This window comes from Electrophorus electricus, chromosome 1, assembly GCF_013358815.1.
Source record: "Electrophorus electricus isolate fEleEle1 chromosome 1, fEleEle1.pri, whole genome shotgun sequence".
In the NCBI taxonomy this organism is placed as follows: Eukaryota; Metazoa; Chordata; class Actinopteri; order Gymnotiformes; family Gymnotidae; genus Electrophorus; species Electrophorus electricus.
The window spans coordinates 27048684-27162173 of record NC_049535.1 but is presented as its reverse complement, the minus strand read 5'-3'; the positions used below and the strand labels follow the sequence as shown (position 1 = coordinate 27162173).

The 113490-nt window shown below is 40.7% G+C and overlaps 6 protein-coding genes across 13 annotated transcripts; 2 read left to right on the top strand and 4 right to left on the bottom strand.

The window, feature by feature from the left end:
- Nucleotides 1–374: 374 nt before the first annotated feature.
- On the bottom strand, nucleotides 375–10101 carry ldlra (low density lipoprotein receptor a). Its single transcript, XM_027003356.2, has 18 exons — nucleotides 10044–10101; nucleotides 7141–7263; nucleotides 6809–6931; nucleotides 6319–6696; nucleotides 6057–6179; nucleotides 5825–5947; nucleotides 5577–5696; nucleotides 5231–5356; nucleotides 4920–5091; nucleotides 4426–4653; nucleotides 4200–4318; nucleotides 3892–4031; nucleotides 3514–3655; nucleotides 3162–3305; nucleotides 2769–2993; nucleotides 2541–2621; nucleotides 2271–2434; nucleotides 375–2038 (listed from the first exon to the last, which is right to left on the bottom strand). The coding sequence occupies exons 1-18, from the start codon at nucleotides 10099–10101 to the stop codon at nucleotides 2006–2008; spliced, it is 2622 nt and encodes an 873-aa protein (XP_026859157.2). The 3' UTR covers nucleotides 375–2005.
- Nucleotides 10102–13375: 3274 nt separating this feature from the next.
- smarca4a (SWI/SNF related, matrix associated, actin dependent regulator of chromatin, subfamily a, member 4a) lies at nucleotides 13376–28479 on the bottom strand. Its single transcript, XM_035525056.1, has 34 exons — nucleotides 28399–28479; nucleotides 25747–26007; nucleotides 25346–25478; nucleotides 24479–24943; nucleotides 23927–24025; nucleotides 23555–23810; nucleotides 23345–23471; nucleotides 23049–23222; nucleotides 22756–22929; nucleotides 22498–22668; nucleotides 22349–22399; nucleotides 21952–22082; nucleotides 21570–21624; nucleotides 21325–21434; nucleotides 21050–21197; nucleotides 20742–20905; nucleotides 20442–20508; nucleotides 20183–20293; nucleotides 19662–19904; nucleotides 19334–19447; nucleotides 19067–19174; nucleotides 18887–18973; nucleotides 18736–18782; nucleotides 18480–18646; nucleotides 18184–18347; nucleotides 17765–17992; nucleotides 17411–17488; nucleotides 17047–17265; nucleotides 16514–16776; nucleotides 16185–16290; nucleotides 15796–15897; nucleotides 15518–15650; nucleotides 15181–15320; nucleotides 13376–14853 (listed from the first exon to the last, which is right to left on the bottom strand). The coding sequence occupies exons 2-34, from the start codon at nucleotides 25969–25971 to the stop codon at nucleotides 14821–14823; spliced, it is 4893 nt and encodes a 1630-aa protein (XP_035380949.1). The 5' UTR covers nucleotides 25972–26007; nucleotides 28399–28479; the 3' UTR covers nucleotides 13376–14820.
- A 511-nt stretch (nucleotides 28480–28990) lies between these two features.
- il12rb2l (interleukin 12 receptor, beta 2a, like) lies at nucleotides 28991–43895 on the bottom strand. 2 transcript variants are annotated; one of them, XM_027003381.2, is made up of 16 exons: nucleotides 43652–43895; nucleotides 43248–43374; nucleotides 42579–42854; nucleotides 39497–39620; nucleotides 38771–38928; nucleotides 38542–38684; nucleotides 38283–38439; nucleotides 37819–37895; nucleotides 37355–37676; nucleotides 34864–35058; nucleotides 34386–34487; nucleotides 34135–34269; nucleotides 32427–32567; nucleotides 31741–31810; nucleotides 31508–31616; nucleotides 28991–29820 (listed from the first exon to the last, which is right to left on the bottom strand). In XM_027003381.2, the coding sequence occupies exons 2-16, from the start codon at nucleotides 43315–43317 to the stop codon at nucleotides 29446–29448; spliced, it is 2454 nt and encodes an 817-aa protein (XP_026859182.2). In that variant the 5' UTR covers nucleotides 43318–43374; nucleotides 43652–43895; the 3' UTR covers nucleotides 28991–29445. The 2 variants fall into 2 exon arrangements, with proteins under 2 accessions (XP_026859182.2, XP_026859181.2); XM_027003380.2 differs by lacking the exon at nucleotides 43652–43895 and having other exon boundaries at nucleotides 43248–43645.
- Nucleotides 43896–44668: 773 nt separating this feature from the next.
- Nucleotides 44669–63113, bottom strand: rln3a (relaxin 3a). Of its 4 annotated transcripts, XM_035528397.1 has the most exons (3): nucleotides 63018–63113; nucleotides 46284–46433; nucleotides 44669–45690 (listed from the first exon to the last, which is right to left on the bottom strand). In XM_035528397.1, the coding sequence occupies exons 2-3, from the start codon at nucleotides 46387–46389 to the stop codon at nucleotides 45395–45397; spliced, it is 402 nt and encodes a 133-aa protein (XP_035384290.1). In that variant the 5' UTR covers nucleotides 46390–46433; nucleotides 63018–63113; the 3' UTR covers nucleotides 44669–45394. The 4 variants fall into 4 exon arrangements, 2 of the variants coding, with proteins under 2 accessions (XP_035384290.1, XP_026859190.1); XM_027003389.2 differs by lacking the exon at nucleotides 63018–63113 and having other exon boundaries at nucleotides 46284–46446; XR_004776324.1 differs by lacking the exons at nucleotides 44669–45690; nucleotides 46284–46433 and adding an exon at nucleotides 61328–61854.
- rfx1a (regulatory factor X, 1a (influences HLA class II expression)) lies at nucleotides 48356–60259 on the top strand. Of its 3 annotated transcripts, none has more exons than XM_027003393.2 (18): nucleotides 48356–48480; nucleotides 49662–50022; nucleotides 50281–50390; nucleotides 50820–50915; nucleotides 51845–51930; nucleotides 52096–52492; nucleotides 53499–53680; nucleotides 53822–53941; nucleotides 54094–54227; nucleotides 54528–54646; nucleotides 54777–54886; nucleotides 55184–55335; nucleotides 55598–55695; nucleotides 56071–56220; nucleotides 56594–56802; nucleotides 57000–57153; nucleotides 57297–57342; nucleotides 58153–60259. In XM_027003393.2, the coding sequence occupies exons 2-18, from the start codon at nucleotides 49683–49685 to the stop codon at nucleotides 58311–58313; spliced, it is 2664 nt and encodes an 887-aa protein (XP_026859194.1). In that variant the 5' UTR covers nucleotides 48356–48480; nucleotides 49662–49682; the 3' UTR covers nucleotides 58314–60259. The 3 variants fall into 3 exon arrangements, with proteins under 3 accessions (XP_026859194.1, XP_026859193.1, XP_026859192.1); XM_027003392.2 differs by having other exon boundaries at nucleotides 53481–53680; XM_027003391.2 differs by having other exon boundaries at nucleotides 52096–52543; nucleotides 53481–53680.
- A 4167-nt stretch (nucleotides 63114–67280) lies between the features above and the next one.
- grin2ca (glutamate receptor, ionotropic, N-methyl D-aspartate 2Ca) lies at nucleotides 67281–111262 on the top strand. Of its 2 annotated transcripts, XM_027003384.2 has the most exons (14): nucleotides 67281–68065; nucleotides 68369–68624; nucleotides 80186–80657; nucleotides 88541–89139; nucleotides 91776–91890; nucleotides 97108–97319; nucleotides 101554–101722; nucleotides 101975–102128; nucleotides 103203–103328; nucleotides 103743–103972; nucleotides 106675–106835; nucleotides 107288–107475; nucleotides 107745–107977; nucleotides 108926–111262. In XM_027003384.2, the coding sequence occupies exons 3-14, from the start codon at nucleotides 80202–80204 to the stop codon at nucleotides 110573–110575; spliced, it is 4293 nt and encodes a 1430-aa protein (XP_026859185.2). In that variant the 5' UTR covers nucleotides 67281–68065; nucleotides 68369–68624; nucleotides 80186–80201; the 3' UTR covers nucleotides 110576–111262. The 2 variants fall into 2 exon arrangements, with proteins under 2 accessions (XP_026859185.2, XP_026859186.2); XM_027003385.2 differs by lacking the exons at nucleotides 67281–68065; nucleotides 68369–68624 and having other exon boundaries at nucleotides 80441–80657; nucleotides 88541–88606; nucleotides 88762–89139.
- The last annotated feature ends 2228 nt before the right edge of the window (nucleotides 111263–113490 follow it).

Here is a 113490-nt window from a genome sequence, read left to right as displayed (position 1 = left end):
ATCACCCATCTGTGGCCATGCATTATTTGTTTTAGCCAGTCTCCAGCTCTTCACTGCTGGACCATTGTTAGCTAGATGTGTTTGGACAGCGGATGACTCCAGTAACACTGCTGTGCGTGATCCATGGCCAGTGCAATGCCCACTACCATGTCACATGTTTAGAATGGTTTGCCACCAAAACAAAATCCATGGCTGGCAAAATGTACACAGCAGCAGACAAGCTAGAGTTTCACAAAATGCACCTATAAGTGGTTCCAATAAAGCAGCTGGTGCTTTAATGTTTTATATGGTAAATCTTGCTCTTTAGATTGTAGATGGTTTAACCTAATCTGTAGTAATTCATTGAATATAATAATACTACAACAACCAATGAGAAAATATAGCAGACATTTATTTACTTTTCAGAAAATCAGAATGATACACAGGCTAAGAAATATTTTTAACTATTTCATAAAAAAGTGTCAGTCATAGTCCATGAATGCTCAGGGCATGTAGTTCTCTACTAAACAGATCGCTGTGTACAACTATGTCAGCCATTCAGAACATACAATGTTACACGTAGTTGTATACAGAAGACACTGTATACTTTAAGATATTTCAGATTTTCACACACAAGAGGCAATCTATGTAGAGTCTACAATAAATAATGGTATTTGTTTATATACATCAGACTTAAATGTACAGACTAGAATAATGTACAGACAGAATAATAAAGTGCATTTACATTTGTAGATAAACATTTAACAAATCTTCACACAGTACTTTAACCAGCAGTGGTTCAATGCTATAAATGTAGTGATCTAATCCAGCTCCTCATTTATCAAACCAATACACAACACCTCTAAATCTCCCAGAATGGCATCAATCAAAACAACATTTACACATCCCTGCTGCAAAACTAGCCGTAACAGCTAGGGAGACTGTTGTGCTGTCTGGTGTCTAATCCCTTACAGGCCAATTCTGCCTGTAGTATTTTTTATCTTAACATACTGTTCTAAATACACAAATATCAATTTCTACCTATACTTCTCGGTGATCCAAAATTAGACAAAAATGACAGCCTTAATTATTGTATTTACAAGCACTTAACAGTGATATACTGAATATTTGTGGAGGCTTTGTTAAGTATTTTCATCATTAGATGAAATTGAAGAAAGACAGATATGACAGATGTGAATAAGGGATAAAGTTGAAGGAGATTTTTAGTATTGCAGAGAATAATAAAATAAAAAACAAAACAAAATGAAATTCCAACTCACAGACAAAATATACCTTTGTGTGTTAACATCACAAATATTGCCACATTGGTCACCAATGCTGAACATTTTATAAGAGTTTAAAAAGGTTTTACAGTTCTCTATATAGTCAGCAATGGTGTGATGTTAAATTATATTAAATTGATGCTGATTTGTGTCCAACAGCTTTCCAGTATTTATAGACTGTGGGTTATTGATAATCTGCTGTTGTGGTACAGTTAAAAAATTTAAAAAAGTACCACTCATTTAGAAAAAGTATTGTGTTATACATGCTGGCAGAATTGTTTTTTAGGTGGAGGCGGTCCTGGCACTATTCCATTCTACCGAAAAGAGTCTGTTAGGCTTTTGTTTTATGTAACTGTATGTCCTGAGGTTTTGCTAGTTACATGTTAGTAGTGTTAAAAGTAGTATTTACATTTAATGAAATATATTTTAAAAAGGTACACTCACAAAGGTAGAACATAAAATATTTACAATACCTCAAAACTCAAAATGCATTGAAAAAGGTTATTTTACAGGAGAGTTTGCTGTTGTCTGATGTTACTTTGTTTTTAGCCATTTACTAGAAGCTGCTATGAGCTGCACTGGCCTGATGACCTTGTTTGTGCCCCTGGAATTGTCTTTCATCAGTGAAACGTGTTCTCAAACTCTGAATGTCCATTTGATAATGTTGTACAAAAAAGGAAAGGTCCTCTTTTGACCTTGAGGCAGAATTTCATTTTTCAGCCTTAGCAATCTTATTGAATAACTTATAATTCATCATCAAGACTGACAACTTGCCGCTGGAAAAAAGATGAAAGATGAATTAGTTAACAATGTTGTGCACCAGTGATCATGAGCATTGACTTAACACTAAAACTCTGCTTTTCAAAGTTCAAAGATCATTACATGGCCTTTTCTTGACTAGTAAATCACTTTCAATTTTGCCTTTCAAGGGTTTGTTACAGACAACCAGACACTGCTAATTCTAAAAGTACACTAATGAATTATAGTAAAGAAGTTTTCGTGCCTTACAGGTGGATAGGAGTATCCATCTAAACTGTAGCTTCTGCATATATGGACCGTGTCCTCTGTGGTTTTCTGGTAGACTGGGTTCTCAAAGTGAATGCTATTAGTGTTTCTCATCTTCCAGTTCCTCCACAGTAACACAGCAGCAAATGTAACCAAACATGACACCACTTTAGGAAGAAAGTAAAATGTTAGTTAGGGAGTAATCAGGGTTTCTAAGATAAATTATTCGGATCTTACAGATACAATTAATCTATACTCTTTAATTATACTGACCCAAAGGCAAGGCAATATAAAGAGCGACTGGTGTTGAAGATTCAGTTTGGGGCATGGCAACAGCATTGCCATTGTGGCTGCCTACAAGAACAAAACAATCCCAACTCTGAGAATTTCAAATGAGAATTTCACATTTTTGGAATGACTGAAATTCCTTAAATTCATGGGGTTACTGGCTACAATGCTGCAGGTCAAAAAAGTTTATTATAAATATGAAGGGATCCTTACTTATATGAGTGGACACTTCAAAAGGTGAGTTCGTCTGGGTCATTTTGACATTGCCAATTTGTGTGATCTGGCTGTAAAGGACAGGCATGGTTGTGCATGGAGCTGCTGGACTGGTACTAGTAGAAGCAGAAAGTTTTTGAGAAGTATCTGAGGGTATATAAAGATGACCATTGGTCTGGTTTGGACTAGCTTTGGAGTGGTCTGGTGCTGCTGTGGTTGGAACAACTGTCCAAAACAAAAAACACAGTACAGAGGATGAGGACCATGACATTAAAGGTACTTAAATGATTATCTGCTAATAATACATATCAAATAAACTTTGGAATACATTTTGAATGAATTATTCAATTACTGTAAACCATATTATAAATGACTATACTACATTGAGCTTACCAGGAATACATTTCCTCATATCCTTGTCCAGCATCATATGGTCAGGACAGGCACATGTGTACTTGGGTGAGAACCTGCTAACCTGTGGGGCAGCTAAACACAGGAACTCACAACCTCCATTGCTGGCCTTGCACCAATTCATAGCTAGAAGAAGAAGAAGAAGAAGAAGAAGAAGAAGACAATAATATAAAACAAGAATACTGGTCAAACCCTACACCTTACAAGAGGTAGATTAAATTCTTAAGAAATAGGTAAAATACATTTTTGCTGTATTATTTATTGGGGACCGGTATGTATGTAGGACACAATATGTATGTAGGATTTGGCATTGTGGTAAAACTGGCCAACGCACCACTGGGTTGCTTGAGGTTGTGGTACAGCACAATATCCTCTGGAGATGAGAGGTGCTCTGCCATTTTAGTGATGTCTCCCCCTGTCAGACGGTTTGCACTCAGAATGACATTGTTGCTGATATCAGTCCAGAACACTTTCTCCTGAAAATGTGAAATTAATTTAATGTTTAATTTTTGCAAAGTATTTCTGTATTCTTTCCAAATGACACTTCATTAGTACCTGAAATAATAATTTAAAAATTATTTTATATTGTATATTTTACGGTTCCATCTGTCTGAATTTCAGAGAAAGGTGTACTGAATAAATATTAAAGAAATTATTGTTTTAAAGTTCAAAGTTGTGAACTTTTGAACTGGGTTCTAAGTGATATTCTCACTTCAAAAACAGTGACACTCAGTGGGTGGGTCAGTCTGCCCTGGTCTATAATGAGAACCCGACGACTCCCTCCCTGCACATCTATACTGGAGAGGGTATGAAGCTTGGAGTCCACCCAGTATAGGCGCTGGTTCAGCAAATCTGAGCATAGGGAAGGAAAAGGAAACAGGTAAAATTATTGACCAAACTTACCAGCATCCATGGCAATATGGTTCTCAAAGCTATGCAATGAAAGATAACAATTTCAGCCATTAAGGACACTTGTCATTGACCTGTGAGGTGCCATGATACAGCCAAAGATGTTTTTACCAAGCGTTATTCCATTGGGACAGACAATGTCCTCAGTCACTAAGGCAGTACGATCAGCTCCATTCATTCCACCCCTCTCAATCTTAGCTGGTGTACCCCAGTCAGTCCAGTACACAAAGCTATAATAGATACAATATATCATCTACTCATTCTAAATCATTACAGTTGGTAAAGTAGCTGGCACACATGGGTGCTCATTTTGCTTCAAGTTTGGGCCTTGACTCACTTTTTGATTGGGTCAACCACAATAGCTCTGGGCTTCCCCAGGCCTTTTTTAAAGAGTGTCTTCCACTTCTTTCCATCTGAAGTTGTTACAGAGATGGTCCTATGTATACTGTCTGTCCAGTAAATAGTACCATGGATCCAGTCCACAGCAATCCCCTCAGGTGCAGCTAAACCAGTGTCAATCACAACACTATGCTGGGAGGAGTCTGCTGCAGAATCTATAGGTGCTCTAGGACATACAGTGTAGTTTGTAAGGAACTGGAAAGTGATGTCTTTTATTGCTTTGACTCTATGAAATAAAGCAATGACTATGAAATTAAAGTGCAAATAAAAGTAAGCGTATTTGGGTCTATGATTAGTGTATTATCACAGTATTTAAAGGTATTTAAAGTATTTAAATGTATTTTAGATTTTGACTTTCTAAAATACACCAATAGAAGTTCAAAGCTTTCTGTGAATAAACCAGTATCCAGTGTGAAACATCTTTCATATTACCTATAAATCTTCTTCAAGGACAGGTCAGACCAAAAGATCTCTTTGGTAGCAACATTTATGTCCAGTGCAACTACATTCTTCAAGCGAGACATGACACGTGTGTACTCGCTACGATCCAGTGTCATCTTTCTCACCTCATGGCGATTGGTGAAAAATAGGTAGGCTATAGTTCCTGAATATGGTCAAGAGGACAAGGAATAAAGATAGAGAAAACCAGGGAAAAAATGAAACTACACTATTGTAACAGCTTTATAATTTGTGTGTGATGACAATGTAAATCTAAAGTTTCATGCTAGAGTTTGAACACATACCAATAGCTTTGCAAGCTTTGGTTGCTGGATCTATTTTGTAGCCTTCCTTGCATTCACACTTGTAGCTGCCCATCTGGTTGACACAGATTTGGCTGCAGGTGTCTGGGTTGGCACACTCATCAATGTCTAAGTGGGAGAGAAAAACAGATAAGATCCTAATATTCACGTTAACATTATGTGTCAGGGTAGCAAGAACAATGTTAGGATAAGCCAAAATCTGTACACAAAACCATAAAATGATTATTGATGGATTTAGTTGTAGCCTGAATGAAATATGAGCAGTATGATAACTACTTCAGGTATTTTGCAGTACATTTTAGCCACTGCTGTATCATCGCTCTTTTACCTTCACAGCGTTTCTTGGTCACTAAGCGGAATCCATTGGGGCACAAACATTCATAGCTGATCTTCAGGTCGTTACAGATATGAGAGCAGCCACCATTGTTGTACAGACACTCATTAGAATCTGTTGGTTTGAAAGTCAAGACTTTATACATTGTGGACCAAAAACCACAGGTTGTTGTAAGAAAATAGCAAAATCAGGTCTGGAACATTTAAAGAAAAGGAAATGTTTGTGTTAAGCATTTCACTCACCACACTCACGCAAGGGCTCATCAGACCAATCCCTGCAGTCACGCTGCTTGTCGCAAACTTTGTCCATGCTGATACATTCTCCACTGCGGCATTTAAACCTGGATGGTGCTTCACAGTGCGATGCTGAAAAATAGATGGGATAGATATTATTAAGAAGTTAGCATGCTGTATTCATATTGTAGCTCTAACTACAGAGCTTTTTATGAAAAGAACTGGGTGAGTGTTGACTTACCATTAACACAACCCAGTTCATCACTCATGTCTCTACAGTCATACACTTGGTTGCACTGACGGCTGCCATGGATACAGGATCCATCATCGCACTGAAATTCATCCAGCTGGCATGTGGAAAAGGCTATTCAAATACAAAGCATCCAGGGTAGTTAAGCAGCAGTCTGAGCAGAGAAAATCCTCTACAAAGAGTTGAATCATAACAGTTTTCCAAACAGGATGATGAAGACTGTCCCAGACACCAAGAAAGCTTTTTGACTTACAGCAGTTTTTCTCATCTGATCCATCCAGGCAGTCTGCATCTCCATCGCATTTCCAGATGTTGGGAATGCAGTTGCCGTTGCCACACTGGAACTCCATGGAGGAGCAGGGTATGCTGGGAGCCATAGATGGCTGCAGGGCGCAGGTCTGGGGTCTCTCGTCAGAGCCATCAGTGCAGTCCTGGTCTCCGTCACAGGCCCACAAGCGTGGGATGCACATAGAATTGTTGCAGCGAAAGGAAGAGACGCTGCAGGTGGTGGGCGGGCAGTGGACTTCATCACTGCCGTCCTCGCAATCTGGCTCCTTGTCGCAGGCGAATGACCTTGACACACATTGCCCACTGTCACAGCGGAATTCACCATTCAAACACTGCCTGGGACCTATCACAGACAGGTAAAGGAGGGCAAAGACATTGTAGATATATTTTATCCCTTGACGCAGTCTCTCATTGTAATGTTATGAACATGAGTAATTGATTAAAGCTTTTCCCACCACAGCCAGCCTCATCTGCTCCATTCTCGCAGTCTGCCTTTCCATCACACTTCCAGCTGTTGGGCACACACTGGTTTAACCGCCCACCACAGCCGAATTCACTGAGTTTGCACGTCTTTGCTACTGAGGAAGCAAGGACAGAACATAAACTGAGATTAGGACGTACCAGCTCAGTCCTTAGTAGGCTAAACAAAATCTGTTCATAAAACTGATGCTTGCAATATCTACAGTGCAGCGTTGCATCACTGAAAGGGGTGTTGTTGCTCTGAGAAACAATAACAATACCAATAAATACTGACATTGAATACAGAATACTAATACTGAATACTCACAGCAGGCAGCAGGGAGCTCATCAGTGCCATCACCACAGTCATCTGAGCCATCACATGTCCATCTCATCGTAATGCACCTGCCATTGCCACACTGGAAATTCCTGGAGCCACAAGCCACAGCCTCTGTAGAATAGGAATATTTTTAACATTCATTTATCTGTAATGTGCCACACAGACATTTACAAACCCTGCCTTGCTTAACACAGTTTAGCAGCTTATAAGATGAATGTGATGAGAAATGAATTTAGGAAAATGAGCCAACTGGACTGAAAGTCCAGCTCTTTAGCACAGATTTAGCAAGCGTTCCCAAACAGACAGACGCAAAGAGAAGCCCCTGTTAAGCATACAATGTCCTTGCTTATTGGGTGCCAACCACCAACGTTTCAGGGTCCAACTGGTCCAACAGGAGTTAATTGAATCCCATGACCTTTTAATGTCCTTGGTTCATGACCACACATATAAATACAAAATATGAGACAAAGCCTGTTGGGTTTAACCAGTGTGGTAATGGCATATCATGTCCTTCCTTTTTTGCCCCATCCCCCCCACCCCCTTGACTCATTTAAAGGACCACAGTCTGTTTGTTTAGTCAACCAAAAAAAACAAAAAAACAAAAAGAAATCTCTTCCCAACCCCAAGCTCATCACTCAGCCAAGTGAATTATGCCCTGTTCAGCTCCCAGAGAATTGTCAGGGTAGGGATGGTGCCATTGGGAATATCTTTATGGTGTCCTGTAGCCACTGTATAGCTGAACACCTGTTTCTGACAAGCATGTTAGGGGAGGGGCTAATGGATCACACCACTTCTTATTGATTGGGTTAACCGGACACAATGTATAATTAAACCATGCAAGGTCTACAGTGCTTTTACAGTGGGGAAGGATATATGCATAATTGATTCTTTATGATTTTTGCATAAGGTTTTAGGAATCGTTGGGGGACAAATGGTCATTTGTGCACTAATAAACAAGTTTCAAGAATTCAAAAAGAATGCCCTTCCGAACCCTGCATAGCCAGTAGTAATACTCGGCTTGGTTTGTTTCTTATCAATGATAAACCAGTTTGGAAGTTGAGCCCTCTAATCATGCTCTGTTAGAGAATCAGGGTCATAAAGGATAATATCACTCATTTATCATCTATACACATTTATAAAATACATTTTAATCATTATTATCTCTGCAATCTAAAATCAAGAGAGTCATTGGAAGTTATAGGGAGAGCTCTCAGCTTCACACCATGAAGATAAATTGTTATGACAGTTAATCACTGGACATGTTATAAACTAATTAAATTACTCAAATTGGTTTGTAGGCTTTGGATAAACCATTTTAAAATGTGTAGCGTGAGCCACTCCTCTGGTGATCTATATGTTCAGGTCATATGACCATAAGCAGGCAATCTGCCACGGAAGACCTGCACACTGTTTGGCTAAAGATTCTACTGTAGCCAGCTGTCCTGTAGTGACATGGCCTGTAGTTACCATGAGCCATATATTTATCATTTGGTATAATGAGCCAGTTGTTTGTGTCTGAATGTGGAATATAGCAACAATCATGGAGTAACATCGATACTTGATATATCAATAATGCAGACTGAAACAATGATGGACTAAGAAGCAAATAACATTAAACTGAGTAAATAGGAAAAAAGCTTAAATATCCCCATCAGCACAAAACCATAGTCAACACTCGCGTAGCGTTTCCAGATGGAGAGCCCTAGCTGAAGGAAAAGGAACTTCAGAGTGATGACGAAGCTGCATGTTTCTTTTGTAAAATCCAGCTAGCTAACTAATCGAATATATTCTTCCTTATTTCTTTATGCTTGTATGTGTGTGCATAACTCTGCAACAAGAGAGACAAAGATATGATGACACCAAACTTAGAATATGACAGGCCTTGCTTTTTCACAGTTACTCCATTACTGACAAGGTGATTGATTCTTTATATTGAATTCAGTAGTTACTGTGATACAGCCACAATATTGGGTATTACAAGCTTTCCAATTAATTTTTTATCCAGTTACCGGTTTCCTTGTATACAATGTCTCTGAATTGGTATAGTTATCCATCGTATGATAATGTAAACGATATTGTCTAAACCTCTCCACAGCACTGGGGCAGTAGAGACATTACAGTCAGTAGAAACTCTGCTACACCCAAACCAATAGGTGTCAGTACAGAGTGCAAAGAAAACTGATATCAGTTATTTCATAAGGCGAAGAACCTTCAGAGATAATTGCTTATTGCTCCTTTAATGCCAGTGTCTAACAATAGGTGGAGCAATACAGGGGGAGCAAAGAAATGTGAATCTAAACAATGAACAGTGTGGATGTGGGGCATGTCTGTCATTACTCCTGTTCAGGCTCAAGGCCCCCCATAAAGTAAAAATCTCTGTTTTGGTTCATACATTTAGGGGAATGAAGACAATGCTAGAGCTTTCATACATCTGGGGTAACGTGGCAGCACACATACACAGATAATATTAGAAATGCTTCAGAAAAGCATCTCGAGGAATAGGAGGAATGCCACAGCAAAGGAAGCCACACACGTGTTCTCATGGGTGATGGGTCAATGGCATAGAAAATGAGCTGGCGCGCGCAGGTATGCTGTGGTGAGAGAATCCAAAGATGAGCTGCACTGTGTGATGCAATATTAAACCTGTTCTGCAAGCCCTCAACGGTACATAATCTCTTGTAACAATTATTCTCTTTAACCTAGGAAGATGCCTATAAAAGTGTTAAATTGATAATAATTAAAAAAAAAAATTTAAACTTGTGCAACCGCAAACTGAAGTAAAAACGTAAATACAAAAGATTATAAACTGGAAATATATATTAACAACAACCTTTTCGAAAAAGTATGATAAATAATCAATCAAGCGTAAAATAACGCCTCCGGCATCTTACCTGTTTGAATAGGACAGAATAGAAGCACTACGAAGAGCAAAAATAAGACTTTCTCCATTGTTTCGGAGCGTAGTGTCAAGAGCATCTACACTTTGCTCCGTGCGCTGTTCTGTACAGTGACTACCAGCAGTAGAAACTCTTGTCTTTTACTCGACAAGTTGATTCAACTTCGATAAACAACACAGATAAAGTTTATATGACGGGAAATTTTCCTCCGTTGCACGACAGCGCTAGTAATACATTTGTAATATTGTAAATTTGTTCAATTTGAAATGTGTTTGTAGAGTAGGCGGGATTTATTGACGGCAAGGCGGAGTTGGGTGGTGTGATTTTAGAAGTGCATGTTTTTGAATATAAGAGGGCGTGGTTTGAGGGGCCACTAAAATCCCAGTCCAAATTTTCCATCATTATGTTTTTTTCTTTTGTTTTTTTCCCCGAAGATAAAGAAGAGAGCCTCAGAAGATAAGACTCGAACAAAACGAATTAAAATAAATGTATTAGTCTGGCCAGCACTGATATGGTCAATGCTGAATTATAGCCTCAGCGTGGTGAATGCAAAAAGTCACTATATTCAGTCTCACGCCAATTTCTGAAAGAAATGACAGTAAAACTATTCCAGCAATTATTTTCATAAAATGAAGGAACAAAAATGAGGTTTTTGCAGCTACTCACTAAAACATTGCAATACCATCTAAATTAACTGTCAGCAATAAGATAAAGCATAAGAGCCTTGTGTCCTTTTGTTGGCAGGACTATCTCAGCCAATCAAGGACAGGGAAAGTCATCAAAATATTAGAACTCCATCATACTGAATACCATCTAGCCTATTTACTAGTCAGTTTTCAACAGCCCTTATTATGGTAACTAGGAGCCCCAGCAGATGGATTTATGAGGGAAAAAAAGGAAAATAAATAAATAATCAGTGAACTCAAGGCATTTATAAGATCATTTGAAAAGATTATGTTCTCTGGTCTCTGGTTCTGCTCTTCAGCCAAGATATGTTTGGTGTCCAAGTTTTGTTTCTTTACTCTAAGGTAGCCAACAAGCAAATGAAGCATGCGTAGTTAACTGCATTGAGCCATTAAATCATCTTAAACAGACCTGCTTATTTGGTTTCTGACACTTTATTACATACTTAACACCCGCTTGTCCATAATTAACTCAACATGGAGGATTATCACACATGGGTTTGACATGTGCTAGGTTGTGAGCATAAGCTTCCATTCGTGGTTAACTATATTGACCTCTCCAGCACAAAACTGAAGAAGCAAAATTTGGATTAACATGACCAAATATGTTTTGGTTGACTAATTACATCGCAGGAAAGGGTGAAACTGTGTAAATTACACGTTATTCTGAACTGTTCTTCTAAGGATCAAACACTGGTCTCTTCTATTTCCCTGTTCCTCAAAGGCATAATCCTAACCACCCCTTAACTGTTCTGAAGCTCCCTGGTTATGGTTTGGTTTTAAACACTCACAGGAAAGAGAAGAATCACAGCAGCTTTGAACAAAACACAGAGACTACAGAGTCTGCTTAAGGATACTAATAATACCTAGCTCTTAAAAGTAATATTAGTCTGAGATGACTGAATGCAACAGTATATTAGGTTTCCATGTATATATAGGCTAAGGAACACTTAGAAATGAAGACTTGCATCATTCCCTACACATCTCTGAAAGAAACGTCAGGTCGCATGATATGTATCCACATGCTGTCCCTTTAAACAAAATACATGTCAGCCATTGGAAGACCTTAAAGATATCTGGTGAATAAATGAATAACAAACTGACCACCTCCCTGCCATTTGCATGTGGAGTTCTAAAACACTGCTCTGCTCAGTCAAAAACATTACCATACAGAACAAAGTAGTGTGTTAAATGACAAGGAGGAACCAGAATATAAATGATGAACATAGTAAATAACACATGAAAGTGGCCTCTTACGCTCACATAATTCAGCCCATGACAGCAGAGAAAAAACAGTAAGGTGTAACCACAGTACAAATTATCAAATAGATTTTTTTAGCATCAAGATTGCTAAACGAACAGGAACAATTGCAGGTTCTCACCCAACCTTTAACAGCTGAGATATTTTTCTTTACCACCATTTTGAAAGCCGTTGTCTTTTCTGCAAAGGTGAAGTTGGAACAATCTGTTTTATTTCAGCCTTACAAAAGAAGACATGATTTACACAGTACTTTTTAAACAAGGCTTTTATATATTTGTGCATGTGCAATAACATACCACCAGTTGTATTTTGGAGGAGAATTACACTGTAAAACTACAAAGTACAAACTGAAAACACCACAGAAAGGGGAGTGGTCCAGAGAAGAGGAGTTCTCCAGAGTGCCCCTTCAGTGCAGAAACAGAAGCCTGGAGCTGCAGATGGTGTGTGTCAGAGAGAAGGGGCTCCCTCACATTTCCAGGCGTTACATGCAAGGCCTACTTTGTGTTAACTGTGATCATGAACGGCCTAGGTACCATGTGTGAGTAAATAGAGAATAAGAAGAAAATATTACTAAGCTATGAAATAAGCATCAGAGTCATTGGCACTTCTGCAAAGCAAAAGAGAATCCCCTTTGCAAATATTCTCAAAGAATGCATAAATGTGGAAAATAGTACATAAAAACTATTCCAAAACAATTTAAAAAAAAATGATAATTTGAATCAAACTCCCTCAACTTTGTTTGGCTAAGCATAGGTTACAAAAAAATAACATTCCTTGTTGATCTTGAGGTAGGTCCATTCCTGTCCTATGGCAAGAAAACATTAAAAATGGGGCACTACAAAAGCACTACAATGACACAAGCAGCTAATAAAAAAAAGGTACCAAATAAATGTGTCCTTGATGGTGCCAGTTACAGCTGCTTAGACAATTTAAATATACACAGAAAGATATAATTATATACATCATACAACTATGACTGTGTATGATCTGCATCATTCATTTCACAGCCTAGCTCATGTTTATGCTGATCAGATTGAGCTGATTGTCAGATGTTGGAAGAGCAAAATTTGCTTTCTCAGGTTTGCTTAACAAGTGTCAAACCTCCCCAGGTCAGTGTCCCTTGAGCTTTCAGTCACGAATATCGACAATGACCTCTGAGCTGATGAAAACACCATGCTACTTGGTTGTTTTTGCATGTATTGAATTGTAAAACATTTAGTGCAGGTTTGAACATTCAGAATACACCCACATGTGCAAGTGAGTGGATGAGCTACAGCAATTTAGGTGATGCCAGGATAGCTAGCACAAACACTAGATTTACAAGCCACTTGGACATTCATCCAAATGAAGAGGACTTTTGAAGTCAGGCGCAAGACCTTTTTTTTTTTTTACTACACTGCTGTTATTGTGTAACACAGCCTGACACAGTCACATCAACATAAAAATAATTTGCAAAATCCTTGTCTCTTTAGGGAATTTTAAAATATTCCATAAAAATGTCATAAAAATATGAGTATAAATGTACTTATATTCCTCTTGAATGAGAGCACCACCTAGTGTCAAATTTGCAGAAGCCAATATGAGAAACAGATGCAATATTTGACATATTGCTGACAAATATGTGATCAAGTTCACTCTATTAAACATATTTAAAAACATATTTACAGCATAAATGCATGCAGGCTGTACTTCTGTCCCCCGAGAGCCTACGCATGTGCATTTGTTTTTACTGGGAACAACCTGCTAAATGTAAATTTCTTTTTGTTACGTTAATCGGGTCACTGATAAGTCTACCACATGCTGATGCAGGGAAATAGGGAAACAGTCAAGTGCAAAGACCAACATTCACATACTGCTTTTAGTTTTAACCAGACGTATGGTTAATGCTCCAATACTAAAAATGGTCAGGGAAAAAAACAAAAAACAAAACAAAACTCTGGCCTCATCGGTGCAGAACAGCTTCAACATGTATAATGCATCCTTCCTTCTAAGATAAAACACTATTATGAAAGCAAAAAAACAGCAGCAATAAAAACACCCACCAAGCTTGTTGCATGGAGACCAACTGGAGACAAATAAATCTACATGTGTCCAGAGAAAATATTTGAGAGATGCCTTTATTGTTTTTGAAATCCAGTGACACCGACACAGTACTGAGTTCTAAGCTCTACTCCCCTCTTTAGCCAAATGGAGCTCAACATGGGATGACGTACCTTGATCCTGCTAATATTCTTAAATTAACCTCAGGGAAGAAACAGACAGGACAAGAGAAAAAACACTGACAGAATAAACCATTCACTGTGCTTTTTCTTCACACTCATAGGAGACGCACTCTGGAGCAAGCGTGTAAAAAAACAAACAAAAAAACAAACAAACAAAAAAAAAAAACCACCCCAGCAACTATTGTACACTTCTCACAAAATGACAGAGGTCATAATGAAAAAGCAATCCATCTAAAAACACGCATACAGATATTAAAAATAGGAATGCCTGCTTAAAATGTGATACTGGGGTCTTTCCTTGGTCTTAAATTGCAGTGTCTGCTTTTGCATCCAGGATTAAGGGGTTGCTTTTGCTGATCCTCCTTTAAAAAGACTTCCTAGTCAGGGACTGGGCCTTAACTGTGTCTGCAAAAAACTGACATTTAATCATTCTGGATGTAATTTGTCAATAAAAAAAAAAAAACAACAAAAAAAAACACCCAAACAAAAGATCTAGGGTAAAACTAGATTTCATCACTGGGTTGGTCTGGTCTACAGTAAAAATGATGTCCAGATCAGGTTCTCCAAAGTGAGGAGAAAAAGGAAGATTTGATCAAGCTGCAGACTTAATCTTCCTCACTGCCACTAGCAGAACGTTCCTGTGAGAACAAAAGCAAGCAACATGGAGAAAAAGAAGATTAGCACTGCTAGCATGTACCTGTGTACACACACTTTCATTACAATTCCCAGTATTTTACTGACTGGAAAACAAAATTATCTATGCGGTGGATAATATAAATGGACCATTTAATAGAAGGTTCAATCCATTGTGAGCATGTAATTTAATATAAATCGGGTGTGTGACTCCAGTGCGTGTTTATAGATAAGCATGCGTGTACGTCGGTGTGTGCACCTCCATTGGTTGTGCATGGATAAGCACGTGTGTGACCCCAGTGGGTGTCTATGGATAAGCACGTGAGTGTTACCTCCTCCTGCTCTTCCTCGCTGTCGTCGTCGCTCACCACAGGTTTTGGCCGTGAGCTTCGTCCAGTGCGCCGCCTGCCTTTGGCCCTTTCCAGAGCTTTCTCCTTACGGCTGAGCTTGATCTTTACCTTCACCGAGCGCGCTGGACGGACGGACGGACGGACGGACGGACGGACACACACACACACACACACACACACACACACACACACACACACACACACACACACACACACACACACACACACACACACACACACACACACACACTTCATGCCACTCCTTGGCCCATATATACTCTTATATTATCTCTTTCTCTAGGAATAAGAGGTTGCTCACATTCAGACTCTGACCCTTCATCTGCCTCCTCTTCCTCTTCCTCACTGTCCTCCCCCTCACTGTCCTCTTCCTTCTCAATCTTCTGTCGCACGCTGGTGAACACAGACTGCAGCACAATGGAGTCCTCATAGATCTGAGACACACAGTCACAAAACACTGAGCAGGCTGGGGGAAACTGTTCTTCCTGCCTATGTGCTGTGATATGCTGAGCCTGAGCGCAGCGTAGCTATTTAGAAGCACGTTTGCTTCATGGCTCACGTTGCAGTGGAGACCCTTACCAGCGATCCCTCCAGGTTGAAGGTCTGAGCGTTCTGGCAGAGGAGCATGACATCCTTCTCCAGGTCGTTGAGACTGCGGTACTTGTGGATCCTAATGCGCTCCTGCACACGTGCACACACACACCAACACCTCTGTATGGTTTATCCAACACAGTTGTAGAAACTGCTGATGTATGCATGCTTGAATCCATTAATCTTAAAACAGATTAAATCTAAAAGGTTACAGTCCATGTAATGCTGTCAATTTTCTAACGTAGTAACTTAAATTTAAGTTGTAAGCTGTATTTTTACTTAGAACCACTTACAGGTTTTTTTGTTATTGGGTAAAGAAAAACAAATGCACAAACACACATGCAAGTTCAGTACCAGCTGGTGGACCTGTAAGGTACCTTTATTTTACGGAAGTCCACGGGCTTGCGAATGAGCTCGTAGTACTCAGGCAGCTCCTTGCGAGAAGGCAGCTGGATGAAGACTTCACTCAGTTGCCTGCCATTGCTATCATTGACAGCAAACAAGACAGACTTAGCACACTATACAAGTCCAAACATAAGGACCTGGGAGAAAACTCTAAACTCAACATGAACACTACATCTGTGACTCAGGACATACTCAACAAATCACAGTACTTGTACTACCCTAATCAATCTGGCAAATTAGCTAATCATCTATATTAAACAGTAGACATCATTGGTAAGTCTAGCAAGCTGATATGACTTGCCTGTCCTTATACTTGATGACGGCATCGACAATTTTCTTCATCTTCTTGGTGAGGGAAGGGGGGTTGGGTGAAAGTTTCTCTGCAGGAGGTCGGCCCCGTTTCTTCTGTTTCTTACTGTCATCATCCTTATCTCTGCTCCGCCCACCACTGGAGCTGGGTGTGGCCGGGCCTGGGTCAATGTCCCGGTCTCTTTTCCTCTTCCGAGTCGTCTTCTTGTGCCGCACTTCTTCCTCAATCTCTTCTAGTGTGCCCTCCTCTATGGCCTGAGAGAGAAGAGAGAGCGTGCAATGTCTATGAAAGGTATTTAAACAAAGTAGTTTAAAAACTGCAGGCATAGTGTATGCAATACAAAGCACAATGAATCTTTAAAAGCATGACAGCTGAAAACATAACTGAATTATATACATTCCACACAGAACTCTCAATTTTACTGAGGTTCTTCCATCTAAGTATCTAATCAGAAGGAAGTAGGCAAAACCTGAGGGAAAAGATCAGCAGTGGGATGGAGACAATTGCCCATTCTTTCCACTCACCTTTAGCCACTGTTTCTCTGTGAGTGAGTCGCTATAGTCAACCTCCTTCCTTTGCCGGGAGCCGCGACCAAACATCTTCTCCTCCTCTTCCTCACAGGTGAGTCGCTCAACCTCGGCGTCGTCCTTCATGATCCAGGTGGGCAGCTCATCCTCCTCCATGAGCCGGGGCTTGCGCTTGGGGTTGCGCGCCTCCTCACGGCGCCGGTCCAGATCCATCCGCTTCAGGGAGGGCAGGGCAAAAGAATGCAAATGAGTGTGGTAGAGGAGAAGAACATGGTCAGAGTTTGAACAAAACAAAGACAGGTGTAGTCTGGGTCAGCTGATGTTAGAGCCACAATGGATGTTAGCGAGTTGAAACACTTACCATGAAGTGATCAAACTCCTCCTCACTTCTGGCTATCATCTGATTGACGGTCTCATCATCTGGTACCTCATCCTCCTCCTACATTGAGCGGGAAATAAAACAAAACAAAAAAACAAATCAGGAAACAAGGAAGCCTGTTTAAGCCAGTGGTCAAGGAAAATCAATGGAAAGGAACAATTTATTCATAAAAGAAGCCACTATCATCTAAAATTGACTTTATTTTGGATATCATCAGTTGCCACCTAGATACTCCCACCCCACAAAAAATAGCTGGCATATTAATTATAAATATGTTTTGGGTAGTTGTAGCACATGGATCAGCATATAACAGCCACAGCAGAAAGGAGACTGCACCTCGTCCTGCTCCTCATGTTCCAGGATGGCTTGCAGGAAGGCCCGGCGCTCATGACTGGACGATTTCTGGTCAAACATGCCCGCCTGGATGACCTTCTGGTCCACATTGAGCTTATACTTGGCTGCAGCCAGGATTTTCTCTTCCACGCTGTTGACAGTGCAGAGGCGCAGCACGCGTACCTCGTTCTGCTGCCCAATGCGGTGGGCGCGGTCCTGGGCCTGCAGGTCCTGCAAGACACCAGAGGAGGAGTTAGGAGAACAGGGTGGGGCAGAGTTGAGGAGTGAAAGGAAGAAAAATGCAGGCAGGAGGAAGTGAGCTCACAACAGGAATGTATGAAGAGAGAGAAGGGAACCTAAGGGGTACAAAGTTAACGTCAGGGGGCCCCTCTCTCTCTCGCCCCACTGAGTAACTGGCTTACCTGATGGGGGTTCCAGTCGCTATCGAAAATGATGACAGTGTCAGCAGACTGCAGGTTGAGCCCCAGGCCTCCGGCTCTGGTACTCAGCAGGAACACAAAGTACTGAAAGGCTGGATCATTAAAGTTCTTCAATAGCATGCCACGGTCCTCAGCCTTAGTGGTTCCTACACGCACGCGCACGCACACAAATTTATTTAAGCTCGAAAAAGATCTTAGGTAGCATAGAACAGATTTGATTTAGCTAGATTGTGTCAGGTAATTGGAAAGGCATGAGGCAGAAAGAGGGGTGCACTCACCATCCAGACGCAGGTATTTGAAATTGCGGTATGCAAAATAGTCCTCCATTATAGTCATGAGGGAGGTCATCTGACAAAAGAGCAGGACTTTGTGGTTGGTGGCACGGAGCTTGGGCAGAATGCGGTCTAGGAGCTCAAACTTCCCAGATGCCCGATATAGGTCTGGCCTGGACAGCGAGCGGAAATGCACTGGTTGGTAGGTAGACCTTTATTTGAAACCTCTGTTCAACAAGAGCACTTTAAATATTGTGCTTACCCCTGAACAATACCTCCTGTAAAGCCCAAGTGCTCAGAGAAGGACTCCTAAAAACCCAAGCACAAGAAATGTGGTTTTACAGGCCAAAAGTCAGGCTCATCCAATAAACAAGCAGCAACAGAAGCAAAGATGCTAGATATGTTTGTATTACCTCAATGTGTTGGAACATGTATGGGTGGTTACAGATCTTCCTTAGCTGCATAATGGTGTTCATCAGTGTCTTCGTGCCTCCTTTACCCTGCAGTACATATAATCAATGATGTTACCCCACTTTAGTGTTCAGCATAAGCCAATCCACTGCGCTGATGAAACGGGTCAACCATAACATTACCTTTTTGTCTTTCTCTGAGCCATCTGTGAGCAGGACTCCCTTGGCCTGCATATGCCGGTACAGTACTCTCTGCAGAGCTGACATGTCACACTTAATCACATACTCCACCTAGAGACAGAGAAACAGTCACAGCTCAACATCAGATAATCTGGAATTTCACAAAACATACACAGAGAAAATTGTCACAGTTCAAAAACTGAATGAAAGTGTGTGTGTGTGTGTGTGTGTGTGTGTGTGTGTGTGTGTGTGTGTAAGCAAGCGACATACCTTTTCAGGCAGCTGGGCCTCTACTTCCTTCTTAAGCCTCCTGAGCAGGAAGGGGCGGAGCACTTTGTGCAGGCGGCGGATGATGAGAATTGTCTCCTCTTCATTCAGGTCCACCTGCAGAGTGAGAGGAAAGGGCAGGGGCAGGCACTCAGTGTCCTGGTCACTAACCAAACACTCAGCTGCCCAGGAGCATGCTTGAGATCCAGAACTTTGCAGAATCAACAACATGAACTGTAATATCACAATATCTAATATCAGAGCAAAGCTGCTACACATTTGCCAACAAGCATTCTCTTTTCATCTGTGAAAGTTTAGTGAAAAACGGGACCTTCTCGCCGGTCATGGCGAAGGGCGCGTTGAACCACTGCTCGAAGGTGCTGCAGCTCTTGAAGATGGTGGGCAACAGGAAGTTGAGCAGGGCCCAGAGCTCAGGCAGTTTGTTCTGCAGCGGCGTGCCCGTAAGCAGCAGGCGCCGGGGCGCCAGGTAGTGTGTGTTCAGCACCTGCGTCAGCTTGCAGTGGTGGTTCTTCATCCGGTGGCCCTCATCCACGATCATGTACTTCCAGCGGATCTGAGAGAAAGGGAGTACATGACATGAAATGAATTCTTCCGAAATGTCTTTATCCTATCCAAAAGAGGATGCAAACCATCCTAAAATGAAGTCTCAACACCTCCACCCTACCAAATAAATAAATAAATAAAAGAGCGATTAAAATGACAAAGCTAACTCTGGAAAACCTCAACTTAAAATGAACCAATATCCCTTCTATTCTAGGAGAATGCAGCTAACACATTCCCATCTCTACATTTGCTCTACTCTGGTGTGAAGATAAGGGCCGCTGGCTCCACCTTGGCCAGCACTTGCTTGTCTTTGATGATGTACTCATAGGTGGTGAGCAGCACATTGAACTTGCCGCTGCGCAGGATGGGGACGAAGGCACGGCGAGCAGCGGGAGATCCCTGAGGAGATGACCACAGGAAACAACTTCACTCAGATAAACACACACCTCACTTCTTTTCCATTTAGAGGTCACCAGGTCCATTTGTTTTGCAAGATACATCAGCCCTGTGGTTTTTATTTTTGAAAATGCCCAACAGATTTAATTACCTTGTATGAAACTTTTACCACAGATGGGGCCCACTTATCAAACTCATACACCCAGTTTGACAGAGTCCTGTGGAATGAAAACACTGATGATGGCATCAGAACAAAAAAGGGATAGGCAGTTTCTGGATTCTATTATATGCTGGGCTTAATATAAACTAGCAAACCTAACAGACACTCTACATCAAGCACGCACACACACACACAAATTCCCATGTGGGAGCACTTTAATGCATAGGAAATGCAAAGATAGATAGACAGAAAGAGAGGGAGAACAGGGACAGGCGAGAAAGTCAGACTCACGAGAGTGGGACGATGATGAGGAAGGGCCCATTGATACGCTTGTACTCCATGAGGTAGGTAATGAGTGCAATGGTCTGGATGGTCTTTCCCAAGCCCATCTCATCAGCAAGAATGCCATTCAGATTATTATTATAAAGAGACACAAGCCACTCCAGTCCTTTAATCTGTTAAACAGAGGGGGGCATGGGAGACAGATAGATGGGGGGTTTGGAGGAGTGGGAAAGCGTGAGAAAGTGAATTAGTTACTCTGTTGGCATAGTAATAAAGTTTGAATAAGATGATGCTTCTCATTCTGTGGGTGCTATTACCTGGTATTGCTTAAGTGTCCCATTAACCATGAGGGAGGACTGTCTGTCCACCTTCTCAGTCACGGCGTGGGCTACAGAGTAGTAGGACTGCAGGCCCACGGCAAACGCAGCGCTACCATATTCATCATCCACATCCTGCTTAGCATTCCTTTAGGGGAGCCAGGCAGGAGACTTAGAACTACCTCCACCTCCAGGATACACCAATACCATATGCATGCTGCACTACAGACTGAAAGGAATGTATTCCAAGGCTATGAAGGTGCTTAGTTACTCACTCAATTATGTGGCGAGCATCCACCTCGGACACGTCCTCGCTGTCAGGATCTGGAATTTTCTTCTTCTCGTCTGCTGGTGTCTGGGCAGGCTGTGGCTCCTCCTCTTCCTCCTGCAGAGTTCAGAGAGAGGTCAGGGAACTGCACATCTCTCTCTACATACACACAGTCACAAGATTACAGGCACTGTGATTAGCAGTTTCTGCATGTATGTGTGTATACATGTACACACACGCGCACTTTAGTACCTCTTCCTCCTCTGAACCACTGTCTTCACTATCAGAGCGTGGGGCCACCTCATACCTACAAAGGACAAACGTATGACTACATTTCTTTCAAAACAGCCATTAACCACAGTGCAACAAAGAAGAAAAAGAGGTCATACTGTATGTAGCAATGTATTGGTGATGGTATCAATAATTAAGCGCTGGGTTACAAATGCTTGTGCTTTAACTTCAATGCAATAGAGTCCACACCTTCACCAGCACATCAAGAAAAAAAGACCACTCACACAAAAACACTACTACACATTCAAAAACAAACAAACAGACAAAACCTCTCAGAACCTTAGGCAAACTAATGTCCACATGGAAACTGATGTCGCAGATTGACCCCCTTGTTCACACCCACCCAGGGTTCATCTCTAGCCAGGCCTCCAGCTGGCCAGCTTTTGGAGCGTCCACTCCGGTCAGGATCTTGCCACTGTCTACATGAATGACCTTCACTGGGAGGTCACTCATCTGACTTGTCTCGTCAAGAGGCTACGGCACATGGGACAAATGTCTGTTAGGCAGGCGTAAATGTTTTAACACAGCACACTTCTAGTGGGCACTTCACTCACAAGCATATACAAATAGATATAAACAATACAGCAGTGGAAATAATGAAACCTTCCCACAAGGCAAGGAACTTGCACAGTGAATTTAAAAACTCTCCATTTGACAGAAACAATTTACAAAACCTTCAGTATTCATGCTCCTTACCATGTTTAAAGGATGGAGTGTGTGCGAGTGTGTTTTAGTTTTACCTCTCCATCTGGACCCAGTGCAGGTGCTCCACCCTCACCATTCTCTGTCTTCTATAACAAGCCAAAAACATTTATCAATATCACTGTGGGGAGCAGTGGAGAAGCTTCCAGAATGTGAGCAGCCTGTTATCCACAGAAGGGAGTTGTACCTTTTTCTTCTTCTTCTTCTTCTTCTTGTCTTTGAGGGCCTGTGCAGCCTTGTGGGCACGGACAAGCTCAGTGAGGTTCGCCACATACTCGTCGGTTTGCTGCAGCAGATAGGCCAGACGCTTGTCCTTCTTCTGGTCAATCAGCTTCCTGTAACCTTCCTCATCCTCAGCCTGGCCAAGACATGTTATTTAGAGGCGAGCATGAATTTGTGCGTCATGTGTCGCCATGCGCTTGCATGCACAGGTGTGTGTCCTCACCATTAGTCTCCGCATTCTCTCCTTCTCAATCCTCTCATTCTCCTTCTTCTGTTCCCTCTCCGTGTTGGCGTGGTAGGTGGCCACAGCTTTGGTCAGCTTTTGGAGCTTTCCTGTGATGGAGCGATGGTACTCCTTGAAATCCTTTGCATGCTGGAGGATACTGTTCAGATATTCCTGAAGGAGGAGGAGGGGAAACGAAAAAACAATTCCATCATCAAATGACCATTGTGTTAAGTTTGCTTTCATCTACTGAGTGAAACCTGTAACTGAAGTGATTTAAAACAATCTTGTACCTGATGTTTCTGACGGCGCTTGCGCTCCTGCTCGATCTTCTGCTGCTTCTCCAACTTCTCTGTGATCCGGGCCTCACGCAATGACTGACGTTTGCTGCGCTTGTACGCTTTGGCGTTGAGCGCCGTCTCCAGTGCTGTGTCACGACGCATGCACACCACCACTTCCTGTCGGAGCTGTAGGGGAGAGAGACCACAATCATAGCCTACAAACAGTCCTAGACAGGGATGGGTGACAGGACAGGGCAATTATTCTCATGAGACTCCGATTTGCTAAGTTCGTCATGGCAGTGTGGTACCTGTCTCTGGAAGTTGAGGAGTCTCAGTGCCTTCAGCTCAATATTGGCTTTGGTCCTCAGGTCTCCAGGCAGAGCTCCAGGAAGGTTATCCAGCTCCTGGATACGATGAGCTATACGTGCTTGCAGTCTAGAGGAGAAAAGCGAAAGTTACAGGTTGGTTTCAAAAACCAGAGTGCAAGAATACTAATCACAAAAATCTCTCTGTCTCACCTGTACTCCCTCTCCTGCAGGATCTCTACAGGGTCAAGGCCTCTAGGCTTCTGGATGGGTGTTATGCGGTTTTGTTTTGGATGAAGCATCATGGGTGGAGGTGGGGCTTGTTGCCCCGGGGACTGGGTCTGAGGCGGCAATACAGGAGATGCAGCTGGAGGGACAGAGGGAGGGGCAGGGGAGGGCCGACCAGTGGGCTGGGGTGGGATTAGCTTCTGAGGAGCACTGGCTGGAGCAGCAGCATTCACCATGGGTCCTGAGTATATGCGCATTCACACGCGCACACAAACACACAATATGAAATACCTGAAAATACACAGGAAATGTTTCAGAAGTATTTGAATACAAATATAGAACAACTACGGGCCTCACCTTCAGGCCATGATTTAGGCGGTCCGTTGGGAGGCTGTCCCTGCATAACAGGGGGAACTCCAGATGGTCCTGGAGGAGGCATGTTGGGTCCTACCATTCCTGCAAGAGGAGCACATACAGCCTGTTGTTTCTATCCCCGTAACACATCATTATACTTAAGGTCTTAACAGCTTCATCTTAGAACTGCACCTGAAACAGTCAAGTGAAGGGCAAGATAAAATCTTTAGCAGTGCCAGAATCTCTCAAACATACCAGTGCACACAGTCCCATGGGCTGGACATTTGGGCAAATATAACACACTGGCGAGGATCGCTAGTCATTTTAGTTGGCCATTGCTATATACTGATGTAACTGAATTCTACAAGACAAACATTGAATGTTAACTGATCTCAGGGAGAGGAGTGGCTCAGTTACAAAATCTACCAGTGATTTAAACGCTGTTTAAGAGAATAGGCATGGATATAGTGGGGCCATTAGAAAGAAATAAGAGTGGGAATAGGTTGGGTCACAATAGGATCACAGAAAATGTAAGCATGACTACTGCTGTTTTACCATGTGGCCTGCTGTAGTTGGGGCCTGCTGGACCAGGTCCTCCAGGGCCAGGAGGGCCAGATCCAGGCCCTGTTGTTGGGGGCATATTGGGCATGCCCTGCTGCATGCCTGGCATGGGCCTCTTGCCTTGCACTGCCATCTGCAGGTGGTCAGGCAGGGGTTGTCCCCGGGCCAGCATCTTGTAGGCCATAATCTGTGCACGGAGCTGGTGGAGCTGATTCTGGTTGAAGGGTGTGGGGCCTCCAGTGCCGCCTGGCCCTCCAGCACCTGTGGGCCCGCCACTGGGCCCCGATCCTGGGCCAGCCGAGGGACCACCAGCTCGGTTCTGCTGGCCCATGGCTTGAGGGTCCCCACCCTCAATGGGCATGCCACCTGGGGCCGAGGGCATCATGGGGCCAGAGGAAGGGCCGTTAGCGGGCACAGGGCTTGGAGCATGTTCAGAACCACCAAGTGGAGAAGGATAACCTGCAGTAACCAGTCAAAGAAACAGACAAAATATACAATATACAATATATACAATAAACAAAATATACAATAAACCAAAACATGGAAAACAAAAACATTTAGTTAATGTGAGCTACACTTTCGATCCAAAATTATCTCTACTAAGTATAGGTTCATATGTAAATATTGGGTGTAGTTGTAAGCAAAGCAAACACTGAGTGTCCACCACATTTGCTTTCTTTTAAATCTTGACATAACTTATTTATAGCTGTCGAGGCTCATCATGCAGAATTTCTCCTGCTTTTCAGTTTAAAATGCTACTGGACACTATCCTCTGTAAACATGTGCACTTTAATAAACAACCTATTCTGGTAGGACAGCAAATAGTTTATTTCTTTAACCAATGGCAGGCCAGTGAATTACCTTGGGAATGTTGATCCATGGGGCTGGGGGGTGGTCCCATGGCACTGTGGCCACCCTGCCTCATGCCCATGCCCTTCATCTGGCCATACCTAGGGTCATCTGCCATGCCCTTTTCGTGCATACTGTCAATAGGCTATATAAAGAAAAGGTAGACATCAGCTTGAAGTTTATTTAGCATTGCACCAACAAACAGAATTCTAAAGTAAAAACACCCAAAAGGTTATGTAAATATTAACTCTGTGCATGTAATCCATATCAAATTTAAAATCAGAATGTCAACACAAATTACAACAAATCACACATTTAAAGATAATATCACTAACACAACAAATCCAAAACAGAGTAGTACAAAAACCAAAAACAAGGGACATTATTTACTATATCCACTTATCCATATTCACCTTGTGCATCTGGTGCATGCTATCTGGGGGGTAGCCAGAGGGTCCCTGTGGTGGTCCTGTATGATGTCCTGAAGATGGTGGTCCTGGGCTGGGGCCCATCAGTCCATGAGCAGAGCCAGGAGAAGGCCCAGGACTAGGGCCCAGCAGGCTCCCTGGAGACGGCCCAGGGCCTGGGGAAGGGCCGGGCCGAGGTGTCCCTCCCATGGGGGGGTCCGGAGTGGACATCTCAGCAGAACCAGGAGGAGTGAGTGAAGCAAAGCACTAAACATGTAAACAGATAATAATTAAACCCTCTTTGAAATGTTACAATTAACATGATATAACTATGTATACAATAATAACACATAGTATGAAGACATCTAGATACAAAAGTAAAGCTTTACTTTAGAATGGGGATTTACAAATATACATCAAGCTGCTTGCACTGGTGATGCATATATCTTTTTTCTAACTCCAATGTTAGCCAAACAAACAAAAGTTCTATGTTAGCAAGTGGTTTAACTTGATTTAAAGACCATTCTTATTAGAGAGAGCAAACTGTAAACAGGAAATTTGTGGACATGGCAACCATGAATAGAATGATTTCTGCTTTAATATGGCTTCTTAGCTTCACCCACAGTAATATACCTGGCCTTGGTATATTGTCAGACTGTTATTAAATGGTATTAAACCAGCATTAAACCAGCCAGGCATTTAATTTCTTTGATCTGAAACAAACGTCCGAATTCCAACATTTCAGAAATAACTTAAAACACAAAAACTCACCACAGAAAATACTTCTCATGTGTTTTTTAAGGTATTACTGGAAATAGACAACTGATTTACGTCTGGCTCAACCCAGGATTTAGAATTAGCAAGCAATTAGACACCAATTAGATATTTGGTATCTAATTTGGAATATTAGCTATCTAATATTAGGTATCTTATCTGCTCTGCTAAGAACCTATTAATCACACGTTGAAATATTTTATATATACACACACACACATATATATATATATATATACACACATATACACATATATATATACACACATATACATATATATATATACACACATATACATATATATATACACACATATACATATACACACATATACATATATATATATATATATATATATATATATATACATATACATACACACACACACACACACACAGTTATTAGGCACAGGCTTGTGATATAGCCGCGTCGTTTTACTTGTCAATTGTAGGTTGACCAGCTGCAATACTATCGTATTGCAAAGCACCGAACTGATCGCAGGATAAAACGTTGTGTAATGAACTATACCCAACCAAGTCGAGAATATGCAGCCGTACTAATATTCAGATGCCAAATCCTGTTTATCATTTGTTACAACACAAATATGAATAACTGAGGTACAAAGAGATGTCCTATGTAGATAACTCCATTGTTATACCAACTGGTTTACCTAGCTAGCTAACCTATAGTCGTGTGAATGTGTAACAAGAAACGAAAAAACGTTACTCGAATAAATATATCGCGTGCTACTTAAAAAGCTTTAATTACCACACGTAAACACCCATTTTGATATCACTTTAGCTGGCCTTATCTTATTTGCAAACAAATCATGTAATCAATGGGACGTGTGGGTTCACAAAAGTTAACCATTGTAGCTAGCGTTATATAGCTAGTTCAGGTAAACTACCCAACATTCTTCTATGTATTGCCGTAGCTATTTCAGACGGGTAAAAGAAAAAGGTAGCTTAAACACTCACAACCATTATCATTTCACGGTCAATTTGCATAGCTAACTAGCAAGAATTTTCGGTAGACCGATCGCTAGCTGGCTAACATCTTAACTGCTAACGCTGTGTCTAGGTGGATAGTGAGCCGGCAACTTGAATGGCTCACTCATTAGTTCACTAGTCCTAGCTGAAACCTCTACTGAGTAGCACTTCGGGTTCGCTTCATGACTTGTGTCGCTAAGCATTTTATTAATGCAATTGTTCAATTGTAAACATGCGCTAAGCAGGACAATGCTAAACAGTTAAGCTAGCCAGCTAACGTTAGCTTAGCTAGGGTCTAGCAAGTTCATCGCGTTCCTATTTAGCTAGCGAGCGTTATCTAGCTAGCAGTGAGAGCGAAATACATAGAGACAAATTGGTGCTGAAACAAGTTATGGAAAAACTAGCCAAGTCTCTAATTCTGCCCCATTATATGCCGCTCACACAGCGTGTTCGTGGACAGCTGTGGGAATATTTCGACAAATAAACGACAAAAGTATTCCATACTAGCTAGCTACATATCGGGCCATGCTTACCTCCCCCAATTCCATGTTTAGACAGGGCTTATTTAAATAAAAAGCTACTTTTTAAAGAGAGGAGCAAAAGCCGAACCTACCAACGTCTTTCTTTTTTCAAGCTGATCGACCCAACCCGCCTCCTGTACCCTTTGCTCAGTCCTTCGTTCAAGCTACACTTCCAAATAAAATTCATTCATTCCCCTCTCGCCACCACTGTAGCGGCTAGGATGTAATGTCCATTTTACCATGACTCCTAACCAGGCAAACTGTATCGTTTTAATACTTTAGTTAATATTACATCTTTAGTATTTGTTTAGTTTAAAAGTCAATTATCTATCTAAATTTTCTGTGATGATCATAACAATCATAAATGACTTACAGTCTGTAGATTTACGTTTCGCCGGCGACTCCCCCGTATTCTTCTGCTAGCTAGCTAGCTAGAAACAAAGAGTGGCTCAGCCTGTTTCTTTTTTTTCCCTCTCGCACCCCCAGTCTACTGTCTGATTGTGTTAGTTGCCATAACGCACCATAGTGGATCACTAGCGCCCCCTTCCCCCAACGACCGGAAAGTCATAGCGCAAGATTAATTCTACTTTCATTGCAGGGTGGAATGCGGGCTTCATGAGCACATGGGGGATGGGTTCTGCTACTAGGGAAGCAAATTAATTCTGAAGATTTACAATACCGAAAGGGATGCAGTTATATGGAAGCGTAACTTTTTAAATAACCGTACTGTTATCAGCACCACACAAAAGTTGTGACAAAAAACCCCAAAAACTCTTCCCCTATAGTATGCTGTACCATTTGCTGATCCCACCCTTCTGGCTAGCATATTCAATGGTAAAGGTAAATGGTAAATGGTCTTAAGTTAAAGTCTAAATGAGTTCAAGGATGCAGAATCGTGCAATTGAGTGGAGTGACTGGTAATGACACAAGTTGAAATCAATTATTAGAGGACAGAATAGCAAGCATTTAGCTAAATGTGTTAGAAAATTATAAGGAAATGTGTTTAATATGATAGAATAAAAATAACATTATATAATTGTAAAAAGAACAAAACAAATAAACATTTAAAAACGTTTTAAGATAAAAACAATGACAAACACTAAGACCTGGTTTTACACATCTCTAAAAGTTTCAGGAGAGTCCAGCTCTGATCACAGTAGTGGAAGCTGTTCATGTGCGTAAGTTGTGGCAAAAACCCATGACTTTGCATGGCTTCTTCTTCCCGATATAAAAAGCTAGTCACAATATCTTTGACATTTTTATGAATGTCAAAGTGCATGCTCTGAATATGAAATTCAATTTGCATGCCCCTGCATTACATAATTTCAAATGTACCACAAAAAGTACAATATTGGAATCAATGCAATAGCCATTTCTATGGCAACACATAAGAATCAAGGTTCCGGGTACACAAAGCCAGTCACATGCAAGGCAAAAAATGTCTCTCATAGTCTGAGGGGTGTGGCTGCTCGTCCCATTCCTCATCCTCTTCGCCGCCCTGCTCGTAATCACTGTCAATCACCTGGCTATAGTCTTTCCTTCTGTGAACCACTGCAGAACTGGTTCTCTTGAATCCTCCAGATTCCTGCTCATGAACTTCGCCCACTCCAGACTCTGGCTCCTCCTCCAGCTGGGCTGGATGCTGCTCCACCTCCGGTACCTCTGGTAACCCAACTATCTGTTTGCTGTCATCCTCCAGAACACGGGGGCTGTCAGAAACTATTACTTCCTCCACATTAGAAATCTTTAAGCTGTGCTCCACAAGGGTGCAAGCAGTAGGCCATGAGTGGTGGAACTGTAATACAAATGTGGACAGACTGTGAAAGTGCAGAGTCACTCTGATCTAATGAAAGGTATCTGCATGTATTGAACAAAAGTTACTGAATTCAAGGTACTAAACTCTGGTTTTCTTAATTAAAAGTGTATAGTGCTTACTTTGTAACACTTGATGACATGCATAAAAAACTTAATTAAAGAATAAATATTGAAGAATATAAATAGCTATCCTCACAATAGAAAATGTGGTAAATGCAGACTATTGGGGATGAAAATTGGAGTAAGTTTATTTCAGAATGGGGCACTGAATTTAATTTGAAAAAAAAAAATTAAGTAATTGAAAAGTTGAAACAAAGATGGCTGTAATGAAGGCTGAAGGCAGACACCCTACCCAGGAAACAAACCCAGGGCTGACAGGAGCCAGCTCCCTGTCACAGCAGCCAGAGCACCCATTTAACTTTCCTAAGTGATGGTCTCCATCACACTATCCTCCCCTTCAGAGGGTGACGGTCCCCATCACAATGCCTTAACCTCTGGGGGGTGCCCCACCACATGACACTGTTCACATGTCCCTCAATACAGAACTGCCCTTTCTATCAGGGCTCCGCCCATGCCCCTGATCAGGGGTCCTCACACTGGGCTACACCATCCCTTCACAGGAGGGGTGGGTTCATTAACCTGGGGCACGTTCCTGATAGCTTTGCCACCATCCCACCACTGCCACCAACTGTGAAAGATTCCCATCAGAGAATAGTATAATCCACAGTATCCCATTTGTGCTTTTGCATCAAGGATGGAGTACGGGGTTCACTGCACCATGAGTACAGGACACCTCCATCATATAAGTTTTTTTAAAAAGGAAAATAAATGGTTTTAAAAGTAAACAACAGTTCAGTAGGACTCTGATGCTCCTCAAACATTAATCAATAGTCCTAAGACTAGGCTTCAGTACCAAGCTGAAATAGAATGAGCAGCTGGTCAGCTGGCAGACAATCATTAAATGACTTAGACTCCCATCTCACCACCCTCTAACTTCTGTTTTACACCCCCTTAAATACAGGAAATCCCCTGCCCTGAGCTAAACCAACATCTCAGGCAGGTGGCTCTACAGAAGAACAATAAAATCAGCCTCAATTTGTTACAATGTGTCAATGTCAGTCCTATGCATGGTTCAATGGCCATTACATCAGTACATTTACCAGTAAATCTGAACATTTATTGACTCCTGACTATTGAGTCCTTTTCTCTATATAGGTGTTCTTGTTTAGCAACTCCCCCTACCCTTGTATGGTCATGGGCCCTTATGACCTGTACAAGGGCTGGAGCTGCTTCAGCTTCCACTCTTTTGGAACTCAGGTAAGTCTACTTATTTGATTCACTGCATGTTGTATCAGGTATCTCTACTCTCTGGCAGGTGACACGGTGATGGGGCAGGTCTCTGACTTCATCACAATGGCTAAATACATTTTACCCCATTAATGCAGACTGTCCCAGTCATAGTCCCAGCATGTCCTTTCACTGTACACTTTGATTCTTTCCCTGTTCTATCACACTATCAATCTGATTCAACTTAACAGCTAATTATCAAGCTCCTTGTGTGCTCCACTGGGAGGGTAAGAACAGGAAACCATTAAAGCCTTCAGGATAGGGCTCCATCAGGACTCGCTCTTGCCTATCCCGTACAAAAGGACGCAAAAAATACATACTGGACTGCTACTCATTTGGGCATGAAGGTTCTCCCCTTTAAACAAGCTGCTGTTGTTGGGGTCTGGAATTCTGTGGGGCCATGTGGACCATTGCTGTGATGAACAGCACCTGGACAATGGAGAGCAGACATCAGTTCTGCAAGTGCAACAACCATTTGGCTAAACTGATATTTTAAGGCTTTAATCGGGATTATTCATATACAGAAACAATATGTAACAGCAACAGAACTTACCAGACAATCACAATTATGCATGAAATGATGAGTATAGAAATCACTATGACTGTGACAAAGATAGGGTTATCTGAAACAAACCAGACACATGGACAAAATATCATGGGATAAGACATCATCCTATACGCATAACATAGTCTCTACTATAGTAAAGGGTTAACAAACATAGCAGATCAAGACCTGGACAAAGAAGACATACGTGTGAGGCCTGGTGATCAAGGCATTGACTTGAGTGATGATATCTAAAAATAGCAGCCATTCTGGTAAATAAGAGTTGCTGCAGTCCCAAATCAATCTGTCTTAACAAAAATGTGAAGTGATATTTCCCCAGATTTCAGGTCTGCTTTTAAACCGATTTCCTTAGAAACAATGATGGGACTGAAGTGAATAAGCCAATAAGCAAAGTGGCACTAGTATTACATGGTATGAACACAGCTGAAGCCAGGCTAACTGCTGGGAGAAGAGTATGTGTTCAATAAGGCTTGAAATGAAGACACCTGTTATAAGTTCAGAAAACATTCTTTTACCTTCATATACTGCATATAATTAGTAATATTTGAAGAACTGGTTCATGTTAGAATACTCCATAAATGAAATGTCCTTATTTATTAAGTAAGTAATAAGTAATAAACATACAGAAACATGACAGTGAAACAGAAATGAGTATTTTGATGCAGAGGAGGTACCAGGGGTTTTTGTGGTGAAACTGGTAGTTGCCTTCTCTCCCTCACCAGCTTCGGTCATAGCGCTGATCCAGACGTCGTAATGCTGACCGGGCTTTAACTCACGCAACTGGACACTGCTCATGTGCCTGCTCACATTTACCACTGATGAAAAGACACAAGCTGCCAGTTAGAGATGGAGACAACACAGTTTTCTCAGCCCTGCATTTGAACATTACAGCTTTGCTAGCACCCATAACACTAAATGGCTTGAACACATAGACAGACAGAGCTCTATTTTAATGAATAAAAACATTTAAATGTAACAGCAGTCATGTTTCACTCTTTCAGTAGTTTCATGGATGCCCAATTAGGAAGCATATTCCTAGGCACTCTTAAGTTCGCCATCAGAAAGCATGGCAAACAAAGTCCAAAGAACTTTGAGTGCTTTGGAATAACCTGGATTTATGCATGAATGGCACCTAAAATGCCCATGTTACTAACAAGGTGTGTCAAGCAGGTTTCTCTTATACCAGGAGGATTCAGTCATTTTGTCCCAGAGGGGCCTCTCAATTGCTTGGACAGGCCCTTGTCATCTCAAGACAGGACTACACTATTCCTCCTTAGCACACCTTGCACACACCACTAGATGCATGCAGATGATCTAGAATACAGCAGCACAACTCATATTCAGTCTTCTCAAGCTCACATATATCATTCCATTTTTTTCACTCTGTGTTTAGCAAACCTGAGATGAGCAGTAATGGATTTTGCAGAGCAAATTTTGCAGGACACCCATTCCATTTTAGAGTAACAATGGTGCTGATTTTTTTTTTTCCTTTTACAAACTATTCTGTAATCTAAAAACAAAACAAAACAATGTGTCTTCTATGTCTCATTAAAATCTTATTTGATAGAGTCACACTGAACATATTGAAACCAAATTCTAAAACCCAACTTGTATGTGTATTTTATAGCAAGTCAAATCAAGTCCAAACCTCATCTGAATTGATCATGAACACCGGTCTTTAATTGACCTCTTTTAAAGGTGTAATTTGGCTAGAAGTCCACATACTTTTTCCATCAACAATCTTGACTTTTTAAACCACATCCTAAATTAAGACATGGCAATGTAAAATATTTTGGGTATTGTCTCTTAAATGCAGCTGGGTTTATTAATATGACCAGAAATGGTCATCAACACATCTAAAAAGTGTATGTGTTGCTAGGAGCTATTTATGCAGAAAACCAAGTGATTCAAAGGGGTTCACAAACTTTTCTTGCAACTGTATGTGTGGCTGTTGTAATAGCAGTTGTCAGAAACTTTCTCTGTAGAAAAGAGACTGCCACTTCACATAGTATTTGGACTGGGGCTTTAAAAGATGGAATGTAAACATCAAACATTATGTCAAACATGAGCCAAACCTGGTCAGATTCGATGCACTGAATGAGTTTGTATGCCTATGATAAATGACTGTGCTAGAGTAAAAAAATAACTCTAATATACTTAAAAGATAAATGTGATCAGAAAATAAGTAACCAGGTCTCTGTCTCTATTTTCAGGGAAAAAAAAACAAAAACAAAAAAAACAGTTAATCACCATTGCAGTTAATACTGTAGGCATGATAGTTCCTAAAGCAGAACTGGGGACACTGATGGTCCTTAAATGCCTGTGGATTGTTTAAGGGTCGTGTGTGGGCATTTATTCCCTTCTGTTATGAAGTCTCAGTACCTGAGCCGTTATCAAGGTGCACCAAGTAATACAGAATGAGGCCTGGGCTTGTATTAAGTGAGATGGGTGTCCATGTCAAGTCCACGGTGGATGAAGAGATGTTCATGATTTGGAGGTCTGTGACTTTCGGAGGGACTGAAGGACGAAAGAGGTGACCAAAATGAAAAGTGAAGATCCACACAATAAAACAGCAATCCAAATAGCATTGATCATGTTGTCCAAATATCTCTGAAGTAATAGAATCAACATACCTTTTTGAACAGTGTATGCAATACTATACCCCAGTAAATGGCTACAGTTATTGACAACTGCAAACAGAGATACATTGTATGCAGTGTAGTCCCACAATGGACCTGTAGATGGAGACAAATATTAATAGTGTAGCACCACTTCCTGAGAACAGGTAATTTACCAATGTACCAATCATTATACAGTAATTGTGAAAAGAAACATTTTTGCAGGTGCACTAAGCACGCTTTTCGGAATTCTAGCCCCCCTGAGTGGCTAACCCAAAACCCAAAGATTCATATACACGTAGAGTGAAATGAAAGTGGAATCCTGGAGAGAGAGCAGTAATTCAGCTTCAGCTATCTGCATGCTTACAAGATGTAGTAGGAGGAAATAAAACAGCTCTTTTTCATATCAACAGACTGCTGTTTAAACATCCAAAGCTTTAAGATGTAGTACAATTGCCATATTTCAAACACATGCATGCTCACATGCCCATACCTTTGACTACAACGGAGCTCTGGCTCTTGTTCACCTTGACCCAGTTCAGGCACAGGATGCGATGTAGTTTTATGGGCTTATGCTGCACTACAAATTCCTGCACTCTCTCAGAGAACCATGTGGGCACACACCACGACACGCTGAGTTCATTTCTTGCCCCTCTCACCTTTGGTTTCACCGTGGGTGTCGGCACATCTAGAAACACAGCATAGAACTTGTTATACCTCTTGCACTCCGAGGACAAAAAGCTTCTGGTCACTATAAGGAGGTATGGTGGCTTGGTGATTAGCCTGTTTGCCTCTCAGCACTAGGGTCTTGAGATCAAGTCCCTATCTGGGTGAAGTTTCCATGTTCTGTCTGTGTTGGTTTCCTCCCACAGTCCAAAAACATGGAAGTTAGGTTGACTGGATACTCTAAATTGTCTTGTGTGTATGCATGTATGTCCAGTGATGGTTAATGTCCTGGTCTTAACCTTTTCCTTGTACCTGCTGCAATCCCCCAGGGGGCTGTGGTTTCTAATTGAGAGTATGCTGTGGGTAAATTGGCTGCTGCTTTTCATCAGGTGTGTGAGTGTGTAAAAAATCCTATATGATATTTGTAAAGCTTCCTTGAGTTTGAGAAATATAGTGCTATATAAATGCAACCAATAATACTATGGGGCTTCTGCTAGACCCCCAGTGGCTCAGAAATAGACCAAGTTTTCTAACCTTTCAAAAGTGAATTTTACAACAGTCTATTTCAAATGTTTAGTCAACTTAGAGCAGAATCAAATGTGATGATAAACTAATGCTCAGATTACAAGTTAGTCAAGTCCAAGTGACTTGGAAAAAAGATGGGTAAATCCTCAATGGAAGCAAAGATACTCCACAGACTATTGTTAGAAGGGGACAATCATTACCTCAGTATGCAAGAAATTTAAATTATTAATACCTCGTGTGAAAAGAGCTTGTCCTGAGAAATTCTTGCTGACCCGTGCCGACAGTGCATGGTTCACTTAGCTACAGTCATTGTGGGAAGGATGGGTTCATTACATTATTCTGGTGGCTCTGCCTATTGTGATTGTGTTTGTTCTCATTGATTGTTTCATGTATATCTTCATATGTACATTATATTCAAAGTTCAGTTTCTAACACTGTAGCAGAAAAGGGGGTAAACAAAAACATGATAAAAAATACTGACTATTTTAAAAAATCTGAATCAGGATATAATTTAAACGATTAACTAATTATTGTTGTGTTTTAGCACTGATTACTCTTGATCTGTGCCTGGTTTTGTGCCCTTATGGGCCCCCGCACTAGGGAGGGGTTGCCATGTCTACCTTAGCACAAGGAGATGAGCAAGAGGAGGGTCATTCGTTAATTACAAATTTTTTCTTTTTCCACCTGGGTAAAACACAAAACATAAGCAGGTCTGGGATTTTACTCTTATAATTGGTACCTATAAGAAGTTTTTCACTCAGTCCTGGTGGGGAATTCTCCTTGTATGTGTTATTCTTAAGAAATAAAAGAGGAGGCTTGTTAGAATTTCCTGTAAGGAGAATATTGTTCTTGTAAACAGATATGGTTTGATCTAGCTACAGGTGGCTGTTTCTCTTAATATACTGTACACCCTACATGTTTGAACACATTGCACCTGCTATATCATTTATCGTATAATTTTCCACTTAACCATATGCTTTGCCATCTATATATACTCATGTAACTCTAAAAAAAGTATTCATGCTTCTCAGCATCTCTGACTCTATCACTTATTCTGAGAACAGTACCCCAGGGCCATGAGGGAGGACAACCAGACCAGGCTAGGCAGACAGTTTGACAAGAAGGGACAGGCTAAGGAAAGTTTTTCCTTTCAGTGGTCTCATGTGAGAATATAACAAAGACCCAGACACACAAAGTTTATGTAAACTTCAGATCAGTTCATCATAAGATGAGTCATATATGCTTTTGTGACACAGGCTAGTCTTGGCTAGTCAGATGTCTAGATGTGCACTTCCAAATAGCTTTTCCTTTTTCCCCCATAAAGATGAGAAGCATTTGTATTGCAGTATTATTCGCAGTTATAGAGACAGGTGCATCCCAGATTTGGCAATGCAGTAGCTATGACTTTGAAAAATTGCACACACTGACATTTTTCACTGTATGTAGGATAATCTTTTTTGTATGAATCTCTGCATGTAACTGGTACCACAGGGGTTAAATATGTATTGGCTAAATGTAGAAAGTAAGGTGGGCATGCCCAGCTTAAAGATAAGGAAGTGCTAAAGGAAAAGCTCAGCTCTAACGAGTTTAGTTTCTGACAAGTTAAAAAAAAAGGTTAAGAATGTTCAGACTAGGGCTGCACCACTGAATCAGTAATAACTAACAAACAATGATGATAAAGCTGTTGGCAGCAAATTTCTTTATCAGGTGTTTTAGGTTGCTGCAAAGCTAGGCAGGTACAAACAGATATGTGGAGCATTTGAAAGCTGGAAGAGGCTTCAGCAGTGACTCACCAGTCCTGGGTAATGCTACGAATGATGGGATCGATTCACCCTGTGTCGTGCTAGCTGCCACAGAAACAGCTTTCACTTCTGTGATGGGAACTTTGAGAGGGATAGACTGGAAACAGCTCTCTTCTTGATCACAGGTTTGTGGGGCACATGAAGTGACATTCTCCACTCCTTTTCCATCCGTTACTATCCCAGACTGCATACATGTTTCTTCAGCCGTGTAGCCTGTTCTGTTCGATCTCATGCTCATGTCAGAGCCATTATGCAGCCTCACTCTCACCATGTAGCTGCTGATCTTGCCTTGTGCCTGGGACACAGGCATCTCCTTGGCCAGCAAGGAAGATGGGACACAGTGATCAGGAGCCAGGCAGAAAGAGGATGGGCCAAATGCTAATCGCCTGTTGAACTGTGACTGTCATGACAGAGTGAGCTGCATAGCTGCAATGATGTGGTGTGTGGATGCATACCTTCCACAGAATTTTGCAGGTAGGTGCCTCCAAACTAGGCTCACAGACACTCCACACATCAAGTTTTCCGAGAGGAACTGAGGAAAATGAGGAAAAGAAAAACTTTGCATCACAGCATTGCACTAATTATAATAAAGTAGATAGGTGATAGTGGGTGTTTAACAAAAAAAGCAAGATGTTTAATTAATCTAGGATTAGTGATGTTGACAGGGATCATGCTGCATTTCCACAGAATAAAAAGTCTTATGACAAGTCATTTAACTTAAACATAGACAGTGATAATCTTGGCCCTGCCTGTTAAAAACCTAGACTGAACTGTATTATAACCAACATTCTCAGAGAAATACAAAAACTATAAAAAAAAACTATAGAAAAATATAAAAACTCAAAAATGAAACCAATGTAAGAATGTTAAAGAATGAAAATAACTTTGCTCTCTTTAGTTGCTGTATTTAAGTGCTGACCTGCAGGAGGAGTCTTGGCATTATATTCCTCACTCCAGTCACTCATAACAACATAATTTCTCATTACAGAACTCAACCAACAGCGAACACGAAATGTGTATGTGGTGAAGGGCACAGGGTCTTCTAGGACAAAATTTGCCTCATGACTGGCTTCATCCTACACCCCAACACATATACACACACACAAATAAAAATCAATTTAATCTGAAATTTCTTCAAAACTAAGAAAGGACACATTTTATCCTGTGTACCATCTCACCTCTGTCCAATCTGGGTCACATGGCCTCCGGTACTGGACCTTACAAAGCCACTGGGCTGGAAGGCCTGCATCCCTCTTAGCCTCCCACAGGATCTCCAGTGGCTTGGGTTCATGGCCAGTGATGAGGGGAGCACTTGGCTGAACTGAAGAAGATGGATGTGAAAGAACAGTAGAAGTTTAGGAAGTGTGAGGTGTGAACAGCATGTGTGGGAGAAGGGGCAGAGCTCACCGATGGCGTCCATGTCGAAGGTAACCTCATCTGACCACACAGAGCCCAGTGCGTTTGAAGCAGAGAGCCAAGCTCTGAGGCCAGAACCAGCATTGTATTTGGCTCGCTGGATAATGACACTGTTGTTGACCCCCAACTTTAGAGGAGAGCCACCAACCCTATAATCATGCACGCACACACATACACACACACAGAGAAAGAGAGAGAGAGTGGTGAGGCTACACTATACTGCAGCTCTAAGCTGAGGAACCACTAGACAACAGAAATTAGAGACAGCAGATATCAGCATTCATTATTAGTATTGCAATTGGCTAGTGTCACAATATGCATTTCTTAGCATGTAATCAGCACGATCAGTACTTCTACAACTGATCAAATAAATATCTCCTTTTTTTTTAGTTACACAGAGACATACAGTCAAATTATCAGCTGCATGATAAAACTCAGCTGACAATGTTAACTCATTATTCTTTTTTTTTTTACCAACTGTATGATTTTTCTTCCTTCTGTTCTTTCTCATGCTAATACTTTTTCATAGCGTTCTCATAGACTTGTGAATGTTTGCTGATACCTATTCCGAATCCCATTTCAATCTTATAGGAGTTTATTCGTATTGTACTTCATATTAGCTTCAGAGAGGTCTTGTACTTATTATGGCACAGAAAAGATTGAACTAACTCTGTTAAAAATATACACCAAAGTGATTAATTTTGTGAATGATTTTACCCATTTCCATGCATGTCCTCCAGATGCAGGGTGAAGTTCATGGGGTTTAAGAGGTTGTGGGGCCAGCTGCAATTCATATTCATTTCAACATCTTCAAGTGGAATTGAACAAATGGGAGGAGGATCTGCAGACAGGAAGATTCAAAAACTGTGTGCCACTGGTAGGGCAGAACCCAACAAGGGTCAAAAAAATTCAGAAAGAAAAACCAAACAAAAATCCCCACCAGCAGCCGTGGGCTTTGTAAGTGTTCTCAATACCTCCAAAACACATTTCAGTGTTTCACTTAAAAAAAAAAAAAAAAAAAAAAAAAAAAAAAAAAAAAAAAAAAAAGACCCTCAAGGGAGGGTACATATTATAGCAAATATAAAAATATTGACATAGTCCTATAGGTAGTGATCTAGTCTAATTCTTCTTTAACTGTATGGTCAACAGCTACCATCATGCAACCCCATTAAGTTGCATGGAATCTTGTTACAGTCTGATCTACAGTGGGATCATCACAAATGCTACTGACAAGAAAACCAAGAATAAATTAAACTTTGAGGAGACTGACATGGCATGCAAATCTGACACATGCTCTGTCAAACCAGACTGGCAGTGTTCAGAAATGAGCATGCCAAATAATAATGGGCATAGTATATTTTTCCTTATCAAAAAGCTCTTCAGACTTTATTTTTTAGGTATGGTTTACCAGACAGAGAAGAAGCTCGGTGTATGAAGTTCATATTCAGCCTTTTAAACTCTCTTTAGAAAGTAAACCAGACATCTGACCAACAAACCAGGAACAAAAAGAAATTGAGGATCTCAAAAATGAGAACCGAGATATGGAAAATGACACAACCCATTTAAAAAAAAAATAAAAATAAAAATAAATAAATGCAGACATATTGAGTGGCTATTAGTGGTGTAAAAGTATTTGCCCCCTTCCTGATATCTTTTTTTTTTTTTGCATGTTTGTCACACTTAAATGTTTCAGATCAAACAAATTTAGACAAAGAACACAAGTAAACACAAAATGCAGTTTTAAAATGAAGGTTTTATTGTTAAGGGGGGGGCGGAATCCAAACCTACATGGTCCTGTGTGAAAAAGTGATTGCCCCCTAAACCTAATAACTGGTTGGGCCACCCTTAGCAGCAACAACTGCAATCAAGCCTTTGCGATACCTGGCAACGAGTCTTTTACAGCGCTGTGGAGCAATTTTGGCCCACTCACTAACCTTTGCGGAATTGTTGTAATTCAGCTACATTGGAGGGTTTTTGAGCATGAACCACCATTTTAAGGTCATATCCCAGCATCTCAGATTCAGGTCAGGACTTTGACTGGGCCTCAAGTCTTCATTTTGTTTTTCTTAAGCCATTCAGAGGTGGACTTGCTGGTGTTTTTTGGATCATCGTCCTGCTGCAGAACCCAAGTGCACTTCAGCTTGTACATGTCGTCACTGCGCTCTTGGGGTAATTTTGGTCAGCCGGCCACTCCTGAGAAGGTTCACCACTGTTCCATTTTTTTTGCCATTTGTGGATAATGGCTCTCACTGTGGTTCACTTGAGTCCCAAAACTTTAGAAATGGCTTTATAAAACTTTCCAGACTGATAGATCTCAAATACTTTGTATTTCATTTGTTCCTGAAATTCTTTGGATTGCAGCATGCTGTCTATCTTTTGAGGAGCATTTCGCCTATTTCACTTTGTCAGGCAGGTCCCATTTAAGTGATTTCTTGATTAAGAACAGGTGTGGTAGTAATCAGACCTGGGTGTGGCTAGAGAAATTGAACTCAGCTTTCCAAAGATGTGATAAACCACAGTTAATTTATGTTTTAAAGGGGGGGTTTGATTGCTTGATTGCCGTTGTTGCTGCTGTTGCTGCTAAGGGTGGCCCAACCAGTTATTAGGTTTAGGGGGCCATTAGGTTTGACTTTTTTCCCCCCTTAATAATAAAAACCTTCATTTAAAAACTGCATTTTGTGTTTACTTGTGTTATCTTTGTCTAATATATAAATTTGTTTCATGATCTGAAACAATTAATGTGAAAATCAGGAAGGGGGAAAACACTTTTTCACACCACTATATTTACATGAGATTTAGGTTTTAATTATTTATTCTAGAAGATTTTGTGTTACGGAACGCTCGCCTCCCCTGAGTCACGTGGTTTGGCCTGCCCATGTGCAGTGGGAGGATATGTTTGTGGCCACGCCTGCACACCTGCGCCTCGTCCTGTCTGTGTATTTAAACCCGCATCAGCGTGTGCACTGTCGTCGGTTATTGTTCATGTTCGCGTTGTTAAACGCATGCGTGTTTATCGTGTTTGTTTAATGCTAAGCGTTACATGTTCATGTTCATGTTCATGTTCATGTTCATGTTCATGTTCATGTTCATGTTCATGTTCATGTTCTTCGTTTGTAATACGTGTGAGTGCCGTTATCGTTATGTGATAAATGTTTGTCCGCGTCGCTGGAGGCTGTGCGTCCTGCCCCTCGCCGTACTCGGGTCACCACGCGTTACATTGTTACTACACAATTCAGTCTTGTAGTGACCTAATCCTGCAGGTACTGATCTTGTCCTGCAGGTAATGATTTAGTGTTGAGTTGTGCAAAACAATGCCCCCCCCCCCCCCCCCCCCCCAAGAATGAATTTACCCTCTAAAATAATTTAAACCAAAAAGAAGTTTCCTCAACGAACCAGACGTGGGGTGCAGCCCAAACCAAAAGCACACACTTTGGAGGGTGTAGGCTGAGGGCTGTATGTCAGGGTCAGAGCCACAAATAGTCAACTGTCCTTTGATGAAGGTGCACTGGACGATATAGAGTGTTGTCCCTATTTTTCTCCCATTAGTAAAATAATTATCCCTTTTTTGTTTACATAAACAAATTATCCCTTTTTTGTTTACATACTTACCTTTATATATATATATATATATATATATATATATATATATATATATATATATATATATATATATATAAAAAGGTAAGTATACACTATTTTCAACACAGGGCATATAGTGCATTTGAATTTAACACCCTTTCCGTTTCCTTTGTCATTCATGATACACAGATATTGACTGAGAGAACTGTGTGATACTCACAGCCTTCTTTCACTGTACAGCTTGCTGGGTCCTGTCCATGGCATGTAACTGTGCATACATTCTGTATGTCTTGTTTTTTCACAGTGGTGGTGAAATGTGCACTGACTGGGTTACATTGATTAAACTTGGCTTGTACTTGCTGTTCAAGCAGGAGTTGAAGGTCACAGTGACACTTCTGCGTGGAGATTGGTGGAAGTGCTTGACACTCAATATACACATTCCAGTCCACAGATTGAACCTTATTCCACCAGCAGTTGATATTCTCTCCAAAAGAGACTTGATTAACAAAGAAACATGTGTGAAAAGTGAAAAACAGGGAAAAACAGATGTTATTAAAAACGTTATTAAAAATGTAAAGTTACGGTATAGTTTTCCAGTTGTTCTATAATGTTCTTTTTGTTTGCAAATACTTAGATTTAAAGTATCTTATGTTTTCAAATGTGAAATTTCAATCCTGAAAGGTTAATGCAAGTATTTAATCATTTATAAGGTCATGTTTTTGAAAACGAAACGCAATAGGATGTCTGTTTTTTCGTTTGATAGAGAGCCTATCAACTATAGAAATGGCCTACTATTTTAGGCACATGTTGCAATTTTGGAAACGCACGCATCCGAATCGATTTAAACGATTCAATACTCATCAAAACAAGGACTGAAAATATCACTTACCGTATAAACACTGCCAGACGACGTGTACTGTGAGAAGAGGTAGAACCAGGGTGCGAGTCTTCCATGCCATCACTTACATCACTATCTTACTTGTTACATCCTTTCCTTGGTACGACTCTTAAGTGGCCTACAGTGAAGTGCAAAGGAGCATTCTAAGTACAAGTTTGCGTGTTGTTACCATTTAGATAATTACAATTTAATTACAATTTATTGCAGATATTACAAAAATAGAATTATTCTCATAGAGAACAGCCAGATGTTCCGCTGAGGGCGAGAACTCCAGTATCTCGCTCGTTTTTCTATGACTATGACTTCCTGTTGTCTTATTTCAGCTTATTAAAGTCGGCGACCAGGCACACATCTCTCCGATCTCCCTTTGTTCACGATTGTGTTTACACACTTACGTCTCAGCCAGGACCATTTAAATACATTTAGAGGGGGTACAAACTGAAACGATTTCATTTTTAGGCTATATCAATGTTTCAAGTCTTCTCTTCGTGTGTTTTCATGTGGGCACTGCTTCATCTTTTCCTTATTGTACGTTTTATAGGAATCAATTAATCCAAAGATCTGTAAGAACAGTTATTTCAAGTCATCATTTAATTCTAGAGACGCGTTTCCGAGCTTGTGTCAGAACGTCTCACTTGACTGTTTCCCTGAAAGGGTCCGCCCATGCTAATCTCGAAATCCACGTGGTACGTAAGATAATATCAGGCTTCTGTACGACAGTGCAACTCGTGGAAGAATCCGTCCCCCTACAACATAAAAAACCTATTTTGACTTTTTGTTTTCATAACTATTTCTCTTTTTTCAAGACAGTTTAGAATTATCACTGTTCATGTAGCCTAACAAAGTTATCTGTGTTTTAGTCGTATTAACTTACTATGTTATTTTTTAAAGTGGCTCAGATGCTTTCACCAAAATGAAATAGATGTGTCTTGGCTGTTCAGATATAAGGAAGAGTGCATTTTCTTTATTAGGTCTCTGTACCCAAAGAAAAGAAATGTCGGGTCAAAAAAGTACTGAATTAGAAATGCATTGCAAGGTCTTTGTAGGCAAATTAAGTTTGTTAGATATTAATCTTTTATCAAAAATAAAACGATAAAGCTATAAACTGAGAAGTATGATGAAAGTAAACAAAAATAAATTAGTAGATAAATAATTAAATAAAGGATACTTGAGTTGGAAAACAGGTACAAATTCAAGAAAACTGCTTAATATTTACCTAAATTTTATCTTTGTAGGAAAATCTAGGCTTTTTATATTTACACTTCTTTGATGATGTGAATAAAGTGTCACTTTAAACTCACTTTACAGTCTATTTTAAAAAGAATATTTATTGTTTATGGCTTGAGGAGATGAGAAAAATATATACAAATGATACTGTATACATAATGCTGTAGTTTTTTATTTATCATGACTGAAGCTAAGTGACCACATGATCTCCAGTGCCACTCTGAGAATAAGTTTGCACTAATTAACTAATTAATTAATTATTTCATGTCTGTCCTCTGTTATGCAATTTGGTGGGCTTTTGTGTAGTGAAATTAAAGATTAGCAAATAATCTACAAAGAAGATGCAGAACTGACAAGTACACACATAGCATCCATGTCACTGTATGACATGTGTAAGCAAGAGGACTGGGAGTCTGTCTAATAAATAGGAATTCAACTAAACCTCAGGAGTGTGGTGGAGAAAATGTGCTGTGATTTGGCAAAAGGCAATTAAATACCTTTTTGGCTTTATGTCACAAGCTTTAACTATGAAATTATATATCAACCAAAGTGCTTCTGCTCACCTAGGAAATATTTATATAACTATGATTCAACAACATGTTTATTCAATGTGCACTAAAAACAAAAAACATAACATACAGTAGAATGAGAAATAGAACATTTTGTGTTTAGTGACAAGCATGGTGAACACTTTAAGACACGTATGACAATGCTAACCATGATCATGAACCTCTCTGTCTTTATTTCATCACAGAGATCATCACATTCTCAATAGAGACAGGAAGGAATAAGGAACATTTGAACATACCCAGACCAAGACCCAAAACACATATACACACAAACACACACAAGTACACACACACACAAACAAACAAACACACACACAGAAAGGAGCAGGGGGGGAGGTGTTCTCAGCACAGAGAGCTTATCTCACTCTTACTACAGCCCCATTTGCAACAGGCATTGGACAGTCCCACCACCACATCCCGTCCCTTCCTATTGGAGGTGTGCAGGGTTTCCAGCATCTCCCCTGAGAGGAGGGAGCGGCTGTGCCGACTGAAGAGCCCATCTACCTGCCCACCTTGAACCATTCTGAAAGAGGTGGGTTCAGTGCCTAGATTGAGGGAGGAGTCTGGGCCAGAGGGCAGGGCCCAGCCATCTGCAGCATCGCTGTCAATGGAGCTGAATGGGTCTATGGTCAGCTCATCTGTAGAGGATTGGTTAGAATTCAAGTTAGTGGATATGTAGCAGATTTACACATTTACACATGTAGGTACAAAGTAACTAATAACAGAAATTAGTTAAGCAACAAGAAGAGTGGGTAACTCAAGCACAGAAAGTAATAGTTCCATTTTGTTCCAAATGTCTGGCCTTATAGATTATCTTAGGCTAACAGTTAGTACTAGTAAGTCAAACTGTCAAAGTTATGCCAGGATTTTTACTCATTGTACCTAAAGTTGTACAACTCCAGTTATGAACATTTATGATCTATATATATATATAGCACATGCCTTCAAAAGAAGAAAAGATGTAACCATAGCCAAAAGTAATATTAAAAATATATAGAAACACAGGAGAATTCATCATTGAAATTCTGTAATGAAAATTCCTTTTGAACTAGGATTGGTTTTCTATATCTGGATTAAGCCAAATGACTTGATCTAAACTTACTTGTGAAAGTCCTTGTTAATCTAGGGTAAAACTAACCTAATTGACAACAAATAGGAAAATAATGAACTAGCCATATAATAGTTGACCGTGATGTATAAAGGTGACTGAGGTATTTGGCAGATATCTTACCTGTGTTTGTGATGGAGCGTCTCCAGCGAGAGCCTCCACAGGTGAAGATGACTGCACGGATGAACTCACGGCCGCACAGTTTAACTCCATATGTGGGCCCATCCATAGACCTCACGCCAGCCAATAACAGACACACAGCTAGAACTGCAGCTTTCCACATCATGGAACAGGTGGAGAGGAACACAGGAAAATAAACCCAAAGGAGAATACTGACAAGAGCTCTGGTTTTGTGGTTGTGTCTGGCTTTGTTGTGGTTCTGGAGATCAGTGACGCACTGAATCTCTTATAAAGGTGTGTGATTCACACACACACGTATGCGCGTGCATGCACACGTGCCCACATACATTGTGCTCATACCTCCCAGGCCTGCTGGAATGGGAAGTCACAGATAACCCAGTGAGACCTTGCCATAGACAAAGCAGATCAGAAAAAAATAAATAACTAGGACACCCAAAAAGAACAATATGAGGTTGTATGGCAATCTGATGGAAGAGGAGATTTTTGTACGTAAGCACCCAAGGCTTTCTTTAAAAAAAAAATAAAAATTTAGCATGGACCTCTTATCCACGGATGTACCCCCACTCCCCAGCCTGTTGCATGTCTCAATTTGTTCTACATTGTAGGTATAATATGAAACTAAAATTTTTTTCTTTACGTTTGTACATTTTTTGCAACCACTATATCATTATTTAGAAAGAATACATGCCAGGCTTTGAAGAAATTGCTTAATAATGAGGGGAACAAAGAATAGAAAATTGTGTGTTTAGCTTAGGCAGTTTACAAAGAAACTAATCTTATCAAAGGAAAAAGTATTGTCAGGATGGAATGTCATGTTTTCTGTCACTTTTATCATATTGAAAAAAATCCATGTTTGTTCACTTACTTGGAAAAATGACCTGGATATAGAATCTAAACATATTCTACAAACAACTAAACCCAAGATGCATAATAATTTAGCTCATGATCCTCTGTTAAAAACTGCAACCTGCTAAAATATATTATTCTTAAGGGATAGGGATGAAAACTCCCAATTAATAAATAGCCTAAGTATGGTTTTTTAAAACAAGCGTAGCCCAGAAATTGTTAAATAATTAATTGTTTTATCTATTGTTTGATTTCATTAAATCTCACTAATGTTACTGTCTCACTTCCAGTAGTCTCTGGCAGGTTCTGAGAGGTGAAAAATGGTGATCAACGCAGGAAGGGTAATGGGGGATGTTGGCTGGGGGCACTGAGAGGAATAAAACATTAAGAGAGCATGACATTTTCAAAATGTGATATCGCATTTGCCTATCTTTCAAACCACAAGACAAAGGTCCCCTATTTCCTCAAAATGTCATGTTGTTGGCATTATTATCAACATACTAATTACACATTCATTATTCCTTTGCCATTTTGAGGGACATTCACCAAAAACGCACATTCCAGATTGCCTGCAGAGGACAGGGGACAGGTCAAGGGTACACTGTTAGAACTGTAACACTATAGTTTTTTGCATTTGTTTTCCACTACCAGTCTATGGCTTAGTGTCATATAAATATCCTGTAATCTATCTTGTTTTAAATCTCTTAAAAAGTAAACATATAAAATTCTATAAAAAAGATGTTGATAACGTATTTATGAAGTAGCCTACTTTGTTATTTGTACACATTGGGAAAAAGGGACAAGAAAGCATGTTGCCTATGAAGTTGCTTTTTCGAGTAATGCACTTATCAGTTACTTTTATTTGATTCAAGAAAATGCAAAACAGTGTCAGTAACTATTATCTTAACAACTCATGAAAGATCAGGCTTTTTTTTGCACCTTCTGCCATTTTCAAGCAATAACAACAGAACACTTTCGAGCAAAAATATGGCATCGACATAATAATGCTTTTGCCCCTTTAAGGCAGCTTACAACTGTGACCGACACAGAAATCGGACAAATAACGTTATGTATCTAATATTGATTCCGCAATTGGACCAATTGGAAAGAGACAACTTAGTCGTCGTTTGCCCCTATGGACCTATCAGACGGAATGAAGGGGCGGGAGGTAAGCGGGTGGGTAGCAACAGTTGCCCGGGTGAGGACGAAGCGCCATAGCCACGGTAGTCCTGGCGACAAGAACCCAGCAACGAGAATCAACAACAACAGCCCGATACATTGAAACAATAAAAAAACCTAAAAGTACAGGTGGAAAATTCACTCGGACTAAGAGGTGATTAAATTTTTATTTTGCCTAACAAGTCATATTTCGTTTGAAGAAAAACGATTAAGAGGACTGCTGGTTTTAACCGTAGCTAGATATTATGTGTCAGTGGCCATTATAGCCACCTGTCTTGCTAGCTAGCTAAGTGATTGGCTCGAGAGCTGTTCTTGAGCTTGCAAAGTATAGCTAGCTAACGGAGATCCGAATCAACATGCTGAACAAAATATTAACTACTATCAGCCTCGTCAAAGCTAGTCGTTGTTATGACGATGTCAAATGCTAGATTGGTTGTACAAAATGGCGGGTGTTGTTAGCAAGAATACGCGAGTCTACAAACTGCTGGCTTCCAAAGCTTGCTAGCTAGTGTTAGCTAAGCTGGCCAGCCAACGTAAGATACCAACCATCACTTCACTAGCCAGCTAGCGTTGCTAGGTAGCCAGCCACTGAAAATAAACGCCGTTGGCATAGATACACCGACGTAGAAGTGGACAAATCAGCTATTTGCCTGTTCTTGTCGACGTTACAAAAACATCGGCTTACACTGTATATCAGATATAATGTTAAGCAAGTACCAAATATACATTTCTTCGACGCAATTTCCAACAGAAATTCCATTTTATTTATACAGGAGTTTGCTTCCCCTGAATTCATTCATTCATTCCCCCTCATTGTAAAGGGTAGCTTTGAGACGGACCAATCCTTTTCACTTCAAGTTTTTGCAGATAAATCCTTTATGCCGAATAGCTAGCTAAATTAAATAATATGCAAAACCGGGCAATGACTAGCTTTTTCGTAATAAAAAATGTGCCCGTGGAAACAGAGAACCTAAAAATAGACGTCAGAATCAGGAACTAACAGGAACTCACTTTACTGGACAGTATTCACCTTTCATTCCTTTTGTTTCCTAGTCTGCATTCTTCCAGCTAGTGTAGGCCTGGAGCCACTGCTTTGCAAACCGTGATCACATTACTTGTAACAGGACACAAAATGCTTTACTAAATTTTTCCCCTTAATCGAGCTGGGCATGTAATAGCAGGCAGGGGAAATCCTAAGTGCATTTCTGATTTAGAGCAAAGTTAAGTTAGTGTAACAATTAGCCAAAATACACAAACATAATTAATAATATACAAATATACCCATAGTGATTTTCATTGAGTTGATCATTCTGAGATTTATGCTCTATTTTGCAGCTTTTCAACAAGGCTAACTTGATGGCAACTACAGCCTATGTGGAGGAGCTGCAACAGACCTCCCAACCTCAAGGAGGTGTTGTTACTGTAACATCAGGGCAACCTGCAACTGCGACTACAGCCCCTCAGCAGTTTCTGGCCGAGCTGCAGACCACTGTAGCCTCTGGCTCAGCATCAACGCCCACAGGCCAGACCACGCCCCCTCCTGCGCAGGCACAGAAAACACCAACAGTTGCCCAGACCCCACCCACTCAAGCCCCACCCACACAGACACAATATGTCACAGCTGAGATTCAGAGCTCACCCACACAATCCAGCAATGCCCAGAGCACACCACAGTACATTGTGGTCACTGTTACAGGTGACAGATTTTATTTTTATTTTTATGAGTTAGGTTTTAGATGTATCCTCCAGTCCAACAGTGATAAACGTTATAGTTTAGATAATCTTTGTAGATATATAATGACATGTATAGTTACTATATATTATAATATTTTATCATGTTACATAAAAGCATTTTTTTGTTAATGACTGGGTACTGACTGTAGTTCTAATATGAATAACTGTTGCTTTTTGAGCTTCAACTTGCCCTTTTCTGCCTTCTCTAATTTTTCCCCAGAGGGCTCCCTCCATTCCAGTGACTCGGTCTCAGACTCCAGTCCTCCTCCTGCCGTGGTGCAGACTGGAGTTCCTACACAGGTGGTGCAGCAGGTGCAGTCAGTCCAGCAGGTAGACAGACACACAGATGCACGCATATGCGTGCAAGCTTCTGGGCTATTGAAACCTTTTGTGTGAACTCATATTCAACAAACCACACCAAATGAATACACTACACTAAACACTAGCCAACATGTATTTTATGTTTCTACCCTACAAAGCTGTGTTATTAGGCACCAGTTGTTGAAATGGGGCTAGAAGCATTACCTTGTTGAAAACTTTACCTTTTGTTGAAAAGTTTTTTTGCTTGTGGTAGGTTTATACAGATCGGACTTAACTGTCACTGTGACTGACATGGTGGATAGTAACTTCCACAGTCATATTAATTCTTTGCAGCCTTGTTCTGCATAGTCTAGCCATACATGACAGTTGCTAGTGTAGCACATATGAGGGGCTCGCTGTTTCTCATGAGAGTTCAGTTTCTTTGTATTCTGTCCACAGAGGTCAGTGGTGCAAGCTACATCTCAGTCAACCAAGACAGAACAGGGCACCCAACTGAGCGTCACCAGCCTACAGCCTGTACACTTGACTCAGGAGGTGATCACACACACACACACACACACACACACACACACACACACAGACAGGTTTCTCTTTTTTCATTTTTTTTTTTTTTACCATTCTCAGAGAAAACCACATGATCAAGTAAATTCTCATATGCACACATACTCACGTTCTCTCCTCAGGTTGACATGCACTCACACACAGACCCCTTCACTGGTCCCTCACTTGCCATTTTGCTAATAACACATATGACCAATTCCCTTTCAGTGGGCACTGCTTGGTTTCGTGGAAGAAGGCAGTGCATCTAATGCTACCCCACTTGCTTCCAGAGCACTTCTCAAGGACAGCAGGCGAGGGAGGCAGAGAGGGAGAGGAAAAAGCAGAGAGAGCTAAACGAGTGGTTGCAGCAAAGGGTGGTATTGGCAGCCCTAGCAGATGGAACCGCAGGCGCTTACGCGGACAGCTACATCTTGGACTACCCCTGCTTCCCTCTCACCCTGCCTGTGAGCCTGCCCCTGTCCACTGTCCCCATACCCGTTATGACGGTGGGCTGGGAGTCGGAGCACCCTCTGAGCCCCTCTGCGCACATGGCCATGGCCGGCCACACCTTCATGTTTGAGGCGGCCTCCAGCTATGGAGTAGGTGGCTTGAGCAGGAGCAGGCTTAAAATAGGGTCAGCGAGCATAGAGCTAGAAGGAGGGCATATGTTGGAGTGTCACGGCTAACTTGAGACAAACTGTTCACTCAAGCATTTGGTTCGAGAGGCCTGAGATGGAAATTGCCATGCAGTGTCGCAATTGGGTACTAAAAGAGCTGAAAAAGGGAAAGGCAGGAAGGAAGTGACAATGTTCTCATGTCTGTGTGTGTGTGTGTGTGTGTGTGTGTGTGTGTGTGTGTGTGTGTGTGTGTGTGTGTGTGTGTGTGTGTGTGTCTGTCTCTGTACACACTGTTGTGTGCTGCAGCTTCAGCAGGTGCCTGTGCAGCATGTATACACTAACCAAGTGCAGTATGTGGAGGGAGGAGAAAACAACTACACTACCAGTACCATGTAAGTCCACAGGGCTGACTAGTATCCCCTAAAAAACCAACAATCAACAAAACAAACAAAAAACTTGAACATACTGTGAGATAGATTACTCCACCGAATTGATTTAAATAATTGCAGAGTGGAATTGCAGATTAGAGCTGATTAAAGTTTTCTTCCACTTTCCAGTCGCTCCAGCAGTTTCCCCTACACAGACACTCCTCTGTACACGCAGACTAATGCGGGCCAGTACTATGAGAGCACCCCAGCCTCTGCTTCCCAGGCCGCTTCCCCCGGTACCCCTCTCACCGTGGCCGTTACCACGGGCTCCACCGGTGTCTCCATGTTCGTGGCGGGCACGGGCCAGATCGTGGCCAATCCCGCATCGGGCACGGCGGGCGGGGCCACGGCGGTAATTGCGGCGTCGGGGGCGGCGGCTAATGGCTCTGGGGAGGGAGGAGGTGGGGCTAATGGCAGCGGCGGAAGCTACGTGATTCAGGGCGGCTACATGCTGGGCAGCAGTGGCTCCAGCAACAGTGGGAATGGCCAGAGTTACTCGCACAACGCCCGTGCCTCGCCGGCCACCGTGAGTATTAGCGAGGGAGAGGAGAATAGCGTGCCGTCGGCAGACAAAAAGGTATGACCCGAAACAAATGAGGAGGAGAGGCGCTGGCCCGGGCTGCTCAGCCACAGTCGTCACTCACGCGTCACCTCACCCCTTTCAGTATCAGAGCGATGACGATGTCATCGTTCCGTTTCACGCATCAGAGAGCACAGTCAAAGAGCAGAGTGAGTCAGAAAGAGTCATACAGTTCAATCATGTTATGACTCAGAATAAATAAACCTCAGTAGCTGTTGAGCCTAATATTCAGTGCAGTCATCGGAGAAAATTTCCAGAAATTTGCATAAATTTGTCTACTTTTAGTAAAAAATGTATGTATCTCTATGACAGCACTAGCACAGATCTTATTCTTTCACTGTGCTGTCATGTTCATTGAATGTGAATGTAGAATTCAGTCATAACTCCATCACGTGTCATGCCATAAATCTGCATGAGAGAGGAGAGTCATCAAATGGCCTTCCAACACGGCTATACACCTTTTTATGGGATCCAATCAAAGCTACAGGCATCACATTTGTTGTACTTTCTGTTGCATACCCATATTGTTTGCGACGGCACGCAGGAAAATATAACTGTTAAAGCATGTGTCTGTATATGATAATGTGCCATGTAGCATGTAATTATATTTGAGTATTGAGGGAACATACTGCTATTTGCATATTATAAGATAATGTGATTTAGAATCTGCATGGAGATGCATATCACTTGGTTATCATACTTTATCTTGATTTGGGTCATTTTTTCCTTTCCCATAAATACACCATAAACACCTTTCTCTGGTGCAGAATATGCATATGTATGCACAGGTGGTGCATGTGCTTTTGTGTGCACACGTGTGCAGGATTTTTTTTAGGTCTGTGTGGCTGTCATTGCCGGCGCGTGTGCGTCAGGCCATTCCTGGGCCCCTGTGTCTGAGTGCGGGCACGGCTGTTTGTGTGTCTCATCCCTGCAGCTCTCCTCTGGCCCCCAGGTGCAGTGGTTGTTGGATAATTATGAGACGGCAGAGGGCGTGAGCCTGCCCCGCTCCACTCTGTATTGCCACTACTTGCTGCACTGCCAGGAGCAGAAGCTGGAGCCCGTCAATGCTGCTTCCTTTGGCAAGCTCATCCGGTCCGTCTTCATGGGCCTGAGGACCAGGCGCCTGGGCACCCGGTAAGGGCATCACTACTGAGATGTGTGCCATGCACCATAAATTGTACGCATGCGTTGTGAGCATGAGACCGAGGATTGTTCAAATTGGCAACAAACATGCATGAATAGTAATGAAGACCTTTCCATGGTCAAATGTTACAGGGGAAACTCTAAGTACCACTACTATGGCCTGAGGATTAAGGCTAGCTCCTCTCTGCTCCGGCTGATGGAGGATCAGCAGCACCTGGCCATGAGACAGCAACCTTTCTCCCAGAAACAAAGGTATACTGTCACTCTATTTGACTTGTCTGTCCTGGTTCTTTCTTTACTTGTTTCCTGTCTTTCAGAGTTGCTGGTTTCCTGTATCCTTGAAACACTGAGCTTTATCTTGATTGTTTTAGGACCTTTCAGTCAATCATGTGATTACGTTATAGGTTGAAGCCAGTGCAGAAGGTGGAAGGAATGACCAATGGAATGTCATCAGGGGCGGGGCAACAGCAACAGCAGCAGCAAGGTTCAGGGCTTTCAGACATCAGTGCTCAGGTGCAGCAGTACCAACAGTTCCTCGGTAGGTCCACTAGCCTGTGTTAACTGATGTGAAAGTCAGTTAGTGGGAGTTAACTAACAGCCAGCAAGACATTAGTATCAAATGTTGAGAAGGTGTCAGGTGGATGTTGAAGAATGTTGTATGCTGTAGGTCCAAACCACAGAAATCCCAAGCAAGTGTGGAAGACCTGCACATTAGCAAAATGTTCATAGATGTAAAAAGGGAACAGCATGTAACTTAAGGACAAATAAGTTAGTGGCAAAACACAAAATCCCCAACATGGTTTTTATGATTGTCTTTTTTGGTTGTTCTGTGGTGCAGATGCCTCTCGTGCCCTCCCTGAGTTCCCTGACATTGACCTGCAAGCGAAACCCTTGCCAGAGGGCATTGAGCTGGAGCACATCAAGAGCTTTCAGCTGCTCTACAGAGAGCACTGTGAGGTAAGGGGCTGCTCTGTCTGGCTGCCAACCAAGCATTTGTTGCTCAGCTATGGCCTCCTGCGTCTTTATTTTTTAACTGTTGACTACAGCAGCTCAGGCCTTTCATTCTTGGAGTCCACCTTTCCCCTAGGCCATCCTGGATGTGATGGTCAACCTGCAGTTCACACTGGTGGAGACCCTCTGGAAAACCTTCTGGAGGTTTAGTGAGAACCAGGCTGGAGATGCAGCCACTTTGGCTGTGTGAGTAGGCCATTCCTTTCTCTCTCTCTCTCTCTTTCTAGCAATTCATGCTTGTCCATGAAACAAAGGTAAAATGCAAAATGCCTTGTAAAAGTAAAAATGTAAAAGTAGCACACATCTGTTCACCACTGTATCAGCTAAGTTTTAGGCAGCTTTCAATTTACCACATCTACAGACTGGTGATTAGCAGAAGAACATGAAAGGAGCCGAGTTCACAGCAAGATCATGAGATGAATGTGTGTCTTTGGGCCTTTGTGAGGGGCACTTGGGGAACTGTGACGTGTTTTTCTGTTTCAGTCACGACGAGTCGGAGAAGCGTCTGCCAAAGTCATGCCTGGTGCTGCTATGTAAGCATGAGCCCGTGCTGCGCTGGAGCCGAGACTGCGACAACACGCTGTACCAGGGCCTGGTGGAGATCCTCATCCCAGACGTCTTGAGGCCCATACCCAGTGAGTTAGACCCTGCAAACGCTGCACAACCTTACACATCTCCATACCGCTGGATTGTGCGTCTTCTCCAAAACCCACTATCAATCCAACACTATTAGTTCATTTAATCTGAGCTCAAGGTGAAGGGAGGATGGAAGGGAGGATGTGTAGCATCTGGCTCTTGAGGACTGCGATTTGTATACCCCTGGCCTAGAAGAAGTGATCTGAGATATAGCTCAGAGTTCCACACCACCTGACGCTCCATCCCACCCTCTCCGCCCAGGTGCCTTAACTCAAGCCATCCGTAATTTTGCCAAGAGTTTGGAGAGCTGGCTCACTAACGCCATGATGAACATTCCCGAGGAGATGGTCCGTGTTAAGGTCAGGCAGCTGCACAGCCCTCACTGCATGTACTGACGTTGGCGTTTCATGCTGTCATTATCACAAGATATCGCAGTGTTATTTTCACAGATTTGCAGGGCAATTTTGTGGGTATACCAATATATAGTTGGCATGCAAACTTGACATTTGGCTGGAATATCACACTTTATCTTGAGCTAAGCTAACGAGAGACAGGGAGGGGCTGTCTGCAGGGAGTCAGCTGTGGCTTGCTGTGTCACTAGAGCACAGCCACTTTGTTGGAGTTCCACACAATCGCCGAACCATATTTCACTGAATTGATCCTTGCACATAGGCTGCGTTTCCCTCAGCGCTGCTCAGCTGCAGCTGATGGTTGGCTTCTGTGCCCATGTGTAGGTGACATGTGCGAACGCCTTCGCGCAGACCCTGCGCAGGTACACCTCGCTCAACCACCTGGCCCAGGCAGCACGCGCCGTACTCCAGAACACTGCGCAGATCAACCAGATGCTCAGCGACCTCAACCGAGTCGACTTCGCTAACGTGCAGGTCTGCCTGAGCCTCTGGGTGTGGGGGCGCGTGCGAGAGAGGGAGAAACTTAAAAAGTGCGTCGCTGATAATACAGTCAGATCAACACGTGGCCTCTGTGTCACTGTTAGACATAACAACGTGGAGTTGCAGTTTCTGCTCATGCATGAGAAAGCCTGTTGGAAGTGCAATAAATGACAGGAGGTTTGAGAGTGATGTTACCACAGCATGTACTGATGGTCAGGTGATTTTGGATGTAGTCCCAACACATCTCAGATATGATATGCATGTGTACTCTCTGTCTCTCTCTCTCTCTCTCTCTCTCTCTCTCTCTCTCTCTCTCTCTCTCTCTCTCTCTCTCTCTATCTCTCTCGGTCACTTGCTCACTCCCCAGGAGCAGGCCTCTTGGGTGTGTAGGTGTGAGGATCGGGTTGTGCAGCGCTTGGAGCAGGACTTTAAGCTCACCCTCCAACAGCAGAACTCTCTGGAACAGTGGGCGGCTTGGCTCGACGGTGTGGTCTCACAGGTCCTAAAACCCTACCAGGCCAGTTCGGCCTTCCCAAAAGCTGCCAAGCTCTTTCTGCTCAGGTGGAGTTTCTACAGGTGAGGCTTGGTTCAGCTCCACAGAGAGCAAGGGCCTGTGTTTATTGTGATGTCACTATATTCTTGAAAACAGGCAAAATGACTCCCTCTATCTTTTATTTTCCCTAAACATCTTGTGATTTCTTTCTTTTCATCATTCACTTAATTGTTTCCTTTCTTTTTCCCTCTCTCTCAATCTCTCTCCCTCTCTCTCTCAGCTCTATGGTGATCAGAGACCTGACCCTGCGTAGCGCGGCGAGTTTCGGCTCGTTCCACCTGATCCGTCTGCTGTACGATGAGTACATGTACTACCTTATAGAGCACAGAGTGGCACAGGCCAAAGGAGAGACTCCCATCGCTGTCATGGGAGAGGTGTGTCACAATGTGTAAAACAAGAAATCCCACTTCATCATATTGCTTGCTGGAATTGTAAAAGGGCACATACCATACAGTACAGAAAGTTTCTGTAGTTTGGTTTTGAGCGCCTTGACTTTTTGGTTCTGCTTTTTTCTTAGTTTGCAAGCCTTGGACGTAGTCTGAATACACTGGATCCTGATAAAGGTAAACTGTCTCTCTTCTTTCACTCACTCTTCCTCTGTCTTCCCCCCCAATGAACCCTTGCACACTAAGAATATTAAAATCCCCCCAAATTAATGACTACCACATGGTGATGCACAATTCAAGAAACATTTAGATAAATTTTACATTTACCTGTTGCTTTTATTCAAAGCGATTTACAATTCTGACTGAAGACATGTTGAGCAATTGAGGATTAAAGGTCTTGCTCAGGGACCCAACAGTGGCAACCTGGCAGTGATGGGGTTTGAACTGGCAACCTACTGATTACTAGTCAAGTACCTTAACCACTGAGCAACCACTGCCCATTTCTAGCCCAAAATTCAGAACTAGGAAACTGAAGTAGTTTGTACTGCTTGATTACAAACTCTCTCTTTCTCAATCTCTATTTCCAGTGAGTGGTAGGAAAGTGGAGCTCATCACACAGCTTAGCACAGCACACAGCTCAGCACACAGCTCAGAACACAGCACAGCTCACATAGCTTTAGCTTTAGTAGAGATCAATTAATACAGGTGCTACAACAGTGCTGGTGATACTGCACTGTGGGCACTACTTGTTTGTATGTTACAAAAAGAGACAAACACAAATCTCAAGCTTTAATGAGCCTTAATGAGCTTTGTTACTTCACAGAATGTTGCATCTTTTAAAATCAGTTTTTTTAGCTATTGCTTTAGCTTTCCGGCCTAATTTATCGTTTTAACACTAAATGTTCACATTCTCGCACATAAGGTAAGATGAGCACTCCCTTCCCATCTGTGCTGTTAACTGGGGTTATTTTCATGCTTGTGTGTCAGAAGAGGAAGAGGAGGAGGAAGATGAGAGTGAGGATGAGTGTCAGGAGCTTGCTCTGCCCTCTGATGGTGCTGCCCTTGGGGAGGAGTCTCTGGAACCACCTGCCAAGCTGGCCAGAACTGATCAGAGAGTACTCTTCAGCACGGGCAATGCACAGAACTGAGAACACACCCCTTACCACACACACACACACACCTTACCACACAAATGAGCAAACACATATACACACATGCACACACGGCAGTAATATTCAGTATCTACACAAAGCGGAAAATATGCTGCAGCCCACACAAATCTCTATTCTCACACTCCCTCACACTCACAGTGAAACTGAGGCTCACTCACACATTCTCTGCTAGGAGCGCACACACACGCTTGCACACACACACTTAAGACACAGACACTGGCATAGTTTTAATATGGTAATACAAGGCAAGCTTACTGGAATGATCCAGTAACAGAAATGTCTTAGAACCCATAATTGTTCTAAACAAACACACACACACACACACACACACACACACAAATCTCACACACGGCCCAATATCAGAATGTGTGTGTGTCAGTCAGTTCAGTGATCAGCTAAACACTGGAATTAAATCATGGATCATGGAATGACTGGAGATGGTACTCAGCTTTGAGTGCCTACATGCGGTTCTGTGGATATCAATCAAACTCCTGAAGCCTTTGAGGGCAAAACAGGCACATGTAGGAGATGGCCAATTGGCTGTTAACTTGTGTGTGCGTGTGTGTATGTTGTGCACTGTTTGCAGGTGCCCCAAAGTGTGTTGTCTGTGTGTTTGTGCGTGCACTGGGGCCTTCCTGCTGTGGTCATTTTATCAACCTGAGTGGATGTGTGTGCTTTTGTGCTTACATGTGTGCGTGCGTGTGTATATATGTGTGTGTCTGTGGTTCTCAAGAAGTGTTGATAGTTGTTTTTTGATGGTGGATATTTTCAAAGGCATCCCATAATCTCACTTTTTTGTTCTTTGTTGCCTTCGTTGAACACTACTATGTGTTACAGGTGAAGATGCAGTTTAACGAGAAAGAGAGGGATATTTTTCCTCTCCAGCGTGTCACTTTAATTCTGTTTCCCCTGTATTTGGGCAATGCTTTCTTTGAGATAGTCTTGTCCTGTAAACTCGTTTTCAGCCTTATGGATTTATTTTCTCTATGCTTTGTCTTTTTGCACTCTGTAGTTTCTATATGTGCTGAACTTGGTATGTGACTTATTATGAGCATCAGTCTCTTCCATGTTCCTCACGATGTGGCACTATTCTCTATGTTAGAATGGTGACTTGCACCATTTTTTTCACATTTCATGGTCTGTTGTGTATTTGATGTCTCTGGTTACTGATTCTGACCTCTCTTTCACGAAACTGCCTACACAAACTGTTAGACCCCAGAGGGAGGGAGGGTGTAAACATATATGTATAGGAAAGTCATTTTTGCAGAGCATACCAGGGGCATGGGGAGTGGATACAGGATTGGAGCAGTGTAGTTTTCCCAAGGCATTGCTGTCTGTCTTTGCTCTGTCTGCCTTCATCTTCCCTTCAGCATTCCGAAGCGGAGACCAAGCCACTCTCAGAATCCCGGTCTGCCTTTTTTGGAGCAGCTTTGTTTGTTTTAGTCTTTCCTTGTATTGTAACAAAAACTGTTTTCTGAATTCTAATTTGTCTCCCATTGTTTGAGGGATCTTATAATATGTCAAATCAGTTCACTGTTTACTTTAATACATGTTTAGCATTATTTATTAGACTGAAGCAACATTGGCTGCACAGGTGTTGACCTGCCAAGATAAACACAAACCAGCATGTACTTTTCCTTCCCGAAGAATCTACTAATACAAAGAAAAAAAGACATATCATAAGACTTCTGAAGAGCCTTTCAGTACAATAGCCATTTTCAGAACTTAAAGAAATTCCCTTTTAAGGTTGTTTCAGTTTCTTATTAAAATAAAAGAAAAAAGAAAGAAAAAAGAAGGTTAAAAAAGAGTGGCAGTGTTTTATGAATCTTCTGAACCACGAGAATGATTGTGCCTTTTGGAGTAATCAAATGAAATTCAAATGTTTTGAATTTAAGATGTGAATAAATGAATTTCTAAAAATGTGAGTTAGTGCAAAAGCCTTTCCTCTCTTTCTTTGCTTGTCATATGCTGTGAAAAGATTTCAAAAGGAGTTTTGGATGTGTCTGAGATGGTGGAGGTCAATTTTGTCAACTAGACATCTGAAGTTGCTTAATGGCAAACTTTACATCCTGTTTATAAGAATGAACATGAACGTGTGAGCTCTATGACACAAACATGCACACTTGCTAAGTGTGGTTTGAAGAGAGGATTTCCTCTAAAAATGAAGCTGTTGTAAGAAAGTACTAAAGAGAATATTGCTCAGATTCCTGGTAAGAGGGTCAAAAATCCCCTCAGAAAAGAGCAGTTCTTAGTATATGCAGTAGATCATTCAGACACCTCATTCTATATGAGATTCAAACTTGTACTTTCACACTGCTGCTGTTTTTATGTTTGACCTTTCACATTACGCATTACAAAAGATCAAGCCCATAGTTGTCCATGTATGTTACCAAAGTGCAGTATATATGTTGATCTACATAGAAACTTAATGTACTCTTTTCTATGCAGGATTTGTTGACTCCTGATTCCTCATGTTTAGAAAAAAAAAATCCTTTTAGCAAACAAAATAGAACTAAATAGACCTAAACTGTAATTTTGGAGACATAAAATTATGTCCATCTCCTCTCTAGAAACTGCTGTATGCATATGTCCCCTTCTGCTGTACTCAGAACTATTACTATTTCCTTTACTAACAGTATGCGCACCACAGGAAGTGTCATAAAAATGCCTGTTCCTATTAGATAGACATGCAAGGGTGGCTTCAAATCAGCAAGAATGAGCTACAGCAAATGATAACACTATGCTGAACTGAAGTTGATGTCCACGTTCATGCCTGTAGAGGGCAGTATGACACAGATGTTGAAATCATGACAGCCTGAAAACCTACACAGAACTGTCCGTGTGAGCGCTAAGGTGCAGGAATACCAAGCCATGGGTTACACCATGCAGTGTAATAAGGAACAAGAGAGTAGATAAAAAGAAGAACAATATGGGAGGTGAGAGTTGGATGGATCACTGTGCCACAGAAAATTAACACATTGAGCTTAGCATTATGATTTTGCATTACTGCTTTGCATTTATTCTCATGTAGATTCTTTGAGATTCTAACAACATACAAGCCAACAATACTATTTTATATTCTCCCATGTCCAAAGCTTTCTTCTATCCTCGCGAGTCCTGTTCAAGTGTAATATGTACCATGTTCTGTAACTTCTGTTCAATATGAAATGAGGCCTTAGATGGATTTTCATGTTTCAATTCCAGAGAACAGCTTGGACATCTTTTGTAATTTAAATGAAGTAACTCCACCTAGTGGTATTCTGTAAAGCACGCATGGTCTGGTTTTAGAAGAAACACCTGTAGATATATGCATGCACATACACACACAAACATAAATCTGAAAGATGCACCACTCTCAGCTCTAACAGATAAGATAAACAGAAGTTAGTAGGTAAATAAAATATTCCCAGAGTTATTGTGAAAATAGTCTAACAGCTCCCTCATTCCTGGTGAACATTATCCTTTTCAATTGATCTGAGGCCAGTTTTGACATTAGGATTAGAAGGAAGGGTTGAACCTGTGTAAAGAGCACATTTTGTCAGACAGATTATAGCACAAAGTGGACTACAAGACCAAAAGACCTCACAGTTCAAGATTTCCTCTACCTTCAACATGAAGACATGTTCAAACAGTCAACATTAAATTTAAAAGCAGTCTTAAATTTAACTGCATAATAAACAGCTAAAGCACATATTCCACCTCACAACACACATTCTTTAGAAACCCCAGTTGTCTGCTGATTATATGCTTTCCTGGCTATTCTCTAATGGTCATATCGAATAATCTGTATTCTGCAGAGCATTGCTGTTTTTATGTTATCATATTGGAGCAAGCTCTTTTTGTAATGAAATCATCAAATTAAGGGCTGTTTTTCCAAAATTGATTAATTTAGTATAGACAGAAATTGTCTTTGTACTGTCATTATTCTACAAGTAACTGGGTCAGTGCTTTTTTTGTAGCCTACTTCTCTTGCAAATAAATGCAATTTCATTTTTTTGTGAATTTTCATAAACTGTGGTTCTTGCTGCTGACATGTAGAAGCAAACTTAATAAAGTACACAGGTGAGGTGGCATCTAAACACCACCACCTTCCAGCCTTCATTTCCATCTAAATAATAAAACAAAAAACAACAGGTTTAGAGTCTGGACATAGATCCAGAATACACAGATGTTTCTAATTATACGTGTTGTTGAAAACTATACTGGCCAAAATCATCTCCCAGAGGTAACTGGCACCTGTTCATCTCTGACTGATAATGTAGTGGAATAGTCCACTTTAGTTCATGGGAGTCTGCAGGGGAGTCAGCTATTACACCAATAAATCGCTCTGATATAAAAAATTGTCAGATGAATAAAAGCATGTGTGAATGACAGTGGAAAAGTCCCAAATGAATACTGATTTCTAGAATTACAAGGGATTAACTCATATAAAAAATCCAATGAAAGTAAAAATTCACTGAACACACCGGCAAAGGGCAGGTATCGAGAGATAACCTTATTCCATGTAATTGCCAACAGGAACAGTAGTCTATTCTCAGTGACCTAAATATAGTCATTGGGCCACTGCATTTATATGCCTCACAATACATGAGGGATCATTTGTTCCTGAGCTGACCTAAAAGAGAACTGCAAAAAGACAATATCCATTACTAGACATGCCAATAAAGGATGGGTGCTCACCATTCTCATCCGTCAATAGAAGCAATAACCCATGATTTTAGTGGCAAGTTAGAAGAGCATGTATAGAGAGAGAAAGAGAGAGACAGAGAGAGAGAGAGAGAGAGAGAGAGAGAGAGAGAGAGAGAGAGAGAGAGAGAGAGAGAGAGAGAGAGAGATGGAAGTTGGAAGGAAAGGCAGGGCTGAGGACGTAAGCTGAGCTGCCGTTGGTCAATACTCAGAGACGTCTGGCTATATTTGGAGACTCCCCTGAGGTCTGGCCGGAGCTGAGTTTGGCCCTATTCCCTCCTTTTCCCTGTTTCTGTCACATGAGTGAGGCTAATAATACTGACTGATTCACTCAGTCACTGAGAAGGAAGAGTATGTACTCTAGCACTGGGACTTCACTCATGCCAGTAACTGCTAACTTCTTGTCACATTCTAATGCTTCTCTGTTTACTGTATTTCCCTGTTCTCACTCGTGTCTTTTTAGCTATTGATCTGATGTGCTTGTCCTGCTTTCTGGCAAGTGCAAGGCCGTAAGCAGAACTGCAGAGAGGGAACGTATGCTACTCTCCTCACACCCTCATCCTGACACATATGGTTTCCTCTGCCTCATGCCCACCTGTTCCTGCCAGGCGTCTGCTGCTGCTCCACTAACACTAGCACTAATCTCCTAAGGACCACCAGCAGCTACTGCTGACGTGCTAACAGCCACAATCAGCACAGAGCCTGACAGTAGCCCATGTGGCACTCCGCGGAGAGAGGCACGTCAGCCCCAGAACAGCCAGTTACAGTGAATGAAAAATCAAAAAATGTTTTGACACAAATGGTCATGGGTGGCATAGAGCGACCAATTTGGCTGCATACTAACAACAGCAAAGTTAGTTACATTGTTACAAAACTTAATCTTACAACTTCTTACAAAAGGTATTTGATAGACCATATTCTAAAATGTCTGAAACTCACCTCCAAACTCTGATGTTCAAGACAGGGATGGCTTACTGAGCGAGCGAATGTAGCCATTGCCACAGGGCCTCTGAATGCTAGGGGCCTCAGGTGGCCTCAAACCAAAGGGCCAGAGGAAGCTCAAAGACTGTGGAAGCACCACTGGAGGTCTAAAAATTAGATCACTAGATTATGTACAAATCACTAAATCCAGGAATATAAAAAAATAAATGAAATATGTCCCCAGGCCCCTCAGTCACCACAATGCCCACTGAGCTCTGGAGCCCCTGTGCTCCAGATTCTCCTTTTGGAAATATAAAACAAAGAGCAAGCTTTCTCCACACATATCTACACACATCCTTTTACTGAATGGCTTTCTGAGGAGGAAGAAAAGAAACAAAGAAATCTGTATAAGGTAGGAAATACATGGTTTATTTTTCTGCTTTGATATTGAAGTTTAGCACATGGTCTGGACCAGAAAGATATGGAGTACATTATGCATTTAATTGAGCTTCTGAAGATGGGTCATTGCATCATTTCGATTTTGTTTATACACTCATGGAATACTGTTGCTAACACTCTAAAAATATATTTTGAACAGTGTGTGGTCATGTTATTAACATTTACTGTGTGTGAGGCTACTTTCTGTGCATAGTGTGTTCTTACACATTTTGCATGGGGGATTGGGATGGGAGGGATGCTTCAAAGATGCCTGTGCTCCGGGAGCTCGCTAGACCACCCTGGTCCAGGCAGCTCCGTCATCGGTATATGTCACACCACTGAGCTGGAGTCTCTTCTCCTGTTTAAGAGAAGGAAAATCAAGTGTCAATTGCAGGTCGGCCATTTTCTTTTACTGAGTCTAATTACCAAGAAATTGTAGCTCATTTGGTTGATTAACACTAAAGATCAAAACAAGCAAAAAAAAAACAAACAAAAAAAAACCTTAGAAAAATCTTTATTCACAATCATTGTTCCAGCAATAATTATATCTAGCTTTACTGACCTGTCTGTTTTTCTTATTGATCATGCATTGATTAGCAAACACCAACATTGTACTAGAAGAGTGACAGTAAATACAGTGGGTGCTTAATGCTCCAGTTATTGATGAGGTCATCAAGAGAAGCCCACCAGCTCTTGGCAAACATATATCATCACAAGTTTTTTCAGTGCAGACGTGACAGGATTATAAAATCACGGTGCTATTCTTCAGATTTGTTACTGAGAAAGACAAATGGAAGATGCACAAAAAGGCTTATATGGGAGAGGCACTTAATTGTACATAATGTCAGATTTCTGGAGCACACTTGAAGTCCAGGAGCAGAACAACTTAATTGCTTCTGTTTTCAGAACTATACTGCCCACAGTTACTTTTCTCGAATACAGTTTTAAGTGTGAGAATATGTGTGAGGCGAAAGCTATTTATGTGAGCATGAGTCTTTGTGTGAAGCAGAGAAAAGGGTTTTTTGAGCATTTTTCCATGCTTGTGTGTGTGTCTGTGTGTCTGTGCATGTGTAAGAAAGAGAGAGTCGTGGGAAATAGGGGGGTTGAAATCATTTGCAGGCCCCTCAGGTTTCTAATACTGCTACCCTGTTATTGGAGGAGGGAAGGAGACAAAACACTTAGCATACATTTCCACCCAAGCGCTGTGTTACTGCACAGAGGCGCTGCTCTACATGCATTTCATTAGCTTTGCATCATTTCCCTTATACTCTCACACATAATGCATTTTTTTATTATATGATGTGATGCAAGTTAAAAGTCCCGTGCCTTTGGCCAAAGGGACAGCGGATTATAATGGACAATATGAATACTGAAGACAATCCCAGCCCAAATACCACGATCCTAATGTTTAAAAATGGCCATGTAGGTGCAAATCCTGAATTTAATGTACTGCTAATACATTTGACTTTAGCAGTTTCATTTCCACTATACCACAGTGTAACTCTTCTTCACAGTACTGCACAAAAAACCATCTATGACCCGTCTGAGAGAGCAAAACTGGATTGATGCTGATATGATTTTAATGCTGATATGAGATCAATTGTGCAGTTTCTTGCAATTACTGACTGAGATATAGTTTAAGGATATATCACATGTACTTGCCTATTTTGTTCTTAGAATTTCAACCATTAAAAATTATTTCGGCCCAGCAAACAAATTCAGCACAATAATTTTAATATCCATTAGACAATCGAACAGAAAAGACAGCAGCTGACAGGGTTCTGTTAACCTACAATCCTCTCAGTTGTCTGAGCAATTTTGAGTGAACAGCTTTCATAAAGAAATGTATGAAAACTTTAATTTCTTTCAACCAACAAGTATCATGGAATAGAAACAAAAAGTCTCATAAATTTTTAAAATACTCTGAAATAATAAGGAAAAGAGAAACCAAAAAGATTTTTTACACCAGACTCATAGTATTCCCAAAATATGATCGAGGCATTATAGTGATGCTATTTATAGCTTTTCCAGAAAAACTAAATTGTTCTTTTGCTTTGCACCATTAATTCAGCCTCTTTTCTCCTAACCCAAATCTCTGAAACGTAATCAATAACTGGAAGCCCTCCATGCCTGTATTCCTCCCACCTCAAAATTAGCTGCTTGGAAAGTGTCCCATCCAGAGGACGAAGTGAATCAATCACGCTGCATACACCAGAGATGGGAAGGAGTGAGTTTATATGAATGAAGCAATGACTGCTTTACACTACCAATCAACACCTTCCTCATCATTTATATGGCACTGCTCTCAGTCTTGACAAGTTGCAGTTATTTTGATATAATCATGGTTAACCTTTTAGCACTGTGCCCAGACCCTGTACTGAGATAAATAAACAGAGAGAGGCTAAAATGAGATTGTACAGAAGGCAGAACAAGGTGGGTTTGATCATTCTTGGGTGTTTACTATATTTGTGTAAAATGGGTGTTGCTGTGTGTATGTGTGAATGTTGACATAACATATGCATATCATATGTAACAGAGTATCTATCTTTCTGTCATTGGACCTGTTGATAAGTGGTGTCCCACAAGGACAAACAAGGAGAACAGGGAGAGAAATGGCAGATGAAGCAAGATGACAGCTGAAACTGTGGAACAGCCTGAACTGGGAGAAAAGCAAGGCAAGAAATAAACGATACACACCCAAGGGGGATCTTTTAGCTTGAGAAATACAAGTAAGAAACAGTAGTACTTTGAGAGGGAGGGACAAAGGGTGGGAGAGAAGAAAACAGAATGGGTGGGAGAGGGAGAGAGAGGGAAAGAGAGAGAGGATGAGAGAAAAAGGAAAAAGCAGAGGGAGGGAGAGAGAGAGTGAGAGGGAGAGAGAGAGAGTGAAATTGAGAAACAGATGCAGGATAAATCCTTACTACATAATCGTTATGGCTCACAAGACCTTGCTCTGACATGGAGTGCAGAAGAAGGTAGGATTACAAGCAGCACAATAATCCAAGGGCCAGGACTGCACACAACTACAACAAGTACCATCTACAACTAACAGCTAAATAACAAAACAAGCCTGCGCTGGACTTCAACTGTACTCCACAGATTCAATTACTTAGTGTCAAGAGAAAAAATCTCTGTGTCAAAACAAAATTGGCAGTGAAACCAGGGCTGTACTACACAAGAACAGCATAGAAAGGCAAATAGAGAGAAGAAAAGAAGAAATGCACTGAGGCTATCACTGGCCAGCGGTGACCTGAACAAGAACATGAGCAGTGTCGGCCCTGCCCACTGCCCTGTGCCATCTGTCTGTGTGGGTGCTGCCAGCCTCCATGCCCTGTCTGCAGCTGGAGACGCTTCTGCCCTGCTCTAATGGAGGAAACACAGGGGGTGAACGAAAGGAGAACAGGTGAACGAGGTATCCTGGAGTTCTGGGCTCTTCTACAGACTAACTGAGAAAAAAATACTTTCTAGTAACCACTTGCCATCTGCCTCAAGAAAGGCTTCTTTTCTGGCTCGTTTGAGGGCTCTGTCCTTTTCAAATTGCACTCAAGGATCAATGTGTTTATATAGAAGAATTAGTCAGCACTCCAGGCTGCTTCTTTCAGTCTACATGGTGATCTTGTGGGAAGTTTTGGGGGGAACTTTTGGATTGCACCTGGACATAGATGTGCACATCATGCAGGAAGGTGAGAAAAACCCTCGAGATGCAACATTTTTAGTGACAACTAACTCATACCCAAATACAGCATACACCTACTGTCCTTTGATGTGCTTAACTGTCTTTATCCTACCAGAAACAATATTTTTAATCAGGTGGCAGCAAGAGCACAGGGCTGTGCTTGTATTTATTTATTGTCTTCTTCATCTCCTGGCATCGGTGTACTTACTCTCCCTCCATCTCTCTCTGAACACTCCTCCCCTCCCCTCCACTCCTCCTCCCTTCCTCTCTCCCCTCCCTCCTCTCTCCATCTCACTCCCTCCCTTCACAGAGCAAGATGATGTGACCTTCTGCCAAATTGGTTGAAACCATGCCACAGACACAGCGGACTCCTCTGTCCACATTGAAATATACTCAAACAAGTGCGGGCTAGAGAGAGGGAGCAGCAGAAAGAGACGGAGAGGGGAGAGAGAGTGAGAAAGAGAGAGCGGGGAAGGGAAAAAAAAAGAAAAAGAAGCAGGACGTTGGAGTCATAAAGGAGGAATGTGCTGTCAGGAGCCTGGACTGGATGCCGTTTGCCATTGCAGGTAAATCACCTTCACTTCTCATGCTTGTGCGTGCGTAATCGTTAGTTAAGTTCCGTTAGGGTGTGCAAGTGTGCCTTTGAGGTGGCAAACCTGTCAGATTCGCATGTGTCCGTTCTGCTGCTGGGAGTCAGGAGCATGTGCTACTGTGCCCTTATGTATGAAGAGAGTGGCAAAAGCGACCTGCTGTATTTACTCACAGGTGTTAATCAGGTGCTACGGATGTGTGAGTTCCACAGGTAGGATGCTCGCTGGGCCAGTGCAGACCCCGTGTATGTGCCCGCTGCTCCTTCTCTAAGGTGAAATGAAAAACATGGCCCTCTTGAGAGAGGTGTTCAGAGGCATAAGGGTGGCTCAATCTAAACCACCTGCAGAGGCATGAAGGCTTAGGCAAAAGGGCTGATTTATCTTCCCACACTGCAGTACTACATTATCAGTTAAAGTCACTGTTCTGGGACACTGAGGGGAAAGGGACTGAACTGCTATTGAGAGGTGAGTGGAGCTCCTCAGAGACTGAGGTAGAGATTCCCTGCAGTAATTACTGCTGTGGCTGCTCATTACTCCAGCTAGAATATATTACTGGAGCGTTTAGGATCTGGCTCATTGTGGATATGATAGCATGCTTTACCTGAGGGTGCTGCATACCATGGGTGAAAGGGCTTTATCGTCTTTTAAGAACAAGACAAATGAGGGGGCAATGAGATAAAAACAACAACAACAACAACAAAGGGTTAAGTGAAAGACGGTAGTGAACAATTTAGAGGAAAGAAAGAAAGAAACTAGATGACTAAAAAAGCGGTAAACTAAAACAGAGGCCCAACCAAAAAAGCAAATAGAAAAATTTAAAGTTTGCTAACAGTATGCCAAATAAACGTATGACACTACTACTATAAATATATATATTTTTATATATTAAACAATGTTGTTATTTGGTCACTGGCATGGCAGTGTGTTAAAATAATCTAAATCAGGTCATGTGAAAGACCTAGACAACAGAAAAACTGAAGGTCAAAATATTTATTGAAGATAAAAGTGAAAATATTTTCTCTCATCTATACAGTACAATAGGTGTATGTCGCATAGCTGTGATGAGAAATATTCCAGTTTTATACAACTTTGAAGCACTTCAGGGACATTTTGTCTAAGCCTTTCAGAAACTGCCCCCCAGACTCTTCAGCTCTTTCCTTCTTTTTGTTATCATCCACCATACCTGCCCATTATTCACAGTGATTATTTTCCCCCCACAAAATGGAATCTGTCTCATCTGTTGAAAATAGACAAACACTCCTTTTCTCAGCAGAAAATGCACATTTCTGATGCACCAGCTCCGTATATGCTATGTTCATTCCCAGAGAGTGGCTGGTATAACTAATGCAAAGAAAACAGAACAACCCAGACATACTGTCTTCTCCACAATATCTGTGGCTCTGAAGCTCTGTGCCAGGCTGGCTACTGCATTAGCATAGATGGTGTGTGACGTATATGGCAAAGCATTATGGGGAAAACCTATCAATCTCAGTGCAGAGTGTGGGGAGTGTATAAATTAGTAAAGAGTAATGAGTTTCTGTCAGGGTGAGAATATATTACGGAATGGTTTTGGTAAGCAAAGGGTTAAGAAGAAAGGCCGAACAGCTCAGTGGTGACTGTGCTCTGTGTGAGGACAGAACAGATGCATTGATCCCAGGGTATGTTGGCTCCACACGCCAAAGACTGGTCCACCGCACAGCAGGGTGGACACACACACATTTGAGAACACACTCTCTCGCTAATGCACCAAATTCTCAGCACATTTTTCAAATGTGGTGTGGATTAGTAAGAGCTTAATTCTGGTCATTGTGATGTTTGGATTGAAAGCAGGGATTTACTTTAGAACAGAGTGCAATAGGATTGGATTGATTCAATCTAGACTGACCACAAATAAAAATATCAAAGTGGCTCTAAACTTCAAATTAGGTGCTGATTTAATCCTGCCTTTAATCTCCAGCATACAACAACCATACATCCACTGCACTACACACACCAAAAAAGTTGTGTTACAAGTGCCGGACACGTGCAGGACAATATGAGTGAGGAGTGATGGATAACTTACAATTATGGCTTTCACCTCTTTATCTGACAAAATGTGGCCAAAGTACATTGCATTTATATCATTACTCAGGACAAAGATATAGCTTGCTTCTAACATACAGGCTATCGGCATTTGAGGCAGTAACAAACCTGAACTGATGTCAATATACCAATATTGCACTGAGGGCAGAAATGACATTGTTCTGAATGAGAGGGCAATGCATAGGCAATGAAATGTTAACTTTACTGACCACTCAGGCAATGGCTCCATTTCTTGCCTATAAAACCTGTCACACCACTGTCTGACTTCCAAATGAATGACTTTTATGTCTCACCTAGCTCCCATAGATCTCAGCACTATCTCCTTGTTCCTCACCAGTGACCTCCAGAGCTGCGTCACAGCATTAGCGGATGCTTTGTCAGCGAGCTGCTATACAGCATTCCACAAAGAACTTATCAGCCTAATGAAATGTTAAAGATTTCAGAGAGCACTGCAAACACATCAGTATACACACACATATGCACACACAGTCTTGTTTACTATCATTGTAGGAACCTTCCATTGATATGATTACTGTAGCTAATCAATGCTACACATAACCCTAACTCTAACCTTAACTTCAGTAACTAAAAGGAAATAATTTGGCCATTTTAGTTTTTCAAATCAAAGTACAAATTAAAAAAAAAAAGCATTTGTATGCAGGGGGACGACAAGGTGGTCCCTACAAGGTCAAAAATGTCACATGTTCCTATCTGCGAGTACATTTGTTCCACCCAGAGATATATAAACACATACACAGACATGCACTCTCTCTCTCTCTCTCTTTCTCTCTCTCTCTCTCTCACACACACACACACGCACGCGCGCACGCACGCTAATATTCTCTAGGCTAAATATTTCCTTTCCATTAATTGAAGGAGCTATATTCTATGTTAAGTAAAGCTCACTGTATACATATTAAATTAGGAAGAGAATGTTTAATTAGCCACACAAACGCACATCATTGAAAGCTTACAGTTGAAGAGACTTAACAGTCTCTTAAGGGTTGGATCAAGGTCATAAGAGTGAAGTTTCTGTTTTACAGTCATGGGAATGAAATTTCTAAGCGGCATGCTCCATAGCCTTATGACTGATCATCAGCCTGTGTGAAACAAGAAAATAGCAACTTTCCTCTCAGGTGATAAAATCCGAATCTCTCTAGCCTCATGTGCGATAACGTCTTAGCAGGAGCTCCGACAAACCGCCTGTGCACCGGTCCTCTTCGTCACGCGTTAAATCTCGCGCTCGTAACTGTGGTGACTAGAATATACCACACGCTCCTCGATTTGTATTCAGACTGTATTACACACTGCACTAGTCAGTGATGAGGGAGGGAAAACTGACAGACCGTCGAGCAAAAAAAAAAAAGTCTCCTTCTCTTCTTCAGTTGCCGATAAAAAGCTGCCTCATAAAGCAACGTAAATGCTGTACAGGAGAATTTAGAAGTATGTAGGCTATTCACGTTCCGCACAAGTAGGCTACATGCTGGACGTAACAAATCTGGTGAATGTGTCATAAGGCTGCAACATTTGAAAGATTATATTAGACCATTTCCAAAATGTGATTGATGGTTCTACATGGCATTAGGTGTTCTCTTATACCTAGCCATAAAGTGGCAACAGTAGATGCAAGCTAAGGATGCAGTGATGGGCATGGAAGACAGGGATATTAAAACTTGTAATTGGTTTTTCATAAACACATAGGCCAAACTTTCTTTACACTCTGCACTGGCTATCACCAGGAATTGATTAAGTTAGGATTAAGATATGGCTCTGGGCTATGAAAAATGTTGGACCTCCTTAAAATTAAGATTTTATATATATGCAATATACAAACTATGACAGCATAATGAGTAGGACAGTCTGATGTATTCATTAGTTCTCATGCAAAAAGTAGGCAAATAAAAAAACCAAAAGGAATAGACATGCAATGTTAACAGGATTACTATTATAACCTAGCAAATGCTACTAAAATGACAGCTGTTTGACCTCTTATGAAAAAAGAAATTCTGCTTAATTTGGGGGTTTTACATATTATTTTATTAGTTTGTTCTCTTGTTGCAGCTATCACTTGCAGGCCCCACACTAAAATTTACTGCCATCATTTAACATTAAATTTTGCTTGCTTGTCTGATGAAATGCTAAACAAAAAACAGAATTTAATAGTAAACAAACTTGATATTTTAGAGTGCTCTGTATCTTTCAAGATGGCATGAGTATAATCGAAGTAAATGCCAAAAAGGATCCAAACTTGTTTGTTTTTTAACCTGTTGATGTTAGGCCCCATGCATTAGTGAAGCCCTAGACTGCAGCCTTTAAAACCTATAGGCTTAACCCAGCCATAACTTTCACTAAAATACTTGCTCTGAGACTCTGTGACATTTACATGCTCTGTAATCTGAAACTTTCAGGATAATCCAGCTGCATTTAAGGGGTGGGCGGGCGGGGGGGGGGGGGTGTCATTAGACAGCCATCAAAACAGCTGATGCAATGACGCATCAGGATGAGATTCAAGTGAGATTCTGTGATGGGTGCAAAAATTCCATTTTAACCAAGCTCTTATGATTTTATCCTAATCTGCTCCTCCAATACCACACGCACACGCACACGCACACGCACACGCACACGCACACACACACACACACACACACACACACACACACACACACAAACACACATTCTTAGACTTCTCTCACATACATCATCCACTTTTATGACAGAGTCACGGGCTATATTTAATGCTGTATACACGCCAGGTTGGCCACTGTTACATATGTACATTAAAATGGATTACTGGAATCGGTGTAACATTACACAGTGTCCGAGTAATCTGTTTCCTTTCAGAGGTGATTACTGTCAAACACTATGTCATGTAATTCCTGCTGAGTATACATAAATGTTTTCTTTACCTGAGGGATATGTAGAAGAGGTTTATAGAAAAGAGACCACTGGATATGGGATGAACTCACTCTTTATACACTTACATCTGACCTGAGTTTATTCAGATGTTTTTTTTATTTATTTATTTTGGAAGCTGGTTGGATACCATCCAACCAAATATTTGGGATTACCCTAATTTAATGACATCCTTCATACTGTCTATCTTTCTAGTGCTCTACAAGTTCTATTCCTGCACACTCTCCTGTAAGGGTTAAGACTGGAGTAGAACATTTTGTCAACTGCTATGGCCATACACTTCATTATTACCTTGTTTCACACACTCAGCAAGACATGGTTCTTAGTTACTCCTCTTCAGCAAGGCTCTTGCCCCATTATTTTGAGAATATGCATTAGTTTTAAGGTTACACATACACGAACAAGACATACAGTGGAGATGGCAGCAGTGTTTGTACTCTGTGTGAACAGCATTGGCAGTGACAGTGGGAGCAGGTGACATCTTATACTCCCCCTGTGTTTAGCGTCTTGATTTAACAATTAAGCACAACATTTAGTTAACAGTGCATGTTTTTGTTTGTTTATTTATGTTTGTTTAAAGTGTGATTTAACAAATGCACAGATTATTTTCTTATAACACATTTCAAGTACTCTCAATATCTATGCAATGCTGACATAATTAACAACAACAGAAACAGTCAGTGAAGTGGACTACGTAATAGCATTTATCTTGTGCTGTTATAATCTAGAACATTGAATCTTCTTGACAAATCTCTGATCAATCACTGTTCAGGGTGGTTATTGTACCACCCGTAAGCACCAGGCAGCAAGAGCTTTTGCCCATGTTTGTGTAGGTCTGTGGATCACACAAACAAAGATGTTTGTGTATCACCTGGCAAAGATGTACCACCTTATGTAACACCTTACAAAGATGTTTCCAGCGTGTAACTGAGATTAAAGATCTGATAAGGGGGCACAGTAGGATGGCTAGGGTAAAGGGGTTTATTTCTTTGCCTAAGAACTGCAGCTAAATTATCAAACTGACCACCAAAGACTGAAAATTAAATAATGTGGTACATGTGGATCAACCAGACCAGGTTTTTTTTCTGTGTGAACACACATCAGCAGATAAATATACAACAGGTGAGGCATGGTACACTGCTCAAAAGAAAGTAAAAATCCCTGGATTTTGTTTTTGTCTTAGCCATATATCATGCTCAGCTGGTCACTTACTGTCACTGAGAACAGTTCTAAAAGGGATGTGTGGTTCAGGCCCACCAAACAAAGTATTCATCATCAGAAAACAAAGTCACATATTTCACTCCAAGACACACTTAACCATGACGTATTTATTTTGTAATGGTAGCTCAATGACAGTGACTTTATGAACTAACGTGGTTAACCTATGACTGAATTAACATGGTGATAGAACTATACTGTTTTAACTCTTTATTATAGGTGCAGTCTCCAATTATTTCTTGTAGCATGAAGTCTGTGATTATAGCGAGAAAACAAAAACAAAGCACTGTGTAAGCCTAATTATACATTATGCTTATCTATATCTATATTGTTATCTAATGGTAATTTGATTGACTAACAAATGGCCTAAATGGTTTGCTCAAAGGAGGGGCACCACAGTTGAATCTGAACAGTACTAAAATACACTTCACTTATTTCATAATCATCAGAAGGTATATCCTATAACAAACTGACTAAGCATAATTGTCAGTTTTTTTCCCTGTAAGTGAGAAAGACACATGAAAATGTGTAGTCAGGTAGAGAACTCCTTATTAACCAATATTATGAATATTATGATGTATCTATCCATGTAACTAAAACAAATGAAGAAAGTATAGATAAATGCTATGCTCTGATTAAGTATAGCATTTAGCACATGCAAAGCTAATTGTACCTACGGACATGGCTACATTTGTCACCTGTCAACCTAACACAACAAACAACAATGTCTTTTATCCCCATGCCTTTACAATGCACTATCGCCAAAATGGTTATGAGGGCTGTGTTAGGTACAGGGTTAGAAACTAATATTACTGAGAGTGAAACAAACCCCTGGACCAGAAGAGGCATGAAGTAATATACAAAGAGAGAAGAAGAAGGGGAGAGGCCTGTGTGGATGTGACAGCTTATTACTAAACTTCATCATGAGACCGTCACACCGGGGAGCATTCCATCAGACAAAGGGAATAAACCTGAACTGAGGTTGTCAGGGACTATGACAGGCCGCTAGACTCTTAGATACTAGTGCCAGAGACGATTTGTTGACAAGCAGACATGAAGGTTATGGTTTAAATATCTGTCTGTATCACAGGTCGTCAGTTTAGATTTCAAATGTGGAGCTAACCTGATAAAATGTGACATTAAGAATGCTCTTTGCGGCAGACTTACGAAGCACTGTAAGATAAAAAAGACACCTCTTTCCTTGATGACATATCCATTTCATTCTGTTTGTTTCTTCTGTTCATCATCTAATGTGGGCCCTGAACACTTATTCTGCAGCTGGACATTAGAGATGAACTTTAGGGGACATCCAACTGTTTAGTTAACTTATGTTTAAGTAAGATATCACTTATTGTCCTCAACATGAAGAATAAAACGCCCCTTTGTTTGTTCCAAAGATTCTCGTGAGTGATACAGTCCCATGATGTAGGCACACATTTATTATGAAAAAAAGAAGGCTGTGACAACATTTTAAAGCTCCATTCTTTGTTTGTATCTTGTTTTATCCTAAGCATATAAAACTTTCAAAAACCTACAAATCCCCAATCCAGCCTGTGGGAATGCATTGTGCTCCATCTGTTTTTAGCCCCTGCAAGCTAGTACCAGGAATTCCTGTAATATGCTATAATATTTGTCCAATAAACTTGCATTCAATTTGATTTAATCTGATATGTCAAATGTAGGGAGGGGGAGAACCGCTTTTGGGTTACTGGATTATTGCTTTGGCCAGATATTGCATTATGTTTTTTTCTTCTTTTGATATTACAATTGGAGTGCATGGTTATTGGAGATATGAGTGGTATTAAGCTGGGACGGAGAGCAGGAGGAAGAAGGGAGTTTCAAATTATATGAGGATTCAGAAAGAATAAAATGTAGGATGCATTGAAGACCCTGCTAAATGGGGCAGTGGGTTAGTGAAGACTGCTATGATCTAGGTAGTGTAGTGACACATTTGTATTGTAAACTATAAAGAGATAGTGGTTCTTAAAAATGAATGAAAGAAATGTCTAGAAATGAAGGCAAAGTAAAATACGTCATTGGACAATGTTACTCTTTAACCCTTCATTTAAATTTTTTTTAAATTAAACGGTTTTATTTAATTTTTTATTAAAGTATTCAATATTACAATTCTTATTAATAATATTAATGCGATATTAATTAGGTTTTTTTAACTACATTTATGCACTGATTAAAATATCTATTCTATCATTTACAGAAAACTTTTACTTCCTTGGTACGGAGTAATGTTCTTCAGAAACTGTATCTCCTCCACAACTCCCACTAGAGGGCGCTAAACACTTCCTTAGAACGCTTCTGGAAGTCCTAGATCTAAAGCGCTGTTTTATCGCGATCCTGCTGTCTGGAAGGAGAAAAACAGACCATTTCCTATTTTCTGTCTTGTCCCCATTTTGCAAAGTTTGAGAACAAAAATGACATAATAATCTTCTCTGTCCTAGTAAGGCCTGCAGTTGGAGCAAGGGATGCATTGGAGAGGGGACTTCATGAACAGTTGGGTGCTGAGCTTGAGCTGTGAATGCTTTGATCTAATCTGGTCTGTGTGCTGTCAGGCCAACCCGAGTACAGAAAAAGCCAATGGGAGGAGAGAGAGACACAGAAAGAGAGCGAGGTCACAGATTTGAAATTCCCACTGACAGGAACTGGGAACACGCAGGGAGTATGACACAGTTTTAAGCACCGAGAAAAAAAAGATGGAGGGAGGGAGGAGAGAGAAAGACAGAGAGACGAATCATAAAAGCACAAATTTGACATGACTGTGTGTGAGAGCAATCTAAAAATCAGCAGAAAATTATAAGGGTCATGAATACTGAAGGACCATGATTTTTGACTGCCACTAGTGTCAGGTTGCATATGTCAAATATCAGGTTGCAAAGACTAATTTAACTACAGCTTGTGGGTGTGTTTCAATAATGCTGCACTGAAACTTATTGCAGTTGACTTAAGTCCTTACATGACATCATAACTAATAAAACATCATGAGAAAATACTTAGAACTTGTCAAGACAGACGATGCCCAATTTTAATGCAAAAAATAATTAGCAGTTTTTCTCTGTACTCAGGTATCATGCAGCTATGTTAACCTCTTTCAGAATCAGAGTAAATAGCACTGAATCACACAGCCCCTTCTCTTTAGAATTGGGTGTGGCATAATCGAATCTAGCCACATGATAATGTGTGTAATGTGTCTGTTTGTTATGCACCTGTGCTAAATGGGCCATATTGACAAAAGCAGAGCATTTGATTAAGTCAGTGATGAGTCATTCGGCCAATCTGTTTAAGACTGCGCTTCGATTTATTACAGTAATCCCTCATGTAGCCAACTTCACATATCCTCCTATACACTCCTCCTCTGTCATGATTAAATGTGTTGAAGGTCAAACGATTTTAGAATGTATGACATGTCCTGTTCCAATGAGGAATTCATCCTTCCTCTTTTGATAATAAGGAGTTTTTGTGACTTACGGTCTTGCAAGGTCGTTAAAATAAAGATTGTTAAAACATGTAGCAGTAAGATATTCATAGTACCATTTTTACCAAGTGATACCAAATTATCTTAGTTTGATTCTATATACTTGATGGTAAAGAGATTCTATATGTGTTCTACTAACATGGGTGTTCATGGGTGTTCAAATCTATAAGACACAGCATTTGAAATTTGCACATAATAGCAAGAATTTGTTAACCAGTTGCAATGCCAGTATAAATACAGGGGACTATTGGAGTGTCCACCTGTTATATGAGACTAATTGATGAGGTCATTAGGTTATGACAGACTGACAGATTATGAAAGGTTATATGGTGTTTGGTCAACTACACTGTATATTTGATCAGTATGACAAGTTTTATCTTACCTCCACTCAGTCTCATAACACTCTCAGATCCCCTTAAACACTGTGTTCAGATTCTAACAGATAATACAAACATTGCCTGAGGAATACTAATTAATTGTAAATAAAATTTAAGTAATATCCACAGGTTGGGTTTTTGTCTAATAAGAAGCCTTTTCAAATTGCAGAGATAAAAACCCTCGATAATCTCTCCTTTATCAAAGCTAGTAGCAGAATTCTGAGTGAATAATGAACACTCAGACAAAAATACAGTTCATATGATAGAAAAACAAAAAGAAAAATGTTTATGCTGTACCTTAATACTAGTCTTAAAAGAACACCACCACCACCAAGTCTGATAACACAATTTCTTTGACACCACAGCACTGGCTACAGCTGCCTTGTATTAAGTCGGGAAAGAGAGCAGGAGGGAGCATCTTTGTCTTAAATTGAGACCAGAAAGGCCCAAGTGACTTGGAGCATGAACCCCCTCTGTTTTCCACAGAGACCTGGTGTCTCTCATGGCCTGCCCCGGTGTCTGCTCTGGTGTCTGCCATGGCCATGCACCTGTCTGTAAACCCAGCATTCCAAGCTCTTCCTCCAACTTATACACTCTTACACACTCATCCAATGCAGAAATAGATCTAAAAGAAAAGTTGCCTCAAAGCTAAATGCAAGCAAGGCAGGGATTATAATGCATTATAATGCATTATAACACTATTATACTACTTAAAGCAATACGTCACCTTTAACAGCAGACAACAGACTCTAACTAGAACTTCAGACAAAAATCTAGAGGACAGTGATTTTCTTGACTAGACATGTTCCAGTTTAATATAATCATTGTCACTGCATGTGTCTTTTTGGGAGCTGTCATATAAACATGCAATAATTTCTGGCATGAAACAATATAAGACTAAAACTAATAAAGGAGGACAACAACTGCCTGCTAAACAAAAACAAATCCAGGACAGGTGCTTAGTGTGACATAGCTAACGCAAACTGAAACCTTCCAAATCACTGTGAAAGGCAGTGATGAGATATATGCCTGGAGTCTGGAGGCTTTGCAAATGACACTGAAATAGGCCTATTTCTAGATTTAGGTGAAATTCAATAATATTTGTAGCACAGAGACAAATCATAGGCTGTGGCAAAACAAGTCTGTTAAGGGCTGGTAATACCTTTATTAGATGAGCTGGGTGGTATAGTTGGTTCAGTGTAGCACAAGGCATTGTGGTTACCTGAGTCTTTTAAAAACAATTTTAATTAAATTGTTTTTTTACATTATTGATAAAAGGTCTCTTTCTATGTCTTATATGATGTCTTTTGTTGATCCTATAGTACAGGGAAACATAAAATTAAAAAATGGAAAAAATATTAAATATTTCCTTTATATTTCCTCCTGTAAGAACTCTAAATATGAAAATCATGGCACGCCTCCCTGTTGTCTACCCTGCCCCTGATCTGTTGTCTATGCAGGCAGTAGGCGAGTGAGATGGGCGTTCGTCTGGGCTGTCTGAGCGACACCCTGTGGCCGCTGCTGCCACTGCCACTGCTGCCACTGCTTCTGCTGCCTCTGCTTCTGCTGTGTGCCTCTGCGCCCTGCTGCCATGGCCGACCCTTCAGCATGGCTGAGCCCGCCGTCAACGTGGCAGTGGTGTTCAGCGGCTCCGCCTACCAGGTCGAGATCAAAGGCCGTCTGAGCCGGGAGAACTTCCTGGACCTGCCGCTGGAAGTGAATCCCATCACCGTGCTGGTGAACAACACGAACCCTCGGACGCTGCTCACGCGTATCTGTGACACACTGGCAGCGAACAGGGTGCATGGGGTGGTGTTTGAGGACAATATTGGCTCTGAGGCTGTGGCACAGATCCTGGACTTCATCTCGACCCAAACGGCAGTGCCTATCGTGGGCATCAGCGGAGGATCTGCAGTCGTCCTGCCACACAAGGTCAGATGCAGGTGCTGATGCCACCAGGCATCCAGTAATACCACTGGTCATGCAGTAATGCCAGTTTTAAGCAATGGTTAGACAGCCTGTGTACAATGGTTAGACAGCCTGTGGTTTGAATCAAACTTCTTTTAGAGGAAAATGGATGCTAGGACTCAACATCCTAGAGCATCACTGTTCACACAATAACTACTATGATTATTTCAGATTTACATTGTACACACTATGGCTGGTAGCATGTAAACAAATTTAGAACAATCTTTGAAGTACATTTACATTTACATTTATGGCTTTTAGCAGACGCTCTTATCCAGAGCGACTTACAAAAGTGCTTTGTCATTTACTCAGAATATATCCAAGTACAGTATAGTAGGTTAGAATTAAACATACCAATGAACTAGAATACTGTAGAATACAGGGATAAATGCAAAGACAAAGACTCACAAGATACAAATAATGGCCTCTGGGGTCTAATTTAAAAACTCTGAGTGGGTTGAAATTGAAATCTGTATCTGATAAGAATATTAAAAAATAATACTCGCCAATGGTCTACTTAATCTCAGCCATCTAAATTTGCAGCTCTTTATGTTTATTTCAGTGATAATCTTCTGAGTAATCCCATGACTACATTATTGTTCAAAATACCTCATGTAGATTTTCTCCAGCATAAATATAACTGTGAATCAAGTGACTGTATTCCAGCTAACAATACATTTTGAATTTGAAATGTGATGTGAGACATTTATAAAACAGACTGGTGTAGAAATACAGCTCAAATCAAGCACAGCTCTACAAGATGGGGAACTGTTATAGGTCCCTGCCTCAGGGCCAACTTTTAATTATATTGTAATGACTTCACTAACAGGGCCAAACAATCAGTATGGTCTATGGCCTATCTCAGTGAAACATAACAATAATCTGTCTATTTCCAGATAGGACAGAAAAGGAGAATGGATGGTAATACACACATCCTGGTACTGGCTCTATACAAAGCACTACAAGGACATAGTGTATTACCAGTGCAAAGTTTAGTGATTTCCTAAAGTAATATCATAATACTTTGGGGCATTTTCATGATACACGATACATAGACAATCACTATATTTAGTTTTTATGGAGTGGTGTGATGTAGTTATTTTTTTAAAATTGAGTTAAATTATTCTATTATTCAATGTTTACAAAAATAGGATTATTGGGCAAGTATCAGAAAAAAAGAAACTTTAGCTACTTGATACTCTATAATGTTAACTTATTAGTAGAGTATTAATTTTGCTTCTAGTCTATCTAGAGGCTACAAGAGTATTATGTTTCACTTGGTTTTGACCATATGGTTTAATTTAAGGCAGGAGTTGGCACATGTGTACTCAGGAGTGCACATGCCAGGAAGACTACCTATCTTTGGAGTTTTGATTAAAGTGTTTCTAATGTGTCAGCTTTATTTTGTGAATCATTGGTTATCTAAAAGTTTACTGTAACTGTGAGAGCTGGACTTTGTCTGGAATATGACCTGTAGTCTTAAATCACATTTAAACTCAAATTTACGTCAGCTGGACTGTGTCAATAAATGCTGGTAAACACATCCCCACTAGCATACAATACCAGTGTCCTGGCAAGTTAGTTTTGGACTTTTCTTCAGCTGATATTTCACACAGGCCAAGCCAATGGCATATGAAGTTCAACATTGTCAGAGCACTAGCAGTAATATATCAGAGTGTACTTAATGTATATGACAGTGTGTCCTTGCTTATTAAATATGGAGTCAGTTAGTGATCAATCAAGAATTACATGATGCCTGTGAAATATGCTCAACATTGTGACTAGTTCTTGTGATAATTACAGCATATCTGCCCACTGCCCACCCATATGTTCACACATATAGTCCAGTAATGGAGAGGTAAAGCAGTATGTTGCTCAGCCAGTTATAGAGTTCTCCAGAGTGCTTCCATGGTACACGCTGCATGCAGCAGTGGGATGTTTTTTTTTTTGAGAATATACTAAATGAAAGTGCTACCATTTCAACCATTTATTCATCTAGATGAGACATCTTCCAAGACAGTTAAAGACAATAGCAAGGCTATATAACTTTTAATAATCACTATAATGCATTGAACAATGAAACCTTAGAAGAGAAACAGAATTCAACAGTGTGTGCACAAGAAAGATATTAATTTGAACAGATTTTATAAAAAGGTATTCATCTTAAAGGACTAATAAGTTTATATAATGTGTCAAAATGCTTTTAGTGGATGAAAGGTAATAAACGTTTTTCAGTTTGAGAATCCTCAAACAAGTAAGACACGGAAGATTGGATATGGTGCTCTGTGCAACTCTCTCAGGCACCAACAGCTGCTGCAGTAATAATGCTTTTCTTTTTCTTCTCTATATGCTGCTTGAGTTCACTCTCCTGTCCAGATAACTATGATGGGGAATATGAGCAGCTGTACTGTTTCTCAGGGGCTACCAGGTGTGATTTGCAGTGTACTATACTTCCCAGAGGTCATTTACCTCATAATTACCCCAACTTGGCAAACACAGCAGTTTATAATTTGTAATAAACTGCAAAGTAATAAATAACAAAGTAAACAAAGCAGTAAATGAGAGGGAAGTTTATGTAGGACGATTTGTTTCCTTGTTATGTCCTGCTTATATAAATGAATGCTGTCTATGCTTGTGCTAGGGCACTGTGCTCTCTTCAAATTCCCCAACACCACCAAGATGCATCACTAGCTGCACTGCCTACAGTTAAAAACCTGCCCTATAGCAAAGTTTGAATCCCAGCTGTACCATATGCCTTCCATGATCAGAGATTTTCCAAATTCTCTCTCCAGCAACACAAGGTCAGGAGACTGTCTAGTTCATTTAACAAAGCAGCACAAAAGTACAGGGTTTCCTTCATCATTTTCTGCCTTTTTTAAATAAGAAAATTATGACATTGCACTGCTCAGGCAGATTCTGGCTGTTGAAATGGCCAAATATGTCAAAGACATCTTCATGTGATATATCTTCAGGCTATATATATATATATATATATATATATATATATATATATATATATATATATATATATATATATATATATATATATACAGCACAGATCAAACAATACAGTTCGTAGTAATCTAAAGCTGTTTCAACTCAGCAGGCATAAGACATAGTCAAGTAGCTCAAGGGTCAGTATTGCCAGGCAGAGTCAGGTGGATATCCAAGGGTTAGGCAGGAGACGTAGTCTGAAAGGGAGGCTCAGGTAGGCAGTACCTCAGTATACAACATAGATTCAGCAATGCAGCATATGAGAAGCTGAGGAAGGAACGTGATTGGAGGAGAGAAGGAGAGAAGATGGGGAACAGTTGGGACAGGTTAATATTTAGGTGAGCTTGATTGTGTGTTGATCAGAGTGTGAGTTAGAAGCTGGTGCATTTCTGGGTAGGGGCACAGTGGTCTGTACATCGGGAAGGTGAGAGAGTTTGTGACAATTTGGCAATAATCCTTCCATAATAAGCATTCAGTCCATTCCATAATAATCATTCACAATATTCCATGACAGAAGATCTTTTGAAGATGCCACTACAGGCAGTGTGAGAGCACCCAGCATGAGCTGGGCTAATCTGGCAGAGACCGACTGAGTGTGTGTGGAAGTGGGTGAGACACCAGGGTTGGTGTTCAGAGTTGGAGCTGATGGGGCTCTGCTCTCATTAGTAGTGGCCATGGCCAGACCCCATGACTCCATGACAGCTGTCTCAGGTTTAGCCTGATTAATTCCTTCTTTCACACACTGCCATGCTTCTGCCCACTCTGCCAGTGAGAGAGGAGAGAACATACTTGCCAATGCAAGCTGCAGAGTTAAGTGCACTTGATTTGTGACAAACATTAACCTTTGTACAGAAAAATTATGTCATAAACAAGTCGTGTTAGGGGTAAATTATGCGCACTCAAATGAGAACATCTACTCAGTTTGACCATCCTTTTATAAGTGAAATCAGTCAGATTTTATTGTGTAATGGCTAGATAACTGTATTTAACAGTGTAATAGCACATCTTTTTACAAGGTATCTGATTATAGAAACATAAAAAGAACTGGTCAAAAGAGATGCACAAGGTAATCATGGGAGAAGGTTCAGTTAAATAATCTGCATTTTATAGTCCTGAGTGTGAGCATGTGAGGGTTTAAACTCTTAATAAAGTTCCCTGAAATGAAGATGGAAGGAAATGTGTTGCTTGAGTCAGCAGCAGGTAATCAGATTGGCCATTCTGAAGACATATGTGACCATAGATCTCTACAGCAGAAGGACGATGACTTCTTCACTCTTACTGATACTGCACTTTGAAAAAGGCAAAGCTCTGCTTCAGATAGGTTTATAAATGACGCATAAAATCTGAACCTAATTACTGACCAAGTTTGTGGCCAGAATATCTCTGCCATCAGTGTGTCTTCATCCATCTCTCATGCCAGTTGTTGATTACCACAGACCTGAAAGAGAAGCAGATAAACCCATTTTATCCAGGAGATATTTGCTGAATAAGTATGCTTAATAGGGAAAATAGCACATACCATTAGTGCCGGATTTAATTCATTTGGAGATGAAAGTCAGAAAAATAAGCAAAACAAACAAAATAACACCCATTTTCACATGACAAGAGAATGGAAAGAAAGGAGGAATGGGCTTATTCAAACGTTACAGTTCCATTTATCATGCAGAACATGTTGCATCTAATCATTCAAAAGAGCAAATGTCCATAGAACTAGACTGTGATGAGAATGAACTCAAAGCACGTTTTCTGTTGTCATTCAATCACAGATTGGTGCATTAGCCATTCTGCTGGCTGCACATACTGCAGATAAATAAATGATAGTAATCATTTCTCGGCAACGTGCATTGAGGAGTTTAATGTAGGAGATCATGCTTGCGTAGGCTACACGCAGGGCATTTACAAGTGAAGGACACCACCTACCAGTTAGTGTTGGCATCAACAAAGAAGGTGTGTTCACAAATGAAGAGAAGAAATGATCATTTGAATAATGAATAACACATATATTGCAATAGCTTTTAAGTTACCAATAGTGATCATTTCAAAATACTGCAACACATGTCCCAGACAAGAATGTCACATAACAAGACACTACAGTGTGTGTACTGTAGTGGCTTAGGTGCTTAGGTTACAGTTTATCTTGGAGGGAGAACAGTGTGTTAGAGAGAAGTGTGTGCAGGTTCTGCTTCACTGGGTCGCACTTGCTGTTCATTTGGCCTTATAAGCCCTGAGACGCAAAAGAGAAAGCTGATTTTTAGGCCAATAATCAAAGCCAAAATACCCTGCAGAAACTAGAGCAGTTTATTCTCTACCTTATAATAAATACACCCTTCCACTCAATTTTTGGGGTAAGCTTAGGATATGAAATATGACTGAACTGTGCTAGGTTGGAGACAGCATATTTGAGTTTTATGAATAAAGCATGTTACAGAGAGTTTCAAGGGACTGTTTGTCAATATTTTTACCTCTCTGCCCACTAGTCTGCATATGAGAAACAAAATAATGTTTAGTGCTCTATAACTTTACAGCCAAAAATACACCACAGTGAAATAACCAAGCAATGTCACCAATAGAAGGGTTTGTATATCAAATGAGAAAAAAAAGTAGGATTAGCTTTCTATGGTCTGTTCTAATTTATTAGAGAATCAACAGAAAAGCAAAAATGGATCACACATCTTTCATGAAATACACACAGTCCCAGGTTTTATGAAAGCCTCAGATCAAATAGCAACACCGACTTTCTCGGCTTGACATTAAGTCTAATATTATATATCTCGCCAATGTCATGTCAACACATGACGTTTATGATAAGGGGATAAAACATGACTGACGGGTGTTCCTTGGTGACATTTATTAGGCTATACCATAAACATCAACCATATACTAGACATACACATGACGTTTAATGCAGTATCCCAGCATTGTCCTAGAGGATGTGGCTGAAACTCTTTACCATGCTCCTGCAGTGTTCTAGTGGATGTGCATCGCACACAAGAAGTGACGCTTGTGAATGGGGAAAGAGCAGGCAGCGCAAAAGGGTGGGAATGGAGCCACTGTCTGCTGGGAGTCACAGGCAACACATATGTTACAGCATGCTTGCACACACACGCACATGCATGCTCTTTATGAAGAGTGTGTCAAGAAACTAAAGGTCAGTTGGCAAGACTTCTTCAGCTTCATCTTAAAGTATCCTCAGCTCTGCTTTCATTATATCGCACAGTTGCAAGGAGGGCTTTTATGTTCCATGCCCCACAGCTTATTTAAAGTTTATCATTTATCATTTACTTACAACACTAATAAAAAAGAAAACAACAAAAAAAAAATTGTCACCAAATGTATATGTATTTAAAACCTTGATGCTCACCAAAAATGGTCCTGCCCCTTCCCTATATGATGACAAAGCCCCATCCATACCTCGAGTACTTCGAACCTCAAGTACAGCTCAGTATGAAACACCATGCTTCAAGTCTCATGGAAGACAAGCATTCTTCTCTAACTTGGCTCCCAGGTGGGGGAACAAACTTCCATTGGCTATCTGACCAGCAGAGTTCCTTGCCGTCTTCAAACACAGACTGAAGACTGAATTTGAGGAGTATTTGAAGAGTTTGAATAGTATTTAAATAACCACTAATACTGCAGTTATGGAAAATTTGTACTGCTATTCATTAACTGAACACTTCTATTACTTATTGTTTGGTATTGTTTGATATTGCACTTATTGTTGTTTGATATAGTACTTGCATATACACATTCACTGATATTTTAATTTGCTTTTGTATCATAAAGGTTTGTGAAGAGTTCTGTGAGTAATCCTGTTTTGCTGACTAGTTAAGGTTAACATATTAAAATACCTTAAATGATCAGTACTGTGAAAATATTGAATATGTATTTGAAAATACAACTGAACAACCTTACAGCTAGAGTGCAAAATCTATTTGATCTCACTTCTCTAATTTGCCCTTAAAGTGTTACATATTTAGGCCAAAGATCAATCAGTGAGAAAGCTTTGTGATTTTTAGAGCATTGAAAGGGGTCAATGCAGACGGGGTGGAATAAACCAGAACATTTCTCATTCCTAGTTATAAGAGCAGACTTACCCTACTTTCAAAATGCTCCAGGAGCTTCTCTGAAGGACACAGGACCGTGATAGCAAAGCAGTATTGTGTGAAATTGTGTTTCTGAGCATTGCAAACATGGTTACTTGATAGTGGTCAGGTTGAAAACGCTGATCAAAAACAGGACTTGAAGTCCTTAAGTGAAAGCATGTCTAACAGGCCCTCTGCCAACCCAATACTGGATATGCTTTATATTCTGTCCAGATGCCATAGAAAGTCAGACATTTTGCTGAAATATGGGAAAAATAAATTCTTCTCAGAAGGGCCAGTTGTCAAAATTATGCTCAGCAACCAAATTAAAAAAACTGTTTAGAATTTGACAATTTTTCTGCGTCCTTATAACAAGGACCTCGTATTTTACAAATTTCTAAGTTATTGATGTCCATGTGCATTTGAAATCCAAAAATAACTAACAGGACCAGCCCAGGCAGAGATTTTGCAAAGGCTGAAATATGTTCAAACCCAGTGCAAAGCACTAAGGGTTCAGCATAGAGCAGATGGCTCAGCATAAGACTATTAATTTGACTAACACTAACCAAGACCATACAAACAACTAGTCTGAGAATGATTTGTGAGGTAGGTATAGCTGGTTTATCTGAGCTTGCACCTACCTGAGGTCAATTGGTGGCATTTACCTTGACAAAGCTTATTTGTTCTTTGTCCACATTAAAGCAGGGTTGCTCTTATCACAGTGGTTTCATGTGATCGTCACTCAAGTCATACTCTCTGTATCCTCTTCAGGGTGATGGCTCCACCTTCCTGCAGCTGGGTTCATCCATTGAGCAGCAGATTAATGGCATGTTCAAGGTGATGGAGGAATACAATTGGGACAGTTTCGTGGTCATCACCAGCCAGTACCCTGGCTACGAGGCCTTTGTGGACTACATCCACTCTTTTACGGACACGTCATACTTCCTGTGGGAGTTGCAAGATGTCCTGACCTTTGATATGTCATCCGACAGCTTGAATGACCTGCGTGCACGGCGACTGTTGCAGCAGATCGACGCCCAGGTTTTGCTAGTGTACTGTTCACATGATGAGGCCCAGTACCTGTTCAGCATGGCCAAGGAAGTGGGCCTGCTTGGCCCTGGTTACATCTGGATCATCCCCAGCCTGGCAGTGGGAAACCCCAATGTCTCACCACCAGACAGCTTCCCCGTCGGGCTCATTAGCATCATTACGGACCGCTGGAAGACGAGCCTGAGAAACAGGGTGAGGGATGGAGTGGCCATTGTGGTAAAAGGGGTGGAGAGCTTCCGCAAGCACAAGGGGTTCATTCCTGATGGACACGCGGACTGTCAGAGTCCACAACGGCCAGACATCAACGACACACTCTTCAGGTAAGTGACAGGGAGGTGGATGAGGTGAAGGGGCACAATGGGCACAAAAGGTTCAGGCTGCTGCAATCTCTGAACTATGATAGAAGGACAAAAAAAAGATCACTTGTTGGTTTCTGATAGAGAGTGCCAAAAGTTGTAGCGTAGCCTCTGCTCTGAGAGGCACCATACTGCATCTGTCTCACCCTGCTTTAGGCACAGGGATGAGAGGCAGAAATAAGATCTGCTCTGTCATGCCAATGCAGCCTGAAAGTGCAATCTGGTGCCATCTGTGGCAGGGAACACACAGCAAATCCTATTTGGTCTTAAAGATTTTAATCAGCCAAAATGAAGCTGAGTGTCAAGTCATAGACAAAGGGATATACTTATATTTGGCAAGTCAAGGTCACTGAAAATGGTATCACTCTGTGGTGTGTATGTGTGTGAGCGTGTGTGGAATGTGGTGGGATACAAGTGCTCAAGTTACAATTCTTCATCTAGGATCTTTTTCTTTTTAGTTTCTTTAAATGGTAGTTAATTTATTGCATGAGTACAGCTAAAACAACATAGTTTTAATCTACTCCATCAAAGATAAGTTACAGTGCTGTCAGTAGTTTTGTATTGGTTGGCAATGTATATTTCCATAGCCTCAGGTTCTCTGTCTTTCACTGCACACAGATTAGCTAGTCAGAAAGGCAATTTGAACTTATGTTTAACTGTGCAATACTGATGCACTGCTTGAATGAAAACAATCAAGAATCATTGCAATAGCAAGGGCTACCCCTGGAGCAACAATAAAGCTGTTTCAGCCAGTTGTTTCAAATCCTGATGGGAGTAAGGAAGAAAATTTAAATTTCCTTTTCAGAAACATAAATTAGTATGAGGACGAGTGCATGTTTGTGTACCAGGAGCTGATGGCAACTAGACTGTATTTGATGATGCATGTGTAATGACCTCAGGTAGTGCTAATTTAAAGTGCTAATGAGAGCAAACAAATTGTACTCAAACAGGCTCCACAGCCTCAAACAAGTAACTAAACTACATTTAAATATTCCTGTCACACACCAACTATGAGTTTGAACCCACATTCTACTCTTAGCATCTTAAAAGTTCACAGTTTTTTTTTATTATTACCTCCATCATCCCATAACAATGTCCCATATAAAAATCTCTGCAAAACCCTTGAAATGTCCCTTAGTGAGAGGTGATTTAGTCAGACTGAAGTTAGAAATGTTGCAGCACACACACTGTATATCACATTCTCATGCAGTTATCTCATGCTGTGTGTATCTTTACACAGTGGCTAACGGAACAGGACTACTGGCATTCACCACCCCTTTGTTGTCTTCCAGACTTTTAAATGAACCAGCTTTCTTCCCTCTTGGTTGCTGTTTGTGTCTCTTGAGTTTTCATTACAACAACTTGCACCTGACATCCTACGATCTACTGTATTCCTTTAACTCCATTACTACTGCATGTGTGCTGGTATATGCAGATTTTTTTTTTTTACAATTTCATGGCTAAAATCCTCATGAGGGACAAACTGACACTGAAAAATTATATTATTTCACCAATAGGCAATGGGCTGCTTCACTTTTAATTAAGTCTTACATTAGTGATCGTGTGATGAAGTCATTTTGCATGTTAATGAGATTACAGCAGATTATGAGATTATGTTGGCTTTCTACTAAGACAACATGAAACCATGTCCACATAACCCAGGGGGCCTACAACACTGCTGGGAACAAATAAAATTAAATCAAATCGAATCACTTTTTTGTTACTTCACTTTAGAACAGGGGTGAAGGTGAGAGAAAGGTTTGGTGAAAAGATGCATAGTCACCCCAGTATGTAGGTACACAATGTATATACATTAAATACAGAAAATATCCACATTAACATACACCCTATTTTCCAAGATATAAATATATGACCTGAGAAATATACACCTCCATAATAGAATAATTAAATTATGCTCAAATATGCGAGATGGAGTTGCATATCTGTCAGTGCACGTGTAGAAGTACTGGAATTGCAAGGTATTATCCATTTAAGACCCTGATTTGTCCATGATGTATTGTATCATACCCAAGGCAGTTTGGAGGTGAGTGGGATAGAAGGTCTGTGCTGGTGTAGAGTGTAGTGAGTTGAGCTGTATAGTTACAGTTCTAGTAGATAATGTGCAGAATGAGGGAGGGTGTGATGTGGATTGTATATCAAGATCATCAAGATGAACATTCAGGTGAGAAATGTGAGTGACGGGTCATGGACTGCTACTGGTTGATGAGCAGTGCGATAGCCAGGGGACAGAAGCTGTCTCAAAACTGGTTCTGGACTTTATGCTTCTGTGTATCCTGCTGACTGGTAGCTGTGAGAGCAGACAGTGGCTTGGCTGGGTGGGACAGTGTGTTCAGAGGTTACAACCCACAAGGAGACACACTGTGCCATATCCACCAGCATTCAAATGTTATTGTATCATGCTGTTCATTTTTACAATCCAGCTAAGAGGTAATACAAATTTTCTCCCAGTGGATACCTCCTTTGTCTGTGTTCAAATGCTTCATTAGGGGTTAATAAGAAGATTTAAATAAGTTTCAGGGTGTGTCATTCATGGGGTTACAAACAACAGTATCCTTCCTCTTTTTGATCTCCTTCCACAGACACATGCTGAATGTGATGTGGGAGCACACAGACTTCTCCTTCAACAGTGATGGCTACCTCATCAACCCCTCCATGATTATCATCACCCTGGACCGAGACAGGCAATGGGACAAGGTAAGCTTTACAATCCTTTATGCATTTCTTCATTTGTACATAAACATATATATGTAGACATTTCCATATAAATACATATACATACATTCATGTTATAATAAAAAATTTGATATACAAGGTTGTCAGGATAATTTTACTTACATTTGAAAAGAGATTATATGAATATAATAACTCTATAGAAATATCAAACCACATTATTAAACGTGCTATATAAACCGCTGTGCTGTGCATATATAATAACTGTCACTAAAAGTTGGTTACCCTTTTAAAAATTACACTAATACACTCTAAACATGCAAAATTAATTAAAATCCTATGCGGTATCATTATAATCTACAATATGTGTAACTAAATGATAATGAAGCCTAAGTCCAGACTGAAGCAAGGATGTTCTAGTCCATGTGATGAAAGGTATGATTTGGGTCTTGGTTCCCTAAAACCACAGCCTTTAGCTGCACATAAGCAATTACTTAGCTATTGATGTTTTCCTCAGGGTTGGTTTCTGGTTATTTTGGATGTGGTGTATTCCACTTAAAGGTTTCTCCTGAGTGACTGGCAGGGCTGGCCTAGGTGGTGCAGCTTCCACGAGACGTTGAAATGCTAAATCAGGCCTGAGTCTGGGAGGATGCCAGGGATCATGGGTAGGGAGGGCAGATTCCCTGAGGGCTGTGAAAGGGGCCATGGAAAGCATCATGAAAAATAGAACAAAACCATAAATGAGAGGGGTGCCATAATGATTTGAATCCATAGGGTGAAACCTGACATAAACATCAGTCCATGCTTCACATGCATAACCACACACCGTTATCATTTGGCAGGTTCTTCATATGGTCCTGACATTTTAAGACTTCACAGATGTAGATGAGTGTTGTATCCACTAACATTTGATTTGAGACACAGTCACTTGCTACCAGAAAAACGCAGTTCTTTATGACTGTGTTGTTTGCATGAGTGATGTGAATGTACTACTCTGGCAGTATCAATAAACCTTCAGGGCCATTTTAGCTGGGGGAGCCATGCACAATCTGTTCCAATATTCAATTTCAGCATTACTGACTTCAATCTAAATGACCTCTCACACACAAATAAAAAAGAACCTATAAATTCCAAAGGCACTGCTGTCTGGCCTATGTCAAGTAGGCTACATGTTTGAGATGAGAGAGCACTACAATCCAATATATTATTATAAAAATGTCTGTGAGTGTACTGCAGGCTATCTGAGAACAGCTAGAGACAATACACACAACAAATTAGTTTGCAAAAATAGCAGCAACAACAACAACAACAACAACAACAAAAAGGTCAGAATAGTGAAACTATCATATCAAATTGTCAAAAAAAAATTAATAATATGATTCCACACATTATTTAGAATTTACATGTTTAAAATAATACAAATCCATATTCACCTATTCAACCAGAGCTGCCAGTCTCTCAGCACTGACATGCAAATGAGATGTCAATGATATGAAAATAAAACTGAGGCGATATAAGGCTATAATAGGTAGCTATAAGGGGGGCAGGTGATAACCCATATCGTTTACATTTCCCTAGAATTTGGTGTATATCTGAGCAGCCAATAATGCAGTCTCCCCTGAATGCTAGATCAAAAGTTGGCTTATATACATATGACTTCTTGTTGTTGTCATAAGATAGACTGTTGTAAAGAATCCAGGATTCCTTAAGACTTTTATGGCACTTTTCATAATGGGACATTGTTTTAAAGTGTCTATTACACAGTAGATTAATCTAGCTTCAAATTTATTGTGTCATCATGCTGGTAAAACTTTCTACCTAAAAGGATTTTTTTCTTTAGAAGCACCTATTCAATATGCATTCAAGCAGTAAGCATATTCAAGCACTGTTCAACCATTTCTCTCACACAGGCACTGAGAGAAGTAATTGCTGTGATGGTTCCACCATGAGCAGATAAATTCAATCTATTATCTCAGCCACATTATTCGCTTGTCTCATACAGCCATCAAGCTGTTTGCTGTCATTCTGGCACTGATAACCCTTGCCCAGGATTCAATTCTTGTCAAATAACAAGAGTGACTTGAGTCACAAACCTTAGCATCAATATCCAACACATATTCCGTTCCTAATCGACTCTTCCAAGTGGATTCTTGTTTTACAGATTCAGGTAGATTTTATGAGTGTCTAATACTTGACCAGATGTATACTTATTATTATAGATCAATACTTATTCATTCCATTTGCTTTGTCAATACTTTATACAAATAAAAAGAAGGCTTTCATTCCATGGTTGACTTTAGCTTCTCTACTGAAAAGTCATTTAGGTGGCATGTAAAGCAGCAACTTTTGGAAAATGGCCTTTTGGGAAAAGCTGAGGCAGGAGATCTATGTGCTAGATACACGACTTTCACAGTTTTTATTCCATGGTGAGTCCCCTGAGGCAGAGCCCTGTCTCTGGACTCATTGTCTCTAGCTTACTTGAGAGACATACAGCCCTCTATGTCTCAGTCTCTCTCATCTATCTCAGTACTGGCCTGTAGAACGACACCTCCCTCCATGCTCTCCTTGTGCTGCAGACGTAATTTATTATGCAGGTAAATCACCAGATAACTCTTTTCAAAGGAGTCTGGCTGACAGCTGACAATGACTTGTTCTTCATAACTGTGTCAGAGTCGTCTCGTGGTGACACCTCTTCCCGAAAAAACGACAAAGTATCCACAGGCACATGGGGAGAATTTTAAACAGAGAGAATCAGAGCCCGATGAGAGCTTATATTGAAAATGATAGTGAGGAATAAAGTGCTGGTCCTCCACTGTGATTAAAACTGAAAACCTGCACATATAACTGTTTTTCTCACAGCAGCCCCTCATAGAATTACTGCCAAATGGAGGGAGGCTTTATTTTCTAGGGGAAAAAAAACACTGCAGAGCCAAAAGATTTGTTCAATATCTGTCTTTTGATATACACTCTGAAGGCGACAAAGTCAATTTAGCTTTTCCTCCAACATGCCTTTGGGAGAAAATAGTGTTTTCAACCTTCGAAAATCCATTTTTGCAATTTGAGTCAAGGAAAGAGACCAAGCCTCTTTGAAGGAGCTATCCAGAATCCTGTTCGTCTGTTGACTTAAAAAAGAAAAGCCCCATAGCCAAAACCTGTTGAGAGACAAGGCACAAACTATAAATATTGTTTAACCATCATAATGGCAATCTATTGCACAACAGTGCCGTGTGCTGGTCAAAATTCTTGTAAGGGGTAATAGTGAATTCCATCCACACCACCCCAGGATCTTAATCCACCATGTAGCGCTATGGCTAAGGAGTCACACAGTGCAGATCTGTTTCATCACAATGGGGTTGGTTGCGATTTAGGCTCATGAGTCTTAGATAAGGCCCTTATCTGCTCTGAGCTAAACAAACAGATACATCAAAACAGAAGGAATGGTGCAACAGTGGAATGTTTTTGTGTCAGAAGTGGGACAGAACAGGGACTAGATCCACAAGTTTTAACACATTACTAGGGAAAATTTAAATGTAATAGCACATTCACTGCTATCTGTGTCATTCACAGAGCATGTTATATGCAGAGAAAGATATTTTATCACCAAATTACCTCGATTTTTTCTGTTTTTTCTTGAAATCTCTGAAATACAAAGTTAATGTTTCAGTGGAAGATTAGTTTCAATTTTATTAGTTTTGTCCATTGGGCTTTAATTGCATGCTTTCTATGGCTGGTGGCAACATGTTGATTAAAACATTAAGGCAGATTGGTGTATGGTATTATGTCCTTGACCAAGCATGTTAAAAAAAATGATTACAATTATACGAAGGACCATTCCATTAGGCACAAAGTAATCATCCAGCAGTAGGCCAGAAATGTTCCCCATTATTTCCCCCCTAAATTGTTTTTTTTTTCTTTTCATTTTATAAAGGCTGACTTGTAAAATTTAGATGTTTTCTTATTGTTCATATTTATTCAGATATTTGTTATAGTCTACCAGTGTTTTGTTCAGTTAACAATATCAAAGATTTGTGTTTGTCCTGATGAGTGCTTAGAATCATATTTGAAAGCAAATAATGACAAAAGAGCACTATATTTCAGTCCTTTGACTTCGCTGATAAGGAAGGTATTGAAAAATAAAACAGTTTAATGAATCTTCTATGTCACTGCAAAGAAAACAAAATTAACTATAGAGCTTTCTCAGTACCCTGAATACACCAAGGAGTACCCATTGATGACTAATTGAAGCAGATGGTTGTAATGAGATGGGTCTTCTTTGATGTATAGTCAGGTTTGTGGGAAAACATTTGACAGTGACGGTATAATTTTGACAAACGATTCCTCGTAGGTGCTGAAGCTGTTGAGAACCTTATAATTAACAACTGCTACCTTATGTTCAGCTGCACATCATTTATTCATGGAATTCTAAATAATGATAAACTGACTGTGGAAGAAACAATCTTTTTATCCAGTATGTAATAGGCAAGGTAAGGCCAGGCAAATCTTTTGTTTAGCACACACTTTTCATACACAGTGACAATTCAAAGTGATTTGAATAGAATAATAATCACCTCAGGAAGGTTTTTGCCAAAAAATAAAATAAGAAAACATTACAAGAATTTATTCAAATAAAGTTAAATATAGTTGATATAACTAGAAAGTCCTTTGGTGCTTGCAAGTTTCGCACCAAGAAAATTAAGATGAAAATGCATTGACTGTAGTGTGCAAAGTCTTTGGCCACCCATTATATTTTAAGTTATTGATCTGTATAGTAAAATTGATATGTTTATTTACATTTAAATCACTACATATCACATAAATAAACAATAATACAATAAAAATATTAATACAAACAATAAACATACAATACAAAGTAACATGTTTGTGTGTTTTCCAAGTCTTTGATGTCTTTTGAGATGACTAGAATATAAATTTGGTCCCAATACTTTTTCTCAAGGTATAACAGCATTTGAAATGCCTCAAATACACTGAAATATAATACATAACTGAAACTATGTTTACCTGGACAGATAAAAGGTTTAAAAGCAAACAGGGCAAAAGAAGAAGCAGAGAACAATTCCCACAATGCCACTGTCTGGAGAAAAGAAATATTTACTAATCTGATCTTTTTTTTAGAAAATTAAATTTACATGTCTAAGACTTTTACACTGTATTTTTAAGACCACACAGAAGTGTATGTACAGTCTCTCACATAAACCAATTCTTGTCCATTGTATTGTCTAGGTGGGCAGTTATGAGTCAGGTATACTACAAATGCGGTATCCGGTCTGGCCTCGGTATGGGACATACTTGGAGCCAGTGTCTGACAACCGTCACCTGACTGTGGCCACACTTGAAGAGAGACCATTTGTGATAGTCGAGGCTGTGGACCCCATCACTGGCACCTGCCTCAGCAACACCGTACCCTGCAGACGCCAGTCAAACAAAACTGAGATGTAAGTAACAATGGATTCATCTCTTGTTTAAGTCTTTCTTTGAGTGAAGATTCTCAAAAATAATCGATGAACACTAAATATAAATAAAACATTACATATTAAGGAGGTTATAAGGCATAGTGTTTAAACCAAGCAAAGGGTTAAAAGGATGTTCGAGACATTGAACATGTTAGTTGATTATACCACACACGTTATCCATAATCCCATACTGAATCAATTAGCTCTTAAGAACACAAAAAAGCTGAGACATCTCAGTGATAGCATTAGTGGGCATGTCCCTTAACACGGTACCAGCAGGAGGGTTTATCACTGAGTTGGCAAGAGGAAACCCAGTTAATGTGGCTGTGTAACAGAGAGGACGGCCACTTGCTCTATTCATAATAAGCAAACTGGGCAGTTTGAATCTCTGTTTACACAGTAAGAATCCTGAACATAGGCTGAACTAGTCCATTTTGTTTGTTTGTTTTTATTGTCTCCATGGTTTCAACAGATGTAGCACATTATTCCTATTTGGAAAGTGTATTGTCAATTTAAGTGATGTGACTGATATTACGTCTCTTGACTGGTTAGGTCCACTGACCTAGAAAATTAGCCAAGCACTAATAGCAAAGCTAACAGTAAAAGCATACATAGAATAACAGTATCTTAATTCAAAATTAATGTATTAACAATTTAATGTTGTTGTTTTTTTTGCTGATATGGAAATGTATTTACATGCACAAGAATTACAGCACTGGCTACATTCACATTACAAGCCACATTGTTCAGTTCCGTGTTATTGCTCAGAACTGGATTGGCCTATCCTGATAGTTCACATTCTTTAATTGCTAATGACTTGTATCTGTCTGTCATACATCCGTCGTCCAAATGGCTAGCATGTGCACACTAATATATTTTCACACAAATCATCTGTGTCACCACCAACAAAAAAAGTCATATTTGTGAGATGACTCATGATATTAAAAATGGTCAAGTGTGTAGTTCATTTTTGCATTGCATTTTGCTCTGGAGGTCAGGTCGAGAATTCAATGAAAATTAGGATGGCTAGATTTTACTGTTTTGTGGGCTACTATGAATTCTGATATGACATTCTCATTTTTGTTGCCTGGCCATGAATTTGGTAACCTATATATCCAGTCTAGGACCACATATGAACGTGACTCACACTGACGTATTTGAAGAGATCACACACACACACACACACACACAAAAAAAAAATCACATCTGTGCCACATTAAAGCTATGTTCACCAACCTGAAGTGTCTCAGATCTGATTTTTTACGCTGTGTGGATCTTTTCAAATCAGTGAGTCACTTACATATATGAGTCTAGATCAGATTCTTATCTGATTTATGGCCATTCAACTTGAATAAGAATGCTTGCATACATGAGTTACTAGTGCATCCATTCTGTGGTTTTAATACCACATATATGATGTTTTTGTTGGTGGTAACACAGGTGAGTTGACCAAAAACATAACAATGCATGCATACATGCCAATTCAGAGGACTTATGAGCTACAGCACACATGCAGTTATAAAAGATAGGCAATTCTCAACTGAGCAAAAGATCACAACTGAACAATGTGGCTTGTAATGTGAATGTAGCCTAAGGCAAAAAAATCAAACTTGAGTCATGTCAGCCTGATAGTGTCACCTTTAAAAAAAGAAACTAGCATGTTTAAACAAAAAGGGTACACTGATGTCTGAAACATTAATGTTGCATTATTAAAGACTGATGCAGCTGTTAGGTTCTCTTCTAGGGCAAAAAGAGTCAGTTTCTCTAATCCCAGTTGCTATGTAAGACTTGTGTAAGGGATCCAACATAGTGCATTAATTATAGCTTTAAGTGTCCCTCCTGAACCTTGCGACATAGGCACTGACTCCGCAGACAGCTCCTAAGGCTTTCTCTCAGCTTCAACTGTATTTGCCCAGGTTGGCCCAGCAGAAGAGCATAAATCAGTGCGTATGTCCTGTGTAGCTCTACTCTAAAGCACGCTAATACCTGAATAATCCTCTCAGGTTGTGTGTGTGTGTTTGTAGGGCTGTGTTCAGTCTTGTCTCTCAGCCATCCTATACTAGCTCCTCTGCACTACCACTGCAGTGATGAACTGCTCTGAGCAGTGCTCTCTCAGGTGCCTTCTGACATAGCCCTGAGAGATAAAACTGTAGCTCCAGCCTGCTGCCGCTGCCCAGTGTGAGCATGCCAATAATTAGCTGAGCTGACCGAAGTGGAGCTTGAGCCTTCAGAGAACGCACAAAACCAACAAACCCTCTCAGTCCACCGGCAGACGCATATGAAAAGATATACACATAAAGAACACCCTGAGCCAATTAACTCTATTACTGAAGAATGGATCTCTCAGGAATTTTAGCCAGTGACTTGGCAACCAAATCACCTCATCTGTGGTCCCGTACAGCTGCACGGTGACAGGGCGTAGAATCAAAAGCTCACAAAAAGCACACACCCATTAGAGTGCTTTTGGAAGCAGTTAACCATCAGTGATAAACTCTGCCAGGTGGTGTCACGGGAGCAGAATCTTGAGTTAGTCTGTCGCAGCATCAGAGGGAACGTTCATTTACACCCAGGAGTTCATTTGTTTTGTGCCGTGTGTGTTAACTCAGTCATGTGTATGCATTTGTATGTTTAGTTCAACCTATTAAACCAACCCTATGGGCACAGTTCTTTAGCCCGGTCTGAGGGAGGTTATTATGTGTCAATAGAGCACACTACATTTGCCTAAATCTTATACTAACACTCTCCTTTTTTGTCACTTAGTTCACAGGAACACACACACACAGACACACACATACATGCACACACACACACACACACACACACACACAAACCCGTTTGTTAATAGGCATTTAACTGTCAGAACAAAGGGAGAGTAGAAGTAACATATGGAAGCAGAAAAGAAGAAAGCAAATCAATAGGAGTGGGTAAGTCAGAGGAATGATGACAGTGGGTCAGTGTGCGTATTACATTACTGAGCTGACACTTGTGAGGGAGGCACACCTGTGTAGTGACAAGGACATTTGGGGAGGTTGAGAGTGTGTACAGTATTCTCACTGCAGTAACTCTTCCCCGGCATGGGCCAGCCCTCCATTAGCCAGTGCAGTAATCCAGAGTTGCTCTCCTGCCTTTGTTTGCTTGCGATTAATTTGCGTCGGATTTGTTTTGGCCAGGCCAGACTGTCCTTCCATCTGTTGTAGCCATGACATAACAGGAGGACCTGCCGCGATGGCTGGTACCCGCCCACCCACTGCCGACGTCACCCATCAACTCACGCTCTCCTACTATCTCCTTCAGCTCTACCTCTTTTCGCTTGCCTTGCCTTTCTTTTTCCCCATCCTCTACTCTGCTGGCTGGGTTTCTGGCACTGGTGTGTATGTGTGTGTACGTGTATGTGTGTTCTCGGTTAGTGAGGGAGAAAGGCAGCCAAAGCCAAAGGTGCAGTGCCACAGCGGAACATGATGCAATTCTCTATTCCTCAGTGGAAAGCCACTGAACGTCTTCATCAACACTACCAGGCCATCTGAATGGATTTACTGGGCCTCTTGTTATCAAGTCCTCATAGTTGAACATGCATTTGATTTCTAACATCAGCCATGCACTAGAGATTCCTAATGAACAGAACACGAAGAAAGCCTAGTAAATAGTGTCCTTTTAATGAGCCAGGGTTTAAAAGCTTTTCTCTCATTTAAGACATTTACAAACAAAAATGGCCTCTTTTATTTTCATTTCCCAAAAGTGTCAACAAGCAACAAATGACAAACTAAGAAACTAGCATGCGGAAATTTATGAGGAGCAGTAGTGAATAATGATGATGGAACCCTTGGCTGACCTATTTGAAACATACTGAACAAAGGCATAAAACTTAAATTGTAATTAGGCAGTGACTTAGGAGGGACAAGTACCCATTTTGCCATCCTACAATAAGAGCAATCGCTGAACACGGAATAAAAAGAGGTCCTGGAGGAGTTTACATACTGATTTAGTTTTTGGCTTCATTCAAGACTAAATTATAAAAGAACTGAACCTTAAAGAAGTATCTAAACATATGTGCAATGCTGTTTAATTTACAGGAAGAATTTACTTTACTGGAAGCACCCTGCTGATGAAACGAATAACCTTTCAATTTACAGGTCTGCCTCAGAGGATCTGATGCAGGAGACATACTATAGACATACTTCAAACAGTAGGCAGTGAATGTCCTTTCTTATGCCTCCAGGATTGTTGGAGACACAGAGCCCTACACCAAACTTTGCTGTAAAGGTTTCTGCATTGACATTCTGAAGAAACTCTCTCGCAATATCAAGTTTTCCTATGACCTCTACCTGGTTACCAACGGCAAACATGGCAAGCTTGTTCGAGGCGTTTGGAACGGCATGATCGGAGAGGTGAGCAGAATTTACATTGTGCAGCTCTTCTCATATTTCAGTCTCTTTTTGATGTCCTTAGCCTAGAGTATCAGATTTATGTGTATTTAAGAACATAGGTAGCAAGGTTCCTTAATGAGTTCCTAATCTTATGAAAAGATCACTATTCAGATGAGAAGGCATGTAAACAGAAAAAAAAATTTTATGGTCAGATTTTAATGCACAGAGATTATAATATGAAGATTGATAATTCATAATATTTTTTCTTTTAAGGTGGTCTATAAGCGAGCAGATATGGCCATTGGCTCTCTGACTATAAATGAGGAGCGTTCTGAAATCATTGACTTCTCTGTGCCCTTCGTGGAGACAGGGATCAGTGTGATGGTGGCCAGGAGCAATGGAACAGTCTCTCCCTCAGCCTTTCTAGGTATGAGGCTTTTATTCCACAGATATAACATAGGCATTAGTGCTTGCTTCTGATTTGCATATTATTTCCTAGAAGTAACAACAATGTTTTACTTACTCTTGATGCAATGTTCTGGTGTTCTAGATATAATTTATATTGTTATATAGCTTTAGTCTCAATACAAATTATTATCACCAAAGTGCCTGAAATTGCAGTCATGAAACTGGAGACTGAACTCATATCATATCATTAAGATAAGACTCGGATTCAATTTATTGTCGTGACTGAGAAGACCTACAAGGTAATGAAATGCAGTCTTCACATATTTCAGCTTTTTTGTATGCTGCGACCAGAGTGCAGGTGTAACGTTGAGCGGTAACGAGGCGGACACATGTGCGGAGAAGAGCGAGATTTAATAGGGGCAAATCCAAAATCAGAGTTGTTAAAGCAGTCCAGGGTCATAGAGCCGACACGGAGAGTACGTGGATACATGACTAACAAACAAAACACACAAAGGCAAACGGGAAAGCAGGCTATAACTAAGGCTAGGAAAACACTCGGGGCTATATAAGACAGGCTAACAAAAATGAAGGCTAAGATAACACAAAGGCATGGAGTACAAAGAAACATCCATTCGAATAAACATGCAAACGCAATGAACTAATCACATTCAATAATTCAATGACCAGCAAAAACACAGGGCTCAAGACATGGTTTAAATACATGAACTTACCGAGGGACAGGTGTAGAACATCTAACGAGGGGCGGAGAAAACGAAACTAAGGCATGGAAACCAGGGAGTGCAGGAAAACAGACGACAGGGACGTGGCCATTTCTGACAGCAGGGTTAGCTATTCTACAGCATCCAATGGGTTCCCTGGAGCTGAGAGGTTTAAGGACCTTGCTCAACAGTGTTCCCATGGCAGAGCTCAGATTCAAACCACCAACCTTCTGTATAATAGACCAAAGCACTACCCATTAGGCTCTCACCTCCCCTAGCAAGCATATGCCATGCCATGCCATGCAATTCAGAATCTGCCCTAAGTCTAAACTGAATCAGTTCACATGATCTTGCTTCTTCTCTTTCTGTGACAGAGCCCTACAGCCCTGCCGTGTGGGTGATGATGTTTGTGATGTGTCTGACTGTGGTGGCAGTGACCGTATTTGTGTTTGAGTACTTCAGTCCCGTAGGGTATAACCGCAGCCTGGAGAGTGCCAAAGGTGAGCTCTCGTTCTGTCTGATAACATTCCAGAAACAGGGACAGATAGTCAAAGATAGTCTCACCCTAAAATAGCTGCATCACTCTGTAATGACTGGCCTGACAAAACCTGTGTCTGTGGTCTGGCTAAAAAGGTAGTGCTCATGTGGTTAGCTCTTGTGGATTTTGCCTATTTTCCTCTGATTAATGGTTTGGGTTTGAGACAGAAAAACTTGTCATTTTGCAACTTAATACTGGAACCTTTTGTCTGAAAATGGCAAAAGGAACCACAAAATTAGTAGAAAAACAGTAGCAATCAGGCCTATACCAAATTAAAATTTAGCTAAGTGGTAAGAATAAATGTTTATGGAATGTAATAAGAAACATAAAATGGGATTGTTCATATTTTACTGACATCCTATACACTTCATTTAAGATCCAGGTGGGCCGACCTTCACCATTGGGAAGTCAGTGTGGCTGCTGTGGGGAATTGTCTTCAATAATTCTGTTCCCATTGAGAACCCCAAAGGCACCACGAGTAAGATCATGGTACTGGTGTGGGCCTTCTTCGCTGTCATCTTCTTGGCCAGCTATACAGCAAACCTGGCAGCATTCATGATTCAGGAGCAATACATTGACACTGTTTCTGGACTGAGCGACAAAAAGGTAAGAATATTGAGGCTGGTGTCATTTTCTCCCCAATAAATGTATTTTAGTGACACCACAGTCTGTGTCTGTCTTTCTCCCTGTGTATTAGTGTACTAGGATTGTAATAAAATGCATATTATTTCAGAACATAAGCAAACTGTCACAAGTTCATGAAAATAAAATCATATTTTTGTGCATAAAACACATGAAATACAACAATAGAGGGACAATAAAATGCCTTTAAATAATAATTAAATAATTAAAAAATAATGAGATAATTAATTCCCTTTTTTAAGTGCAAAAGTCAGTATTTGATGTGACCTCCCTTGGCAAAATCACATCTTGAACTCAGAAGTCATATTTTGGTATATTATACCAGGCTTTATTCAGCACTTCCCAGAGTTTGCCTTTTCCTGCTATTGCTCAAGTGTCATACTAAATATTTGCCACTGTAGCCCATAGAAGCTCTATTTTCTGATTTATTTCTGTTTTTTAAATACTGCATACAAATTTCCTGTATTTTCTGGTTGTATTCTAACAAAGAGACTTAGATTTAATTATATATAGTCATTATACCATTACTAAAATAACAAATCTAATGGTAGCCTAAGACTTTTGCACAGTACTCTGTGCAGATTATATATATATATATAATTTACATCATTTGAGCAGAGCCATGATTTGTAGAAAACTCTAGTAGAGAAATGGCAGCAAAATAAATCCTGACTTAATCCATCAGATCTAATACTGATTTCTATACTCTTGATTTAAGTATTAAGAACTTTTCAAAGGAAAAGACCAACCTGTCTATCTCTCATTATGACTCCTGCAAACTCACTGCATGATCCCTCTGCATGCTCTATTAAATTGGATTCCCTTTAACCAGAGAGAGAAGTGTCTTCTTCTGAGAAATATTTGCACAAAAGGGGAAAGAGTTATTAGAATTATTAAATGTGCAATAGCTTACATGCAAAAGAGCACATATAGCCCTGGAAATTAAAGTGCCCCAAGGATCTTAGTTTTCAGTAAAATTATTTTAAATAAAAACACTGCTAATCTAACAGTGAATGAAATCCATACATTTTTATAGGTCACACTAGATAAATTTTACTGATGTTTGGTATTGCATATTAGAATATTATTTGGATTCCTGTGAACCTGGAATGTTAAAAACAGAATCTGAATGTTTTGGTCCAATCAAAGAGGTGGCAAAATGATACGGATTTTCATTCTACACTCCTCAAAGCACTACAAAGCAAACTCAAGTAATCTCTAAGGGTATGATATGATTAAAGTGATCTGGGTTGTCTTTAGGTCTGGTGGAAGGTAAAATGTGAACAGATATAAATTTAATGGAATTAACATTTAGCTACCTAAATTAGTTCAGTATTTTATTTCTTGTATTGTCTTGTGGTAATTGATTTAAGGGCTACTAATGTGCTTTTTGAATGATTGATTCCTTTTGATGTGCCACCAGCTTGTTTTTGACATGTACAGCAGAGCACTTTAGTGTCATGTCAAATGTAGGGTTCCAAGTATTAAATGATTACTTAAATATGATCATTTGTGCATGCTGTCAAAAGAGAAAATCATATTTGGTACAAGTATAATCATTACTATTCCAGAGCAGGCATGCTGTGAGTACATCATTATGCATTCAAAACAGGAAGGCAGCAACAACACCCTAGAGGAAACATTTGCATGGCAATGCTTTAAAAGCTGCTCTGCCACTGCAGAGAAGCGCTCTCATCTTCCTCGGTCGGGTTCTTATGATGACTTTACTCTGCTTCTCTGACTCTTTCACACATCATCGTGAGCTTGGTTCAGCAAACACTAATCCTCATGCTGTTCGGGCACATTGGAGGAATAAGGTAGCAAGACTCTCGCCCAACAGCTCCTGAATCCCACAGGCACCATACTGCAAGTGCAAATGCACTCACTCCTACTGCTCTCATTTACTTCTGCTCAGCTGGGATATTACCATTGTCCTTTACCCCAAGAGCCTACCCTGCACCGGTCTGCTCCTACCTATGTTACCATTCAATTCCTCATACTTCAATTTAAGAGGTGCCATTTTGGCAGTAACATTCATTTGATGTTACATTAATGCCATGTTGTAATGAACATGAGCAAAATCACATAAAAGCAAATGAGAAGAAATGAGATGAAACCCATTTCTAAATGGAGGCAAAGAAAGGAGAAGGTAATAGCCTGCTGAAATGTCTTGGCAGCAGTTAATTCCTCTGCAGCCTAATCAGAGATTTGAGTGATGAAATTAACAAGGAGGGAAATTACTTAGCATATAACCTTAGCTGACCGGCTAATTGACTGAGTAGAGCTTGTTGGATAGTGAGAGGGGAGATATGATGACTTATATGATGAGATGAAAACTGTCTTTCACTTGACTTATCTATTTATTAGCTATTTCCTCTTCTCCTGCAACAGAGGAATAAGGCCAGTTAAATTCTCACAGTTGGTTGGATTTAGATTTGCAGTTTACATAGGAAATCTAGAAATATGAAATCCTGACAATCCTTGGATGAGAGAGCAAATACAGACCAAATCTGTATATATAAATCAATCATATTATAATCTATTTTATGATGAATAAACTAGTGAAAAGCTTTCTCACTAAGGCTATTATGAAAGTCAATTTTTCTTTTGAACCAAACCAGTGTCCTCCAATGTGTTCATCTTGTGTGATGTCCTGCCTGACTTAGTTTCAGAAGCCGCAGGAGCAGTACCCCCCGTTCCGGTTTGGTACAGTCCCTAATGGCAGCACAGAGAGAAATATAAGGAGCAACTACCCAGAGATGCACTCACACATGGTCAAGTATAACCAGAAGGGTGTGGAGGATGCTCTTAACAGCCTCAAAACAGGGTACATTTTCTCTGTCAGTTTGACACTGTTAAATGTTAAAACTCATTCGGGGATGAAGTTATTGTTTGTTAATATGATCAGCTGAACTAAACTTAATTGGACATGCTAACTGCATATGTATGAATTTTCATATGAATGTGTGTGAGAGAATATATTTATAAGGATGTCTGCTTGTCTGTGACTGTGCATGCATGGAAGATTTAAGAAAAGATGCTTGTGATTGCAAATTCTGCTGTGTGTTGCTAGGTACTGTGTAACCAAACACAATTTGTACTTGTATGTACAAATAAAGAATCCGGCTAATAAAGCCCAATTCTAAAATTAACAAATAGTTCTGTGTATTATATATTCTATTTTAACTACTACAGTACTACAACACACTTCATGTTCATGTTGCTGGTGACATTAATAGTCATTTCTTAATCTTTCATTCCCATCATTCCTATTGACAGCAAGTTGGATGCCTTCATCTACGATGCAGCTGTGCTAAACTACATGGCTGGTAAAGATGAGGGATGTAAGCTGGTGACCATCGGCAGTGGGAAGGTTTTTGCTACTACTGGATATGGCATTGCCTTACAGAAGGAATCCCGCTGGAAACGCCCCATTGACCTAGCTCTCCTTCAGTTCCTGGCTGATGGTAACTATACATTGCCAAAATCTTTAAACACTTTGTACTGAACTTCCACAGTTACTGAGCAACAAAATCTATGTAAAGTGTGGTGACTTAAAATGATACAAGTCAATACAAAATGTCTCTCTGCTTAAACAAGCCAAAGATATATTCATGGAAATAATAATACAGAAGGAAACAAAGAAGCCACTTGCTGTAAATTAACCACAAAGCACTGGCCTGTACCTCATGACTCAAGAATTCTCTCAAAGGAACAAACTGATTGTGTGTTTCAGGTGATACTCAGAAACTGCAGACAGTATGGCTGACTGGAATCTGCCGTAATGAGAAAAAGGAAGTGATGAGTTCCAAGCTTGATATTGACAACATGGCAGGAGTGTTCTACATGCTGCTGGTGGCCATGGGTCTTAGCTTGTTGGTCTTTGCCTGGGAACATCTGCTTTACTGGAAACTACGGCACTCTGTTCGCAAGTCTGAACGCCTGGACTTTTTACTGGGCATCAGCAGGGTAAGTGCTTTCTGCCCTTCAGTTTTAACTTAACTGTGAATGTGAGAGGTTTTTTTTTTTTCCTGTTATTATTTCTCAACATTATATCTACTTCAGAGCAATCAGCTGAAATGTTTATGCCTAGTCGATCACTGAAATCATCAACAGCATAAAGCACTTAGATCTTGAGAGCACCTGCATTAAGTATTAAGGTATTGCATCTACATCTCCAGCACCTTCTGTTAACTTTACAGAAAATGCAGTCACATGGTCATGACTATATGGTTCAAAACTTAGGAAGTGTGACATTTTACATTACAGCATTCAATTTGGAGATGCCTCAGTATTATTTGTAGATGATTATGTAGTACATCACTTTTTAAATAAAATTAAACAAAATAGGTTTTTGTGTGTGTGTGTGTGCATAGTGTATATGGTGTCTGAGTAAAATAGGGATGTTTTTCTTTATTTACTTATTTCAGTAATCTTAGCATTTCAGATGTTTTCTTCCATTTTTAAAATAGAATACTAATAGACTCATTAAGAAAGCTGCATCTGAACATAATGGTGATGTTAGATTAAGTATTTCAGGGTGAGATCAAATTTGAAAGTAAAATCTGTCAAGCAGATTAAATAAATGAAACATTATATCACAAATGTATGGTCACTGACTGGGTTTAAATGATTCTTTAACATATGCAGATTTTGTAGCAAATGAAAATGTCAATAAACAATTCCAAGCACTTCTATCATTTGTTCTCTGAAAGTATCCAAGTAAAATTATATTTTGCTTGTCTGATGAACTGATGGAATTTTCACATGACGAAAGTAAAGAAAATCATTTTATGAAGCTACGAAGTAGAAATAATGTTAACGTATATTTTATACATGGAGAATTCTAGTTTTACACGGTGACACTGTCGCAGATGCTTGATTCTGGGTTAAATTTCTCCTGTTTCTTCTCTGCAGGGCATCTACAGCTGCTTCAATGGGGTGGAAAATACAGACCGCAATGGAAGCATGCAGAGCCCTGACGTCACCACCAATTACACCCAGGCCAACATGCTGAAGATGCTCAAGACAGCCAAGGACATTGTATCCTCTGCCAGAGTGGAGAATTCCTTGGACAATGCCACTAAGACCATTGAGAACTGGAGTCGTCGAGGTCCAGAAGCTACTAAACCTAGTCTTCCAACCCGCTTGATAAGTATTGATTCCAGTCATGGCCGTTTGCCCTACATTTCTAGTGTCACAGACAATCAGGCACCCTACTCCCAGAGGGTGCTCACTCCCACTTTCCCTCTACATTATGGAGACAGCATCACCCAACCCTTGCCTGAGAAACCTCGGGTCATCACAAGGCCCACCCCACTGCGTTACACCCTTCCTGCAAGGACCAGCCACCATCATATATATGAACGAACGCTGCCTATTTCCAGCCTAAGCAGTCCCCATATTGCTATGAGGGACCCACCACCGCCTACAGCCCCAAAGCCCCACCACTTCGGCAGGCTGTACATGGACAACCAGGTCTGTCATCAAACAACATCACCCTTGCTCCCTTACCGTGCATTCCATGTCCCTGACATCTATGTTGAACACCAGGAACCTCCTGAGAACCGCAAGCTGTATACTGAAAGTCTGGGCCGCAAGAAGAGGTCTCAAAGCTATGTGGCACCATCACCAGAAACTCGGCGCAGAACTGACTATGAAGAACCGGAATCTTGCTTGGTACATGAGCTTAGAGCCAGTCACCTCTTGAACAGCCATGCCCACACCACACACTGCTTGGGAAGCCACTATCAGAGGCCCAGTGCTAGCTGTAACTCCTGCATGAAACCATACCTGGAGCCTGAGATGGATGATGTTCCTCTACTGGGGAAGGAGAAGCTGAACCGCCGTGCCTCTTTCCTCAGGGCCACATGGGGGGGTGACAGGATGCAGCATCTAGATGAGAAACCTTCCACCTCTGCAGCTTCCTCCGGTCGTATCAGCACACCTGATCTGTTCCCCCGTGTTGTGGTGGCCAACCCCAAGCCCTCAAAGATGTACGCTAGCACTGGTAACAACCTCTGCTACAACATGGCTGTTGAGCCGGCCTATCTGGACCCGGCCCACATGAGCTCATACCCATACAGACCCCAGAAACTCAAGTATTCTCAGTCTACTCGCCTTCCCTCATACCGAGAGGCGATCCTGCAGAATGCTGCAGCACTGCGCCGGTCTTCTTCCACAGTGGTACACAGACATTACTCCACTTACCTGAACTCATACACTGACCTTCCAGTATATGTAGGTCCCCTGGCACAGGGGCCTGCACACTTCTACGATCACCCCAAAGACATGTGCCATCCAATCCCCTGTGTCAGCCACTGCCCAGCTGATGCCACCCTGGTACCGCGCTTAGGTAGCAGGCCTATCATGTACCAAAACACTGCTTTCGAAGGCTATGAGGGTGCAGGGCGCTCATGTGAGGAGCCACCACTGCTGCCACTGCACACTTTACCAGCTTCCTCTGGGAACAGGGAGCATAGGCAGGTTTTGCTGGCGCGGAGGGCAAACAGTCCCTATGTGCCTAAGCCCTGGGGCAGAGTGTCTAGTCTGGAGTCAGAGGTCTGAAACCCTTTCTGAGCATCTTTAAGCTCAGAGACTTGTCACCCAATGAACACACAGGGAGAAATGCCTGGAACTGCCAAACAGCCTTTGAATCTTGCAAAAATCTAAGCTGTGCTGTGCTGACGGTGGACTAGAAGGGATATTCTCAGTGCAATAATACAGAAGGCACAGGGATGGGAGAGAGGGCGTGACTATGTGATTACTGCTGGGACATATGAACTTTTAGTGATTATAAAATTAAATACAATATTGAATTATTCTTAATATATTAAAATTTAACTTATAAATTGTAATTTAATCAGGTTTTTAATACCATTTAAAGATGCAGTCATATGATTACAGTAATTCTCCACACACAAACATATGGAGCAGGTTGCAAGGCAGCTTTAGAACAGGTTTCGAATCATTTTCATGTCTTTTGTTCTGTTTTTTCTTTCTTAATGAATTAATTTATTGCTAATTGAGCTCTGTGAAATTTTGAAGAATTGCAATGCACCACAAAATTTTATAAACCAGCCATTCAAAAATGTCTTCCAAAAATTTTCTAAGTCCAGGATTTTGAGAGAGCCGCCTGTTTGAGGCTTTTTATTTGCTCCAGAAATAAGACTGGTGAACTTTAACCTCCATATGTATTTCCATTACTATTTCACTGTTTAATAAAAGGCCATGGGCTTTAAGAGCCTTTTGAAATGGGCTATGTTGTCCTTTCTGTCAAAAAAACCCTTTAACAAAATTGTTTCTAATGATCAAAACAGAAAGAAACTTCTAAATGCTTGTTATTAATTGTACATATATGCAGAATGTCGACTGAATAGAAGAAATAATGCTGTAGAAAATTCAGAAAGTCAGCTGTTCAAAACCAAAAGGCATGTGAAATCCTTCCCTTGAACAACAACAACAAAACAATTAAAAATGAAGCCTTTCACCTTGGCACCATGTTCCAGGAGGGCTTCCCACTTTATTCAGGTTGCAAGATTTTATTTACTAATGCAAACAAGTGTTGCAGCTGAAGGTGATCCTTGCAGCATTTATGTTCCTGATAGTATGATTGATGGGGCGCAGGTGATCTTTCTCACTGATGAATGAATGCATGCAGATATAATAGTCCTATAACAGGGAAAAGACAAATGCAAGGGGAACACAACAGCTAGAGATCAAACACTGAATAGAGAATGTATAACCAGTTAAATGTTTCAGGGTTATGTGGACTTTGACATCCAACTGTCTTCGTAGATACAATGCTGTATTACACAATTATGCAATTATGCCATACATTTTGCAGTAAAACAAAGAAATGGAACAAAATCCATGCAAATCTTCCAGAAGGGCTTCATGGAGTAATGAACATGTCGAGAAGGGTACCACCTCCTGCCCTCTGCTGCATGTTGTCCCTGCTATCCCTGAGAAATGGGGCACTATCTCAGAAAATGTGATGTCCAACAGAACCAAGAAAGATTAATGCCTTCGGCACTTAAATATGAAAAGTGCCTCACCGTTAATCAAACATAAAAATTATCTTTACATAAATTTGAACTTCTCTATATTCAGATTCCCAACCCATTTAATTCATTAATTACGTATAGCCCATCATTCTCTTTCTTCCTGAAATGTTAAATCTTGGGAAGGTCAAGGCACAAATCCAATACAAAAGAAATCCAATACATAACCAGTGCATTGCAAAATGCTGCCCCAATATTCCAAATGAAATATAGGCTGAGATTATGTATGACCTGGGGGAAATATTTTATGAATACAATTTCACTCATGGTTCACTCTGCACTGTGCCACATACATTACAATTTATGCTCACAGAGTGGCAAAAATGATTACATTTGCAGATCCTGATGCACTGCAGTTATATATCAGTTAGGCAGAATGTTAAATCTCAGACCATTCTGCCAAGCCGTCATTCTGAACAACACAGGAGGAGGATTCAAATGCAGTCTATACAGGATCTTAAGCAGCATGTGTACTAACCTGGTAAGAGCGAAGATGAAAACCTACACATTAGACAGCAAGATTTGTTTTACTTACACAATGAGAAAACTTTCTTCAAGTATTTTATCAAATCTGGCATGGAAAAAGTTTTCAGCGTGGCCAATAAACACTCCCTTTGATGTATAGTACTATCTTGCATTTGAGAGCTGAACGTTGACCCCCTGCTTTGAAACAGCCCACGTGTGCTGCAAAGGCATGGCGAATGCATTAAGATACTGGTGTAGCATAGAGCTTGCACACTTGAAGTGCATATTCTTATCTTCCTCACCCTCACATGTCTTTAAGACGTGATTAGGGGTGCTAACATCCATCTTCCTCTCTCCCTCTCTTTCTTTCTCTCTTTTTCTTTCTTAACATCGCTGCAGGGCTGGAAAAACTCCAGCTTGGCTCCTGGACCGCTGGGAGGAAGAGGAGAAGGGCATGGATGTCATTGTGCTGAAGGGCATCTGAATGAGCTGATTAACCCCAGGGACGGCCTGTTTAATCACAGCCGCTCAGGACCACATGCAGGAGGTAGTGAGCCAAGCAGCAGAGATGCAGTGCCGACCCATGCCCCTGATTGTTTGGCCCTCTGAGGTGGAACGAAAAAGCAAAACCAACAAAGGCATGGGGTCAGGTCACCACACACAGCAGTCTCAGCAAGGTCTACACAGGGCAAATCCCTGAATCCTCCTGCTCCAACTGCAATGGTGGGGAACAGAAAGAGAGGGAAATCAATGGAAATGACAGGAGGATGATGTGTTGGTTCTAGTCCTCATGAAAAGAGGGCTCACATAGAGAAACTCTGTTAAAATGTTGTTAGTGAATTTTGGTGAACTCCACTGCAAACAAGTTTGTGGTATGATTTGATTTTTTTCTCAATCCTTCATATAGTTTCAGTTAGTGCTCCTAATTTGAGCTCCACCTTCATGAGTCACTGG

What these genes read in the sequence shown, in the direction of transcription:
- ldlra (XM_027003356.2), bottom strand. Translation starts at nt 10,101, where the DNA reads ATGGAGAAAGTCTTATTTTTGCTCTTCGTAGTGCTTCTATTCTGTCCT. An exon ending in ATTCTGTCCTATTCAAACAG is followed by an intron (nt 7,264 to 10,043) that starts GTAAGATGCCGG and finishes CCTATTCTACAG; the next exon opens with AGGCTGTGGCTTGTGGCTCC. An exon ending in TGAGCTCCCTGCTGCCTGCT is followed by an intron (nt 6,932 to 7,140) that starts GTGAGTATTCAG and finishes TTGCTTCCTCAG; the next exon opens with TAGCAAAGACGTGCAAACTC.
- smarca4a (XM_035525056.1), bottom strand. Translation starts at nt 25,971, where the DNA reads ATGTCCACTCCGGACCCCCCCATGGGAGGGACACCTCGGCCCGGCCCT. An exon ending in CTGCAGGAGAGGGAGTACAG is followed by an intron (nt 23,472 to 23,554) that starts GTGAGACAGAGA and finishes TTTCTCCTCTAG; the next exon opens with ACTGCAAGCACGTATAGCTC. An exon ending in GATGCTCGCCACATAATTGA is followed by an intron (nt 21,198 to 21,324) that starts GTGAGTAACTAA and finishes GCTCCCCTAAAG; the next exon opens with GAATGCTAAGCAGGATGTGG.
- il12rb2l (XM_027003381.2), bottom strand. Translation starts at nt 43,317, where the DNA reads ATGGCATGGAAGACTCGCACCCTGGTTCTACCTCTTCTCACAGTACAC. An exon ending in CGTCTGGCAGTGTTTATACG is followed by an intron (nt 42,855 to 43,247) that starts GTAAGTGATATT and finishes TTGTTAATCAAG; the next exon opens with TCTCTTTTGGAGAGAATATC. An exon ending in CTTCGACATGGACGCCATCG is followed by an intron (nt 38,685 to 38,770) that starts GTGAGCTCTGCC and finishes CATCTTCTTCAG; the next exon opens with TTCAGCCAAGTGCTCCCCTC.
- rln3a (XM_027003389.2), bottom strand. Translation starts at nt 46,446, where the DNA reads ATGATGTGGAAAGCTGCAGTTCTAGCTGTGTGTCTGTTATTGGCTGGC. An exon ending in ACGCTCCATCACAAACACAG is followed by an intron (nt 45,691 to 46,283) that starts GTAAGATATCTG and finishes AATCCTCTACAG; the next exon opens with ATGAGCTGACCATAGACCCA.
- rfx1a (XM_027003391.2), top strand. Translation starts at nt 49,683, where the DNA reads ATGGCAACTACAGCCTATGTGGAGGAGCTGCAACAGACCTCCCAACCT. An exon ending in CATTGTGGTCACTGTTACAG is followed by an intron (nt 50,023 to 50,280) that starts GTGACAGATTTT and finishes ATTTTTCCCCAG; the next exon opens with AGGGCTCCCTCCATTCCAGT. An exon ending in AACTACACTACCAGTACCAT is followed by an intron (nt 51,931 to 52,095) that starts GTAAGTCCACAG and finishes TCCACTTTCCAG; the next exon opens with TCGCTCCAGCAGTTTCCCCT.
- grin2ca (XM_027003384.2), top strand. Translation starts at nt 80,202, where the DNA reads ATGGGCGTTCGTCTGGGCTGTCTGAGCGACACCCTGTGGCCGCTGCTG. An exon ending in CAGTCGTCCTGCCACACAAG is followed by an intron (nt 80,658 to 88,540) that starts GTCAGATGCAGG and finishes TATCCTCTTCAG; the next exon opens with GGTGATGGCTCCACCTTCCT. An exon ending in CTCTCCCTCAGCCTTTCTAG is followed by an intron (nt 102,129 to 103,202) that starts GTATGAGGCTTT and finishes TTTCTGTGACAG; the next exon opens with AGCCCTACAGCCCTGCCGTG.